Source organism: Myiozetetes cayanensis, unplaced genomic scaffold, assembly GCF_022539395.1.
Source record: "Myiozetetes cayanensis isolate MyiCay16 unplaced genomic scaffold, myiCay2020 scf4, whole genome shotgun sequence".
Lineage (NCBI taxonomy): Eukaryota > Metazoa > Chordata > Aves > Passeriformes > Tyrannidae > Myiozetetes > Myiozetetes cayanensis.
This window is the reverse complement of record NW_026087631.1, coordinates 31,348,999-31,493,177: the sequence shown is the minus strand read 5'-3', so window position 1 is coordinate 31,493,177 and position 144,179 is coordinate 31,348,999. Positions and strand designations below refer to the sequence as shown.

Genomic DNA, 144,179 nt, shown 5'->3' with positions numbered 1-144,179 from the left:
GATGGGGCAGCAATAGGAAAGCCCAGGAAGGCGGATTAGCCTTGCTGTGACAGCCAAGGCCCTTGTACACATCTGTTTGCAGAGAGGTTAATAAGACACTTAAAAGAGCCAGACACCCACTGCTCACAGCAATTTCACCTCCTCCTCCCCTCATGCCTCACAATCAACACCGGCGGTACTGCCAAGACTCTAATTACGTTTCTAAAACCCTGTTGGGTCTCGAGGATGTGATGAGCAGTGGAACAGCAGTTTAGAGAGACTTGTAATTGCAGAGTCATTAAGCTGGTTAGGCACATCACAGTCTCTTTTGCAAGGCCATATAGGTTGGCTCCCTCCCAGCAGTAACACAGACATGGGATGAAGCCAGTAATTAGTGATCAGCAGGTACCAAAAGCTCTGCTACTGACCAGCAAAGCTCCTCCTGGGCTGGAGCTGGTGCTGTGGCTTCCCCAGCTGAGAGGTGCCCTAGGCACCCATGAGCAGCTCAGAGAGGGGATGTTTGCTGGTGTTTCCCAACCAGAGAAGCCCTTGTGTTCACAGTTCTGCCTGAAATCTGCTAGCATGTGGAGGTTATTCTGCTGTTTCAGAACTTTGGGAATGTTCTTGGCATCCTACAAAACCCAAAATGCTTGCATGAGGAAAAGTGGGAGGGGGGAGAGAGGAGATAGAGGGACATGGTAAGCCCTTCCAACTTGCTCCACAGGAGTTATGCGCAGATAAGGGACCCAGCATCCTGAAGGGACTCTGTTCCTCCTGAAGGTGACATTGTCTGAAGTGGAAAATGTAGGGCAAATCAGAGACCTACAGGTAGTTCACACCCTATGTGGCCTCCTGTCTCAATCCTCATCCACCACAATCCAGACTTTGCTGAAAATTGCTTGTAGCCTTAAAAGCCCCCTAAAAATGGCTTTTTTTATTCTTTTGGTTTCTACCAGTAAATATTCTCCAAATATTGTCGGGGTTTTTAATCACTTCATTTACTAAATGAAAGTACTCTAAAGAAAAACAAACAAAAAAAAACTTCTCCTGCATGTGTGGGAAGACTGGGAAGTAATGGTCATTAGATCAAATTCTCCTCTGCCTGCATCTCAGACCTTGTGACAAGGCAAACCACAGCTCTTGAGTTTACTCAGCATTCTCAGCTTCTTTAAAGTCTTCTTTCATAGCTGTTCTCCTCATAAAGGTCAGTTATGTGTATAGGGAGCATTTTCCAGATTCAAACTAGGATGAAGGAAGACATATCAGGATGAAAATCTCAAGGCTAGTAAAAACTTCATAGAGAGAAGCTGAAGGAAGGAGCATCTGAGGAAGCTTTTTCCCAAAATGGACTTGGTCCCAAGACTAGACTGTCACAGCACCAAGCCTGGCAGAGTTCAAGAAGTGTTTGGACAATACTCTTGGGCACAAGGTGTGACTCTTGGAGATGGTCCTGTGCAAGGACAGGAGCTGGACTCAATGACCCTTGTGGGTCCCTTCCAACTCATTGTATTTTGTGACTCTGTAATACTGTCCAGTAAGAAAAATGGTGGTACTGACATAAAGACAGAAAGTGGAATAAAATCACTTCAGATGTCTGAATGAGCCCCAAAGACTTGTACTAAAGGCGTTCCAAGCAAATTGTTGGCTTTTGGCTGCACATCCTAAAGGAAGGGAATGCCTTGGCAGCTACTGCATCCCAAGCACTCAGCTTACAAAGTGAATTTAACTCTGAGACTGCCTTTATGCCTCCTCACACAATTAAAGATAAAGCTGCTGCAGCTTCGTGGGCTTAGCAGGTGAAGAAGGATGTCCCCAGGTACCCTGACATCCCTGGCCACATAAGCAGGGAGGAGTCACCAGCCACCTCTGAAAGGATAGATGGTCATGGTACTGTCCTCTCTGCACCCAGTGCTGATACTCAGGGGACAAGGCATGCCAGGGGAGGGGGATTGATCCTGGAGATCGGGACCAGCTGCTGCTCCTCTCTGCAGCTGAACCACACAGTGCTACCCACAACCCTCCCTGTGCCTTCCCAGAGGAATGGGATCTGCAGGGCATGTGTGTGGGAACTGCTGCTGGGGAAACACAAGTAGCAGTGTCCTGCCAAAAAGGCAGCGTGTCTTATCATCATGCAAAAAATCCATCTGGCCAGTCAGTTCTCAGGTAGACTGAAATTACCCTTTATTTTCACTGTGGGAGCCCTATATACAACTCCAGGAGTCCTGCAACATAGGGAAAGCGTCACATAATTTTATTTGTTTATTCTGTTATCACCAGAGCTGCCTCACTGAGCCATGCCAGGAGGAAAGTCTTCTTTTAATGTAAACCTGTTATGAGTGACAGTAGGAAGCTTATAAAAAAACCCCAACTGGTTCTATTCGAAACTCACATGACAGAAAGAGAAAAAAATAAAACAGCTGAAAAACCACAGGAGATGCACATAATTCCCACATGTGTAAAAGGGTATTAAGTTGAGTAGTGACAAACTTTAACCAGAACCACAGTATTACTCAGAGCAGCTTGTCCAAGCATGCAGAAATCATGGTCAGAGAGTATCCCAAATGGTAGAGGTGGACAGGGATGCCAAAAAAGACAAGTCTTTGCTGGTTATTGCTGTTGTGAGGAGGATCCTCTTATGGATGGCTTTAATAAAGACTTAATTGATTGTTCTGGAGTCCATCAGGCTAATAAACATTTATGCTCCTGAACCATGCTTCAGTCATCTAGAACACATTCCACAAGGTACTTAGAAGCAACCGTACAAGACAGCTAGACACACGTCTGTCCTGTGCCAGTGATGTCCATTAACCACGCACCAGTCATGCGCCAGTCAAACCCTAACAGAAAGTGGGACCTCTGTATCTTTTTTAACCCCTGGGAAGGTGGAATAATCATTTTGTCCTAGTAAGTGCCAGGCAGGCATCGGGTTGATGTCTGTTCAAGTCCTGGTTCTGCAGCAGGTTCCCATGTGTGCCCTGGAGTAAATCACTTAGGGATATCAACGCTGTACTGATCAGACCTTTCAGCTGTCCTGTTTTCCGGGCACAGACAGAAGCAGAGGCAAATACAAGGAAGACAAGACCATAAAAATACAAATTAAGATAAAGCCAGATTCCCCTGCTGCTTAATCATGTAAATGTACAAATATAGCTTGACGACAATGACTCAAGGGAAACAATGACCTTATCAGCAGCCTTAGATAGACTCAAGCCATAAATGAAAATAAATGATCTACTGACATTCCTTATCATCTCCCTAGAGTCTACTGGGGAACTCAATTTATCTCCTCATATCTATTTCCTCTAGCACATTCAGCATCAGGAGAGCCTGTTTTCCCTTCATAAGCTCCCTTTTTTGGTTCTGGTAGTGCACTACAGGATTTCCAGCCATTGCACTGGCCTTACACTGCCTTTCAGATGGCAGGTCTAGCTCTGTAGTGCCTATCAGAGCATGGTCAGTGTGGAAAATCACCTCTCTCCCTCCTTTTTTTGCCTCCTGAGCTACAGCCTTACCTCTGTTTTCACTCACTCTGCCATTCATTTGTATTCCCAAGAAGCAGTGCCATGAGATTTTAATCAGTCAGGTTCGCACATTCACTGGGTAGCATCTGGGATGAGCCCTATCTCTTTGCACTTGGGGCTTAGGAATTCAGGGGTATAGAAGGAGTCACCCAAAATCTCTTTACACGCTCACATTGGCCCCAGCTCCGCTGATCCCAGCACAAGTATCCCCAGTTGGTCAAGCAACACTGATGCAGTAGAGAAATCCACCGTGGGAGGAAAATTGCTGGGACAGAAGGAGCTTTAGACTCCAGTTCATGCATGTTTTACGCTAAAACGAAGGACTTAAGGGGCTTCTTTTTCTATCAAGATAGTATGATTATTTCTGGTGTTTGGAACAGGTAGTTATCAAAATCAGTTCTTAGAGGGAAGAAGAACAGCACTTGTAATTGCTTGGCAACTTGTGCTGAACCAAACACGGGTTTCCTAGTTCATTGGAGTATTTCATACATGCCTTCAATTTCATTTGGCAAACAATTTTTCGTTCCCTGAGAAAAGATAATCCTAAAAATTACTATAAAGATTCAGAAAGTTTGTTTAAAAACAAAAAGGAAATTTTCCAGAATTAAAACTAATTTTTTTTTTCTCTTTCCAAGGAATAAGTTGTTTAGAGTCAAGCCATTTTTAAAATATTTTTATTTCAGGAGGAAAAAAAATTGACCCAGTATTTCCTGCTATAATTATTAATTTATTATAAGCACTGTTATTATTAAAACCGTATTTATATAGTAACTATACAAATAAAAATATTATTTAACTATATATATTACTATTATAAACTACTAATAATTATAAACATGTGACCATGAAGATCTGCAGGGGAATTTTAAAAAAAGAAACATCAGGAAAAGAGTTACTTGCTTTCTAAATGATAAACTAATTAAAAAAAAAAATCTGTACATTCCTTAGAAGAAAAAATTAACAGAAAGGGAAAAAAGTGAGAAATGTTCCATGGACATTGTGCAAACACATCTGTGTCTCCCTCCTTCTTGCTTCCTATGAGCAGTGAGAAAACTGGCTGCACCTTGAGCTGGCATAGCTAGGCTGAGCACAGGACGAGTTTGGTGAGTTGCCTAGCCATTTAGCAACACTCAAGCCATGGTAGGATGGTAGGCACAATGGGGTTGGGATTTTTTATCTTCCAAGCCCATCCGCTGCATCCACAATGCTACTGGTACCCTGGAACATCTGTTTTACCTCACTGGTACAGCTGTGCATGATGTACCTTACACTAAGTTTTGGCCTTACATAACCCTCTGGTAGGGTTGTCTATCTTCTAAGAACAGATTTTGGGTGTCTGCTGTCACTGCACACGGCAGGGTTACTGACACAGGGCTTAAAGCCTTCTCTGAGTTAGAAACACACTGCACTCCAAGGGCCCCCCAGATTTCAATGGGGCTCTGCAGAGGTAATGGGGACAGGGAGTAGCATACATCTCAGGCTGTAAGGCCAGGCTTTCCCAGGTATTTCACCTCCCCCTAATACCCGAGGAGAATTAGGCATTTTACACCCCTTCAGTCATACAACCCCCGGCTTGTTCTTCTTGGCTTCCAGCAAAGTGCTGTTTGCATAGGCAGACAGGCAACAGATGTTCACTAGCACTCCTGAAAGTTTGTGTTGAAAGGAAACGCCTTTTCCCAGTTGGCTACTGCATGTAATATGCATCTGGCATTGGTTTATCCATGTCTTGGTGGTGGTACCTGTGGGATTTGTTCCAGCTGCGTTTGGGTAGCATGAGAAGCGCACAAGGACAGGAGATGGTTGGAGAGCAGTCTGGAAGGGTATTTGCTCTCTTCTTCTAGTGATTTACTCCACTCCCACTTCATTTTTTTGCACCTTTCCACAGAGGAAAAAGTAGTTTGAAATAAGTTTGATGCATCGGAAAGGAACCATGATTTTATTTTTGTTTTAAAAAGATGAAGTACTTCAAAAGAAATTGCAGGTAAAGCAAAAAAAATCACTTTCTGTCAAAAAAGTGTTTAGGCCAGAACAGTTTTCACCATCTGTGACCCATGTTTACCTCAGCATCTTCTTCCCCTTCTCACAGTATTTTTAGCCATATTTGCCAGAGACATGCTTCAGCAGCACCATGGCTGGTTCCAGGATTAACTCCCTGCAGACTGCCCTCCTGGGGAAATGCTGACAGAGAAGCTGTTGTTGGATGGCTGTCATTGAATAGCCCCATTCAAGGCTTTGTATTTTTGGGGGTTTGTGTGTTTTTATAGTTTGGGGCACAGATAAAGATTCGAGTGCTGCTTCCATGCACTGGGTGAAGCCAGAGTGTGCTCTTTCACCCTCAGTACCACCCTGTCCCTCCACTCACTCATACCTAGTTGTAGTTGTCAGGGAGAAAATAATAAAAGTGGATGCACGCAAATAGAATGAGAGAGAGAGAGAGAGAGAGTAAAGAAAGGAAACACCCTGAAGACAGAAGTCTGTGTGTCTGCTGCCAAACACTATAACAATAATGGCCATCAAACACAGACACATATTACTCTGCTGTCTCCTGCCTGGCTGCCCACATGGTCAGACTTTAGTCCAACACATCAGTTAGAAAGTCAAAGACATTGAACTTGGAACCTTTTTCTCTGATAAGGAGAAAGTGCGACAGCCAGACCGAGAGCTGGGAGCCTGATATCTCATTTACACACCGCGAGTAAGCCTGGCTTTGTGCTGATATTTTAAAGATCTTTGCCCTTTAGCTCTAACAGGAAATCTTAAAATGGAAAATATGCAGCATAAAGGAAGGGGAGAGGCTCACTCGAAACGTGAGAATGTACATAAGGATAGGAAACAACAGGTTGTGAAGAAACTAGTTTCTTCCTCCCAAGTCCTGCCGTGGCTTCCAAAGTCTATTTTATATAGACAGGGCTGTTTGTGTAAATCAACAACCACTCTCCCACATGCAGATTTCCTCTGACCATCAGTGGGATGGGATTCCAGTCCAGATGCCAGCCCAAGACTCAAGCAGGGCTCAGTCCATCAATTTTCTGTTGCACAGTCACTTGGTAGCTTTAATGCCACCAATCCACACATCTCAGGCAACATCACTGATACCAGTTTAAATTTACCTGCCCCACTTCCTTGCTTAACAAACATGTTCTTTCTTTATTATTATATCCCCAGTGCCAGATAACAGGAGAGGGAGAAATTAACTCAGGATTATTAACAGACTTACACCCTTGTCCTTTAAGTCTAATTAGAGAGAGACAGAGTTACTGCCAAGACATACAGTGTCCAAGGGCCAGCTGGGCTCACCCCAACACACTGGCAGGACTGGACCACCACTGCAGTGGCCAGTTTCCTTCTCCAGTCCTAAGTGATGACACTGAACCTACAAATGACTGCTTTGAACTACCCAGCTCCTCTCTTTAAAATGCCACTGGTAGATCAGTGCCAGCAGTGCTGCTGCACAGATTCTTCTCCCGTTCACTCAGAAGAAACTGGTAACAGGCTTCCCAAAAACAGATTCCCACAGAAAGCAAAGCTGGAGGGGCCCCTGAAGGCAACGAGAGGTTAGATTGAGTTATGTCAGTGTGGGGCATCTTACTTCATTCCCACCATCCCATTCTCTGCAGGTAGTCTCCCAGGTACTGTTCCAGGCTCTCTCCAGGACACTGAATTTTCACAGGTTCCCAGAAGAAGCCCCAGAGTTGGAGTTTGCACAGGGGCAGGCAGCTCTGACCTCTGAATTGGGGAATGAAACCAAAACAGGGGATATGCCTTTTACTTTATATTCTGTACCTTGTTATGTGACCTGACACCATTTCCAAGTGCCTAATCCTAAAAAAAGATCTGTTTTTTTCTCCTCTTTACCCCTGATGGGTACCAGTATAATTCCAATTGAATCCAGGGAATGACTATTTTCTCACCACCATTATGGTCAAGAAAAAAACCCAGAACTGAAGTGAGAGTGTTCTGGGAACCAGCTAAGATGATGAGCAGAGCCAGCTGTGGGTCTCTCAGCAGTGTAAGCACACTCAGATCTTGCTTTTCAAAACCAGTTGTAGCTGCTCCCACTGCAATCAGAAAGGCTGGGAATATACGGGAAGAAACAGCTACTTCTAGGAAGGTCAGCTCCACTCAGTTGCAATATTTTGCCCCCTCTCTGCAACACATTCCTTGATAAGCAGCCTGAAATGAATGTAAGCAGCAGAAAGGGTTTCTTTTTGTAGCACAAGTAACACACATCCCAGGCAACATTAGACTTGCTTATTTCTGAAGCTGGACCTGAACCCAGGTCCTTCCTTCCTCTGTTCCCATGCTAAAGGACTACTAGCTGATTTCATCAGGAGGTTTCTTCTCTCCCTCTATCTTGGAGCGGACCCTGGGCGGACTCTGAAGGCTGTTCAGTGCCTCTACTGATAATGTAGTGGCTGGGGAGAGAGCAAGGGAGGGGTAGTAAAATCACATCCCTGGGCTCTGGCACATGCTGATGCAGTAACAGAACTCTCAGTGACAGTCTATTGGACTGATTTGTTGGATGTCAGTTGCAAGACAAGCCTCAGACCGAACACTCAAGAGAGGCACAGACAGGCAGCTCCGGGTGTGGGACAGTTAGGCAGCAGTAACTGGACAGGAGGCAGGTGAACCACTCTGAAGAAATAACTATGCAGAGACAGCCAGGTGTTCACCAGCTTCCCTCTCTCTTCTCCTTTCACTCCCCAGCAGCAGCTTCTCAGCCAAGGTAGAAGAACTTGGTGCCTTCTCTCCAGTGGGCACAACATAAGGAGACACAAGAAGTTGTCTCCACTTAAGGCTGTCAGGAGGTGAATCCTGAGTTTGGCTTACAATGTTTACCCTCTTTTACCAGGGTATATATATGGATGAAGCTTCTGCAGGTTCATTTGTTTTCCAAAAGTTTTTTCCAGTCATTTGCTGTTGTTGATCCACTTATCCAAAAAAGTATGCAGGGTCTGCCAGCACAAGAGGGCTGAGTCATAAACTAGGCATCCTGAGTAGCATCCTCGGTTTGTAGAAGAATGTACTGTGTGGGAGGTTGCAGTCCTGGCTGCAGCACTGGAGTTGATTGCCCATCAGCCATGGCACCAAGTTCAAGGTTGTAGAGCCTGGTGTGTGGTGGTAATAGCTGTTTATGGTCGAGTCCCTCTAACACCTGCAAATCTGAGATTTGCCAGTGGTGTTATTCCTTTGCCTACTAGATGCCAGATGGCATCTCCACAGGGAGATAAAATAGGCAACAGTGGCAGGAAAGTGGATGGGGTAGTCAGTGCTGTTAACCTCCTTCTCTCAGACTGTACTCTTAGGAGAAGCAATAACAGAGGAGAGTTATATAGAGTTATCTAGGTTGGATTAATTCACAAGCATTTCTTGGCTGCAGGCAGAGATGGTGGAAACATTCCAGCTACCTTGCAGTAGTGCATATGCTCTGCTAGCTTGTACTAAGGCAAAATTCTCACCCTTTTGTCTGAAGCCAAATACTGGTTTTTTTCCCTCTTGGGGAAAAAGTAACCTCTCTCATAGCATCATCACCCTCCAGCCTCCAGCATTCTGTTTCATTTCACAGGCTGTACAAGACAGTAGCATATTCTCACCCAGAGTAATAAGGAACTTAGAAATATTTGCTCAATTATAGAAAAAATTCCAGACTTCCCAATACAAACACAGACTGCCATGAGCAAAGCTACTGCTGGACTGCTGGGCACCTTAAGTCAAGGTTAGGACTTTTCTTTTGCCTACACATTGGATGATTTGCCCTTGTGTTTTTTATCTTGCTTTTCACCCTCATCCCTTAAAAAACTAAAATGCCTCTGTCTTTTTACTTGCATATTACATTAAATTGTTTTCATAAAAGGAGTTTTACAACAAAGTCGATCCACATATATGGATCTTCTAATAAGTAAGAAGTAAGAATACAGCAAAGTAATGAAACACATCAGCTTGTCAAGTTTGGGGGAGGCGGGGAAAAGGAAAAAAGAAGTCTGGTAGCAATTTCCCCAAAGGGCCCATCTTTAAGTTAAATTTAACTCCCTGGTGGTGGGATGTATCTGTAAGTTTCCTAGAGGGCCAGAAAGAATGACAAAATTACTGCCACAAAGTCAGTCTGAATCAGGCTTGATAGTGCTCAATCACACCCCTATTTATGGACCAAATATACACAACAGAAAAAACAAAACAAAACAAAACATCTTGGACATTCGTGACACTTCAACATCAGGTGCAGTATGAAAGACTGTACCTTATTAACCCACCAACCTTTCCTAACAGATCTGAGCAGCAGGTAGATTTATGCTGGATCAACACACTGCATTGTGCAGTCACAGCACTTTTGAACTGATACTAGGAAGCCGAAAGAGCTGAATTTGCTGCATCAAATTCTGCCTCAGAGCTGATCATATTAATTTCGCAGTAAGTGGATTCTCCATAATTACATTTCTTTGTCTTAGAGGAATCACAGAATCACAGAATGGGTAAGGTTGGAAGGGACCACAGGAGCTAAACACTTTATTATATCTCCCTTTACAGATACCCTCTCTGCTTTACAGGCAGTAGTTGACTCTTCCCTCTGCTTGTGTAACTTGTTAACATACTTGAATCTAATCTAGAATAATTGTTATCAGCTTGTACATAGACTGAAGTTTGCTGCTTTGGGCCTGAAGAGCAGCTTCTATGCCTGGTTTTTCTCTGGGATTTTGTTTTTACTTTTTTTCTGCTAATTTAGTCCAATGAAACGGTTTATCTCTCACCACAAACCTTATCTCATTTACATCCTTAGACCTGCACACAGCTATAACCCAGCAGTTACTTCTTTTGAAACAGCAACACAACCAGACCTGTGCTTTTACTGCAAAGTATCTTAAAACAAAAGCAGCCCAGTGTGTTTTGTTGTTGCCTGTCTTTGCAATGAGCCCTTGATGGTGCAACAGTGTCTGTACAGTATCTGTGCTGTATAATGTTACTTTTATGGACTCTTCTTACTACTTCAGACACTCTGGAGACATGGGAACACTCATCAATGGACGTCTGACACCCAGGACAGTTGGGGCCTGAAGGAAAGCCAAGCACAAGCACTAACATGGAACTAAAAGCTAGGATTCAGTGGATGGTTTCTAGAGTAATTTTAGACTCTGAAGTCAGGGTGTAGGCAGAGGGCATGCAGGATGAAGGAGATCCAGTACCTTGTTCCAGCTAGAGACCAGGTAAGACACCCTAACATGTCTCAAACAGTGCCAATCATCTCTTTTCAAACAGCCAAATTCCACCTGTGCACCACCCCTGTAGACCTTGGCAGCCTGTTGTCATCATGTGGCCTCGGCGCATGAGAGCACTCCCTGCCCTTTCCCACCCTATTTAGTTGTGTGGCACAGTTGCCCAGGGGTAGCAAGTTCATTTCTCGCTCCTGGGCTGTTGTGTGTCATTGCTATAAAATGACTTACAATCAGGAGTCTGCATGCATTTTGTTTTGCCTTCTGATCTACAGCAGCACAGAACAGGAGAAAACTGTTCTCCTGCCACTCCCTTTCATTTTGCACCAGTTTACCCTGGCTGAAAGGTGCAGCAGAGCTGAACTTGCTTTCTTTACTTTTAGCTTCTTGTCAGGGTTTTATTGCAACTCCAATTGACAAAGTTTAACAGTGTCTTACAGGAGTCTTTCAAACTACATCACTGAATGTTTCTGCTTACACATCTCTGTAATGAGCCTTTCCATTTTTATTATGTGATGTGTGTTACCAAAGATCAGTGTACCATCCTGCTCTTCAGACTGAAAATGCCAGGACTCATTTTCATTTTTTTTCCAGTGGAAATTAATTAATAAGGAGCTCTGACTTATTGCAGGCAAATGCGGTACAGCACAGGAGCAACCAGGAGAAGGGACCACGCCAGAGCTCTGACATGCAGGAGAACCAGGGTGAATTGCAGCAAGGTATCCACACTTCCAAGTGTGGCAACAATACCTTCTTGGATGAGAAAGACGAGCTCTGCTTGTGCTGGAGGGAGGGTAAGTCAGGTCACTCGTGTTTGTTCACGCCCAGCTCACACTGGCAGGTGCTGTGCTCCTAACCATGCCTAGGCTCCTATCCATGTTGTATTTAAGGAATAATGAAACAGTTTAGATAGCTGTTGTCCCATCACCTTCAGCATCAGCAGCATTCTGAGGCCAATCTATAATCTGTTGGCTTTACATGTGAACAAAGAGAGAAGCTTTAACAGAAGGAGTTCCTGGGAAGGTGCATTAAACAGTCTGCTCCTGCCTCCTGGCCAAGACTAGCAGTGTTTGGAGCGGTCCCATCCTCTTGCAAAGACCCTGCTTCCACAGAGAAGAGGGATACACAGTATCAGCCACCTCTCTTTCTCTGCCTATTTTTTCTGGATGGTCCCAGGAAGTCTTTCCTTTCAGATCAAGGAGTAGGGACTCCACAAACGGCAGTGTTCCCAGATGGCTGCAGCCTGACCTTCGTTTCTCAGGGGACAGCATTGCCTGTTATTTATTCAGACATTTTGTTCCCAACTTTTATTGCTCTGTTTTATATGGCAGGCGAGGTCAGAGCCTTTGTAATATAGGAACAGCGTCACCAAGATTTCTGCTCAAAGGACAAGCATTGTGGTGCAGAATATTCAGATATGCGTGCCACGGAAAAGAATGCTGAGTTTTCCACCTGGACACTTATTTCAGCTATGGAGCAATGAATAAAAATGGTGGTTGATGGGAGAAACGTTTGTATTCTCAATCTTTTCCCCCATTTTTTAACAACATAAGAAGCAGCACTATTTTGATGGCAAATCACTGATCTTTGTGGATTAGTACTGACCTGTGGTTTCTCACAGATTAAAAGTACACAGGACAAGCTGAATAAAAAGCCATCAATATGAATGATGATTATTTTGTTTTGGTAAAAACTTAGGCACTAGGAAAGAAAAAAGGAAAAGAAAAAAAAAAAAAAAAGAGAAGAAGGGGGGAAAAGGAAAAGAAAAAAACCGCCTTCATTTTGAAGCTCTCTTTGCTCCCGGCCTTTAGCATGAAGTTTGAAACTGGAATCTGACCCAGAAAGGTACAGTCCTCACATTTTGTCCCATCCTGAGATGAAACGCATGACACCACAAATCTCTTTTAACATTTCTGTTTCCTTGTTTTCTTCCAGTACCAAGATAAAATGGCACCAAACTCTGTCGTGTTCCTGTTTTATGGTGAGATAATAAATCACTAGTAAATCTTTATTACAAGACTAATCAATTACTTGTTTTTTCAGAACTCCAGAAATTAACACATTATTGATTACTGTGTCTTAAAACCACTTACATTACCTTCTCTTGATAATATAACTTCATTATACAGAACAACGTATATTCTATTTATGGTGTAAGTTGATCCACGAATTTACAAACTACCTAAAGTTCAAGAAATATGAAAGGTGATTTATAAATTAAGGTCACAGGGAAAAGACTTGAAAAACAGTATAGGCATATAAGATGTTATGATATACTAGCTAATGAAATTCCTTTTATTTCTGAGGGGAGGAAAGTTTCAGAAACAATAGTCCCTCTTGCCTCAAAGACAGGCCATTCTCTATGAAACACCACAGCTGTGCCATACTCAAGAACAGCCCTGCAGTAGCAAATGAATTTATTCACAACAGAAAAAGAAAACAGTTTCACAAGGCATTTCACATTGGAAGCAAGTGTTTTAACTGATTGTCAAAAAAAAAGACAGAATTTCTAGTCTTTCAGACTGACTCAGCAGGCTGTGAGTGCTATCCACCAAGCTCAGAGGTGAAGATTTCCACTGCTGTGAGACTTCCCAAGTTTTGTATGAGGAAGAGCTGCAGGAACAGGCTTGCAATGTTGTTCTCCCATAATTTCATATATTCAAAATGACATGCTGTCCTTGGCAACCATTCAGCATTTGACTTCAGCTGTGAGCCTTCAGCAATAAACCAACAGCAGCAGCAAGGTGACTTAAGGACACATCAACTGCTTTTACTTTGATTCCAAGGTATGACCCAAAGCAGAACTGCCCTCATCCTATTCACTGGATTGAATTTCACACATCTATGCCCCAGGCACAGGTGGAAAAAGAGCTTTTACCACATCCCTGTAGGTCATACAAACGAGGTTGAATTAATCAGCCAGGATAACATTTGTTCAGAGATGACCGTGACCCAGGCACAGGACTTTGCACTTGGCCTTGCTGAACATTCATGAGATTTGCATGGTCGCACCTCTCAAGACTGTTCAGGTGCCTCTGGATCCATCCTTTTTCCTCTAGCAACAGCTTGGTGTTGTTGGCAACCTTGCTGAGTGCGCACTTGATCTCACTATACATTTTGCCCCCAAAGCTGTTAAGTAGCACCATTCCAAACATCAATCCCTGAGGAAATCCCTCATCACTGCAGGGTAGTGCCAGAAGGTGGAAAAGACACTCATGGGGAATGTCCTTATCTATTCTGATCTGCCTAGGCTCCTCTGCTCAATGCAAAAAATAATTCTGTTCTTAAAAAGTACTTCTAAAGCTGTTGGCAGTATGTTAAAAGTCTCAAATGATGCAGAATTTCCTACAAATGTGTTGCACTACAAAAGCTAAAATACCACAGTTTGGACAAAAGCTAAAATACCACAGAGGATGAAGTTTTGCACAAGAAACCCTCTCTTGAATAGGTGAATTAGTCTTTTTTTACAGCACTTAGCAAGGGAGTGTTACAGTCCAGCATTATCCTTTCCTGTCCAGCCACTAAAAATGAAAGGCTCAGTCATTTCACGTAGTGTAGATGTCAGCAAGCCATTCAGCTAAACCAGTCCCAACCTAACCTCGAGTACAAAGGGAAAATCATGTTCAGCCCTGTTTCTGTTTGAGCATTGTGTTGCAAATGCGGAACTGTCAGTACGGTGCAGCTCAGTTCACAGAATTTTGACTTCTCTGCCCGCGAGCCACGTCATTTTGTAGGCTTGAGAGTCCCTGGGCCCCATTATGCTTTGGCACCTACTAGGCCTAGATAGTTTTCCTCTGGTGAATAGTTAGCTGACCTAATGGGTATTCTTCAGTAAAGACACAGAATTACTCCTTATTCAAAGTCACTTTGGCAAGTACTAAAATACCTTTTCATCTGCAATAGACAGAAGACAATGGAAAACAAGCAGTGGGTCAGACCCCGGATCCACCTATGTCCACGTCATTTCTGAAAATGGACAGTGTACAACACCTGGAGAGACAAAACAGCACTCTGACTCTTGAAATACCCTTCCTGTGAGCTTTGCAAAGCTGTATTTTCAACTTTGGAGTTGCTGCTTTGCAGGCATAAAAATGATGATACGGTGGGTGGGGGGGGAACGAACAAACAAACAGAACAAACAAACAAAAATTTTTTTAATTTCTGGAAGAATTGGTTCTAGACAAAGTAGAACACATAAAGACCTTCTAAGATAAACAGTAGTGTGATGTATTAACTCAGATGGAAAGCTGATGCTTAGGGAACATCGCTCCTAAAGAAAATGTCAGCATACAAACCAACAGCTAGTCAGGAAATTATCACTGATTTGCTGGTGTTAACTAACTTGCACATGTGCAGTGCCTATGATGGGGGTTCCTCTGTGTGTGTGAGAAAGCTCCATGTGTGGCAGGTAATGAGCTGGTGCTGGTTCCTGTGCGTCAGGGAATTTACCTCCAGGCCCTTGGTGAGCTAATGAAGGAGTTCCCTCACTGTCCAACTGCCAAGAAGGAATGAGAGAGAGAGAAGGCAGGGACAAGGCAGGCAACAAGAGGCCCAGCCTCCCTGGGAGGTCTGCAGGAGGAACACACTTTACCCAAACATAGGAAGCACTTTGCTTTTGGAAAAGCTAGAAATGCCAGGGCCACCCTGACGCGGGAACACCCCTCAGCCCAGACCACCCTTGGCAATGTGCAACCTCTCCACAAATCATCACCTGCACAGGTCACCTGGGGACAGGAGGACATGGAACCTGGGGGCATTGACTGGTCCTGCAAGTGTTTTCCCCAGGACTCTTACCTACAAAGGGAAGGAAACTTTGAGCCCTTCAGTGCTGTGAAGACTCCAACTGAGAAAGTTCCCTGGACCTGTACCATGAGCTCCCTTCCTTGAAATCCCTCCTTTTGTTTGAAAGAGCATATTTGGTTTGGCTCAAGGAGAGGTTCTCCATCTTATCTAAATAGTGCATTAAAATCTTCCTGGTAAATGCCAGGCATGCACCAAAGAAAAAGAAAACAAATGCTGTTTGTTCTTCACATGGAGGCTCGATTTTTTACTGTGGCTGGCAGGATGGAAACGTCATCCTGCTCAAGGCATGCATATGACAGGTGATTCACACCTCAGGAGCAGCACCAGCCTGCCTGTCCATAACACGTGTGCTACTGAAATTGCTATCACTCATCCCTCTGACATCCCCACACAAGGAGAGTGGGGTTGTCTTCCTCCTGAAGGTGGGAAACCAGGACTCAGAGTAAGAGTAGCACAGTTTCTCCTTTCCTAGCCAGATCAAGCTGGGCTCTGAAAGCTGGCCTGGGTCCAACTGTGGTGAATGAACATAGTTTGTGTGAAGTTCTCCATAAAGGCCCTTGAGAAAGTCCTTGTGCAGATGAATCAGGCTGTGTGACACAGGGGATCATACCAGTGTCTTGAGCAGAGATGTGGGAGAAAGCCATGGATGATGTGACTGATTCCAAATGGATGCAAGAAATGGACAGAAGGAAGATAACCATGCTTTCCTGTAAATGGTGACACTGCCACTGCATTTCTGATCAAAGAAGACAAAGAGAGAGGAAGAAAATAAAAGATACTACATGTGAAGAAATTAGCTTCATTAATTTCCTACATCAAAATCCAACATCTGTTAAAAGAAGTTCAGCCCTGTTATCATGGTCAGCAGCAGCAACAAGCTTGTGACAGTTCATCTCCCTTTCTTGTCTGGTTGTTTCTCATGAAGCAGATGCAGAAATGCAGGTCCTCATCAGGCGCTGCCATAACTCTGTGGGACTCAGAGGCCTCCACTGTCATGAAAATAATGGTTTCAAAGTTGTCTCACCTTTGTTGCTCCTGAGGAATCTTCAGAAAATAATGCCATAAAGCTCTCCACTTTGGTTTGCCTATATTCTTTCCAGAGGTATCTGAAGTTTTTTTCCAGTGTGGATGAACTGGAGTGCTGTGAGGATTTCTCTGTGGAGTTAGAGCTGGCTTCCAGAGCAATATGCAGTACAACGAGGGTTATAACTCATAAAGCAAATGTATAGCAATGTCCACCTCCAGCGGCTCCAGAATGAGGGAGAAGAGAAAGCATCTCACCAAGGAAGATGTGGGTGTGCCTGAGAAGGGGACCACTGTCTCAAATAAAATAAATGCTTCTAAATAAAATGAGTTCAGGACACAATACTGGCAGTTTCCTGTGCAGAAAAAGCTTTGGACACTGGCTTTAGACAGCCAGCTGAACCTCCCAGCTTTCTCTTGCATCCAAACCAAGGTATCTTGGGCAAGAGGAACATGTTACTGCTGGGGTTGCGTTGGGGTAGAGAGAAAAGCTGTTGGAGACCATATGAGGATCTGTAACATCTACTCTGCTTCACTTGTACAGCTCTTGTTACGGTAGTGCTTGAGGGCTCTGACAAAACTGATGTCACTCCACGCTACACAGCACATAAAAATGTACAAAGAGAAAGTTTTTGGCTTTTGGGTAGCTTGAAGTCTCTACTAGTGATGAATGGGGGGGGACTAGAGATACATGGGAAGTGAAGTGTGTTACCTCATGGCCTGTGCCAGAACCAGGACCTTTCCAGGGCCTCCCAGTGCCTGGTGAGGACTACAGAACTGACTTGTGTGCTTGCCCTTGTAACCAAAGGGAGAGAAAAAACATATTTCCAGCCTGAAAAATGCCATTTCTGCTCTGCAGCAGGGGCTTATCAGCTTTGTTTCACCGCCTAGTTCCACCCCAGACCTTTCTGGACATCTCCTCCATCCTGAGCACCCCACCAATCCCTGTCCTGGCATTATGGGCTTCCCACAGCAGAGGATTCCTTGGAAAATAACCAAGCCACCTGAAAATCCACTGTTGCCCAGCAGCTACTGCTAGGCTTGACTGCCATTAGGGACTTGGAAAACACGGCTTTACTTGTTTTAATTAAAACCAGGTCCCTCCACCCAGACTTCTCTCTCTGTCACTCTCACTTTCTCTCCCCAGCCCTCTGACACATTTTAGCAGACATGTCATCAGACTCTGGTTCAAGGGAGGGGAATGACCATCTAATACAGTCTTGCATCAGTATCGCAGCCTTCTCTAGGGGAACTGAGATGACGGACTTGGCAAGCAGGAGGAAAGACTGTTGTGTGAATGAAGAAATACACGTATGTGTCAGTGCATACTTGTTTCAGTGGGAAAGTGGAAGGTGCTTAAGTGTAAAGCCCCAGCTTCACCCACTCCCTGTTCCTGGAGCAGCCAATTGCTCCCCAAGCACCAGTGGGCACTGATCTAAAGACTGGTGCAGGGATGAGAGAACTGATAACTCACCAACAACCGCCAGCTCTCCACATGGAAACAAGCACGAATCTCTAAGGACACCATAAACTGCACTGCTTACAAAATAAATCTAAATGCATTAGGATTTTAAAATTAGGAGCAGGAAACATATGTTTCCCCATCCTATATGCATACAGCTTCCAGTCTGAATCTCTGTGCCTCCTTTCCCCACCACGCTGGCTCCACAACATCAGGAGAATCTTGCCAGCAGTCAGAGATCCATGTGGTGTCTGGTTGCGTGAATATGGATGTTCAGGCCTAGGTCCTTGCTGGGAAATCAAAGGAGTTTGGTGCTGTATTTCAATGACAATACAAGTGTTCAAATATCTGTTTGGTGCTCCTGCCAGGCAGCCCAGAGGTGTTCAGCCTTTTAAAAACCTGGTTGTTTATTTAGCTTTCTAACTGTGACTTAAAGACCTAATTTTAGATTCCTATTTCTGAAAATACATCTTGACAACCTTACCACATGTAACTATAAACATGTATTTTGACATTCACCTCATACTCAAGAGTTTAATTTCAAAACATCACTGTTTTATTTTAAGACATTGGGAAATAGCAATTTTTCAGCTACCCAATAATTATCAGAGTCATTAGTGAGGATTTAATCATTATAACAAATAATCCAAAGGTGTATATGTCTAATTAAGTGTATGTGCCTAATAATTTCCAGAGAATGACACATGCATGTGCCTTGCAAGTTAAGTATATCTGTACATCTCTCTGAAGCACAACCTGAGAATTTAAAACCGGACAAACTCATAGCACGGTCAAACTGGCTCCAGACCAGAGTGTAATAAATGAATCGACTTCACACTAGTTTCTTCCTCAAAAGAGTTCTGGGTTTCCCTTTTTACATTAACATGGTATGCAGACATTTACCACTGGTCAGAGCTGATTCTATCCTGGCATAAAATACTTTCTGTAATTTGTCCATGGTGCCATGTTCTCCAATGAATTAATTTTAAGCTATGGCTACATCCACAAGATACAGGTTGGACTGTAATGGGGTGGCCTAGCCTAAGTAAGGCTCAGGCTCAGTGCACCACAACCATCCTCGCAATTTCTTCCCTGTTTTGTCCAGATGCCATGTATTTTGGGATAAGAACAATACTTTTCTGGTTGTTTGGCCACCACCTAGCATTGCAGGACCCTGCATTCAGCAGCAGTTTCTGAATGCCACCTCTGGAGTCATGGGGTATTTTACATTTTGCCCTCTTTTCTCAAGTGGAGAACACTCAAGTGAGAGATCAGTAAACTGTTTCTTGTCCAGGAACCATTTTGCACCAAGAGGGTTCAAATGATTCACTTAACTTCCAAGCATTTTGAAGCTTACTCACCACTAGACATAATAAACCACATAATAAACCACAACACTGCAGAGAACACAACTAATGTAGAGAAGACTGTGTGTCACTGCTTTGTGGAAGGAGCACACAGGCTTTTGCCAAGAATGCAAGGATAGCCGGATGCCTGTGAGAGCCAAGAGCAAACAGATCAGCCAACCCTCTGCATTGGCATAAGGAGGACAAATTCACATATCCGCAAGTTTTTGCTGCTTGCTGAATATCCCAGACAAGGACTGGGCAAACAAAAACACCATCCTTTCAAATGAAAAATGCGATTGCCAGCTCACCACTTCACCATGTCTCTGCTTCCAGAGCTTGTGCAGAGGCACTTTATCCTGTAAGGCAGACCATCTCTCTGCTGTGCTGCAGACAACCCTGGGCACAGATATATGTTCTGAACCTGGTACATTTCCAACTGGATTTCAGGCTCCCTGTCAGTACTTCATTGTCGGGCATGCACAAAGTGCTGCCTGGCCCATGTGCAGGTGATGTGCAGAGGTATTTTCCTCACCCTAACACAAAAAAAAATATGACAAAGAGCAATTTCTAAAATACCTCACTTCTGCTCCTTAAAATTTGCAGACATAAACGGATATGGTGCCCCAGTAAACGGAGAATTAAAGTAGGCTCAGTCTGCAGCAATGCTTGCCATGCAGCTTCAGCCACGGACACAATTTAGGACCAGAGACTGGAGGGTACTTAAAGGAGCACCATGCACAAGGCTGACAACCCTTCTTGGGAGCCTGAGAGCTGCCAATTGAAAAGGTCTCTGGCTTCGTTCTGGGTGGTCTTGTCACAACTGGCCCTTCTACAGACTGGGGCCAAAAAGGGAAGCCACTCCTCCTACATTTTGGCAGGATGACAAGTTTTCTTCCTCCAGCACTTGTTCTAGGTACATGTAATTCAGAATATGGTACAACACTATTTTGAGTTTCCCCTTCTGCCTCCAGAACCAAGGAATACCTAAAGGATTGCCTCTCCCTGGTGTCTGAGGTCCTCAGCTGTGGCTGGAGGGCAGTAGGAGCGAGAGAGTGTGATGCTGGTAATGGGGGTGAGGCTGGTGCTTGCAGGATGACCGTCCCTTTGCCTTGATGCAAAGCTCTCTGAAGGACTTTCCAGGAAAACTGCAGGTGATTTTTTCATTTACTTTAGTAGGAAAATTTGGAAGCAGCCACACTGAATGAATTTTTGCAGCATAGAGGCTTGATTATCTGCTTTACTGGTCAACACTGAGGCACAGCAAGCACACCTTTAGATCTGAAATTTCAGTTTGTAGAAAAAAGAGAGTATAAAGAATGAAGGAGAATGCAGACAAAGTGCAGCCAAAAGAGACCTGGAAGCAGGTCCTTTGAAAACTCCCGCTAACGTTTTATTAAGGAATATGAAGGCAGACTTCAACTACCTATTCCTGGAACTAAGGCCAGGTCTTCAGACAGCTTTAGTAGCATCTGTAGCATTCTACCTATAAGTATTATAAGAAACAGTAGATATAGCAGAGCAACGCAGAATTTAAGCTTATGTAAGCCATGGCTAACAAAACCACTGAGCTTGCTTCTAGCATGCAATAAAAACCAAGCCTTGCTGCCTCTGGTGTTGGTCTAGCTGTGAGTGCAGTGCCTCTCCCCTTCCTTGATCCAAATGCTCTTTCCACTGCCCTGTGCCTCCTCTTGCAACAGGAGAAGGATCACTGTGCAGAGCAGACTTGGTGATCTGTAGCCCTCTAATATCAGCAGATGCACAGCAGTGCAGTAGACACAACAGCACAGTTAATAACTGAAATTAAGTCTGTAATTGAGCACTGCAATGACAACAAGCATGACATTGCAAAAACATGTTTTGTGTGCCAGGCAAATAATTGCAGACGTGTACCAGTCTGGGAGCATTTTATTTAGTGGTGATAAGATAGCAGCCACCATAAAGTTAGCTGTGTCTCCACTGGCTGTTAAAAGAAGCAGCGGGGTTCTTTGACCTCTGGCATTCCAGATGTCTCTCAAGATTATCAGAACAGTCTTTTCCAGCCAACTTTGACCTGATTCTACAGATCTGCCACACATAGTAGTTGCAAGTGTAAAGCTTAAGAATCTTTTTTCCTGTGTGAGGAAAGCATCCTCTTCAACCAGAATGCATAAGCAACATGAGTTAAGTGCATGCCTGACATTGAGTATGTCCTTTAGGGTCTTTCTGAGATAGTCCTAAGCCTTTACTTAAGTGACCTGTGGTTTGCTGGCCATATTATTGAGCCTGAGGCACTGAAAACTGTTTCGACTGTATTTAAAAATCTTGTCATAAAAGAGAGACCAAGCACAGATCTGTCTGTGCTGCCACACTGCCTATTTCATGGTTTTCCCTAGGGAGATCAGGTTGGCTGGACCAGCACAAAGGTGGAGCAAAAGAAAGTAACAGGAAAAAGAGAAAATAGGAGGAGAAAGCAAAGCAAAGCAAAGCAAAACAAAAAAATAAAGAGGTGAAAGAGAAAGAGAAACAATTCAGAAATAGTCAAATGCAGCCAAAGAAGGGTGTTGGCTCAGGAAAAGAAAACAGCTGAGGAAAGTGTATATGGTGCTGCGTCAGGAGTAGCGGGGAGAAAGCAGGTAAGGCTGGTCTTTGTTTCAGGAAATGAAAGAAAGATTGAGGATATCTGAACTCAGTTTCTGCTTCTTTCAGAAGCTGGACAAATTTATTGACCATGGCTGATGAGCATCTCAGATGTCTCATGAGCCCTGAAGCAACTGATGCTTAAGCATCCGTTAAGAATCTGTTGCCTCCGGAAGGAGCAAATACAGAGGAAAGAGGGTTTTTTCACCCCACAGGGATTTCAGGAAGATAAATACCTACCTGACTAATCCACAGGTGGCTTGTACAGGTACTGGGTGATGGAGGGGCAGGTGGCAGGGAAATATTACAAGGTGAAACTGCCCCTGTAGTGCCAGGACTGAACTGTTAAAGGATAATGAGTAACTGGTACAAATTGAAAGAGGGGAACTTTAGGTTAGATATTAGGAAGAAATTCTTTACTGTGAGGGTGGTGAGATACAGGAACAGGTTGCCCAGGAATATTGTGGATGCCCCAACCTTGAAAATGTTTGAAGCCAGGATGGATAAAGCCTTGAGTAACCTAGTCTAGTGGGAGGTGTCCCTGCCCACTGCAGGGGGAGGTTGAGACTAGATGATCTCTAAAGGTCCATTCCAACCCCTTCACATTCTATTATTTTATGATTCTATGAAACTCGGTCACAAGCTAATATGGCCTACCATCTTTGACATAAACAGCACCATCTGTAGTACCATCAAAAACTGGCTGTGCAGTGCAGGCACAGAACAGGACACAGGAGCAAGGCACCTCAGCACCTCCAAATGCAAAATGTTTTAATATGCATCAGCAAATTGAAGGATATTTATAACCACTGAAATATGCAGAGGTATCTTATGTTAGATAAATGACTCTTGTTCTATTTGAAACTATTTTCTTTCACAGTTAATATCCAGATGGAGGCTTTTAGTTCTGATGTAACCAAAACAGTCATGAAGTTTATCAAGAATAGCTTCAGCCTCTATCTGAGACATTCTCAGAAATGAGGAAGAATTTGCAAAGAAACTACAGAGATAAATGTTATACTAAAGCAGAACATATTTATTATTCTCCTCTTGTAATTTTCTAAGCAAGTTCTTCATTCAAAGCTGGTCTGTTTCTCATAATTTCTGGACTGTCCTGTGAAAAAGCCAAGGACAGAGGACAACAGGACAGAAGATGGGCAGAGAAGTCTGAAGACCACACCACCAGGGATGAGTGCTGAGCACTTCACAGGGACCACTGCTGGGCATTCAAACCAGCACAAGGATCTGGGCCCCAACAACTGATGAAGGAGGTCAGTAAGAGGCATCCCCAGCAATGCACTCTTTAGGATGAAGTCTCATAGGTCTTTGAATCCCAGGTCCTGGTCTGGTTCAAACCATTTGATTTTTTAACTGGGAAACCTTCCTCAAGGAGTTGCCTCTTTATGTTATTTTCTTTATTGTGCTAATTTGCTGAGGTTCATATTCCCTCCCTAGCAGAGGCTCCAGTTCTCTGATCAGCTGCTGTTTTGTGGCCATTTCAGACTCGGAAGACTTGTGTTTCAAGTTCAGCGAAATGACCCTGGACAATCCATATTTTCTTTGTTTTTTCCTCCAACTCTTTATCTATCTTTCCTTCAAGCTTCCAGCTCCACATGCCAGACGACTCAATGTAAGGAGAGTGTTCTTGGGATTCCAGTGCTGACAGCACACCACTCATTGAGGCAAAACTTGCTCCCAGGAAGAGGTAACTTGGTCATAAGAGATGTGCCATCCTAGTACCACTCCTCACAGGAGTCACTGCCTCTTTCTTTGACATATCCCTTTAAAGCTGGATGCTGTGAATGAGGCCTTTCTGCTGACCTTTGCTGCAGCTAAATTTCCTGATAACAAAGTACCTTTGCTCTTCCTATGGCTCCTCCACTCTTGCAAGGATCCCACAATCTCCAGCTTAATTTTCCTTCTGCCTGACCTTAGATGCTGACAATTGCAGATAGACTCCCCTGAGGAGTCAATGAGAAAGGATTAAGTACTTACTTTACAGCACTGTCTGGAAGTATCTGTCTCCCCTTGTAACTGCAAGCCCCCAAAATCTGCCTTGTCCAGAGAAAGAAGGTGGAAATCCCTGCCCTTGGAGTGCAGGCCAAGTCTGGGTTTTCCCCTCAACCAGACAAGGTTACACAGCCACAGGAATAACTGCTTGCACTGCAGCTTGAGAAGCATGTTCAGAGTCTTTGCAGAGCTCCTGGGTAAAGATGTAGAAGCTTCTGAGGCCTTTGTCAATTATACACAAAAGACATTCTCAAAATAACCATGCAGGAGCATTAGGTGACATCAGTAACCTTAGCATCAGTCATCAATACTCACTGTGAGGCCCAAGAAACCCTTACTGAAAACATTAACTATGTCCTAAAACTTCCCATCTTCAGGGTGTAATTATTCCTGGAGACATTTCTTCCCTAAGAGTGTGCAAGTTGAGGCAATACATTAATTAAACAGTACAGAAATGTCCCCATCACCACACTGTGATACAGTGTCATTGATCTAACTGTTCACATATTTTGATATATCTGACAACCTCACACTTACATTTTCTTGAAAAAGAAAGTGTTCTCAACAGGATTTTGTAATTTACTCCTTAGACTTAGTGTTGAGGGTTCAGATCGAATTTAGAGAGGTATGACTACTGACAGGGAGGAAAAGAGTTTTGCCTGCTATGACTTGCAATACTGAATGCAAAGACCTTGAGAAGTAAGGGTTTGGATCAGCATTTCAAACTTTGTTATAGAGAAACAAATGTGTTTCTTGCAATAAGCAAAGTTATCTCCAAGCTTATAATAAGAAGAGAGAAACACAAACTACACAAAATTTCTGTGGAGAGTCCAGAGCAAAGCTGCCTAAAAATCTGGAGTTGTTCAAAACAAGTGCTTAAAATGAACTGTTAAAAATCAAAGTCCAATGACGAAGATTTGGTCCAAGTCCAAACACCCCTGAAGTCTTGCAACTTCTCAGCCCATGATGTGTTTGGGAGGGGATCATCTCACTTTCAATAGCTGTCAGCTATTGAAAACAGGACCTGAGAGTTTGTTCAGCCGTGCAGCTTGAAATACACGCTGGCCTTTATCCATCCAATGCACCAAGTCTCACTCACACCCTATTGTGTCCTGCAGGGGCTCTTCTGAACCAGGACCAAGAAGCAACTTAGATGTCAATAAGAAGGAGACAGCAAATCTATCTTGCAGATAATTTTTTTCCCTTCTTTCACTATCCTGTGCCTTCTTAAAGCTAACAGAAAAACAACTGTGTCTGCATATAAGCAGCCTTGAATCAATGCTCTTCTGCTGGGTTCTTATGTTACATTCTTTTGTGCTACATACAATTTCCACTACGACATTTTGTCCCCCAGGCTTCATCAGCCTATTACATCCACCCCCTTGCACCCCCGCCTTCCTTTGGTTGCATAACTTTAGCCAGGATGTTAAATTAACTCTCTTCCAGATGAGTTTAACATAATCTTATTTACTTTCATAGAGCATATGCCAGTATGCAAATACATTACTCAGTACTATTGACTCTGCACTTTCACCAAACTATTATTCTTTGTTTTTTTAATGATGGTTCACTAGATATCAGACAGGAACATTGCTGTGCCAAACAGCAGAATATTCATGTCTAGCAAGACAAATCTGGTGACACTAAAAGCTTAGTCTGGCTGGCACTCAATAAAGCGTTCTGGCCCACCTCAGAACGGCATTCCTGCTCCTTTAAAGACACCAAGCCGTAGTTTTTTGCCTTCTGAAGGAAATCTCAACCAGCTTCTCCAGAACTCCAGGAAGGACATGGGCAGCCACAAAGGTGAAGCCACACAGACTGGCTTTGCATTGACTGGTGACACAATGTCTGTATTTAAAGAGCTTCCTCTGCTCATAGGCACAACCCCAGCTGCCTCCTGTCTGTGTGGCAGGGCAAGATCAGGCTCACACCTCCCTCGTTGTGCCAGTGCTTACCACGAGGAGAAAAGCCAGGTGCAGAAGCTGAAATAACAGCTACATTACCAGAAGTCCTGTACACACCTGAAGGCCCATCCTGGAGTAAAGGAACACGCATCACCCATGGCACTGCTACCCACACCAAAGACAGATGTCCATGAGAAGGCAAAAACGTCCTCACACGTTTGTCTTCTAAACGATGTAACCCTCTGGGTGAAACCTGGATGGGCTGTGCTGTCAAAAGCATTGGGCTCATGACGGGGTGACATGTGTCTACCTGAGAAGTTCAGGCTGATACAAACACCCAGCCACAACTAAGCTAAACAAGAAGAGTCAGTAAAACCCCCCTTCTAACTATAACCCTCTGCAGCAGTCCCATTTTATGTGAGGTAAAGAAATCACAAAAAATGGTGGAGAAGTTCAATCAAAGGAGACTTCCTAAAGACTTGTGGTCTACCACGGACCTTCAGGATGCAAAAGTGCACTTGGAGCTACATTTTGTATGTGATCCCAACATAGCTAAATGCACAAATAGATACAAAAGGACTCAAAAACACCATTTCCAGGCTGGAAAACAAAAACACAGCAAGTAAACACAGTGATGTGAGAAGTTCAGCTTAAATGCCAGAGGAGTAAATTGTATGAGTTGCTTTTCTTACTGCTGTGGTGGGTCTGGGGATGGTCACGGTCCTGCTGGGCTGCCCATCCTCTTGCAGACGCTCATGTACACTCATGGGTTGCTGTCTGTTGGGACGATCCAAAGCCCTGTGAAAAAACAGAGGCATGAAACAGAGAGCAGGTGTCCAGAGGCCGCTTTCAGGGCTTCCTAGGTTTAGGCAGCTCTCTGGTTATTCAAGGGGAAAAAAGGCTCCTGTTATCCTTACTTCTTTTGCTAACACCTCAACATGGAACCACCCATGTGTGCATAGAAAAGAAGTTCTTTGATTCAGTAAGAAACACTACTCCAGATGCCCAGTAAATACCCTGATTTTAATAGGGCCCTGGCCTAGCAAATCACATCCTACGCCAGTCTATTTATGGTACAGTTAAAAATAACACAGACCTTTCACATGAAAATAGCGTTTCTACTGGTTTTAATTGTTAACAAACTTGGAACTACTAATTTTTTGATGCCGGAACTTGCTGTGTTTTCTCTTCAAGTGAGGGAAGTCTAATTTTTTTTTTACAGGCTCATTTCTCTCCCTCTCTTTGTTTCACGTCTGATTACATTTAGCATGGATGTTTCTGATATACTCATATGCCAAGAAAAAGTATTACTTTCTTTCATCCTTGAGCAATCCAAACTCATATTTAATAACTGAAACTTGGCATGGTGATCAGTTTTCAATAAAGGTTACACATGTTTTGCCAGGGAAGTATATTTAACTGGAGTTGAACTATCTATTCCTGAAAAATTATCAGAATTGCATGGTGTGTCCTTTTCATCAAGTAAAGGGCCTTCAGCTTGCAAATGCCTATCCTATGAATGACTTGAAAAAGTAAATGTAGTTAAACAAACAAACAAAAAGTGTGGTCTTACTCTATGCCAGTTATCCCAAATTGTTAGTCTGGGTTAAAATAATATCTCAGTAGGAAAGGAGTGAAAAATACTTCAGATGTAAGTGCAACACACACAGACATTGTGAAGGGAGTTGATCACTTTCTCTGAGATACCAAATATCCATTAAAAAAGTGGATTATGGGTGCCTTCTGTTAAGAGAACTAGGAGGTAAAAAATGGTATAGCAAAAAGCTTGGGGAAGGAAAAGAAACTGTCTCCTTGGCCAACTGCATTGGAATGGGCTAGAAATTCCATCTAAGCTATAGCAATTTCAGAAGGGCTCTGCCAAGGCATTTCATTTAGCAGGATGTCTTATTTTCAAGGGTTATAATTAGATACCGTAGCAAATTAACAGATAAGGGCACTACTTAAAACATACTTCCTCTTTGAGGAAAGAGAAAACCAAATTCCAGCTTTCAAAGTTAGCCTTTGAGGGAAGGCAAGGCAAGGCAACCCAGGACACACTCCGTGGCTTTTGATTCTGCTCAGGACTTGGTACTCCAGCCTGTTTCCAACACAGAGCCATCAGAAAATGTTGTCCTACTGGGGGTACACAACTGAATCTTGCCCTGAGAGCCCCACCGAAAAGGTAAGGTGTGGAAGAAAGCATGACAAACTTTACTCTTTCTGAAGATTTTCATACACTGCCAATCCATGAAGAGAGCAGGGAGGTCTGTCACAGAACAGGGGGAAGGTTGGCAGAACCCACAGGATTCCTGCAGGATGCAGGAAAAGAAGAGCAACTGCAAATCTCTGTTTTTTACTGACCTATTCTCAGCAAAGAAAATAGCCCTGCCACTGAAGTCAGTGTCAACCAGTCTCACCATTTCTTACTTATTTCTTATCAATACAGCTTCACTGAATTCAAATTATCTCAGCCAAAGGTTCCACCAGGAAAAGCAACATCCCATCCCTAAACCTTTTGCTTAACTCAGTTTCTGTGGATTCTCTTCATAGCTCCAAGAAAAAAATAAAAGAGATTAATGCTGTTAGGTAGGATATTGATAAGTCTGCACAAGAGGTGAGTGAAGAAAGAAGCTGGACTTTCTTTACAACCCATTTTTTAGCCTCTCCTTGATGCTGTTGGAAGCTGGCAACTACCTGGATATTCGCTGCCCCCACAAATGGCTCATTCCTGAAGCCATAGTTCTGTCCTATGGTTATTGACATGGAAATGACTGTGACTCACAGGTTCAACACTGTGACTTGACTGCTTCGTGATAGGCTGTTACATTTTCCTTTTCTCCAGAATTTCATTAAAAAATACTTATTCACATCACAGCTAATACGTTCTTCTGTGCCTATTTTACTCTTGTATCTACTCACATTTAAAATGCTGTAGGCAGTGCCATGCAGTCACTTTCCTATAACAATAAAAGCTTGTTTCTTTTTGTCACCATACTACACCTAGCACAGCATATTCTGGGACTAAGAAAAGTCTAGAAATGGGGTCTAAATTCACAAGCTCCCTAGAGGTTTGTAAATCACCACGTACCTGTCTGTCAAGCCATGGTAGCATGGTGCATGTTTCCTTCACCATGAGAAGAAAAAAGAAAACATGCTCACACAGACTTTGCCCAAGGCCAGGTCAGACTAATTGCACAGATTGAAGGGGATGGGCAGATATTCAGTAAATGCATGTGGGAATTGGTCACCCCATGCAGCTGATGGGAAGGACCACAGAGAGCTGCAGAAACCAAACAACTTTCCCTCATGTGCTTCTCTCTTCTGTGCACCAAAGGTCTGAAACAAAGAGTTCACTGATGAATAAACCCTCCAGCAGCACAGAGACTGCTCCTCATGGCTAAATAAATGCTTTCTGTACCAGTAAACACAAGATTGGCATAAACTAACAAAATAAGCAGAATGAATTAGCACTTAACTGATGGAAGACACATTTTAACCAATGTAGCAGCACTAAAATTGCCCTCCATTCCCAAACAACATTTTTAATCAAGCTCTTACCTTAAATTAAATGTGAGTAGTTAAATATTTCACTCACAGTATTTAAATTTTCTGTGTGACATTCTGAACCACTGCTTCAGGTGCTTCCAGTACAGTGGGGTCTTGGCCACTGTTAAGCATCTGGCCAGGGAACTAAACTTTTGTCCTTCAAGGTCATATTTTCAGTGTGTCTGCAGAACACTGAGAGGCACAAAAGTTAAGTGGTTTCAATATTCACACGGGCTGTACAGAAGGGGCCTCTTGTGATTCACCAGTTCTTAGAAGAGAAGGGAGCTAACGACCAAAGCAGAGTGGGAATTTTAGAATCTCATCATATCACTGTAACAAAAATGTAAGCACCTAGAGGGAGCCACAGGACTTAAACAAACATCCTTTCTGAGGGCCAAAGTTACAACGTAATACAGAGCAGGACCAATCCCTTTTTAGGTGATGAAATATGGAGCCAAAGCTACACACATATGGATTTGGACATTCTGTCTGGTCGAGAACTTTTCAGACATAGAAGAATCTAGCTTAACTTTTTTTAATGACTTCTTCTTTAAATGAACACCAGAGCTGTTAGTACTGTGGTATGTCCTGCAGCACTGCCCAGACCCCTTTTGGGAAACATCCATGCAAACTCTTCTAGTCCCCAGCCTTAGCCCACCAGCCCCTTAAATTCACCCTGCATTTTCTAAACAGGGAGATGTTTTAATGCTTCAAAGAGGTTTCTAGGCTCTTTCTTTCTCCTAATCCAGTGGGTAAGCTAGGTGCCCTCCACTGAGTCACTACTGCCTATTGTGTAAGACAATGGAAAGAAAAGTGGAAGATTTTATCAATAGAAAGACTCTTTGGCAATCAGTTCTCAGAGGATAAAAATTATAGATTCATCTCACAATGACTATGTCTTCACTCATAGGATGCCAACATCCAAAATTATTAACTGGTGTAAATACTCTATCTTAATTACTTTCACATTTATTCATAGCCTTGGCTGCACTCATTCTCTTAAGTCCTAAATCTATTCTACAGAGAGTTTAGCTAATTTACTTAAGGAAACTTTAAAGGAGTTCAGAAGCAAATGCTTCTTTTTTAAGTTGAGCTCTATAATTCATCCACAAATGGATGGTATTCTGTCTCCCATTAAAAAAAAAAAAAAAAAAAGATAAAGTTGTGAAAAATTACTGTTGCAATACCAGGCACACAACTCTGTGTGCCCACAAACTGGATGTACCAGAATTAAAGATGCCCATGCCATCGCCTCTTGGCCCCTTTCTTGCATTACAGGATCACAAGCTACTTTCCAGAGAAGTTCTGTGTCACTCACTGATTGCTCAAGGTAGGTGTTGTGCAGTGTCAGACAGATTTATACCTTTCCTAAATTCCACCTAAGGCTTCTCATTGACTTGGTATCCCTGAAGGCCCAGGGCCTGCCAGTAGGAAGCACTTGGCACAAAGACTTAGGTGGAATTTAGACTGGCTGAATCTGGAGCCTAATGAGCAGCTATTCCTTATTTTGTTTCTTCCTCATTGTGCAGAGCGTGGCCCCGGGCCTCAATTACTGCATGCTATTCAATCCCTACTCAGAATGCACCATTATTAATTTCCTCATGTTTCCTCATTACTGATTTCCTATGGCACTTCTTGTCCCCACTTCTCAGTGCCCTGCTTCGTTGACAGTCTGTGATGTGAGCAGTGAATCTCTCATCCAGCAAGGATGAGCAGCCTAAACTCTTCTGCCCATGGTGAGGTGTCTCAGGTAATATTTTGTGCCACTAACTATCCACGTACCTCTTCACTGATAGTGAAGGCTGTGCTGTTGTCTGTGGCAAAGCTTCCCTGGAAGCTATGGAGCCACAAAAACTGTCCTTCAGCAATACCACCAGAGCATCATTATGCAGTGTCTACGTCAAAAATCCAAGAGTACTTGCCATATTGCTCTCATTAAGTGAGCAAAGGACTGTTATCATAGAGTAATGAGCTCCTGCTGGCCCATTAACGTTGGAGCAGAGCTGGAGGCATTTATGGAAACAATGTGGAAAGCCTGGTATTTATTCTCAGAGCAGGCAGCACTGATCCTTTCTCCCAGTGTTCTCCTACAATGTCTTTATTCCTGTTCAAATGAGGGGAATATTTATCTAATCATTTCCTCTGCGGGATGCTGGTGAAGGGAAACAACAGATGTTCTTGAGTTTAGCATAGCAAATAGTTTAAAAATACATCTTGGGTGAATCAACTGTCCAGGTCAATTTATCCACAACGCTGCGTGGGAGGAACCACTGAAAGATGGCAGAGGTGTTGTTTACTATCCTGTGATTACTTACCTCATTAGCACAAATTTAATTGCAAATACTCCTGGTTAAACTCAGGAGCACTTTGCTGCTAAGCTCTCCCTTACTCATACAAATTCGAACGCATTATGCACAAGAAGCAGATATCTCGTGTATTTTCTGGTTTTCTCCTATCTGTTTTGTTAGGAAGCACGTTACCAAGTCAGATTACATTCCTCAGAAGCACCACTTTTACTCAAACAAAGACACTCGGAACTTAGCCAGGAAGAAATGTTTGAAAAATCCTCGAGCAATGAGAGCCGACTCCTCCTTGGTGTGTGTTGAAACCCGTTTATGAATTTGTCCAGTATTACAGCTTTCCTTCCTTAGTACCAAAATGTTGCCGTTTCTCATACATGCAAAGAAATAGCGAACAACAGAGCAGGTGTGTCATCTTCCCGAGTCTTCAGGCAGGTCTGCCAAAGTCTCCCTGCTCCCATCAGCTTCAGAAACCGGGAGAAAGGTGAAATGAGCAAAAACAGCTTCATTTCAGGATTACACAGGCAAGAAAGGGATTTGATAGTAACACTCCTCAAGAATGTTCTGAGAAGCCAAATCTGTAGTAAAACACTTCACTGTTATTAACAGAGGTTATGAGTTAAAGATTGCTAATTAAAAGGTGAGAAATACTGAAAAACAACAGCCTGAGACAGGGAGGATGGGGAAGATCTCTGCCACATAGTTTTTCCACAGGGTGCTGGAAGATGGTCAAAGAGCAAAACCCTTTCTTGCAGCAAAAAAAGGGATTCTTCCAGGGAGACAGGTAAGTTAGAAGTTCCAGAGGCTATTCGACAGCATTTCCTTAAATATTTCACACAGATAATCATGAGAGAATCCTTCAAAGGAGGGTGCCAAAAATCATATTAATAGTAATCCCAATACCTGGCTTCTTCAGAGACAGCTCCACAGAGAACGTGGTCTTCTCACACATACATTTCCCTGCATCTTCTAGGATATACCAAACCTAGCACCCATCAGTGAGGATCATCCTCTGGTTAGTTAACAGCTGGTAATTTCTCAAGTTTTCCTTATTTTTCTGTGACTCCTCCATTGAGTCTGGAAAAACACAATGCATTGGCCCCATGCATGCAAAAAAATCACAAACAAATGAATAAATAAGAATTCATCCTCTTCGCTATGTGCAAGTGTCCCCACATTACATGCAAGACTTAAAAAAGGATGCTTATTGTGGAGTTCTTGTGTGCACCAGTCCCACTGTGGGAGTCACTTATTTAAGTTATTGTTAGAGTTTGGGGAACATCTAAATTCAAAGATGAAGCAAACTCATTAAAACAATGACAGATGGGGCAAACCCATTAAAGCAAGGATGTCTAAGCTTGATTTCAAAAAGAAAAAAAAAGTATAAAGCTCTTCGTTTTCCATAAACAACTCAGTGGTATTTTTGCCAACTCAACTACCCTTGAATTGCTTGAAAGAGAAAAGTTGCTGCATTGGTGGTGCTAAATTGTGTGAGGGTACTGGCTGCCTCTGCCAGCGGCTGGTGAGGTTGAGTGGATGGTACTTGATGGGGGGGATCAGCATTTCTGGAAATAGATGCCTGAATCTCAGGCAGGAGTTATCACCCTGAGGGAAACTCAGTGGGAATCACAACCTGAACTCTTGTTGGGAATCGGACCCCTGAGGCTAAGCCCTGATTAGTTACAGGCTCTCAGGGAAGAAACACTGGGCTGATGTGTCATAAGTACAAGTGAAAGTCATCATCAAGCCTCTCCCTTGCATGGAGATCCTTTCCTCTGGGGTGTGAAAACCTCCTGGCTGCACAGCAGAAAAAAAGCACCTCATGGTCCAGAGACCTCCTGGCATCAGCACTTAAACCTCAGCAACACTAATTCTTACAGGGGAATGAAAGACTAACAGCACACTCCTACAGCACCTCACTGCAGGGTATTTGATCTAGAGCAATGCTGTTGAATGGTGACAATAACAATTTCGGGGTCTTTCTGACCTCGTTCACAGAATCACAGAATCACTTAAGTTGGAAAAGCCCTCTAAGATCATCCAGCCAACCATTAACCCGGCACTGCCAAGCACACCACTAAACTGGGTTGCACACCTACATTTCTTTCAAAAACCTCCTGGAAAAATAAAATAACTACCAACAAGATATGGTCGGGCTTTCAAAAAGCAGGTGAGAATAGATATGACCACGGGCACTGCTGACATTTTCAGCATGAACATTTATGATTCCAAGTCTGCATGTGCCATCTGTGTATGTATTCATTTACTGCTGCTTGAAACCTGCCTGGAATTGCTTGCAGTCTTCAGAGATGTGCCCTTTGCACTGTACTAATAATCCACAAGTATAACTGCCAGCTGAGCAGGCGTTTATTTCTGTTTAACAAAAACAAAATACCCCATGTAAGAACAGATAAATAAACTTGAGCTCAGATGCACTTTATTATGGCTATACAATTCATGGGAAAAAAAAAAAAAAACCACCAAAAAACACCAAAACAAAAAACAACCAACAGATACCCAAAAGACAGGTCTGCTTGAGTAGAACATAGGAAGGCAATTTGGTGGTTACAGCTCTGGACTGTCTCATCCTTCTCAGTGAGAAGAGGTCCTGTGGAAGGATGGTGGATACTCAGCACTGCACTCTCCAGAGTGTGTCTTGCATAGCAAGTGTGTGTGCAGTCCTTCACACTTTCCTCTTCTCTTGTTCATAGTGCAGTTGGGGTCAGATAATTTGAGTGGGGTCAGATAACATGGGTGGCAAGGGACATAACAAACCTTCCAGGTGCCCAGTCTCCTCTAATGAACTTCATACACTTCACCTACATCCTTGTTAGGGTAAAACTCAGCACAGCACCAAGGGTTACGGAATTGCTGCTTTTGATGAAGCAGCAACAGGGGGTACTATTAGATATGACCCAGCATCATGGTTTCCTTCCCAGTTCTCCAGGACTGGAGCACAGTCCCTGGCCCTGTAGGCTGTCTACTGCAGCATGCTGTGGAGATAACAGAATGCAATCCTAGAGATGCCAGTAAAGCAACTCATTGTCTGATCCTGAGGACCCCGTGCCACAATCTTTCCCGAAGTCTGCAGACCCTGATTCCATCAGCTGCTCTCACAGACAACCAAATCAAAGGGGATAAGCTGCACGTTATAGTCTCTGAGAGCCAGTTTGTTGAAAATTGAGTTCCAAACTTAAGCTTTAAAATAAACATACCAAGATAAGCAGGTTGGTCTTTGTTTCAGGTACAATCACCTTGACTTTTTTATTATTGTTGATATTCTTAAAGTTTTAATGTGTGATGCCATTTCCTGATGGCTGTCTCTGCTCCAGAAGCCTGTGCTCTTCCATCACCTTGGCTTCTTCCTGTCTTTTGGGGTTTTTATAACAGGTGATTAGTTTAACACTGACTCAGGCTAGACACTAAGGCCTTTCACTCAGTCATTTTTACTCTGCCCTGCACTTGCAGTGGATTGGATTACTGCTTGGACTGGCCACTCATATGGGTTGCCAGCATCAGAGAATAATTCTTTTCCCAAAGTGGGTGAGCAGCACCGGCAGCAAGCCTATGGCAACCCCACTTGCACAATAAAATGTTGTAGATGTGAAAGAAACTTCCTCCTACCTAGAGAGGGAGAGAAACACACAGAGGCCACCACAGTCTAGCATGGCAAGTGCTGCAGCAGACTTCTTTCTGTTCCAGCAAAGCATCATCTAGAAAAATGTCATTGCACATCCCAAGGCAAGAGGGACACAAATTCTGTGCAATTCTCTATCTGGATTAGGCAATCCCTGAAGTCGGCTTTGAACAGCACAGAAGCGTGCTGTGTTCTGAGTTAGTGGAAGGAAAGTTTTAGAGAAAATTGGGAAATTCAGAGCAAACTGAGACTTGGAGAAATGGTTTGCTGGCGACAGAAGGCATGTTAACATAAGTCTGTCCTAAGAAAACATCATTTAGGTTGTTATGTAGGCTGGGAAAGCATTAGCTGTGAGCAGTTGCAAATTTAATGCATTTAATTTCCACACTTAGGACCATTAAATCACAGTCCCTGTCGTTCAAGGGAGGAAAAGGAAACCTTTTGCCTTGTGCTTCATTAGTGAAAACAGAATGTGTTGATCTTTACATGGGATGTTCAAATGCAGGTGTCACTGGACTCCCCAAATGCCTGCAAATATACACTTTTTTTAAAGCACCCTGCCAACATTTACACAATTCAAAATCAAGACTCAGATGAAAGTGGGCCACATCTTTTTAACATGAGCTTACAAATACCTCACACGTGTCTTCCTGAATTATCCAGAAACACTGCGATCAAGTTTATTTTAATGAAAGATTGTGAAAGCAACTTGTATTATTTCAGCCTGTAATACTCAAGCCTTCTCTTCCTGAAACTGCTGAAGTTCTGGCACTTATTTTTAAGATATCAGATCACTTATCTGCTTTTGAAGCATTCTTGTTCTCCTATTTCTAATAAGGGATGTGATTTTTATTTTAATGTTGGCCTCGAGAGATCCTGCGCCTGAAATCTGGACTTGGAAAACACTGCATTGCTTAGGAGATCTGTAAATTAACGTTTATAGTAAGAGGAAATAAATGAAAAGCAACTGATGGGGGAAAAAATATCCAGAGAACTGCAAGTTTTCACATCAGAGGTCTTCTCCCGAGACTAAGCTAAAAGGGAGGTTTAGATCTAAAACTGTTGGCATATGGTTTGGATGCTCATTCCTAAAGTGGCTGTCAGAGAGATTTAAGAGCACAAGCCCTGGATGGGAGTCACAGCTGGGACCTGGCAGCAGTGCTGTGGGGGCTGTGCACACCACCACCTTCCCTCTCCGGGCATCCTCCTGGTAGTTCACCAGCCTTCATCCCTACACACTAATCCTTTTTTTGTACCGGTGGTTCCTGGCACATCCTCTGCCAAGACACGGACTTTGTGCAGAAAAAAAACCTGCTCTGTTTTTTAGTGCCGAAGTTATTAATGATTAACATTCGTAATGCAAAACCGGTAAAACCGGTCGTCTAAAATAAAGCCGGGCATTTTATTATTATTTTAGGGTTTAATTTAGTCATCGCGAGCTACTTCGGCTCATGTTTGCAAATCACTGTAGGGCTGGGACTTCACCCCTCCGGCCCGACCAGTTCTGGTGAACGGCCGGCGGCGCCGAGGGGGGGGAGATCTGCCGCAGACCCCGCCGGGATGACCGGGACAGATCCCACGGCGGGGGACAAGAACAAAACCAGCCGTGTGGGAAAGGGACAGAGACCATCGGGGGGACCGGGACAGAGCCCACCGGCCGGGAGAAGGACAGGGACAGAGCCTACCGGGGGAAACCGGGACAGCGCCCGGCGGGGAGGATCGGGACACAGCCAGCCGTGGGGGACGAGGACACAGCCCGCCGGGCTACGGGGACAGAGCCCGCCAGGGGGGACAGAGAGTTGCGGCGCCGGCTCGCCATTGCCCTCTGCAGGAGCCGGGCCGCCCTCCCGCCGGTCAGCCCGGTCCGTTCGCTGCGGTTCCCTGTTGGGTTGTGTGTGTTCTGTTTTTTTGGGATTGTTTTGTAACTTTTTTTTTTTCTTCTTCTTTTTTAAGGCCATTTCCAGTCTCCCACCCCGTCCCGGCCTCTGGCACCGCCGTGACCGAGGCTGCCCGGCCGCACCTCCTCGGACCACTGGGTCCCTGCGACGGCGGGAGCCGAAGAGCAGCCCAAGGCTGGCACTGGAGTGTGGAGCGTGAGGACTGGGAAGAGCCGACTGTCGGGGCGCTTGGGGAAATGAACAAAAAGGGACCAAAAAAAAAAAGTACAAAAGAGAGGAGGGAAAAAGGGAAAAGAAAAATTAGGGACAAAAAAATAAAGAAAACATAAAAATAGAAAAGGAAAATTCCTGAAGGAAAATAACTTTTAGGTTAAGGGAAGGACGGTGAGGCACGGCCGGCCGCTCAGGATGCTCCGTTCCGCTTCCTCTCCTTCCACGCCGGGCCGCCGATTCCCGGCGGGAATTCCCACCCTACCGCCGGTGAAGGAGACCCCGTGGCTCGCAGGCATCCCCAGCGCGTGTGTCCCGCGTCCAGTCCCCCCTTCACGCCGTCACCGCCTGCGTCACGAACCGCTCGGGGCGGAGCCCCAGCTCCTTTACGCTTCCCACCCCCCGCCCCCCGCCACGAGCCCAGCCCAGCCCAGCCCGTCCCGTCCCGTCCTGTCCCGCCCGGGCCGCCCCTCCGTTCTCCCCCTTTCCCCACATGTCCGTTTGTTGTGGCCGTCTCTATGGCGGCGGGGGCGGCGCGCCCGCGAGGTGAGGTGATAAGAGGGGGCGGCGGCGAGAGCCCCGCGCAGTGCCGAGCGGGGCGCGGCGGCGGCGGGGCGCGCATCTCTCCTACCCTCCCTTCGTCCATCAATCCATCCCTTCCCTCCCTCCTTTTTTTCCCCACTGGAATCACCGCGCCCCGTCCGTCCTGCCCGGCTCCCCACATGGCCGCGGCTCCTTGGGAAGCGCCCCGCGCCGCCGCGCTGCCGGTGCCGCGTTGCCGGGCGGCGGCCGTCGCCTCCTCCTCTTCGCCTTCATCCCCGCGGCGCCGCTAGCGTCCCGCAAACTGCTCTGCGCCCCGCCGAGCCACAAGAAGGAGAAGGGTGCTCCAGCGGCCCCGCCCCGGTGGCGGCGCTGCGCCGGGTCCCCGCGGCTGGACGGCGCGTCCCAGCCGCCCTCTCTCCCTCTGCTCCACGACGGCGGCGGCGGCGGCTCGGCAGGACGCCCCAGCGCGGATGCGGTGGGTGCTGCGGGGCTCCGCTGCCGCCCTTCCGTCCCTGCATCCCTCCATCCCTGCCCGCCTCGCTGATCCCCTTGTGTCTTCCCCCACCCGCAGGCAGCCCCCTGGCGAGTGCGAGATGGCACTCAGCGGCACGCTCCTCCCTTCCATCGCCACCTTCGCGGCGGGCGCCGCGGGCCGCGAGAAGGCGGCGCGGCCCGCGGGCCCCGGCAACGTGAGTATCGGCGCGGCACGGACGGGGCCGCACGGGACGGGACTGGGCCGGGCGGGGCGGGGGCCGTCGGGCCGGGCGGGTGCGGCCGGCGCTGAGCCGTGCGAATGTCCCCGCAGCGCTGGCGGGAGGAGCTGTCGCAGCTGAAGCGGCCGCCGCCGGCGGTGGCGGCGCGGCCGGCAGAGACGCCGCCGTCGGAGCTGGAAGCCGCCACCGCCGCTCTGGGGCCCCGCCGTGACGCCGAGGAGTTTAACGAGCTGCTGGACTTCGACTTCATCCTCTCCAACTCGCTCATGCACCAGGAGCCCGCCGCCGCCGCCGTGGTGGTGGCCCCCGCCACCACCCCGGCCCCCACAGCCAGCCCCTGCCCTCCCGGGCCCTTCGCGTACCCACTGCCCCGGCCCGAGCCCGCCGGGCTCCTCTACGGTGGCGGCGGCGGCAGCTGCGACGGGGCGCCCGCAGCTGGGTCCGCCGCCCCCTTCAACCTGGCCGACATCACCGACGTGTCGCCCTCGGGAGGCTTCGTGGCCGAGCTCATGCGGCCGGACCTGGACGCGGTGTACCTGCCTGCGCCCGCGGCGCTGCCGCCCCTAGGCAGCCTGCAGGGCAAGTTCGTGGTGAAGGCGATGGGCGACTACAGCCACCCAGGGCTCAGCCCCAAGAGCGGCCCCGCCGCCCCACCGCCCGGCGCCGACGGCCCCGGCAGCCCTTACACCCCGCTGCCGAGGATGTGCCCCAAAATCAAGCAAGAGGCCGCCCCACCGTGCACGCTGGCCCCGCAACCGCACGGGAGCAGCCCCCGAGGAGCCCCCCAGCACGACTTCGCCCTGGGCAGCCGCCAGCTGCCCTCCCGGAGTACGCCTTCACTGGGGCCCGAGGAGATGCTGAGCGGCAGAGACTGTCTCCCCGCCGCCGCGGGGCTGAGCCACCCACCGTTGCCGCTGCCCCCCGGTTACCCCCCGGCCCCCGGTTACCCCACCTTCCTGCCCGAGCAGCTACCGCCCAGCGCGCTCCAGTACCAAGGTGAGTGCCCGCGGTGCTGGGGCAGCGGGTGTGCCCGCTTTGGTGGTGTGCACGGCGGTGCTCATTCCTCCTGTACGCTCCTAGAGCTGATGCCACCGGGGAGCTGCCTGCCCGAGGAGACCAAGCCCAAGAGAGGACGCCGGTCGTGGCCTAGAAAAAGGACAGCCACACACACCTGTGACTACGCGGGCTGCGGCAAAACCTACACCAAGAGCTCTCATCTCAAGGCGCATCTAAGAACTCATACAGGTCAGTTCCAATCTCGGCCTGAGGTGCATGGGGTGAGCCCTTCAGTCAGTGAAAACGTGTAAGCACAGGAGGAGGACTAAAAGCAACAAGGTGTAGTAGTACCCTTTCGCTGCTAGGTTTCTGGGCTTTTTTGTTTTTCCTTCCCCCCTCGGTTATGTGAAGTCCTGTGGAGCCTTTGCTTGTTGGCTTGACATTTTGCTTAATGGTTTACAGTGACTCAGAGAGCAGGTGGGTTTCTTGCCAAGGCACAGTTTGTTACTTCTTTCTTTCTGTGTGGAGAGTTAATTAGCAGGTAGTTGGAAGTCAGCTGGGATTCGTTACTCTAGATGGTGTTGCTCCACTTCTGAGAAGGGAGCAGACCTCTCTGAAAGATACTTCTTGCTTTGCTTGCGGCTAAGTGCTTTGCACTCCTGTAGGGCAGAGGTTTGTGCACCTCTGCTGCTGCTTTTTTGGCAAAACCGTGACGGGGCCCATTGAGAGCGGGGCTTTCAGCTTAGCTGTAGCACAGATGGGGTGCCTCGCCTACCTGTGGGAGGACATCTCTTCCTGAACCAGCACCAAAGAGGCAATTTTAACTGTGGATTGTCTGCAGCTGGTATTGGGATGAAACCTGCCAAAGTGTGTATCTAAGACCTGTTTAGAATTCTGACCTTTCAGCTGTGTCGTGTTGCTGTAACCGAGCCTGTGAAGGCAGGTACAGCCAGCGGGTTTTGCCAGTGTGGGCATTCCGTAACAGTGATTAAATAACCTGGGAATTTGCATGATTTAAATCCCTGGATTGTGAATGCGATTCAAAACTTTCTCCAGAGGAGGAGATGGGAAAGGGAAAAAAAAAATAATGTTGCTGTTGTAGTTAGGCTACATCTTCAGCTAATGGCAGTGAGGGAAAAACAATGTCAAGTGAACAGTGAACATCTGCACCAAGCCGGTCAGCACTGTGTCCAGTGTGTGTAGGACAAGGAGTTTGTAATTGTGAGGGAAGCTCATCCTGCCATCAACAGTGGTTGTGTTATGGTGAAGACACTAGTAAGATTGAGTCCTTAATCAGGCTGAGCTAATGAAAACAGTTTCCGGGTGTTTTTTCCTTCTTCAGACCTACAATTACCTAAATACGTTGTCTGCTGAGCTATTTCTGGTTGCTATTTGATTGTGTAACATTGCCAGTAAAAATACACACTTGTGTTCTCTGAAGCCTTGTGTGGAAGAGGGTGGAAATGAGCATTTTAGTGAAGATTTAAGTGACACCAAAATTGTATAGTGCCCATACATCTTGAAAAGACAGTCTTGGTCTTTTAGTCCTTGTCATTTGTTTATTTGCAACTGCTTCACTGGTTCAACAAATTCATTGCATTTCACTGCCCTTTTTTTTTTTTTTTTTTTTAAGCAGTTCAAAATTCTAGTGCTGCTTGAAAGGTGCCAGAATTGGTACCCACACAAAAAACAAACAAACAAACAAAACCCACAAAAAACCAACCAACCAAACAAACAAAAAAAAACCAACCAAACCAACCAACCAACCAAAAAAAAACAAAAAAAAAAAAAAACACCTAGAAAAACCCACCACAAACAAACCAAAACAACAAAACCCCGAACTGATGGGTTTTATTTTCTGGCTTTTTTTTAAAGGTGAGAAGCCTTATCACTGTGACTGGGAAGGCTGTGGATGGAAGTTTGCCCGATCCGATGAACTTACTCGTCACTACAGAAAACACACAGGCCACCGCCCTTTCCAGTGCCAGCGGTGTGACAGAGCATTTTCCAGGTCGGACCACCTTGCCTTACACATGAAGAGGCACTTCTAGTTGGAAGCAGTGGACCTTTTCCCCAAAGATTCAGTATTTACAGCACAAGGACTGTCTTCCACACGATGGGGAGGAACACAGTTTAAGCACTACAGATAAATCGAGGTGAAGTCTTCCAAAGAGTGGAAAAGAGGGATAACTGCATACGGACGTTGCAACTTTCTTTTTTTATAGTTATACACTTAAAAGTAAGAGAACCAAAAAAAAAAAAACGTTGGGGTTAATGACTGGATTATCTATCATTCCAATTTGTAAATCCAACTTGAATTATTTCCGGACTACAAAATGCCAAGGAGTGACTGGAAGTCACGGATATCAGGGTTAAACAGACTGTGTGTAGTTCGGAGGGTGGGGATATTACACAGGGAAATGACATTCCCTTAATTTTCTTTCAATGCAATATTAGATGTAAATGTCATCTTGTACTTTCTTTTTTTTTTTTTCCTTCTAAAAGCCATTACAATGTTAAAAGAGGAGGAAAAATTCAGGTACAAAATTATATTTTAAAAGCCTATTTCATGGTGCTTAGTGACTGTTGGTTCTAGAGGTACCAAAACCAGGAAGCCAAAGTTCTCAAACTGCTGCATATCTGACAAGGAAATATTTTTTGTCTTCCGATTGCCAATTATGACCTAAATCAGGTGAATAAACCTGGTTTATCTTTTTTTATTAAGAAAATAACTTTATGCAGTCAGTCTGTAATGCACTGTGGTTTCGATGTGCAATAGTTTGTACAATGGTTTATTCCCAAATATGCCTTAAGCAGAACAAATGTTTTCTATATAGTTCTTTACGTAATAAATATGTAATATAAATTTAAGCAAACTTCTATTTTGTATATTTGTAAACTACAAAATAATAACAAAATTTTGTTGGAATTTGTATTTTGCATATTCAAGGTGAAAATAAGTTTTAAATAAACCTATAATATTTTATCTGAATGGTTGCTCTAGTTTTTTTCTATGCATGGACAAGGCCAAAGAAAGTTTATTAAGTATTTGTTAGTGGTTGAGTTTATCAAGGCAAGGAGGGGTTGGTAGCAAAGGCTTGTAGTCTCAAGACTCTGAAAGACAGTATTGTGTAAGTGCAGTGCTGATGTCACATGTCTTTTTAGGGAAAAAGGTGTAAGGAAAATTTTTGCTCTGAATATCAAATTGCCGCTTATCTCACCTGCATGATGAAACTCTGGTTTTACTTTTTTTTAAGTAACTCAGTCTGAATTACTTGTTAGAGGACACACTTCTGCTGAGGACATGGAGACTTCATGCATTCAAAAGATAACAAATTCTAGATTTTTTTTTTTGTAGCCTTCTTTTCAGCATGAAATACTTCTGGCATCTTTTTCTTGGATTTCTTAGATAAGCTGGTGTAACCACTTCAGTGTGAGTGAAGGAAAATCAATGTTGCAAAGAATGAACTTGGCTCGAAGAATAAAGAGTGTGTGCATGAAACATCATTTAGCAGTAATCTACACAGGGAGTTCCTTGTGAAACCTGCTCTGTCCTGGGAATTCGACAGGATATGAAGAGCCAAAATTCCTGTAGGAATGCATACGTATCTGGGGAAGGTGACTATGCGGAGGCTGCATATTGGAGCTGTACACTGAGGACATGTTGCTGCGAGGTCCCCGGAGTGCTTCCATACTTCCAGCTGCACGTGCTCCGCCACAGTCCAGCATGGTGAGCCTGCTGCATGCCCCAGGTCCTCACCAGCACTGTGGTACCTGTCCTTAGGGACCTCATTGTTCTAGCTGCTTTTACAAATCTGTAACCACGAGATGACTTCAACATTAATGCTGAATGAATAGGACCTGCTTTTCTCACTACTCTTTGTGAAGAAAAGAAATGGTTCCTCTTCAGCTAGTTTAAAATGCCAGTCTGCTAGGAATTTGGATGCATATAGTGTCCAATAAAGCTGAGTATGGAAAAAAATAAAATTGCAGGCAAGAGGCATTTTTGCAGTCATTAAAACGAGAGTGGCAATATGGAATTTTTGTTTCCAAATGCGCCTTTGGAATGTTATTAAAGTTCACATTTTGATGTGTTGTTCATGTGGTGGTTGGTTTCATTTCTTTCTAAGTCTGTATAAGTAATATAACAATGCAGAAAGTATTTCTCACCCCTTATCACCAAGGCATGCTTTGTTCAATTCACAGCTATCTTTGTTGGTTTGGTTTATAGGTAACATGGGAGTAGGGAATGTCTTGTTTGGTTTGCAAATAGCAAGTATTTAAAGCTAAATTAAAGTTATGAGTCATCTTTTATCTGAAGCTTTTTCCATGTGAAAACTTTTTACAGTTAAACCAGTCTTCTTTTTTTTTTTTTTTTTTAAACCTCTGTTGCTCTGCCTGTGAATTCTGGAGGAAAGATCCAAGGTCAGCATTGAATCTGGCATGTTCTGTGAGGGCCTGAATTGTGCTGTCCTATCTCAATAGTTTGGTAGTTGCAGGATAATCTCTACAGCTGGCGTTCAGATTGTCTTATATATGTGCAGAGTTGGTGTCCTAACACATCTGTAAGTACTGAAATCTGAAGATTTCATCTGAAAAACTGGTTTCTGTTGCTTTTCAAGTGTTGTGTCATTATTGCACCCTGAAGAATTTTGTAAGACACTATAGTGTGTAGGATCACACTATATGCTTCAGCCAGCTTCAGTTTCTGCTTGATGTTTTTATGGACCCTAGGTTTGTAGTTGCATGAACAATTGAATTGAAACAGGGCGTTGTTCCCTTCTCCTACTCAATTTTTTTTTTTTAATTCCCTTTTTTTTGTCCTGATACTAACCAAGCTGTCCTCATGTATAACTTTCCAGACTGACACGGACACAGCTGTAGCTTTGCATTTAAAAGGAAATGCTGTTCCTTTAACCATTTCTAAAATGCTACTCCTATAATTTTTGGGACAGGAGCCAACAGCTCAATTTTTGCCATATAGCATGCAACCCATGAGAGGCAGTCCTTAGTCTTAAGGACGTCTCTTGGGGAAACACAGAAATGAGGAGTTGCACCAGTTGTACTCTGATAAGTAGAGCTAGGAACAGCACACCACGTTTGCCACCTGTTTCATTGTGTCTAGCATTCTGGAGTTGCACTTGGTTGCAGAACTGTACACCTATGCAGTGGAACAACATGTATCAAAACACGTATCTCATAAAACATATGTAAAACACTGAGCAATCTTGTAAGTGTGTCCTGAAAAACAAGATTCGTTTAGCATTACTAAAGCTGTATTCATGTGCCACTTTGCTAAGGCTGGGGCATCTAAAATCAGGGTTTTAGATTATTAGGGGTGGCCTCTCTTACATGGGGTGAGCACCTCCAGAGCTGCCCCAAAGCGCTATATTAGCTACTGAAGGGAAAAGCTCTTGTGGCAGAGAGCAATCTTTGTAGTCAAACTACAGCCATCCTTAATCCTACTCACCCCTAGCCCAAATCTCTCTGGAGCACACTTAGCATGTGGAGATGGAACTGTTCAAAACAGGATGGCACACGTCTGCCTGCAGAGTGCCAAGTATTCAAAAGTAGCATCAGAATAAAAATCTTCTCAGAACCTCAGTGCTTCTGTGCACTTGTCAGCTGCACACCATGGCCTGGAATTCTGCAGAAGTCAGAGTTGGTCTGACTGTGACCCAGCACAAACACCTTCAGCCATCTTCTGTCACAAGAAGGGGTGCTTGCAAGAGAGTTCTCTTCCCCTTGTGGTGGTTACCAGATCCTACCATGGCTGAACTTGACTGTGAATCTCACAACGATTTATATTAAGCTGATATGAATCAGTGAATTTCATTCTCCTTCTCTTTAATAAGGGGAGATCAGAGGCTCCTGCGGTTAATCACCTCGAGTGCTAACGGTTCAACAGAATTATTTTACACGGGTTTCCTATGGGAGTGTGCTGGAAGTTGGAACTATCCTGCTTGCACTGAAGTACCTGGCAAACACCTTTAACTGTGTTGGAGTTCAAGAATTTTTGAATTAAACCAGGTTGCAAGCTGTGTTTGTCCCTGGGCTTTTCTCCCCTCAGTGCCATAAGGCTGTGTGCTCTAAGGCAGCGGGAGAATAGGAATGGGTTGCAAGTATGGATGGACAGAGCAATAATTACAGTGTAGACTCTGGCAAGGATCTGGATGTGGTAGAAGTGCCAGGTGGAGGAAGTAAGCCCAAGGTATGGTGAACAAAATTCATGTGAAGAAGAAGAGGAAAACCATCAGCACCACCATGGGTTGACTCATGTTTGCCAGGAGAGCTAGGTTGAATATCTGTGTGTAGGCTCAATGGATATACCTCTAGGGACCAGACCCATCATTCACCAAAATTTAATTGAGGTCACATTGGCTTGGAGCCACAGGGTAACACACCCACATTCCCCTGTCTGCCGTGCACCTGGATGACTCACATTCCATCTGCCCTTCGCTCTCGCTGTGACTTACCAGGGAACATTTTCATTACTACTAAGGGAATTGCCACCAAGGGCAGAGGTTTTCTCTGCGGCGTGGAAGTGGGCGGTGGTGGTGTTCCTGCAGCCTTGTTCTCCACCCTGGATGCATATGGGTGTCTGTTAGTATCTTTTTCACCTTTGGATGCGTACCTGTGAGCCCTCAAGGCTGGAACCTTAATGGTGTGAAAGATGGGAGGGGAAAGAGTGGCTTGTGTTTTATTAATGCTTATTCTATATTTAGAGCATGGGTTCCCAGAATTTTACAGGCCTTAGTAGCTACTCACAAGAGGCAACAGGCAGCTGCACCTTTTCTCTTCAGACATGTTTTCTGTACTCTTGTAGTTGTGATTTCTTGTTGTAACTGAGATGGTGATTTTCTCACGGGCCTGGTTAGCTTGGGGTCAACCTCATGACATGCTAATTAAAAATAATTCTTAGGGAACACGCCAAGCTGCTTTCACTATGAAGCCTGGGTGAGCAGAAGGGTAATCATGTGCTGGTATCACCTCAGCCATCTTGCTGCAACTCAGAAAAGTTTTGCATGGTTTTGCTTCGGGTACGGCATGCTTGTTTATCAAGCGCAAGCTAAGGCTTGCTTAAATCTTGCCATTCAAGTTCTCCACTGTTAAACTTTCAGGCTTTATTCAACAAAATAATCCAGCTTCCCTGCGTTGGTTGGTTGAAGGCCCTTGAAGTTTAAAAGCACATATTCCGCAGTTATCCAGAAGGATTTATTCCATGCCACAGCAGTTAGGAATGACCTGATGGGCAACACCACACCACCAGCATGCAGGGGTTCATCTACTGGGAGCCTCCTCAATGGTGCTTAGTGTCCATGCTTGTCCAAGTGTGGATTCTTTGCATGTCCAAGTGTGGATTCTTTCGTGGACAGCAGGAGTGGACTGCTGGGTGTGCTTTGTCACACCCCTGAAAAGAGGCAGCCTTGCAGTTGCCACGTGGAAAAACTTGACTCCCCTGGCTTTTGACATGGAGTCCACTATTCACTTCCTACCTGTATGAAAATACTGTGGAGAGCGCTTTTTTCATGTGTGAAAAGAAGATACTAAAGGCCCCAGCATGAGTTTGATTTGCACACCAGGCCTCTGTGAAGGTGCCATGTCATCCATCACCATTTGATGTTCAAACCTGGGGTCTTCCAGCATGAAAGAATCTCCTGGGGGCTATGTCCCTCCTTCTGGAAAAATTAATGTTGTGCATTAATATGTTGATGAAGTACTAGGGGCAGCATTGATGGTGATTACTGAAGCATGTTGGAATTTACTTTCTAAGCTCTGGATGAGGTTTTATTCTGTGTTTAGGCTCCAAACATACTGGTTCAATAACACTGTTGGCAACTCAAGGAGGCTACCCAAAGAGATGCATTTGTCTTTGCACTGGGATGTACAAGGTTTGGCTGGCCATTCTCAGTTCCCACATCACCCTGTTTCACAAGAGACTCCCCTGCCTGACAAGGGAAGGCTGATTTTGTTGGCTGCGCAGCAGATAATTATTTGTGTTTCAAAATTTAAGAATGTTTCGCAGTGGAAAGCAAAACATTTCACTGCTTTCAGCCTTCCTGCCTCTGCAGTAACTGTTCATGCTCTCTCTGGCTTTAGAAAACATTATAATGCTGCTGTCACCTGTACAAGATGTTTGACTACCTTCCTTCTGTAAACACCTCCTAACCAGCATTTGACAAGGTTCCCGTGTTCACAATGTAGAACTCCCTGCCAAGGCTTCCAATGCAAAGAGACCAACTTCTTGTGGTTGAGTCGGCTCTGCAGTGGAGGAGCAGAGAAGCACAGGGCAGAGCAGTGGCCACTTTTGTCTGGCCACTGGCATTCTGACCCAGCCACTGGCCAGAAATGGGACTGTAATTCACAAATAACCCCGTGACAGGAATCTCTGGGGTGATCCCAAGCTGATGCTTACAGGTTTGTTCAAGCTCAGAAGCTTGAGAAGCACAGATGCCTTCCCAACCTGTGTTTATTTTATGCTGTAGCTCTACATATCCCACTTACTTAATAAATATTTGATCCTCTTTGATGCCTTCCTGAGCTTCTGGCTGCTGAGAGACCTTGTGGCAAGGAGTTCCATGATTAATTATGAACTAGTCTAAAAATAGAGGTGGGGGAGAGGAGAAGAAAATACTTCCTTTCTGTAGTTTCTGAGGCTACTACCTTCCAGATTCCTGCTGTTTCCTCTTCCCTACATACTGCAGAGAAGGGAAGGACCTAACCTCCTGCTTTAAATCAGCTTTGGTTTTGTTGTTTACTGCCAAAGGCTGGAAGGCTTTGACTTTGGTTGTATTTTTTTATGAATTTGTGAAAAGAAAGTAAATATGAGCTTTTTACATATGATGAGTTAACCTAGTCTACTGTACACTGGAGGAATGCCAGAAAAATTTAGTATAATATGATATTTTAGTCAATATTTAAGTGATGTTTTGGCTTACTGCTTTTTTTAATTTCCAGGACATCTGAGAAGCCCCTACCCATCAATGCTTTTTTGTTAAAGGATGAGTGTTTCTTTGTATTTTATTCAAGGGGGGGGTGTGAAATTACTTTTCAGAATTTTCTTTGTTACATCTTGCTAAGATTCATGAATATGCTGTTTGTTGAAATGTTGTCTGCCTCATGTACGCAAACGTCCATGTGGGCTGGAATAACTTATTATTTATTTGTACACCTTTATTACTAAGGCATTATTAATAATTGTTGGTTTTGTGTATTTGCTATTGTTATGTTTACTGTTACATGGAAAGGGAAACTGACTACAGCCATGTTTATTGGTCCAAATCTAACTCTTTGACTATACTTTCAAAGCCCTTTTTCAGCATGCCTTCCCCTGTTCTTGTGTCCTGGGTTTTGAAGAGCAAGTGTCAAAAAAACATTGTGCTTTTGTACTGGACTACTGAAATTCATTCCAGAGGAGAGAAATCTCTTTCTAAGAAGTGATCAAGGTGTATCACAGCTGTCTGGGAATCCAACTGCTTCATTAACAAACCAAATTCTTCTGGTTACAGGTAAATCCCCTTGGTAAGACGAGGTTAGGGCTTATGCTGATTTGGGGCTATGCAAATGAACTGCATAAGCAAATCCAAACCATTACATAAATAGGCAGCACTTTGAAAAAGTTTAAGATCTCAATCTTCAGGTCCAGCACTGGAAGCTGCGCATGAACAAGACAAAGGAGGGGGGAAAGGAGGCAGGGGGAGAGGGGTTAGGGGAAAATACAGAACAGAGGAATGATTTAAGCATTGGCCAAACCACTGTGTTAAGTTAGAGGTTTTCTCTGACTGGCTTCTCCCAGCATTTTATTTTGTGCTAAACATAAGATGCCACAGTTTACAATTAATAACTCTGCCCAAGTCAGTAATTTAAATAAATACTGGTTGCCCATGAATACATCCCACTAGGCAGCACAGAAGCACGACACAGACATCTCTCCCTCTGCAGATGTGCACTGTGTATAAAACTTGGTGCATGAATTTCCTCCAGCCCAGGGGAGTAACTCTGCAGATTTTTCAGCCTTTTACTGCCCATTGCTTTGCACTGTATGGCTACTGGGAGCAAGGTGGCAGCAGAAGGACAAACCTCCCAGGATGAATGCTGTGATGCTGCGATGGTGTCATTGTCTCTCTTTTCCCAGGGAAGAATAACAGCCAGAACTCAGAGGCACACAGGGCTTTGGGTGAACTCTGCCACTGCCTGCATGGCTCCTGAGACAGGGACATGAAAATAGGAGAGAGGTTGGTAGGAGGAAAATTTGCAGACATCTGGAATAGCTCGACAATGCTAGACAGAGTAACAGAGAGACAGCTGCTCTGACTTCACCCCCATTCATATAACCAGAGCTGTTCTGAGCTGCAGCAGATGATGGTTCTTTGAAGTATTGTAGGTCTTCCTTCTTCCCTTCCTTCCTCCCTTCCTTCCTCCCTTCCTCCCTTCCTTCCTTCCTCCCTCCCTCCCTCCCTTCCTTCCTTCCTCCCTTCCTTCCTCCTTTTCTTCCTCTCTTCCTCCCTCCCTTTCTCTCTTTCTCTCTTCCTCTCTTTCTCTCTCTTTGTCTCTCTCTTTCTATCTCTTTGTCTCTCTCTCTTTTTGTCTCTCTCTCTCTTTGTCTCTCTTTCTTTCTTTCTCTCTCTTTCTCTCTTTCACAGAATCATTTATGTTGGAAAAGACCTCTGAGGTCATTGAATCCAACCTTTCCCTCCCTTCCTCCCCCATACCGTGATTGCAGTAACAGCATTTAACCTCATCAGTTTAGTGCAAGAGAATTTATGATTGTGCTGTGGAGCCAAGCTAATAGGTTTGTTTGGGAGATGGAGCTCTCAATTTATGGCTGGGTGCTGTTCATGAAGTTCCAGTCTTTGGAGTCCCGTGGTATGAGTGAAATGACGAAACACTTTGCTGAACAGAGAAATTGAGATGAAAGGCTCAAAAACATGATGAGGAATCAGAAACCAAGTGACCAGGGGAGTTCACTGAGCAGCTTGGCAAGTGCTCTTCATGTCTGCTGGATGCAATGAAAGAGCAAGCCACACATCACCATTCAAGCCCCCGTAGGGCTTCATCTTGTTTCCTTTATTATAATGAAGAAAATGTATAATACGGTCAGGGCTTTCAACCTGGGAGGTGTGTGAAAGCTCAATTTTTTCTCCAAATTCAAATGACATAAAAGTTCATGAGGTTCCCAGCAATCCTCATTATTTAGTATGCACAAATATGTTCTCAGGTGATGAGCAGGTGATGAGCAACAGCAGGAAAGAGACACTGGAGAATGCAAATAAAGATGTGCCCACCTTGTGATTCTTGACAGAAGGAGAGAGTCCAAATGAGCACTGGGTCCTGTGTCAGAAAGAGGTGGTGATGAACTCTTCTTTCTTTAAAAGGAGGGAGTGAGTAGAAAACTGCAGGCAAGGTTTTTTGTTTGTTTGGATTTGTTTGTTTTTTGAAACACCCCCCCCCCCCATCCCCATACTCTATTGAAGATGTCTGGTTTTGCTCTGTTTTTTATTTATTTATAGACATTTTTGTGGCACTCATCATTGTAGTATCTGGGCAAATTTCTTGTGTCACGTAATTAAATCTATACAAAATACATATGTTCTTGGCAGGGAAAGTTACATTCTGCTTTTGGAAGGGATTTGTGCCCTGCAACTAAACACTGCTTTTGCAATGCTATATCTTTCCATGTACATGTGAGTTAGGAAATACAGAGTCTTGTTAAGGCTGTGTGCCCACACACCCAGTGCTCAGGTGCATGGGGTCATGGCAGCTGACTGGGGCCTGGGTGGGAAGTGGGCACTTCTGGGATGTTTGGATTTGACACATGACTGAGGACCCTGAGGCTTCTGCTTCTGCCTTCCCCACTCATACAGGCACCACCACTAGCAGTGAGCTGAAAGGCCACTAACATATACACACCAACCCTAAATGGCAAAGTAAGAAGTACCTTGAGAGGGTAGCTTGCTATTTTTGTTACATCTGCGCGGCCAGGGTGCCTGGAAAAGACAGCACATCCCTTCAGCCCAGGGATTTCAGGAGGAGAAGCAGCAAGTGCTGGGGAGAGGCTGGATCTTTCTGAGAAGCATGATCTGGGACTGGTCACTTATCCTCCATGTGTGGCTCGTGTCACATCCTCTAAAGGAAAGGGACTGTATCGTGCACTTCTGTGGAGTATTTCCCAGGGAAATGCACTTCAGGTATCTGATACAATGGTATGGGTGCCCTTCAGAACTAATAGAAATGACTGTAAGGACAAGCTGACAATATATCAAGGACAGTTTTGCACTGGAAGTTGGAGCAAAGGTCTGCCAGTCACAATAGCCAGTTCTGTCTCAGCAGAAATCTGACTTTGACAAGTCTCAGGCCAACATACATGGCCTTCCACATAACCAGGTGAGGGAAAACTCATATAAAAGTTTCTTATGAAACACAAACAGATCTGATCAGGCTGTGCACCAGCTACAGTGACAGTCCTGCAGATGTTCCCTGGCTTAAATGAGCGACAAGCAGAATGATGCCTGGAATGGCAGTACTTGGGGAGCCATATTCATACTCAGATGAACAGAGGAGGTGGTGTTTAAAAATAAGAGCTGACTCTTAGAGAATGCTTACCTTTGGCAGAAAAGTCATCTGCCCATCCAAGACTGACTGACAACCTGCCACTGATACACCTCTTTGGCAGGAATTTTTAGGATGTATGGTGGTCCAAGTGCCATGGCATTGCCAACTGCAGCCAACATGAACACATGGGAGGAAATTAATTCCTTCCTTTACTTTTTGAGAGCAATTTGTTTCTTCCATTTCAGGGGAAAAAAAAAAAAAAAAGGTTATAGCTGCACTGCTTTAGTGCATCTTGTAAAGAGCCGTGGCTCCTCAGAGATGGAAATAACCAACTGCCCTCACACCTGCACATACCTCGTTGCATCCTCAGTCTCTTCTGAAAACTTTTGGCTGTGTTTGTGTTTCTCATTGCACTCTGTTATTTGGTAGGCACACAGGGAACAAAGGGTTTGTTCATCTCCTCTTGAGTACTACTCACATGTTTTATTACCTGGCTGAATCACGCCCTACCGAGATATAGTTGTCCCTGGTTTCTAAAGGCCACGTGAACAGAATTTGGCTTGTCTGAATCTCCAGCAACAAATAAGGAAGGGTTAATGTGTTTCTCCTAGGTGGGAAAACTCATATTCTGATTTTTAGGTGTGAATAACCACAGTCCTAACTGAATGCTCAGAATAATCATGTTTGAGATGTTTGAGTTGTTGGGCTACTTCTTGTAGGATTTTTTTTCTTTCCTTTAATGCCAGTGTTTTAGATAGGAAAACAAGGTGAGGTATTGCTGCTGGAACATAAAGGAAGGCATTAACATGAGATACCGCTCGCTGGTGGGTTTGGAGACTGGATGAGAAAGTGTTTTGCCAAGCAACATTCAACAGCAGTCAACTTTCACATCTATCTAGCTGAGGAATACTGAGATATTCCAGAAGCGTTTAAGTGGGTTTTAGAGTGGGTGCAGATTTCACACTTAGATTCTCCTGCCGCTGACAGGGGAAGGCGGTGCGATCGGAGCGCACATGGGGAGGGAGCTCTCTCAGAAGCGGCAGCGGCAGGAGATGGTCCTGTCGAGCCGTGATTAATTGTTTTCTAGTGCCACCGTGAGGACTGCCTGCTCCGCCGGGCGGGATGGTCCTAATAAACAGACGGAGACGCCTCAGAGCCGGCTCTGGGGTCCAGGGAGTCTCCCCAGTGCGCGAAGGAGCAGCACCCGGAGGGATGTAGATCTCCCCGGTGGGCCCAGCCGGAGGGATGGGGGTCTCCCTGGTGGGCACAGTCGCCGGTCCGGAGAGACGGGGGTGTCTCCGGTTCGTCCCGGGCTTTTCTGGTTGGATGGGAGCCTGTGCCCGTGCCAAAGTGTCCAGGGAATTTCAGCACCTCTCCCTCTACCAGGGCAGATGCCGTCGGCCCCGCTGGCAAACGCCTCTTCATTTGATGAGGTGGAGGATAAACTTTGCCTGGAGTTTAGGCTGGCAGCACCAGTTTAGAGTAAATTGGGATTGATTAGAGTAAATAAATTGATCCATGGAGAGGCTACATGTAGATACTGGTGCTGAGGGAGTTCTCTGAGCAATCCTAGCTCAGCCATGATTTTCTGTTTTGAAAACCTAGGGAACTAGCTCAACGCAGCAACAGGATACCCACATAAACTAGTGCCATGCCATAGCTCTTGTCTTTCAGCAATGTGCTTCACTGATACATCAAAACAGTGGTTCTGCAAGGATGTACATAATGTACTGCAGTCCTCCATAAGCATGTATCCAGGTTGGTTTGTTTGTTGGTTGGTGTCATATTTAAATATCTCTCAGAAGATGAAATAAAAGCTGTATATTTCATCTTACCCTGCAAAGCTGGCTAAAACAAGTGACAGGCTGACAGTCAGGTGGTCATATCTGGTGTATCTAAGTAGGTCCAATGATGTTTTGGGAGGAAGCGTGCAGTAAGTTAAAAACAGGTTAAGGCACTCCTTTGGGACTCCTGAGACCTGGCGCCAGTTCCCAGCTCTGCCACAGACTCCCAGTGTGACCTGAGGCAAGCTATTTCCCTCCTAAAACACTTTCATAGTCAGAGAAAGCAAAATCCTACTTCATGTGAGTTTTGCCTTTGACTTGATGGAGCCAGCTCCCACCCACGCATTTCAGAGCTCAAAAATTAAATACAGGCTTAAGTACCTTGCTGAAACAGTGCCAGAATTTTCCTTGCATTTTAGCTTCCTACACCTAGAAGAGGAACAAAGATCACTTCCCTGTTCCCACTCACTTTGCATGCTTTGGCTGCAGTCTGGTTAGGACTCAGTGCAATTACTGGGACCATGCTTAAGCACTGGCCTGTTCCCCTGATAAACTGCAGCTTGAGTGAGAACCAGACTTGTTGGAGGCTTCAAGTTTGGCTGCCTTCATTTGCACTCGGATGCTGTCATACCTTAGAAAGAGACTTTTTCCACTGCCAGCAGATCACTGGGAATCAATAATTCACAGCCTGTGTTATTGGAGAAAAGTCAGTGTTTCTGCTTAGGCAGATGGTGAGGTTTCTTGTGAGGGTCTCCCATACTTGTAATGCCTTCTCGTTTTTTTCCATGGAATGGTCTGTTGTGACAGTGCACAGCTAAGTTTATATAACTGGCACCTTCCAGCGCTCCCCTAAACAGGATATTCCTGTTGGCGAAGGGCTTGTGCATTTGCCTAAGCCAACAGTTGTAAGTTTCAGCAGCCCTTGACAGGTACAAACAAGGAACTGCAGTGATAGCTGAGGGCAGGAGGGATTACTGTGCTTAGCAGGGAATAGACTTTGGCATTTACATGCATATCGCGGATACGCTCTACAAGGTAAACAAATGTGGCATAAAACCATATTTGGCTATTCAAATGGCCTGATTGTTCCTATTATGATGATGTCTCCCAGCATGTATTTAGTAACACACTCATTGACTTTCGCATGAATCAGGAAGAAAACTTTTCACTATCTGTTTCAGGGATGGTTTCTGATGGCATTTTCTTTAAAGTTGATTTATTTAATTCCGGGGGACTGTTTGAAATTAAAATAGATTGCGGCTCCTGCTGACACGCCAGGCTGCCCTGTGCCAGGGCTGACGTTTGCTGGGGCAGAGACTGCTGTGAGAATCTCAGGGTTGAAGTCAGGTGTCTGCAGGTGACTCCTCCAAGTCCAGGTCCTCCTCCTGCCCGGACAGTGGATGCGCCGGCGGCTGTTTGGCTCTGCCAGGCACACAGCAACCTGAATACGCAAACCAGTAACCAGAGACAGCCTCGGTGAGACTCGGGTTATTTAAGCCTCAGTTGCATATGCACGGCTCCAGCCTGACAGTTACAGACAACAGCACAACCGAGGCCCTCCAGGACATTTAACAAACTACTCACCCTCCGCAACAGGTTTTTGATTTTAGGGCACTAAATGTGTCGAGTAGTTTGTTTAGCTCTTCTGAAGAGGAAGTTAAAAAGTCCACAGGGGAAACAGAAAGCAAACAGGCATTCAATTCAGCAGCCCTCCATGCTGGGGATGTGCATTGGAACAGCAAACAAGATTTTTAGACATCTGGCTGATAAAACAGTTATTAATGCTTCTGTAGTTATGAGGATAAATTTGTTCTAGTCATACAGCAGCAGTTGGCAAACTGAATCATAACCAGCAAGATAAACACTTGTGGCAAAGTAACCTTTGTCCCCACATTTGAGCTAAGTGGGTAAAGTGAATCTAATTTATTTTAACCCTATTGCATCTACAAAATTTCTGAGCACAAAATTTCCCCATGTGCTGGGTATTTAATGTGCTTTGAGGGTTATCTTCATGGGAAAAGTCAGGCTAGTAGATGATGTGGAAAGGTTCAAAAAGCCCAGCATTTGTTGGCTGTGGGGTCACAGAGATGCCAAGGCCAGTCTCCTTCTCCTGCATAGCTGCTGTCCTGTCAGGAACCATGGCAGAGTGGCACAGGAGGGAAAATAGTGAACAGTGCTCCCCCTGCACCACAGATCACTGCTGAACTGCCTGATAAATTCCATCAGCCCATGCTCAGGCATCCCCCACAGATGACAACATTTTACAGGTAGTCACACCAGCAAAGCCTGGCAGTTCACAGCCACCCCACAGTGAATGAATGTTGGAGGCGCATGGACTGAAAGTTGTCCCTCAGTGCTTTGGGGGGAAGTGTCAAACTCTTGTTTCAGACCCAGTGTGTTCTGACGAGCTTGCAAAAAAATTCAGCCCTGGTTTGTAGGGCTTGGGGGAGTGGTGGTAGCTTGCTCTTTGGAAACAGACCAGAGGTCTTGCAGTCTCTGGCGGCATAACCCCTCTTTATACATAATCATGGGTGCTTTTTAGGCACGGTGGGAGCCTTAAAACCCAGGCTGGGCTGGGCTGAAGCACTGCCAGAGGTACAACAGTGCTGCCAGCCCCAGCAGGGACAAAGCAGCGACCCCAAAGTGGTCCTCTGAAGCCTTCTCATGTCACTGCAGTCAGCTCAGCTTTAAAACATGCAGTACATGGCATTTTTGGAAGTGCAGCCCAGACTGTTTCAGTGTGCAAGAGCTGTGCATGGTCAGTGGGGACTTGGTTTTGTCTGGGCTTGAAGGCAGAGCCATCATATAAATAACCACCAAACATTTCAAAGGCTTTGAAAACATTTAATGTAATTTAACATTTTAATGCTAGGAATGGGCTAGGGTTTAGGTGTGGTGGTTTCACATATTTTTGGAACCTGTTTATTCATCTTTTATTAAGACTTTGAGAAGGCAATTTGAAATACCTCAGTGACTCCAGTGATGCTGTAATTTCTGCCTCTTTGTTTTCTGAAAATGAATAAGTTAAATTCCTGTCTCTATCTCAAGCTGCTTTCTGGAGAAACATTTAGAGGCCAGCATCATAAGGCTTTGTTTGGTTTTGTTTGTTTCAGATCAGTGACTGAACTGGTTAACAAAAATGTGGAAACCTGTTTTGTATCTGGCACTATCTTACAGTTACCCTAACAACCTATTTTCCAGATAAATTTTGTACATTGCCTTCTTTTTAAAAAAGATGGCAAGTGAATAGTTGTTAGTAAAGTGTATTCTCTCCTTGCAATGTTTGCTGTCCTCTCATAAACTGACATCCTTTAGCAATGGAAAATTAACAGGGGAAACATCATTTCAACCAACAAACTTTCAGCCCACATCTCATTCCAAGGACAGGGTTTAGGGGTATTTTTTTGCCCCATCTGCAGCACCCTGAAGCCCTTTAGCGTTGAGCTATTTGGGTTTTTTCCCTGCCCTGCTGCTTCTTCCAAAACAAAATGCAAGTGATCTCAACCCAGCTTTATTTTGCATCTCAGCATGCACACAACCATGTGCTTTGAAGGGATATTGCTGTCAGACTATATCCATGACCAGCTGGTATATATCTGTTGGTAATATGGACCAGTATACACAATGGGAGGCTTGTTAGTAAAGGAGTAACTTCATGTTGTGTGCAACACAGGGAAAGTTTTAAAGAAAATTCTGTGCACATGAAGAATTTTCACGACTTTTTCAGGTCTGGAAAAGTCTTCTTCTACTAAGTAATGTTTCTGCAAATATTAGCATAGGACATGAGTATCCAGACATTCATCAACCATGGAGGCCATGCCCTTGCCCACATCAGAGCTCTGGTCCTTTTTGTGGCCTCCCGAAGCATTACAGACACAAACCATCACACAGGGATTTAAAGAGCTTTAACTGTCCTGTGCCTTATTGTTTTACAGTAAGTTATCCCAGGTCAGGTGGGAGGCAGTCCCTCCTGCCATACACAGCACAGGCTGGTTTTCATAACATGGCAAATGGCCTTTAAGTGTCACCGAGGATTTTACTTCTCAACAAAATACCAAACACAGAGTATTACAAACTCACAGAAACTTTTCACTTTTCATCCTGTCTGAGGAGGGATATGTACAAAACTGAGATCCTCAAAAGCCCAGTTTAAGTACTGCCCTGCTAATGAACTTGGACCTTTGATTCCCTGATTCCTTTAGTTCCTTGCCTGCCTAAAGGTTGGCCAGATGAGTCTGGGATTTGTTTGTTTGTTCTATTTCTTTTTTTAGGTAAATCGCGTCCAATATGCTAAATGGACAAGGCAGCTTGCAGAACCGATAACTGCAGGTTGATGCATCTCAGCTGGTGGAATACTAGTGGATCCAGGAGAGACTATTCTAAACAAGACCTGACATTTACAAATACAGAATGAAGTTGTATTAAATGAGTGTTTAAGGCCACTCAAATAAAATGCATTTCTAATTCCCTCCACAAAATACAGTGTTTTGGTCCCTAAATGAATCATTGTAATGAGAATTAGACACTGCAGATGCTCTAAATACTTTTGCATTGCATCTTTATTTTTCCATTACCCCTCCCTGGGACATGGGTAGGCCCAAGCAGAAGGATCTCCTTTTCTGCGCCACTCTTTGGAGCAACAGCAAGTGCCCTGCATATCTTTGTATTTCTCCCTTCTTTTGCTCCAAAAAGTCATATACGAGTTAACACCCTGGGAGGAGGAGCTTTCAGCCCTGCACAGAGGAGGTTCTCCTTCACTGGGATGAACTGGATGTTTTTCAGCTCACCAGCACAGTGCAGATTAACCTCTGCAAGGGGTGCCCTCCCTTGACTTTCCTCCCACCTGCTTGTCTCCTCCTGATCCCTGCAGCAAGGAAGGAATATGACTTTCTCATTTGGAGCGAGAGCTGCAAGTTTGGAGAAGGGAACACTACCACCTTCAGAGGGCTGGTGGAAGAGCAGCTGGAAGTGCACATGGGCTGCCTCCAAGCCTGATCGCAAGAGCTGGAATGGAAACACCCACAGCTGCTGCTAATTCTTCCGCTCCTCGGTGACTTTAGCTAGCTCCCCATGCCAACTCCAGATCTCTCCTGGTCTTCCTTTGTGTTTAAGTGCACTATCAGATACCATCTAGAGATTTTTAAAAAAATCCTGGTTTGCTTGTGGTTTTTTTGTTGTGGTTTGTTTTTTTTGGTTTTGTTTTTGTTTTTTTTTTTTTAATTTGCTGATATGTAAATGCATGAATTCAGATTGAATTAGAACCAGTTATGAAAAAAGCCTAAGCTAAAGTAATCCAGCAGCAGTCTCACCTCATGAAAATCAGATTCCTCTTTGCAGAACTCACTTTTCAAGGTGGAATTTCATGTTCTGTCCAGCTACTTGTTTGCTCTTGCCTGCGCAGCAGTGCCTTTGCACCAGGAGGTGCTGGTCCATCACATTTCCTCTAAACAGGGCACTCCAGCTTTGTCATGTGTCATTTTAAATGGTTTTTTATTAGAGATAACACTATAAAGAAAAGGAGAGAAATGTAGATTATGTGCCTTCAGATGCTGGCAGCTTTTGGGTTGTGTAGCTTCTAATGATCCAGCCCATGTGCAGATCCAGTCCATGGAAGGATTATACCATTTTGCTCATTTGAGACACCACAGAAGTTGATAAGTGAGTCTGTTCATCATTCTTGCTGTCAAATGAAGATGATGTTCCAATTAGAGCTTCTTGCAGCACTTTTAGATAAAAACAAGGCCTTGGGGGGGAGGGGGAGGGTTGTGTGTAATCCCAGTACTGAGTGGGAGTTCCTTGCTCCATCACAGGGAGCTGAGGGCTGCCCCACAGCTGAGGGACCCCTGAAATACTGAAGGAGAGGTGCCACTAAAATCTCTTACTGTACTGAGGTTTCTGAAACAATTACACAGGAGGATGAACAAGGAGGAAGCATCCAAATTTTGTTTTCTCTTGCTCGCTTAGATAAAACGCAGCCTCAGTGACAAGATAGGGCTGCTAAACTGGCACATCTGCTCTGGAGGCAACCAGGGTCACGGTTGGGTTACCAGGTTACCAGGGTCACCAGGGTGGGTTACATCACCCCCCTGCTTAGGGAACTTCTACCTGGCTTGAGGGCAAAATGCATCTTTTCACCAGAGTGTGACAAACTGTGGGTGGGGCTCCAACAGCTTTAAGAGGGCAAGAATGGTTTGGGTACCTCACAGCTGGACTAGAAGTAGCAGCCCAGTTAGACCTGTGGCTGTTTCAGGGCATACCTGCTATTTCCAGAACAGGGACCTGCCAGCCGAGAAAGGATGAACTTATGTAAGCCCTGTCCAGTGATCCAAAATCACTTGTAATAGAGGGCTGTTAGGATAATACATAAGAAGCCCTAGAGCAGAGGTCTTACACCAAATTACTGCCTCATGCCTGCTGCTGCAGAGATTTCTGTAGGAAAACCGCAGGAGGGCTGTGAATCAAAGGAAACCAGTGCCAGTCTGGCTGCAGTGGAACAGCCCCAATGTGCTCTCAGTGCTGGGTAGCCCGGTGCCAGGAGGGGTTGGCCTGTTTTGGATGCTGCAATCTGTGCATAATTGGACATGCCTGATCCAGGCAGGCTCGCCAAGACCCTGGTGAGCTTTGCAAATGCATTTGGCAAAAAGCATGCCAGGAAGAGCTGCTGAGTCTAAATGCCCTCACAGTTTCACTTCTTCTGGGAAATCTTCTTCTGGTGTATATGAAACAGTCCCCCCTGTCAGCCCTAGTTAGATCATTCAGATGAGCAAATCTTACACTTATTTCTTAAGACATGCTTCAGGAAGATCAAGTGAACAAAATTCCTGAATCCCAAGCCATTTGAAACAACAGCTTTTATGTTTTGGTGCAAGGAGTAAATGCCCATGACTCTAGAGATAATTTTAGGTGCAGAAAGATGACTTCAGTTTCTCAGCTCCTGGACAAGACAGTTTGATATTTCTTATTACTGACATGACTAGCTGATGATTAGATAGCCAGGAGACAGAGAGCTAAAACCTCATCTCCTCTGACTTCTGCTTGTTCTAGAAAGGCGAAAAACAACTGTGCAGCAGTGACTCACCCTTGTCATTTCTCCCTTAAGGGTCAGTTGATTGTTCTTATCACTTTGCTTCAAAAGGTGAGAAGAAGGTTAACACTTCCTAAGAATGAAAAAATGTCATTACAGGTTCCTGTTCCCAACAGTCTCTGCTTTTACTCAGTTCTCTTTATTTATATCAGTCAAAGCAGACCCTAGACATGAATGCTCCTGCTCCATCTTAAAAACAATCAAAACACTTTATATTCCTCTCTTGGAAACGTGACAAGCCACACCAGAGTTGAAAGAAAAATTTTTCTCTCCAGACCCAAGCCAAATCAAAAATCAAAGTGTCAGCATGGGAGCCCTGCTTAGAATATTTGGGTTTGAGCTGCCACATTTGTGAGGAGGTTTGTGCTTCACTGTGTGTGTGCTTGACACGTTTTTAATGCGTGCAGTAAACTTTTGTTTACACACAAACCTTTCCTTCCCTTAAGTAAGGAGATGAATCTCAAGGCTGCGTGAAAAGCAAGCTGATGAAACCAAGCAGACAGACACTTCACAAGGCATCCGCCATGGCACATGTCTGATGCAGCAACAAATTTGGCACCTTGAAAAAGTAAAACCCAGCCAACTCCTAAATGAACAAGCTTTGGTTAATTTCAAATCCCAACGCTTTCCATCAGCAGCAGGGCCGTGGCTCAGAGCCCCAGGTTTCGACATCAGCCTGCCTACGCTGCACCCCAGGAGCTCACCCCTGGCTTCTCCTCTTTTAGTGCAAATTAAAAACTATTTTCGAGACACAGAGAACACTTCTCACCTTGTGGTGCAGGTGGGAAGCAGCTCTTCCACCCTTCAGCCGGGATGAAGTGTGAAAATCCCAGTCCTCCAACAGAGCCATAGTCTGACCCAAAGGGCATGGATGGGTAGCACTGGGTCATTCCCAAAGGGCATATAGGGCCAGTTAGCTCTGACCACCTGGTGAGTGTGCTCAGCCACACAGTGTGATGCCTCCGGGGGGTGGGGAACCATGTGAAACCTGAGCCATGTGTCACATCATTACACAAATGTATTGCCAATTGGCCTCAGACATATCTTTCCCCTGTGTATAGCACCATGGGGAGGCTCTGTCACTGACCCCAAGACCTTATGACAGTGGGAGAGGCATGGAATGATGCCTGCCAAATTTAAGAGCGAGGCTGGGAACAGATCCCAGTGCAGCAACTCTACACCTCAGACTGGATCCCTGAATACTTTTTTCCCAAACCCCTTTTAGTCAAGCTTTGCAACAACAGAACCACCAGCAAGTGCTGGTAACAAGTGTCCTGAAATTATGGAACTTTGTCTCAAATTTCAGCTTTGGTTAGATAACTCAGAGTTGCTCATGGAGCAGTGGCAGAAAGTAATTATTTTTTGAATCTTGGTATGGCACATGGTGGCAAGAGAAGATCAAATCAGTCTTATGATAATGAACTCAAGAACAAAAAAAGTAAAATCACAGCCCCCTGTCAGCAGGCATCACACCATTCTTCTGACCTCTCCAAATCACACACAACCTCTATGAGAAATCAAGCCATGAATTAACCAGTCCCATGGCTAAAACTCACACCAGGACCTCCATGGGGGCTTTTTCCCATGGTTTAGAAGCTGTAATATTAAATGTTGTGAAAATAACTATGCTTATGTATGAAGTAGCATGGCCCATTTTGCTGCACATGCTGTGACACTGAGCTAGGGATGTTGTAGGGACTTTGTGCAATGGACAAATGCACTGGGGTGATGGTCCTTCTACCAGGATCTCAGCAGAGACTTGCCTTCCAAGTTCCAGCTCTTTCTTCTCATGGTGAATATTTATACCAGGCTCTTCATTTAGCAGGATGCTCACGCTGCCACCATAGCATTTTCTGTTCCAAGCACTTGACAAGGACAGGAAAGATGAGACTCATTGCTCTAAGTCTGGCTGGCTTTTCTCAACACTACTGAAAAAACCCCATAAATTTTAAAGGACTACTCCTCAATGGTTTCAGCTGTTTGCTTTCCATGTACATTACAGAAGTCTGGAAGTCAGCTTTTGGTTCTAGGTTTGATCCTGAAGGTCTGCATCCTGGAATTTGATCCAAGCAAGGTCCATATTTGGCTGTGAAACTAAATACCTCCCAGATGGCTCCTTTTTACGAAGTGCTTGAGCATTTTTCAGCGTGTTGTTTAGCATATGGAAGACTCACAAGAAAACAAAACAGACCCACTGTTTCATCAGACTTATCTGAAATTTGTATCCAGCATTGATAAACAAAAACAGCCGAGTGTTTCCCAGTAAAATATGGCATGCAACCGTGTGAGCTTGGGCTGCTAATGCTGCCCTAATGGGAGAGCTGGCAGATGGATGTTAAACCAGCACGAGCAGCAAACCTGATGCATGCTGAGACTCAGCAACACACAGTGTGTGAGTACAGATAAATACAGGCAGATAAACATTTAGTGGTGAGCAAAGAGCCCTGCTGGTTTGCTGTTCTTTGTCACTGTTCTGTTGTTATGCATACATTGATTAAATCCTCACACATATCAATCTCTGTTCAAGGAAGCCTATGTAGAAACGCATCAAAGTGCTGTTCACTGCTTTTAGTCTTCACAGTGGTAGCCCACCATGCTTTTCTTCTGATCCATCCTGTAAAAGGTGTGGGGAAGAGGAAAGGAACTTGTTTGTTATTTGTTTTTTAGAACTACCATTTTTATTCATTTAAGATCAACTCTTGAGTTTCCCATGTTTGGATCACCTACCCTTCCAGCTTGTGGGTGGAGGGAAATGTCTCTGTAGTGGGAGTTCAGAGCTGCACCCCTTCATCCTCCCTGGATGTCAAGACTGTGCTGCCACAAGCAGAGATTCAACATGGGGCTTGTATCTTGTTTACCTTCAAACTTCACTCTCTCAGGGGATTTGGAGGGCAATTGTGGCCTGATGCAAAGCTCCTGTAATGTCACCAATCCTTGCCATAGCCAGAGTTAACACAGAGATGCTGCCTACATCTTCTCTGAGATTGTTCATGACACCCCACTATAGAGGAACAAAATGGCCCACGCTGGTTTTCCCAAATCTCAACCCACTGGAAGATGTTTGAGTGTCTATTTCTGTGCAGATCCCCGTTCACTGGAAGATGCAATTTCACAGTGACTTGCATGTGCTTCCTACAAATATTGTACCCACCCAATGCCTGGGGAGAGTGAGAAATCTTCGAGAGGAAACAATCAGCAAAATACTCAATATAGATTAGATGGGAAGACATCAAGAGGCTGCAGAGCACAGACCCAGACAAATACAACAGCCAGACAAGCCTAAGCATTCTTATGAGAGGTCCAGGCTCCTTTTTTTTGCTGTGCAGGACACAAAGCTGGAGAGAGTCTCTCAAGGACAGCACTTCCCTAGTGGGCCGGACAGAAACCAAGCTCGTTCTCCCAGTATACAACACAAGCTCTGTGGTGCTGATGGAGTCACATGGTGAGGAAAGTGGGGCCATGAAAACCTGAGGAAAGCCAAGCCATGTATTTCATGTTGCACAATGGTAAATTAAAGCAAAGGCAACAGAGCACTTCAGGGTTCTCACTGCTGCTGTGGCAAGCCACAGCAATTCACATTACATTTTTGGAAATATGGAGCAAAAGGGATTAAGTAAGTCATTTTAGGGTGACATCCTTAACTTGTCACTTAAAGATGTCACTGTAAAATCTGAGCACTCCCATGTTTTGAGGCAAAATCACTGATTCTAGTGCTACAGCCAGGACACCAAGGCAGAGAAAAGTACTAATTAATTGCATTGCAAGGCAGTAATCAGAAAAAAACAACCCAGCACACAAGAATAAATCAGTCCAAAAGTGCATGTCATTCCCCATGTGCTTTCTTCCACTGTGACCATCACCATCTGCTTCAAAAGAGAGGCATATGCTGTTACATTGTGACTTCTCTGAAACCCAACTTTGCTCATTTAGAGTCTTTGGGTATTCACACTACAGCACAATGCAGAAAGAACATATTTTAAAAAGAAGGGCATGCTACAGTGTTTAACATCTAACAGAGAAAGGCAGAGGAGGAACTAAAGGAGTTGAAAGGTGAAGTGGACAAATTCAAACTGGGAATGAGGACTGCCCTTTTACTGGGATCCCTGGAGGGAAGCCACAGAGCCACTGCCCCTCGACATGCTCACATCATGCCAGGTAAAAAGGTGTAGTGCTTGATCTCAACATATTTAGCAGCTGCAGGATAGCTGGTGATGAAGATCAGGGCCAGAAGACCTTCCCTTACATTTTCAGTTTACCCTTCAGATGGATTCTCCACTCCGTGTGTTGCTTTTTTGTTGCTGCCAATATACTCCATGAAAGGGAAGCTGGCATGACTTTGGAGGGTCTGGGAGTGGTGTTACATATTCCTGGCTGGAGCTGTGTGTGACATTGTTCCTTCAAGGAAAGCTCAGGATGAGCTTAACTGAAGTAGAATTGTCTGTTGGCATTGAAACAACAGAATTATTTCACCATTCTTTCTCTGGGAGGACATTCCTTTGCCTCTCACATATGTGAAGAAAATTGATTCAGGTCCTTCACAGTAATCGCACAGTTGCCACCCAGGACCAAGCTCCTGGATCACACTCCGAGTTATTATGCCCACGTAGACGCACACCTGGCTGCTGTGGTATTCCATTTTTATTTATTTATTGGCACACACGTGAGTACTTGGACCTTGTTCTTTAGCTCTGTTAACTCCTCTGTGTGAAAGTCCCTGTTGAAGTCAGAAAAAAAGATACATTTCTCCTGTCACAGGAGTTGACTTTTCTTCACAAAGAATCAGTAAGCTAAGCTGGCATGCAAAAGCAAATCAGTACAGAGAAAGTATTTGCTAGTGCAGACTTTTCCACAAGATTTGGAAACAATCATTTGCCAGTGCCTGTCATAAGTGACTGATGCATGGGACCATAAACCCCACCTGACAGGACATCCATAGAGGAAGCAATGAATGAGAGCAGCCAGCAGCCTGTTCAGCAGTTTTTCTGACACAGGAGATTTGAAGACTTCTCCTTTGTGCTACCTTTTTTTTTTAAATTATTTTTTGGAATTTTTGCAGTTGAATGCCATAAGCAGTAATTTAATGAGATGATGTTTGTCCCAGACACACTGTTGATCAGCTGTAGAGGCACCACCACTGAGCAAGGTGGTACTAACCATAAGACCTGAAATTTAGGCAAACAACAGTGTTGGTGCTCTCCTTCTGACTCAGCTGCAGGATTAAGGTAACAGCCCTCTTACAGAAACTGCAGTTAGGGATGTGAGATGACTTGCAGCAGTGCTGGCTGCATCCAGCAGAAGTAGGAAGGAGATTGTGTGTGTTAAGTGACTCCTCATGCACATGGAGCTGAGTGTCAGAGGCTGGACTGGAGACCACTTGTAAATATTTGGGATTTCATCAGGGATGCCAAGTAAGGCCACCTTTATAATTACCATGGTCACACATAGCACAGCTAGAAAAAGAGTCGGTGAAAGAGCTGGCATGGGGGTGGAGGGACAGGATCTATGAGAGCATGTAGAAATAAGAGATCAAGAAACGTTCTTTTACGACAAAATAGCAATGCTATTTGTTCAGCTGGTAGAGCAGACTGCCTGCCCACTAGGTAACATTTCCCAACACTGGTGCACAAGGAACTTGCCTCTTAGGAAATATTGAAATTCCCCTGCGTTTACTTATGTTATGGGGAGACCTCCCCCCTCCCTGACATATGGCATTGATGAGATTTATGCTGTCCTTTCCATGTCCAGCATGTACAGACAGGCACATGGTTTTGGAAATAAGCAAGCTGAGAGTACTCCATCAGTTCTGGATAAGCTCTATCCCCACAGAGTCAATCTGTACCCAGCACCCCTTGGGCAGAGGTGAGCCCACCACTCACCAGTGACCTAGCTAAATGCAGGAGGTTGCACCTGGTTGTGAGGAGATTTGGGCAGGCTGGCTTAGAGGTGAGCTGACTGTTCTGGCACAGACCCAGCAGAGGCTACACAGCCACCAAATATTGGTTCCTGTGATCCTCTCCAATCCAACACATCCATCTGGACAGCTTTTCTTTAACACTCCCTCTGTCACTGACATGAGGTGGCCTTCTCTTGTGTGACCATATTTGTTCTCCTGCCTGCTCCTGGGATCACATGAGGACAGATACTTGGGAAAGGTGCACAGAGAGTGCAAGGACAGTGAAATAAGCAGAGACTGAGATGGCAGTATGAGGACTGGAGTAAAGCTACCTTACTGTGCTAAGCCTGGCTTACAGTAAGATATTCCTTGGGGATTACCATATCTATTACCAGTAAACACATCAAAAGTCTTATGAGTACCAGATATGGTACCAGAATCCAAAGCTCCTTTTCTTCAGTTGCATCTTTTGAATCTTCAAAGAAAAAAAAAAAGGATTAATTTGTATTTTTACAGCTTTGGCTGAACTCTTGCTTTCTCTATAAAGGCACGGGACCAAGTTTATTCAACTTAAAATATGTGGTTTAACCACATATGTGCTCAGTGAAGCTAAAGAACAGTAATCTCAGTTAAGGGAGCAGGACTTGGGAGAAGCTTTGACCCGTCCCATACAGTCTCTCAATGTTTCTCCTAGTGTAGATCATGCTCCACTGTCACAGCACGAGTATCTGTGTCTGCTGTTACATGGGAAGATGTGAGGATCCTAAAGACATCCCTTTACCATTGTGGGCTACTGCTTCTAGGTTCTCCTCACTGCTGAGGGTATTAAAGTCCCCACCAGCACATTAGCCTTGGACCAAATATCAGACTGAAGGGATGGGCTGAGCTTAGCTGAGCTAAAAGATTTTGCCTTCCTAAACCACACTCTGGACAAAACTCGCTCCTACCTCAGCTGGTGAACAAGGAGAAGCAAGTCAGGGAGCCAAGGACATCCTTCCCAGCCCAGCTTGTGCTAGTACAGCCTCCACTGCTGTGCTCACTGTGTGATCCCAGTGCCCTACCAAGTCCTTGACGCAGGTCACAGCGGGGATGGTGCAAACTCCTGAGCAGCACAGTGGTTTATCCAGCCCTCCACATGGCAGAGGGAGGCAGTACTGGTCTTTGTGGTAGGCTTCTGACCACTTGCTCTGCTGGTTGATACAACGAGGGTGCCTGATGAGGAAAAGATCCCCAGCTGTTTTAGTCTATTTTCTTATACCCTTCATTACTTGAACCCCACAGGAGTACAAGAAATTATTGTGACAGCCCTCTCAGCTCAGCTGTTTTTGAGATATACCTTAAGTCAGGCCCCCATTCCATGGAGTCATCCCAGGAGCAGAAACCCAAGCAAAGATGCCATCATGGGAACACATGCATTGAAGCAATTCCCCTACGACTCTGCACCCAATATTCTCTTGTCCCTTTCTTTTTTGAACCTCCCAAGCATCTCTGGATTCCTTCCCCGCCTCCAGCTCCCTTTTGCTGTGACACCACCCCCTTCGTTACACTTCTTTACCCCTTGGGTTAAGCAAACAGTGGCTGGTTCACACCAGGGATGTTGATTCACTCGCCTGAACAGTGGGTAAGAGGCTGTTTTGCTGGCCCTTCCACCTCCTGGTATGAAAAGCCAGTTACTATACAGAGTTCACATGCTCTGAGGCTGTTTGCTGCTGGGTCACCTGTTTTTAGAAAATGGATTCAGGAGTTATTCAGGGGTGAGCCCTCAAAGAGAGAGACAGTCAGAGAGGGACAGGCAGGGAGAATGCCTGATCCATGATTTCCTTAGGAAGCCAGTTTTAAAATGACTTTGCATCTAAATAAGCACTTTGGTTTTCCAAAGAGCTAAGGTCCTGGGAGGATTTGGCCTAAGGTGCTGCAAAATGCTGATTTCTGCAATCAGCCATTAAGAAGATACTGGAAGTCCTTGGGTATCACCACCTATCTTTGCCCTTAGTCACCTGCTTTGATGCAGGTTCATGATGAATTAAAGGAAGTCTGAAAAAAGCACTCATTTAAGTTAATCAGACTTCTTTCTCCCTGTAGTCTGGCTAATTGATGTATTTCATGTTTAGATATCTCACAGGCTGTAAAAGAGGTTCAGTAACCATTATCTATGAATCACATTTCAACTTTTTTCCCCTACAGTGGAGCTGGCAAGAGAAAATTAAAGTTGGAGGAAAATGGAATACAAAGCAGCACAAAAGCAAATCCAACACACAGAGCAGAGGAGCCTGGAGTCTGTTTGCTCTGTGAATTTCAAATGTGGCAACACTGACAGCATTAAGCAGGGTTTAGCACCTCCTGTGACCTTGCACACTACCATGAAAACCCAAAGACAGCAGACAGCCCCAGGCAACTTCTCCAGCCCTGCCCAGCCACACTGGGAGACAGAGCCTGTCACTGATAATCCCACCCATTCCATACGTGCAGCCAGCACACACACATGCCAAGGCCCTTCTCACTGCAGCAAGGACAGGGCTAGAGCCGAAGAGCTCTGAGTGCTGGCATGAGTGACCATCAGACAAAAAGGGTGCTGGGAGAGGAGGGGACGCCCTCCTCCACCACTCAGCTATAGCTGATCTAAAGGCACCTGCACCAGAAAGGTGTGTTTGAAAGGAATTACAAGTATTTTCTAATTCTGTAAGAATCTGCAAAAACTCTTTTCCAGAACACTACCTCCAGACCAATGCCTCCTTCAGGGACACCCTGGCGGAGCCTAACTGATAAAATTAAAGCTAGGCAGCACACCTGATGCAATAAACATTTTATTTCAATGAGGTTCCTGTGTTGACTTTATTTACTCAAATTTTCCAAGGTGTTTTACCTCACAGTCTGTTGCAAGACCTTGTGTTATGTAAGTTTAAGGGGATAGATGTGCTATGAATAAGCACTCTCCCCCAGTGACAGGTCTTCCCAGTTCTGTGGTTGCTAATGAGATCGTGAGAAATGTGTGGGTCTGTTTTACCAAGGCCCCCGTCGGCATCCTCGCTGCAACAGTGTTTCGTTTGATGGCCCGCTATCTAGACAAGGGCGCCAAACCTTTGCAGGCAGACTCAGGGATGACTCAGAGGCTACCGGACAGTAAAACCAAAGGAGAACGGGTCATTTTTACAGGATGAGCTGAAACAACCGGTTTACGATCACAAGACAACAAAAATTAGGTACCATCTTGGGACACAGAGTGTAAGGCAAAGTGGGATGCTGTCCTGTGTCTCCTTGTAGCTAATCCATGTCCATCCACACTCCAAGGAGCTCAAATGACAAAGGAAGATGAACAAAGAGGGCTTCTGAGTTCAAGGAAAGCTAGGGGAAAAAGGCGCTGAGGGAGAAAGGGATCACTCCAACTGAGACACACCTCAGCCCAGGTACTGGCATATGAAAGAGGCACCAAATGCTCTAAAAACATCTCATGCTTGACAACAGGGACAACTGCAGAAGTAGCTCGTACTCAAAACAGGGTAATTCTTAACATACGGGCTATAGATTTGGATGTTGTCAGCTATAGATGTTAGGCCTATTTTACCCTGGAATTCTGAAAAAAACACTCAAATTTTCCTTTTTCCCCTTATACACCTTCCAATTTTTTAATAAGCATTTAGTGCTTGAGCTCAGGTAAGCACAGATGACATTAACACCAGCCAGGACTTGGTGCTGAGAAGATATATGCCCTTATTATACTTTGAGAAGTCAAAAAACCCCTGCAGACTGTTTATAAATGTGAAGAAGAAATTACTTCCCTACAGAAGATCAGGTTGGCATGGACACAGCATGTGGGGTGTTTGATCTCTGCAGTAAATCACATGGATTGCCAGCAAGGATCCAGTGGCCAAGTCTCGGAAATCAAGAATCTGGGTCTTCATCTTCTGTATTTGGCATAATTTATCTTCTTGAGAAGGGTGATACCTTTGCTCAGCCTAAAACTCTAGGCAGGAGAGCAGGAAGTATCTTACTGTAATGATGATCAGTTTCTGTGATTTCCAGTTCTGAAGACCTTTGCAACAGAGCCTGAATGACAGGTGAGTGGGCCTGTGATGCTCCAAAGCAGCCTGGCTTGTCACCTGGGAGAGGCTGCGAGTTCAGCAGTACATGGAGAGGTTTCATTTGACAACAGCTCTGAGAATACGAGGACAGACAAACCTCCTCACTAGGGAGGTTCACTCCAGGGTTTAATCCCAACTCCCAGCTCCAGGGAGTCAACTTGTTCTCTGCTTCTGCAGTCAGCACTCAACTTCTGCACCTGAATTATGTGTGAATCACAGAACGGTCTGGGTTGGAAGGGACATTAAAGATCACCTTGTTCCATGTTCCTGCCATGGGCAAGGATTCCTTCCACTACACTGGGTTGCTCCAAGCCCCGTCCAGCCTGGCCTTGAACACTCCCAGGAATGGGGCAGCCACAAATTCTCTGGGTTCCAGTGCCTCACCACTGTCGTGGTCAAGAATTTCTTCTTAACATCTGACCCAAACCTGCCCTCTTTCAGTTCAAAGCCATTTCCCCTTGGCCTGTCCCTATATGTTCTCATAAAAAAATCCCTCTCCAGCTCTCTTGGAGCCCCTTTAGGTCCTGGAGGGTGCTCTAAGGTCTTCCTGGAGACCTTCTCTTCTCCATGCTGAGCAGCCTGTCTCCAGAGCATAGGTGCTCCAGTCCTCTGAGCATCTTTCTGGTGTTGCACAAGAAAAGAGCAATCAAGACCACATTCACATGCATTTTTTGTTCCCTCTGTTTCTGAGCTTTTGTAGGGGGAAAGAAAAAAGAACCTTTTTGGATAAACCCTCTTTTCTGCTCTGACTTTCCTTCTGAAAAGATTTGGTTATTTATCTAGCATTAAGACCCTATTCTCCTGTCCCACTCCTCCACTGCCCCATCCATCAAATTCAACAAATAAGAAGCACATGGAAAGGAGATCACATCACAGCTGCTTGCCACAGGTCATTAAGCATCATTTTGGTCTCAGCTTTGTATGACAACCATACTGTCCCAAACTTGAAGGGCCATTAAAACAGTAAATTTGCCAGCTAGCAGTACTTGTGGATTAGCACCTTCCCAGAGATTCTTTTGTGAAGGCTCAAAACTTTACTTCTTCTGTACAGTGCCACTTCTGTATCATTTGACAATGGCCACAGCATCTTTTGCAGATGGCTTTATTAAGGTTCAGTTGTCTACTGTCAACTGGAAAAGTTGTGTTCCTATTTATACTTTGTTGGCTTAAAAATATTCTTTGGTTTGTTGGCTTTGAACTCTCCTTGAATGATGGCAGTTCCTGTTTTTTAAACTTTCAATCTCTTCTCTAACACAGCAGTTCTTGAAGAAATGTCTGGTCATTGCTACAGTGCAGAAATTATTTTAATGATCTCCTCCTACCTGTCACCTAAGGTTGCAAGGATACAATCACATGAAACTTCCAAGCAATCATTTAGTAACATTTTCATATAAGGAGTATCATTAGCTGTCCAGTCACATGCCTACCTCGGGGAACACCAGCCCTGCTCTGTAATCTTAGTGACTCAGTTAGCCTACCAAGTGTCCTGAACATGCACCAGTGTAACTGAGAAGAAAATGTGGTCAAAGGGGCATATTTTCTGTTAAGATGATGTTTACTGTGATGATGGGCAGTGGGTATCATCATTTGTCCTGCTTCTTCTTGCATTCTCACTGTGCTTTAGTGTGCCCTTCATGGGGTTGTGACATACTCAGGAAGCATTTTTGTGTTTATACATTATTACTATTAGACTTTCAACATGCAAAGACTTCAGAGATTCCAGGTAAAATGCTAGATCTTGTTATCTTGGGCCAGGCCTTAATGAAGGACTCCATTTTTGGAGCTACAACTAATTGCTGACATAACTAATTGCTACAGTGTGCATATCTGAGCACCTCAGAGCAGACAGCTTTCTGGATAAGCTGAGACCTGGAGGGCTGAGCTGTGTTATGTGAACAGGCAGTGGGACTTAGAACGAGTACCTTGGAGATCTGTTGGGGTTTGTTTTGTTTGCATCTGTCACATCCTTGTGTCTCCTGTATCGTTGCTGTATGAAAGGAACACGTGACTGGGCTGCTCTTTATCTCTGAAAGCTTAGTCAGTCTCATAATGGTTTGAGCCTTGCAAATATTAGTCTGTTTAGACTTCCTTAAATCACAGAACTAGCTCCATGAAATGAAAACTTGTAACTATGGAAAGGCAGAGAAGCCTTCAAATGCTTAAACAAGCCCACAGTCACCATCCATGCTGCAGAGGAGTGGCTTTTCCATGCAGGGTTCCTCTCTGGTATTGCTGATGACATTTTTGCCTGTAGAACCAATGCGTGATGACGCCTAAGGCTGAGAGAAGTCCATATTTCAGAAGAGGGAACATTCAGAGACAGATGTGGAACTGATGTTTCTTGAGTTCCCCTCCCTTTTCCTGTGACCTTTTCCCACTTATTTAAGGCTGTGTTTTTTCAGGGCACTTACGGGCTTAAAGAAACAGGAACAAAGTGATGGTTTATGAAGCTTATCTTTGAAAAAAATCACAGCAGACTGTCATTCACATCTTGAAAATCTGGCCTTTCATCTTAGCCACTTAGCCTCAGTTAAAGATGGGGACGTGCAGAACACTGCAGACATTATTATTCCCCACTGAAGAATAAGAGTACTAGAACAAGGCAGTGCAATCTAGTTCTGACTGAAGTGCTCAGAGATGATGGGGACAAAGGCCAGAACAAGAAGAACAAAAAGGGACCTCAACCAACCAGTTTCTAAGTAGGAAAGATGAAAGACTTGCTCCAACTGCCATTGAAATGAGTGGAAAGACTCTCATTAACTTAAGTGGAAGACAGATGAAGGACTTGTTTGCTTGCACCTTTGTGAAGCAAGAGGCAAGGATGCAAACCTGCAGATAGGCCTGGGGAGTGTCAGAATCAGACAGAAAGAGGGGCTCCCTGCACTTGGAAGGCACAAGAACACAACCTCCAATCTGGTGTAAAAAGCAGAACGCTACATCCCCAACAGGGCATATAAAGTTACAGACAAAACTTCAGTGGGAAGTAATGGAAGCAACACCTCACATCCCCCTCACAGCTCCAGTGGAATTTAGCCTTTTTTTTTTTTTTTTTTTCCCCACATTCAGGACTAATTGGACTCAACCAGCCAAGCTACAATGTCCCTCTTCTCAAAGCCATTACTGGTCTTCTGAATATGAAACTCAGCAGTAACTAAGCTGTACAAACAACTGAGTGCCAGACAGGTTTGGTTAGCTGCCAAATGGTACAATTTTACTGACCTCTCCTCTTTCCACTCCCTCCGCAGCTGGGCTGGAGTATCAGTGGGAGAAAACCAGCAGAGGCAGAGAGGTGGCAGATCCCCGTCAAACTCAGCAGGAGAGAGGCACCCTGCCCCTAGCAGCCTCGGCTGTGCTATCCTGGCCTTCTCCAGGGAAGAATATCCTGGGACCAGGAATGTCCCCTGCACCTACAGAAGGTGCTATCCCAGGATGAGATGAGCAATACAGGTCATGTTTTTGACTGATGACTGACCAGGCTGTGTGTTCCAGCAAGAGCATCATTAGCCAGAAATTAATTTCAGCCTTTCACTAATGCCCAGGAAGCAATGCAAAACAAAGTACTCTCCTATGTGGAGGGAAGAAGTGAGGGAAGTGGGAAAGAAGAAAAAAGAAAAGGGGGGGGGAAAAATGCTGTTTATTAGCAGGTAATGAGATTACACCTTAGTCTGGCTTTCAAAATGAAGCAGCCCAAGGAGAAAACTAGAAGAAAACAACTGAGGAGACAGAGAATGAAAAAAACATCAATTCTGCATTTCATTTTGCTCATGTAAGTAACCCTTTTGAAGTCTAAGGACCTACTTATAAGAATATTGAGCATTTGCAAGAGCAGGGCACTAATTTGTGGGGTTTTTAACTGAATTTTGTCTGTAAAGCCTGCAGGTACAAAAAGGCTCATATTTAACAAGACCACCTGACCATACAATCACACTACTTGTAAGAACAGTGACTAGAACCCCATTTTCAAATTAACAAGGTAAAAGCTCCTTCTAATTTTTTTTTTAAATGTAGACCTTTAATGCCCCATATATTGACCTAAGCATATCTCTTTTTTTAATGTTGCTTTTTCATCTCCCTCACTGTTGATGATGTAAATCATTAAACTATCACTCAGGGACACATTCCCAGCTGGGTTAAAGGGATATGAATCCCATGACCAGACAAAGTATGGTAATTTACACCAGCTCTGGCCCTTGCAATTTCTTTTGCTGGTCTATTGCAAAAAGAAAATCAGTGGTTCCATTTGCCAGCCCTCTGCACTCCAATCAGTGTCTGAATCTTAGTTACACTTAGCCATAGTGCTCTGGCTTTGGAAAGAAGCCTCCAAGAGAAGTAGAATTTCCAAGAGGGAGTCTCACAGTCTCTGTTTCAGTTCATCCTGTTATGCAAAGCGACTGGAAAAAAACATCATCTGAAACTCAGGCAGCAGCCACCGTGTTGTTGTGAAGGTGACTGAATCATAGAATCACAGAATTAATGGTTTGGGTTGGAAGGGACTTTAAAGATCATATTGTTCCAACCCTGGGAAACCCTGAAACATTAAAAAAAAAAATCTGAAATGTAGTTATGCAGCACAGATAATTCTCTGCTCAAGCTTGAACATCACAGCAACTTTATCACTTTAAAAATAATAAACGTCACTTGAAATTTAAGGCCTATGTGGAAAGGCTCTTGGGAAAACTGGATTGGCTGAGACATCCACCAGTGAATAAAAGAACAGCTCAATCATGGCCATTAATCTAAACATTTTAAATGGGCTCAGGCATTCAGTGTGGAGCAAGATGTCCAAAATAGCACACAGGGAACAGATGGTGACAAGTTCATATGCCACTGAGGATTTAGGGCTCAGTTCTAGGGTTTGTCATTTTTTTTGTCAAGTGTTTGAAGAGAACCTTGCCTAAGAAATTATATCAATGAGAATGATATATTTAGGTATGTTGTGGTCATATACATCCATTTAGCCACCTCCACTCCTCCCCCAAACTTATTCAACAAATTTGACTGGCACACAGGTTCAGCACCTCTAGGAGGTTAAGCAGCCAAAGACAAATTCATCATGTTGCAGAAAAGCAGATTGCTATGCAAATTAATACATAAACAGTTAGGAATAAAAAAATTCATGAGGAAAAAATCTCAACACAGGGAAAAGTTCTGTGAGGGTTCAGTGTACATTAAGAGCCACACAGCCACATGTAATCAGGCATTTATTATTTTTCTGGCACTCAAGGGTCTACTTCACAGGGGTTGTTTTGGTTTTTTTTTGTTATTTAGACAACTAAAACCTACTTCACGAGTTCACTATTTTACTTCAGCGTGTGCGCGCAACTTACCAGATCACACAGCTCAACTTTTCGAAGTAAGACGCGTTCACGTTCACATGACAAGCAGATTCTCGACCCAGGTGACAGTGTCTTCTCAGAAGGGCAATTATCAGTCCACACCCAGTTTTAAAGCAGCACTGCTGGCTGCTTCAGACAAGAGCAGAGATGATGCAGGTTAAGCCAGTTATGCGGGTACAGACTGGGCCACCCATCAGTTGATCTGTTCTTTACAAGTGATCTTGTTCTTCCCTAGTTACTCTAGGGAAGTTAATTACTCTAAATAACTCAGAACTCTCATAGATCTGATTTCTAAATACACTTTTTCTAAATTTTGTCTTGCCATAAGTGATTAAAGCCACCAGGGCTGAGGTGATGACAAATGACCCAGCTGTCAAAAATTCATGGGAGTCCCACTTTCAAAAAATGTTTTCCAGAGAATTGAAAACTTTCTGAAGAAACCAAACTCCCACCAAGATCCCCACGAAGACTGTGGGGATGTGCTGTGATTTGGACACTGAAAGTCCTCTACTTTGTACGGAACATAATGCTCAAATTTCAAGCTGAGATGTTCAATTCAAGTGTCTCACAAAAAACCCCACTTGGCTTGGTATTAGATGAATAATCCTCCCTTTTTCAGGTGAAGTAGTTTGTTCATCATGTGAGCAAGACTTCCATTATGATCATAGGAGATTTTCAGGGACAAGAGGAGATCTAACACAACAATGTCCTTTACATTGTCTTGGATCAGCTGATGTGAGTCATAGTTCCATTTTTATGCAGGTACCACTATCTTTTTCATAAGGCAAGACCACAATGCAACAGAGGGGCGATTTGGGGTGCACATGGGTTATTTTGGGCAGGGAGGTTGAAAAAAATTTCCTTCTTGCCTCTTTAAATCAGTTACACCTTCAAGTCACCACAGAGCCGCCATTTATGGTCAGAGTAATTGCTCCAGCACTGGGTCCAGGGTGGAAAAAAGGGAAGTGGTTACAAGTTTTTAAATTTGCTAATACAAAGAGCTGTGCAGAAAACAGGCACCATGCAAACAAGCCACTGCTTTATACTGTATGAAAGTCCACAGAGCAGGCAAGATCATTGTCAGGCTCTCAGACTGGCATCAATAGGAGTAACCTAATGGTGTGAAAGGTATATTCCTGTACTGTCAGAGCCTGTCTGGAGTCCTTCACAGGCCCACAAACAGCAGCACCATCACTACCTGTTTTTATGTCAGAGAACAGTGTCCAATATGACAGTTTGCTCAGTGATGGTTTGCACTGAGCAAGCACCCATCCAGTGTGTGTGGCTTGTTTCTTTGTTACTGCCTCTACCTCAGCCTGCTCAGGCTGAAATTTGGAGAGATGCTGGGCAGTCAAAACACAGACCTTCATTCAGGGACACAGCAGAGTGCTCTCTTGGCCTGACTGTTTCTACATTCACTGCAGTAAGTTCTGATTATTGATTTGTGAAGACATTTTCAGCGCTCTGAAATGAGCTCAAGACTTTCCAGGCTTGGACTGTGCATTAGGAGAGAGACAGGCTTTGTTCTATACCTCCATTTTCTCAACAGAAAGGTGCCTGGTAATTTCAGGACTGATAACGAGGGACTCCTTTGAAGTGAAATAGTAGACAGATAGACAGATAGTTATGATACCTCATTTGGTGCTGTTGCCTGCTTTGTCATTCCAGAACAGGAATTCCTACTCCCACCCCTGAAATGCTCCTAATTGTTCAGAGATTATCAGGTGGCAAATCCTCAGAGAAGCTTCCATGTGGACTTTCCTTTTCATATTGTCATTTATCATTGAAAAAAGTGCTCTGGTGGCATGCAGACCAAAGCCGTTCAACCTTGAAGGATTAGGGGACATTTTAGCAAGCATCTCCCAAGAAGCAAATGCATTACTTTCAGAGATGAAAGGAAGCCTTGACCTTCTGGCTCCTTGACCTTGTGATCCTGATAAACACTTATGCTGCTTTACACCTCCTGGACTGACACACTGATTCAGGGTAACAAGACCCTCATTTTTCATTTCAGACAGCTGGAATGTGCAAGTTTTAAAGCACAAAACCCTGAGATGATGTGACAGAAATAGTCACTGCAGCTGTAAGCGGTGAAAGACTAGTTTTGCTTCTGAATTTGCAGTATCAGCTGTTACAAGCAGGAGGAGAGATTTCCACCTCTCCCCAACATCCTCCCTTTCTATATAGAGAAATAACTTGATGACAAACAAATTAATTCTGTCTAGAAATGCCACTGTGCTACTTTCCCCTTAATCAGCAACGTTACCAGCTGAATTCAGTAAAGATATCCCAGTAAAGATATCCCAACAGAGTAAATGAACCCATCCCAGTGATCCACCATAACAGTCCCAGAGCCAGAGAACATCAAGAGAAATAGCATCCAGCTAGATACCAACCAAGAGTAGAAGATGCACATTGGTTTGTGCATATATCCTTTGTTCCATGCCCACTGGAATAGTTGGAAAACCCAACACACTGGCACACTGTGAAAGAATTCCCTGTTTCTCCCAGAAGAACACATCTCGGCACATGATTTTTAAGTGCTCCCTGTCAGCGCCTCCAGGGACTTCACTGTGCAATTTCTTCCACCTTCTAACAACTCACCCAAGGGACTCATCTGGTTTTCTTTTCAAGGCAAGTCAAGGAATCCAGGTCACTGAAATCTGTATTTATGATTTATTTTAATCACTTTTTCCCAGCTTAGGCAGAGTGCACAAGATCACTGAGCTGTGTGGTTGATCTGAAAATAGTAATGGCTTTCTAGTGACATTTTCTATTCAGTCCACACTTTTAAAAAATCCGCATTTTTTTTCATCTGTATGACCTGTTTAAAAAAAAAGCCACACAATTAAAGTCTTTTGGAAGAACTTTTGCCTCTTGGAAATTTTTCACAAGCACCAGTATGTACTTCTATCTGGAGGAGTAGAGGAAGGAAATAAAGCCCACTGTGGAAGCAATGTTTTCGAAAATAAACTAATAGGCAGTTGCTTCCATACCAGTAGAGGAGGCCAGACATTTTTACAGTAAATAATACAGGGCATTTATATTACATGACATTGAAAAATCCTTCTTTCCAATTTATGATATGGTCAGAGCTAACTCTACTAGATTATTGCAACTTCTTCTCTTCACATATCACAGCCTAAGAAAGAAATAAATTTAAGCCTAATTTAACTTGAGTTGACATAATTGATGAATTTTTTAAAGAACTAACAATGTCAGCCAAGCTTGCTTTGTTAATTTCTATATGTCTGCTTAAAATATGAAGAGACACAGGATGAAAGTGGCAGAATTCAGTATTCAAATGGTGTTGAGGCAACCTGTACACTTAGGGAAAAAACAACCCCAAAACCAAACAAACTCTCCCTTCTTCCCCACAAAAAAAGGAAGGACAGGATATGAAGCTGAGGCAAAGCCTTCACAGAAAATAAATTCCCATTAGAATGGTAAGGCTGCATGACAAAAATAATTAAAATTGAGGACCTAGATCAGTCAGGGACTATGGGGATCTTTAGGCCAATCTTTGCTCAAAACAGGATGGGCCACAGGATCATACCTGAAGGTTCAGGCCTTCAACCAGTCTGGACTTGGAAACCTCCAAAGATGGAGACAGCACAGGCTGTTTCAAAATTTAACTCAAATCTTATTTCATTAATAACAATGACCACCATTACTCAGATAAACCTGGACACAAGTGACCCTGAAAACTGAACTGATTCTGTGTGAGCAGTGCATCCATCTGCCAACCTGACCATGAAGTTTGGGGTGCCCATAGGAAATCCCACCCCTTCATCTTTTACAGATGGTGGTCAAAATCACACAGCCTTTCCACTTCATCTAAAGCAGCAGCTTATAACTGCTACAGGACATTAGTCTTCAAGTAGAACAGCACTGGGAGCAAGACAGAAACTCTGTTAGTGGCCTTCACAGGCATGTGCTGATAGCAGAGGACATGATACTCCAAATTCTCAGGCGTTCCAGAGTTTGAAGTACCAGAGCTTGGTGATTCATACCCCTGTGATCTGCACAGTTATCTGCAAGCAGGCCTATAAACTGCTGCCAAAGAGAAATGGAACATCCAAAATGATACATAAGCAAAAAATGAGGAAAAAAATGAAATCAATAAAAATGTTGTCAATGGAGACCTCGAGTTTTACAGATTTGTAAAGCAGAACAATTTAGTTTCATTTGCTTTTGATTTAAGCCGAAATACCTCAAAAACTCTGCTTCTTTTAGCCAAAGTCTGACTCCCTGTGCTCTCTTACTTTTCACTGGTCCTGTCCAAACATCAAGCCTACAGATTCCTCATGCTCAAACTTCTCACAGCAGCCAAGAACAAAAAAAACCCCAACACAATCAAAACCAAACAAAAAACACCCCCAATAAACAAAACCCCTAAAAAAAAAAGACAACCCTCGTAAATTTTCCTGACCACAAGCACACAGGTGGGAAAAAAAAGAAACCACATCCAATAACATCTAGATATATAGTGTCTATGCTTAGTGAAAAGAATTTGAAATTTGAAAAAATAATGCATTCTCCTTACCCCCAATCCTGCTTTCTAAAACAGCAGAATTGGTTATTATCTGAAACATTCAGAGTGGGGGAAAAAGTCACAGGCAGGCACCAAGCATGGCAAGTTTCCTTCCAGGTCTTTTAAGGCTGAAAAGTTAAAAAGATCAGATCAGAGGATCTTAGAATAAAGGGCATAAATAAGACTTACAGTTGGTTCTAAAATGTACCAGAATGCCTAATATTTCCAAAGCCTTCACCTTATCTCCTTCATAATCACTGCTTTTTCTGAGTGAAATTGATTGTCCTTAATATATTTAAACTGCTCAGATTGATGAACAGACAACTCTGACCAAGTAAGGACTAAACTGTAGTCTCTTCTCTTAGACAAATTCAAATGGCTGTGTTTCCTATCTCTTCGGTCAAGCTCTGCGAAGTTTTCTTTGCTTTCAGATTTGGGACAACAGTCTCCATTCAGAAAGAAGCATACAATTTGGCACCATGAGGTCACACTCTGCATGACAGCAGAGGCACAATTTTGAGTAGAAATAGCAACTTAAATCCAACCCTGTTACTGCAAGTCACATATACTCTTGTATGCTTATAAAAACCCTCGAGGTTTCTTCAGAAATGTACCTTCTTCAGACACCTCATTTACACACTGTTGGGCTCTCTGAACTGGGACTTTCCAATGCTACAGTCCCAACAGAGCTCCACAGAAAACATAGCAAATATTTCAACCTTCTCTTGCCACAAACACAGAATGAATCACTTTGCCCCTTTCCCCCCTTTCCCAGTTACCCTGTAAGCCACCATACAAGACACTTGGTCAGCTCTGTGTGACCTCTTACCTACACTTCTGTAGGTGCTAATTTAATTTGACAGCTGAAGTGTTCATTCTTCATCTCCCAACTGTGGTCCAATTCACAATTACAAAATCTGAGTGTTAACACATGAGGGCAACCAACACAGTCACTGAGGTCAAAGGTAAAGGGAGAGCAGGATTAAAAACGAGCAACCTATATTTCCACTTGGTTAAGGTCACTGCATAATGATGACCCTGCTACTGTTTCTACCAAAGAAAAAACTGCAGCCCTTTTCAGAGCATAGGAGTGTCTATAAACACACAAGGCTAGATAATAATAGAATCCACTAGAAGAGAAGCCTATGAAAGACTTAATTTGTCTCAGTGTTCTAAATTTCTTGTTTCTTCTCACTTCCAGAGTTTAAGGATATACTCACTCCCTCAGCAGTGGGATGGGGAAGAAAACCAGAGTGGCAAAACAAAGAAAATTTACAGGTTGACATAAAGACAGTTTAATAGGGACAGCAAAAGCCCTGCACACAAGCAAAGCAAAATAAGGAATTCACTCTCACTTCCCATGGGCAGGTGTTCAGCCATCCCCAGGAAAGCTGGGCTCTATCACATGTAGTGGTGACTTGGGACGACAAAATTACATTATTGCAAACGTCTCGCCCTGTCCCTTCATCTTCCTCCAACTTTATATGCTGAGCCTGATGCCATATGGTCTGGAATATCCCCTTGGTCAGTTGGGATCAGCTGTCCTGGTTGTGATCCCTTCCAGCTCCTTATGCAACCTCAGCCCCCTTGTAAGGAGCAGAAAAGGCCTTTGTGCTGTGCAAGCCCTGCTCAGCAATAACTAAAACATCACTATGTAATTATAAGCACTGCTTTAGCACAAATCCAAATTATAGCCCCATACTGTAATTTTCTCACTGTGAGGAAAATTAACTCTATCCCAGGCAAAACCAGCACACTACTCACCATAATGCAAAACTCCCACGGAGAAGAAGAGGGACAAAAATCCAGTCACTTGCAAAATAACACTAATTGTTCCATGCAAGCCATGAAGATGATGTGACAGCCACGTAGAGACAACTTTTTCAGCTGGAACGAGTAATCTGATGACAGGCTTGCAGCTTCTCCACCCACAAACCACAATCATGCAAATAAGTTCTTCCCACAGATAACCTATTTATGTAAGTACAGGCCTGATCACTGAGCTATAAAACACACAAAAGGTATTATTACAGCATGATAGCACCTATTAAGGCATAACGCAGCATTCTAAAGACACCACAACCTCCAGCAGTGCAGCCATGAAACAAAACTGCAGCATCAGTGTCCTCAATTTCAAAATCTAAACACAGAGAAGACGCACTAGAAGCAGCCCCACTAGTCAAACCTATTTTAATTACCACCCTGCCTGGCAACAGGGTATTTCTCCCTCTAAAAACACCACTTTGTGTCTGCTGCCTGACAGCATCAACACCAGATATGGTGCATCAAATGCATGCCTTCAACTCCAGCCTCACTTTGCATAAGAATACTTCAGTAATGTGACTGTTCCCAAAAACAGGCCAAGGTCTTACCACTTCATTAGTGACTTCTCTCTTCTCCTCACTTGCATTCTTAGCTTTCAATTAGCCTTCCCTTTAAGCAGGTTAGGACATACAATTCACAAGTGACAAAATTGCCATTTTAACAACCTTGCAGAGCAACAGATCCTTTCCAAGAGCTCTGAAGCAAAGGGAATTCTGTATTTGGATCACCGGGCTCCCCCTGCCAACAGCAGTATACCAATTTAAATGCCTCTCCCACAGATGGTCACAGCAATCAGTTGATTTCAGCAATATCAGCTCTCCATCCTGCTGTCCTGCATATGAGCAAAATCAACCCTTGTTCATGGCAAACTGAGGTTCAGTGCTTTAGGAATGACAATTTGCCACATATTTCAAAGGCACCATAGGCATTGCACGCACACTTCAACTAGATGTAGAAAATGGCCTCTTGTGTATTCTGTTTCCTTTATATTTGTGTAGCAGTGAGGCAGTTACTGCAAATTCCGTGAAATGTAAAAACCAATATAGCTATGTACTCATTTAGCAACAATTTCTTATTGCAGCTGAACAAAAAATAGCTGTTGTTTATAGTTATGTTATATATGTTATTTATGCAGATTTGTTATTTACACTCATACTTAATATATTCTAATAGCTTCTCATCTTAACCCTGCTGCTCTTCTGATATTGAGTATTCCCAGTTTTTGTGGCAGCTTTCCACAGGACACAGTTTACAGTTCAAGACACACACTCATGGGTCATGAATTACATTCGTGCTCAGAGGCATAATCCCATCAGAAACAGTTGTCCAAATGAACTCTGCAGCACTGCTCCAGTAGTGTACTGCATAATCCTGCCCTTTGCCAAAGGGAAATTTGATATTTTACATGGAGGCATAGGAAGCAAGGAGTAGTGCTACTATGAAATGCACACTTTAGGAGTATCAGCCATTCCTCTCACTTTAAGCAACAAAGGCTCCTCAAGAGACTCAAAGAGCATATCAGGTCTTAACAGTGTAATTGTAACTAGAAATAAAAATCAAATAACTTTTCTCCACCTTTAAGCAGGAGCACCTCAGTGCAGTTGGACTGCCCCAGACTTCATACTGTCTGTGAGGTATCTACAAAGGTTTCTTTTCACTGCCCTTGTTGTTTTATAACCTCTTTGTCACCTCTCTCAGAGCTGGTTTTAGAAACAAATCACTACAGAAAAAGCTACTGGCCGAAAAAAAACCTCATCATTTGTCTTTGAAGTCTCCTTAAATATAAATGTTGGTTCTGCTCCCAAATTCTCTATCAACCTAACCCCTATTTGTATGTACAAAGTCCAACCAGAAGTTTGTTCATTAGCTGATTCTCCATTTGGTCCTGTCACACACACTTCTAACTCTTCCAGGCATGCCTCTTCACACACACTACTGCCTCTTCCAGCTGTGGACTCTTTACTTCAGCCTCCCTAAAGAGGAAATCTCTATCCAGATTTTTTCTATTCTGAAACCTTTTTGTCCCAGTCTCTAACAGAGGCTGGTATCACTCCCTTTGCAGCTTGCATACCTTCTCCAATAATGAAAAAAAGAAAACAAAGATTTATGGTAAAGACAAGGGGGTAGGAAGAAGACTGCGTAATTCAAAGATATAAATAAAAATATGTGTGTGATTGTATAAGACTTTGACCAATTCTACAAATATAGACACTTGCCTTATTTTATCATCTTTGGCTGCTGCACATTTAAATTCAAATGCTTCACATTACAAGGGCAGTAACAGACCTTTCCCCTGGGATGGCAAACAGCTGCTTGCTGGAATATCTGGTTACTCCTAGTCTGTCACATCTAAAATCTCTTATCCAGGCAACAAGAATTTTGGGGATGTTGCTCCTTGCCCTTAGCACCATGGAGTATTCACATTAATGTGTTGAGCCATATAAAAATAGAAAGACAACTGTTTTGAAAGAAACTTTGCAGTCTAGGTCTCTAGGCACAACTGCATAGGTTCACACAACACAAAACACATTAAATCCTATTTTTAGTACTAGACTTTCAGGAAGTGAAAGTATAGGACAGATACTTCTTTGTAAGAGCTCACAAAGGAAAACGCCAAAACAAAGGGATGAAGTAAAGGTAAGTATCTTCAGAATCTAATACTCCTTTTCCAGACTATTACCTTTACTGAAGAACATGTGTGTGCCTTCATTAATTCCATTGTAATAAGAGACACCACAGATGCCAGTGTCTTCATAAAATTTGCTTTGATTAGAACTGGAGTTAAATTGGGTGTGTGTATTCCTAATATTTATGTCTCTTGCCTGGCCAGTAAGTATTTGTCAGTATGAGGATGATGGAAAGAAGTGCTGACCAAAACCAAGAAGTTTCATGTCCTGTTATCCTCCTCACAGGTCACATCTTCTATAAAGAAATATATAAATACAGCACTGACACTTGACCATTAGAAGTCAGCAAAATCGGCTACAACCTGCAGCAATGCTGATCCACCATGTATTTTGAGGTAATTGAGTAATTAAATTATTCCCATACATCATTTAATGTATGGAATAAGGTGGAATAAGCCAACTTTTCTGGATGGATCAGTGAAGTAACAAAATTTTGTAACTTGTGCCTTCATAATTACATAGCTGTAGGTTCAAAATAATGTTTTCAGATGAGAGTGTGTAGAACACTGTTACCAACCCAAACCAGGCATGGAAGAACTAAAAATGTAATTGACAAAGATGTTCTCTCAACTCACACCATATTGTTTCCATTGACCCACAGAGTATTTTCAAGTGCAGAAATTCTGGGTTAGTTTTGTACAGTGAGCTGGATTTAAGAGAAATCAGAGAAAAAAAATTTAAACATTGATGTGGATGCCTCAAAATACCTGTAAAACCAAATGAAATATTCATGTGTTAGGTCTGTGTATATTATTTGGGGACTGTGTGTCTCAGTTTCATTCATTCATGCATTCTTGAATGAATGCATGCTCAATCTGATGTTTCAAAATGAGAGTCACAGTTTGACTTCAGGAGAAATTATCTCACATTCCTAAGACGTTCTGTTAGTGTGGAGTAAGAACAAAGCACATAATCAGTCAAACTGCTTGGGTTGTAGCTGGATTCATCAGATGACCTCTCAACAAGGTCAATGAACCACAGCATTAACATGTGCATAGAGGACTTAAGAATAGACAACTACAGAATTAGTATGACTTCAGAGTAATTTTTTAATCCCAATTAAAAGAGCATCATAAATAGCTTTTGACTAAGCAGATATTCAGAAGTTTTACAACAAAGGTAAGGACTCCAATACCAAAACTTAGGAAGAAATACTTTATTTTCTTAGCTACTGTTCAGAAAGCCCTGAGGAAACTGATCCCCAAATCCCTAAGAGGGTCTGCAGCAAAGAAGCTGGAAAAGCACTCCGTGCAGACAACTCCTGGTAGTACTTGGTAAGAAAGCGAGGCACAACACACCCAGAAAGCTTGCTCAGGTCACACCTTCTCAATACCACGTGAATTCCATGTATTCTTCCCTTTTGGCAGCAACTACAAAGAGAGACACATGGTTCTCCCTGGCAAGTATCCTGCTATTGGACAGGTAACAGTTTTTGCTAGCAAGTTAAAGTCAGACACCTGTTGTTCATCAGAAGTCACAAAAACACTGTTTCACTGCTGGAAAAACGGGAACAGCATTACTAGTAAGGCTTCAAACAGAGCAGCCATAAACCCTCTCAATCACTCAGCATACAGAGTTACAAATGAACAAAGCTTTTTTTTTTTTTAACAATGAACAAGCTCAACAGACTTTAATTCAAATACACTTATAATAAGTAAACATTTCAGAAATCAAAATTGGAGGGAGCGGACTGAAACACCAGACATTCTTGCTTTACTCTCCACCCTCCTAGAGAAGGAATGGTTACTTCTGATAGCAGTTTGATCAGTACAGAAGACTCCCACACACTAAAAGCTTTTGTCTCAGTTAGGTATTAGCTATGTAGTAAAGTACATTCAAGAAGTCCTTGTATCAATTTGGCATTTTTTCAAGTACCTGACAGCTGGTCCTTTTACAGGTAACAAACAGCCCCTTTTGGCTTGCAGTGTTAAATCAAAATCCATCTCAGTCCATATACTAACTGAGAATCTTATTTAGATGAAGTCTACTGGCTGTCTCAGGTATTGATGTTAACTTCCCTAAAATGAACACATTATGAAAGACTTAATCTCTATTTAGCAGTATCACATCTCCTATTGATAGATTTGGGTTGTGTTACTGATCATTTAGATGACATACGCCTATGAAATTTTAGAAGAATAAAATCTGAATAATTACAATACACACTATCTGGAAAAATATCACAGATGTCTAAGAATAGGAAAAAAAAGCCAAAGACTTTGATGCATTTAATTGTCTTGTGCAGGTAATATTTTTACAGATTACAGCCAATCAATGAAGAAACAAAATAGTAGTGTTTTAGTCTTTTTCACTCTTTTTTTCCAAGACACTTGATTTGTACTTTGATCTTAAGTAGTAGTTAGGTAGTTAATCCACTGATAGATAACCTAAGCAGAAAATAATTTTGCAGCTGTACCACTAAATCATTAATATCATTAGTGGTACAGGAATTCAGTGCTGTACCAGTAATATGATTTTCCTGGTTATTTGTAGAGGTAAATTTGTAATCCAGCTAACTGGACTACAACAGTAGAAAAATCAAACTATCCCCAAGTTGTGTTCAGGAAATGCTGCACATAACATCTCTAGATTAAATTAGCATTTCATTTCATTCCTAGTATTGCAATAATGGGCAAAATTATCTCTAAAAGTAAATGTGCATTAAAAAAAGATTGTTAACACTTTATGACTAAACAAAATAAATGGCAAGTAGGTGCCTAGAAGTAAGATTCAAAACTCTATAACCAGAGCTTATTTGCAATAGAAGGGTTTGAGTGATGATTGTTTCAGGCTGGAATAAACTGATAGTTTGCTTGATATCTCAAGTTATGGACTTCTCTTCCTTATAAAGTGAATAAATCCCCAAAAGTCCTTACTTAACAGAAATAGCTGGAACATTACAATCTACTTAAGAGCAACAGAACACTTATAGCTGTACTGTAAGAGCTGGTTCAACAAAGTTATGACAGTGAAATTTGATTTGATAAAAGTCTCATTGCAGCAGACAAAAATGAAGCTTGCAATTGGTTTGCTGGCAGAAAAAGAATATTCAATTCACTAGAGTGCATATAACAAACCAAACATGCAATCTATTGGTTTTAAAACTTTTACTGTAACATAACATTGAGAGAACAGTAATTAGATATTTATATTTTTTCCCCAAAAAGAAAATATGTAAACAGGATAATAATTTTATCTGTATGTATACAGCTTCTCAGATCATTTGAGGGGGACAAAGAAGGGGGTGGAGTTTCTCAATAATCAAGACACTTTTCGCTGAAATGAGTTTTCATTTGGGAAAAAAGCCAACACTGTTTTAACTCAGCATTAGACAAAAATACTGTGCTTCTTGCACTGCTTTCAAACAGGTGAAAAGAGAATCCCAAATATCCTTATTTTGGCATTCAGGATTATATTTGCTCAGATCTTTTAAGATTTACAAAGCTGCTTCCCAGTGTTGCCACGAAATACAGATTGTAGGATCTATGTCGCACAAGCAGCTTCCAATATCGATGCTAACTGGAAAGGAACACGAAGCAGTGCATTACACTACATGTCTGGAACTAGTACAATAAGAGTGAAAACCTAGAAAAAGTTAAGCTACAGTTTACAGAAGGAACTAATTATCTGCAGAAGCTGATTTTTGGTAGGGTGTTTTTTTTTTCTTTTTACACTGTGCGATTTTCTGCGTCTGCTTATTTCAAGCAGACATACTTGTTGCTTCCTTTGCTTTGTTTCCTATGTTCGCCCTTCCACCCACCCCCTATATACCATTACACCAAGCATTATGAATATAAGCCCAAATATCCCAGACAATCCAGTGAACAAAGTTAGTGTAATGCACTGGTGTGAGGTGTGAAATAGAAAAAGTTCTCTCAATCTTCATCGAAGTTCTGTTGTAGAAGAAAGTTGGCAGCCAAGTTTTCGTTCTTCTCACAAGCAAAATACGCCTGTATCACAAGTCCTTCAGGGAACCCTAATGCCTTTAACTGAAGAAAAGAAACACATTTAGAAAGTACATTTCTTTATAATAAGCTTCTTTGTATGTCTAGCTGTCTTAAGGTGTCACTTAAGCAATTACTGCTTATTGAAAACTACATTGCTGCCTAGGCCAATGCAGCCTCTAGTGAGCAAAAAATAAAGTGTTGCCTCTGCCTTGAATAAACAGAATTCTCACTTGAAAAACTGATGAGTGAGTCTAATGAAGCACCATAAAACATGACACTTCTTTAGTTACATAATACGTCACTAAAACAGACCTGGGTCGCAGTAATGTCAGGAAGTAACAGCACACGGTAGTGATGCAGAAAAAACCCTTTCAAACAATGCCCATTTCAAACAATTATACAAAGCTCCAAAGGACTTTTAACAAAAGCTGCCTGGAACAAAAGCTCCCAGACTGGGATCTCTAGTAGATAGTTCAAGACATCACATTAAGACATACTTTCAATTTTTTATACTGGATTTTCACATTTTAAAAAAATATTGACTACACACTGCAGCCAAGAGAAGTAACTTGAGAGCAATCTGTTTTTCAGAAGCCAAGGAACTAATTAATGTCTGGGACACTGTGGCAACAGGGCATGAGAACCCAGAGTAGAACCTATTACTGTGCCAAGGGGAATGGGTTTAGCCTGCACTTAAAGGCAGTCAGCAAATGAAACCTTGTTTTAGCCAAAGGCAAGTACATACAACTATTTTGAGATTTTTCTTCAAATCCTCATACCACCTGCATTTCATATATAGGGCAGACCAAATAACTGTGAGAAACTGTGTCCTATTATCCCTCATCAACCATTCCTAGATTTTATTTCTGCCACAAACAGCATGACTGCATCAGCTGCAATACTACCTCCCTAAAATTCTGAGATGTGTTTCATGGAAAGGGGAAGAAGTGTAAAGGTGTATGTTGGTTTTTAGAGGTAATAATGCCCTACTGCATAAAGCAGCTTTAAAAGGACATGCAGCAAGATTATCTGTGAAGTACATAGACAAACAATTTTAGACTAATTTTATTTTCAATTTCCTTGAGATCTAGAGAATTTACACCTATATTCAGTCATTTTCTGATGATCCTTACATAACCTTTGGCTTTGACAGCTGGAAAAAAAACATTGACCACTGTCTTTGAGATACAAAACCACTACCACAGTATGACAGAAGTCTTGCAATTTATCCTACAGAAAAGAGCTCAGAGGTGTTGCCATCTATGCAGAACCGTATTTAGTCAGTGCTGCACACAGTAGTTATGATGCAATACACCACCCCAAGTGCATTTTTCTAGACATGTTTACCTGTTATTTTTAGAAAGCTATGATTAAATAATTTCCATGGATAAACAAATACGTAGGTAAAGTTTTGACTTCAACTAACCTACTTAATTATGAGCCTTTCTACTACTATCCAAACACTTTGCAAGCACTGCTCATGCGGGCAGACCTTTGTACCTGGACACCTATCACAGCATGATCTAGAACACTACTAGATGAGGCTTTTGCAAGAGGAATTACTACCTGAGTTCCCATTCCTGAGAGAAAAACATTCAGTCATTAATTATCACAAACAGTCTCTGATCACATAAAAGGCTCTGCATCTTTCCAGTAAGGCAGATTTAAGACATTTTATACTCAATTGCTATTAAGCAGGAAGAGATGTGGTTTGAAATGGGACTACAACAGATATGAAATACCAAGTATAAAAATATCAAATACGAAGCAGAACTGCTGAGCATAAGCATATTTCAAGTTAAGATATGTCTTAAGCATGCAATGGAGTGAACACCCTACACCAACAGCCCAGAAACATTTCAAAGAAGAAAGGCTCACCCTTTCTATAGCTTCTTTTTCCTGAGGTGTTACTTGAATGTAGTTCATATGACCATTTCCAGCATCTGCTACTTCCCCAGTGCTGGCACCATCATCACTCCCACTTAAGCCTTGGCGAGACTCTAGAACAGGCTCGTTCAGCATATGAATAAAGTGTTCCTGGTGCTGGCTTATTTGCTGTGATGCACGGAACAATAAAAGAAAACATGTATATTTAAATAACTCATGTTTAAGCCTGCCAACAGACAAGTAAAAATGTCTTCAGGGAAGCAAGTAGTCAAAAGAATGTGCAAAAAGTGCATAGAGAAAAATCATTAAATCTAACCATAAGAAACACAATTTAATGTTTCAGTTCAGCTGCAGTGATCACTTCCTCTTCCTGACCCCCCGTGCACCCTCTTAGTAAGAGTCTCAGATTCACCTCTAACATCAAAGAAAATGTGTTCTGTACAGTAGCAACTTCTGAAAAGCCCACAGTAGGATATTGTAAATGCCAGTAACACATTATCCCATGTAACATCAACATATACATCTCTTGTAAAGCTAAATCAGAATTAGTAAGCATTATTTTCTTCTTTTTAGCTTCACCTGCAGTAGTTGAGGGTTTTCCCGCCCAATCTGCTGCAGCAATGCTGGTAGCAGAGAAGGATTTTGCTGGATAATTTGTCTCATCTGCTGGAACTGAGGCTGATTTCGTAAAAACTCAAGGGGATGTCCTGAAAAAACAAACAGATAACATGTTTTTTTTTAAGAAGTTACTAAAAATCTTAATACATACCTACACTGCAATTTTAGATAGAAATAGAACATGAAAGTGGACAATACATCTCTCAATAAAGGACAGAAGAGCTTGCTTCCTCACACTGACTCTAGTTTTAAGCAAGACTTCTTTACACTATGGTCAAACAATGAATTTTCTTTCCACCCAGTTTTAAGATCCAACAGCCTTCTCTCTTTGATTTCCAGCATTTTTCTCTTTGTCTCACCTCTGAGTAACCTCATTCAGAGACATCTACCCAGTCTACTGCCATGTCTCTGCATCTATACTAGAACTCCCTATCTCCTGCAATGGGTCAGTTCTGACTCAAGGGAGTCTTTCCTTCCCACACAACCTATATTATTTACTGCCTTGAACTGTGTCTGAACCGCTCTGAAATACCCCATCCCCCATTACCTCTTTATGGATTATGTCATGTGTGCCTGCCACTACAATCTGTATGTTTAATGCTCTGGCTTCTTATCAAAGCTTGTATCTTGAACTCCATCTCTACCATAGCCTAAACCAGACCTTCCCTACCCCTTCATAATGCTCCTTTCAAGTATTTATCTCCCTTTAAGACAAAGTTCTCTTCAGCAGGCACCAACCCTGTCCATGTGCTGAGTGATGAGTCCCAGGTCATTTCCGGGTCTCTTAGGTGCTACACTTCATGGCCTAGTTGCAGGTTTCTCCCTTGATAGGAATATCAACTTCCAAGGGGTAGATACGTAAGTACAGCCATGGACAACAGTGCCCAGTTATCCAGAGCAGAAAGCCAGAGTTTATGTGAGAGAAAACACAATCCCACCCACATTTGTGGTCTTACGCTTAAGTCCAGAAAGCTGAATCAAAGGAGTTGTGCAAATTTACTGCATTTTTGGAAACCTCATTGCGGATGTATCAAAATACATCAAGCTGTTTGTTCCAAGGAAGTACCACACTTGGAATTTCCATGTTGCAGCTCTCACCCAGCTCCATATGATCAGTTCACAAGCACCAGGAACTTAAGATTGACTGAAGAAGAGACTGATTAAGCACAATGTTTTTATCACATTCTCTCAAACACAACCTTTCTTACCTCCTAATGAACTAGTAGTCGTAGGTATAGTTGCTACTGCTGCTGCCACTGCTGAAGATTGAGAGGCACCACTGCTGGGTGTTTGAGGGGGTTCAGCCACAGCCTGATTATCTCCAGGTATACCCTAAAGCCACAGTTCACACAATTACCTACAGAACGCTAGAAGATATTTGTTTCAACTGTATATAATATTTGCTTTTCATAATGAAGGGGAAAAAAAAAATCTTTAATACTTTCACTGCAAATTCAAAGCATGATGCTCTGATAGGTATGCATTTACAACTGACAAAGAACACTCCGAAAAGAGCAATTTTATTTTTTGATGAGAAAAATGTGTGAAGCAACGTAGTAAAGCATCCACTGCATCAGTTTAAAACCACATTTTACTCCATAAAAAAGTACTTGCTTTGAATTCTGCTCCAAGATATTTGATAAGTGTGAAAAAGTTAACCCAAATATAGTTACAATAAGTTACGGTGTTATGCAAAAGAAGTTACATTACAGCAACAGAATTGCAGTACACAATGTTAACTGAGAATAGCAGTGTAATATAATCTGGGAGGCAACTGCTCCTGGGACCTCCTTCTCCAATGTAAAACAGTCCTTTACTGTATCTTAAGTGTGAAAAGGTCTTTATATCATCAAATGTTAGCAGTTTAAAAAAACAAACACACAAAAATCCTTGCTTTTTGTTTATATTCCATGTGCAAACAACTTTATATAGGAACTGATTCCTCAGGGGGATGAAATGAACAAAGATAAAAAGAACAATCGTAGTGAACTAGAATGTGGGTTATATAATCAAGACACACCTTACCTTACTACCTTTCTCCTTCAGAATGGGAATCCTTCAGACTTCCTACCCTAACCTTACCTTCCCTACTGTCACTGAACTCCTGCACCAAATTTGTCCTTTTAACATTCCTCCCTGAATCTTGGAAACTCAGGCAGCTTGGAATGGGAGAGAAACCAAGAAAGAATCCTTTATGACAACAAGCCCAGAGAAATTACCCAAAAGAAGGCCATCCTTCAGTTTGGGAAGCACAAAACATAAGGACTGGGGTGGGTGGAAATATTGCAAAGCTTCAGTGTAACCAGGCAACAAAGAGGTTTGTCAAGTGATGCCTCTGAGCTTTTTTTGATTTTTAAACCTTTATAGATTTTAGAAGTAGACATGTAGTGAATATAGATTTTAATGTAGTTGTATTATATCCCTTACCCTGTAGCATAATGTTTACACATACCCAACGCTATTATCCCATTTCGTATCAATCCCTCTAAAATTCTGTTAGCATGTTTAGTCTTCTTTTCAAGGTACAATTGTAGAAAAAGACCCTAAGGCCTGGACCAGAAAATATCACACAGACACAGCAACCTTCAAGCCCAGAACTTTGGAGGAACTCCAAGGACTGTATGTACTGTGAAGAAGACAAAGATGAGGAAGAAGGGGTCCCAAACAACCCCAGACCCAATTCCCGAAGGGGTGTGTCAGGGGGCAGAATTGGGCAGAACAAAGGGTGGACACATCTGGGATTGGATGGACCTTATTATGAAATCACAGAACCACTTCTGGGCAAGTATGCCTGATATGTATTCCCTGGGCCTTAGGCCTGAGATTAAAGGACCTGCTCTTAAACACTAAATTGGGCTGGAGTCTTTTTTCTCCGCAGTCTTTTAGGCAACAGTTTTGGCACTCCAAAAGGCAGAAAAGTGAGACATGTGACTCCTCCGGATTGGGAAACGTAATCCTGCACAAAATTCTTCTTCTGCCAGCATATTTTGGAGAATTCCCGCACCAATCTTGAGAAGCCCAGCTCCTCAGAACCACTCCAGATGAGACAAGAGCATCTCCTTTGGGTAATTTTGCTAGCAGCTGCAGATGGGATTTTCCCAGTAATAGGGGAATACAGTAGGTGGCGAAGTGAGACTTTGGGCCTGTGTTGTTGCATAAGTTGGTGTTTTTCCAGTCTGTGGGTGGAAGCCTGGGACAATTAAAGGGGAGTGGGTGGAGGAACCGTCCCCTTGCAGCTTCGGTAAAGGCAGGGCAGGGACAGTGGAACCTACCACTGTGGTTATTCAGGGACTTTGTACTGGCTTGGTATAGCCAGGAGGAAAGGGATGCATTTTCCTACATTAAAATACGCTGCCCTGGCGTGAAGTCGGTGGTAGCATTCAGAGAGGGAGCTCACTTGGTAAATCTGAGGTCACAAGTTCAAATCTGGCACAGGGAAGCTTTTTCCTGCCTTGTAGTTGTTATCATGGGTTATGTCAAGTCCCAAGAGGAGGAGATCCCAAAAGGACCTCCTTGAGCCTTGGTTTTGCAGCACTGGAAGCATGCGACTGCCCCTGAAATATCTTTAAAAAGGCAAGAGTTATGCAGGCTCTCTCTAAGAAGGTGGCCTTTGCACAGGCTACTAAAAGGGAGACTTGGCCAAAGTTTGGCTGTTTACAAATGAATATAGTGTTTCTGCTTATGTCGACCCTTCATAAACAGGAGTGATGGAATGAAGTAGTGTATGTTGAACTGTTTTTGGCTTCTTTAAACCGATGGGAATGGAAGAGAGAGTGCAAGTTAGATAAAGCCCCGGTAGAGGCAGAGCTCTCAGAAATGGCTTTAGAGAGAGGAAAAAGGTAAGATCATGGTAAACGAGACCCCGCCAGTCAAATTTATGTTAAAAGCGCGCCAGCTGAGGATTTATATCTTTTAATGGCCCCCGCTTTGCGAGGGGGAAGCCCAGGAGCCGCTCCTGCTGGAGCGGTTGCGGCTGGCACTGCGGGACCAGCGGCGCCGGGATCTGCCACAGGCGCAGCGGGCACGAGTCCCGCCGGGGGCTGCAGGACAGGCACGGGTGGTTGCCAGTGCTGCTGCCAGTGTAGCGGGAGCAAATCCAGCTGCGGGACCACAGGGGATGGGACTTGCACAGGAGTCACTGCAGTGAGTCCAGCAGCAGCGACAGGAATCACGGGAGCTACGGAACCGGCAGAAACGGCGTCTGCCACGGCAGCTACTGAAGCCACCACCACGGGAGTGATGGTGGGACCCACCACTATGGGACCAAAGGCCACCGGCGTCCGGCAGACGGGGTGGCGGCGGCAGCGACCGGGGTCACGGCTGTGGGAGCTGCCGAGGGTCCGACGGACGGAGCAGGGAGCGCAGCAGGCCCAGACCATCCCTAGGCCGAGACCTGCCCGGACATGGCTGCCCACGGTACCTCAGCAGCCACGGGCAAAAGTCCCCCCGGCCTTGAGGGAGAAGGAGCAGCTGGGGTCCCTGCCCCAATCGACGGCAGAGGCGGAGCCGGAGCCGCCTCTTCCCCTTTAACCCTCCCAATCCCTTATGGTCCTTACCCTCGCACTGGGTACACAGGGGCCGTGGTCATTCCAAATGCCCCCCCCCCTTGGTATGCAGGGTTTCCCATTCCGGAAGGGGTGGAAAGCACCCAGGGGAGTTTCCAGCTTTTGCCCCGTATCATCAAGGAACGGGAACGCCAAGGAGGAACTCATGATGGATACATTACTTGATAGTATGGAGAAGAAAATGGTTAAGCAAGCTGCCTGGTCTGGAATTGAGATACGACTAGCATCTGGAAAACTCACACGGGAACTTAAGGATATATTCCCCCTAAAGGACCCAAAATGGGATCCCAGTTTACCAGTAAAGAGGGAAGCATTGAAAGGCTATCAGGATTAGGTGGTATATGGTTCAAGACATGGTATTCCAAAAGCAGTAAATTGGTCAAAACTGTATGAGGTGAAGCAAGACAAGAATGAATCCCTGAAAGACTTTTTGAATAGGCTGAAAGATGTCATGCAAAAGTATATAGATGTGGACATCAATTCAGACTTTGGGAGAAAAAACTTGGTCTATTTCTTCATAGGTCATTCTGCAGATGATATAAGGAAAAAGCTGCAAAAGGCAGGTGAAAAGAAAGGGATCAGTGAGTTATTTGATATAGCTTGGATGATGTATTGGAATAGGGATCAGAACGGCAAGGCAAAGTGCTGGAGATGGAGGCAGATGTCTGGCACACTCTCCAGGAATGCAGTAACTGCCAGGAATGCCACAAACACAATGCCCACTGCATTTTAAATGCAACTGCCAACATGATAAGGGGAACTATTGGTGTTCTTTCTGCAAAAAGAAAGGGCACTGGAGAAGGGATTGTCCAGATTTGAAGAGAAGTGCCTCAGTCCCTCAACTGGCTGTGGACCAGGATGGACATGGTGTCTGAAGGAGACCTGAGGATTCTTCCCCAGTAGAACCTCTGATTGTAGCTAAGTTGGGGGGAGAAGAAGTTGAATTCTTGGTTGATCCAGGCGCAACATATTCTGTGTTAAATGCTTTGGAAGGGAAACTGAGCCATGATACTGTAACAGTGGTTGGTGCTACAGGGGTAAGCAAAACAAGGCCTTTCTTTAAACCTTTGAGAGTTAAATTGGGAAAGTACTGGGTAACTCATCAATTCCTCTATATGACAAACTGTCCTAAGCCTTTACTGGGTAGGGATCTAATGGAGAAATTAGAAGCAGAAATTAAATTCTGCAATGGGGGGGAGGGGGGATAAAAGTCATAATTCCTGACACTAAATATATCGAGGCAGCTACCTTTTTCATACAGGAGAACCATGGAGAGATTCCCGCAGAGGTTGAGAATGCTGTCATCCCTATAGTGCGGGCTACCAATTGTGCTGGGAGGTCCAAGCAAGCAGAACCTGCAAGCATCACACTCAAACCAGGAGCAACACCGGTAAGACAAAAACAATACCCTTTGAAGCTAGAAAGCTGTAAAGGATTAGCACCCCTAATTGAAAAGTTCCTTAAATTTGGGTTATTGGTAGAATGTGAATCCAAATACAGTACCCCCATCCTACCAGCAAAAAAGGTTGATAGTAAGAGCTATCAACTGGTGCAGGACCTAAGGGCCATCAACAAAATAACAGAGGACATACACCCAGAAGTGGCCAACCCCTACACCCTACTGACCACACTAACAGATGATTTAGGGTGGTTTACTGTGCTTGATCTCAAGGATGCCTTCTTCTGCATTCCTGTGTGTGCGTAAGGACAGTCAAGAGCTTTTTGCTTTTGAATGGGAAAATCCTGAGACAGAGAGAACTCAACTCACCTGTGCGGTTCTATCCCAGGGCTACAAGAACAGTCTGACTATATGTGGAAGCTAACGGGCAAAAGAACTGGAGGACTGGAGATGGCAGCAGCCAGGAGGAGTTGTCCTGCAGTATGTGGACGATATACTAATTGCTGCCAAAAGTCGGAATGAGTGCATCCAGCTCACTGTAACTCTTTCAAACTTTTTTGGGAGTAAGTGGGTATAGAGTCTCAAAAGAAAAGGCACAGGTTGCAAAGGAAATAGTCATGTGTTTGGGGTTTGAGATCTACCATGGACATCAATGATTAAACACAGACTGAAAAGAAGCCATCTGTCATCTTCCAGAGCCCCACACCATATGAGAAATGCAGGCTTTCCTAGGAATGGTAGGATGGTGTCACCTATGGGTTACTAGTCACACCCCTGTATGAAGCACTAAAAGCAGCCGAGGATGCAGTTGTAACACAGACAGATGCAAACCAGAGCTGCATTTAAACAGCTGAAACAATCTTTAATGTCAGCTCCAGCATTGGGACTACCAGACCTAACTAAGCCTTTTGAACTGTTCACATATGAGCAACTAAATATTGCTCTGGGGGTACTGTCACAGACCCTGGGAAACCAGCAAAGGGCTGTGGCTTACTTCTCCAAACAGGTAGGCAGTGCGAGCCAAGGGTGGCCAGGGTGTTTGAGAGCTGTAGCAGCGACTGTTACCCTGATCCACGGAGGCCTGAAAATTCACCCTTGGGCAATGTGTATTGTCGTGAAGGTACCCCATGCAGTCCAAGCTGTGCTTGAGCAGAAGGGGGACCACTGGCTGTCCCCTAGCAGAATGCTTAAGTGTCAGGCTGTGTTGCTGGAACAGGATGATGTTACTCTGAAAACAACATTTACTGTAAATCCTGCTATGTGTCTGTCCTCAACCTTGACTGACAGTGTGTCTGAGCATGACTGTTTGCAGACCATCAAAGAGGCCTATTCCAGCAGACTAGACCTGAAGGATGTGCATCCGGAAAACCCAGACTGGGAACTGTACATAGAGGGAATAAGTTTCATGCGGGATGGAAGGCAAAAGCAGTGACAACCAAAGACAAGGTAATGGAGGTGAAGGCCCTGCCAGCATATGTATCACCCCAAAAAGCAGAACTGATTGCACCAACAAGAGCTCTAGAACTGAGCAGGAAAGAAGGTAAATATATGGACTGATTCTAAATATGCATTCAGCTTTGTACATGCCCATGCAGCCATCTGGAAGGAGAGAGGGTTACTAACTGCCCAAGGCAGTGGGATCAAACACGCAGACCAAATCCATGCACTCCGGCAGAGTATTCGGAAGCCTGAGGAAGTGTCTATCATGCACTGCAGAGCTCATCAAAAAGGGAAAACAACTCCCAAACTGGGAAATCATTTTGCCAACCAGGTGGCAAAAGGGTTTGCAGAAAAAGGTATCCTAGCAGTAATACACAAGAAGGAAATCTGACAGCATTCATCCCAAAATATGATGAGAAAGACCACAATTTAATTAAGTCCCTTGACGCCGAAATCAAAGAAAGTGGATGGGCTGTTACACCTACAGGACAGGTTGTGGTCACACCCCCACTCCTTAGGGAGACAGCTCTGCGGGAACACGAGGCTACGCACTGGGGAACAGAAAACCTTCTAAAACATTTGAAGAAGGTAGTGATAGGGACAGATATAACTGAAGTTGTGCAATGTATTGTAAGTAAATGTGAAATCTGAATGCAAAACAATCCTGATACAAGCAAGAGAGTAGTGCTAGGGGTAACAAAGGCCAGAGACCTTCCCAGAGATTACCGGCAAATAGATTTTGCTGAGTTACCACCTAGGGAGGGATACAAGTACATACCAGTACTGGTTGACATGTTCAGTGGATGGCCTAAAGCTTACCCCTGTTGCACTAACACAGGAAGGAAAGCGGTAAAAGCTTCGCTCAACCATGTAATTCCAAGGTTTGGGGTTCCTCTAGGAACACCATCAGATAGAGGTACACATTTCATTGCGGTGATAGTGAAGGAGGTTTGTCGCATCTTGGGAATTGTCTGGGACTTGCATACTCCCTACAGACCTCAGGCAAGGGGCAAAGTAGCATGTATGAATGGTATTCTTAAATGTAAATTGGTAAAATTTGTCAGGAAACATCCATGTCATGGGTTCTTGCCTCTAGCTCTGTTGAGAATCTGCATCCAACCAAGGCAGAGAGATAACAGAAGTTCTTATGAAATATTATACAGGAAACCATGTCAAACTCCACATATTCCAGGGGACATTCACATGAGGAAGAAAGTTGATCTATGAAAGTTTTTAATGGCTCTAAGCTTTATTTTACAGAAACTCCAGAGATTCATCATAGGATTGGATACCCTGATCGTCAATTTCAGCCTGCAGATTTGGTCTACGTTAAATGGTGGGACAGTAACCCACTGCAAGCTAAGTTGAGAGTACCATTCCAAGTCCTGCTGACTTCCCTTACTGCAGTCAAAATTGCTGGCAAAGGACCCTGGTTTCATTACTTCAGAGTTAAGAAAGCTTCAGTTCCTGGAACTACTAGCAAATTACAGCCTGACACCAATGAAGAGAACGTGGCCTAGACTGTTATCTGTACAGTCGGTAACTATGATTCAGGTTTAGAACCAAAATTTGTATTTGGCTTTAGTAAAATGCAGCCAGTATTCTTCTTGACAGCAAGTGCTGGATTTGCACTATGGATTTGGCTAAAATTTGGCAACAAGTCTAAATCCTACACTGGATAATTCCTGAGCATGTCTCATTAGGTTTACAGAGATATCTCTACAAACTCCATGGTTACCAAACTGGACCTGGATAAAACAGTTGTTTGTATTTGTGATGTACATAGTTAAGAGTTTGTATAATAGCTCATTGCATGACCCAATGCTGCAGATGTTGGTTATCCTTTTGGCATAATGCTAGGTGTAAGCGGTAGAGATTGCACAAGATTGAGTTTTGTCCATCTCTCTCTAAAGGGGGGACTGATGCCTCATAGCTTTTTTTTTTATTCTTAAACTTTTATAGATTTTAGAAGTAGATGTGTTGTGAATGTGGCTGTATTATATCCCTTACCCTGTAGCATAATGTTTACACGTACCAAATCCTACTACCCCATTCCATATCAATGCCTCTAAATTCCCTTAGCATGTTTCAACATTCAATTGTAGAAAAAGAACCTAAGGCCTTGACCAGAAGATACCACACAGACACAGCAACCTTCAAGCCCAGAACTTTGGAGGAACTCTAACGACTGTACGTGCTGTGAAGAAGACAAGGATGAGGAAACATCCCCAGACCCAATTCCTGAAGGGGCATGTCGGGGGGGGGCAGAACCCGGGTGTTATTATAAAAATCACAGAACCACTGTCTGAGGGTAAGCACATGGTATGTATTCCCTGGGCCTTAGGCCTGAAATTTAAATACCAACTGGCCTGGAGTTTTTTTTCTCCGTGGTCTTTTAGGCAACACAAGCCTGACACAAAAATCACGGGTAGGTAATGTAGATTAAAAATCCTGCTGCAACATGGTATGTTCATCATTACAGCTGAACAAAAAGGACAAATATACAGCTAATATGGAAGGCTCATCTAGAAAGGGAGCAATGGACAGTGCTCCAGGCAAAACTTTGCCTTACCTGTATGATAAAAAGCACAGCAAGGTATAAATCACCTAATCATCAGGTACATGTTTAAACTACTCAGAAGAATAATGCAAGTTTTCCCTGTCACACACTTCATTCGTTACCTTTATATGGCTCACTAACCTTGCAACACATTCCTCCCTCCACAGAGGGGGAGGAAAATTCCATTCATGGTATAATTCTGAGGTAATTCTTTCTTACTGGTGGCTTACAGAGCACTGCTTAAATAACTTTTCCCATCAAGTCAGTCATTTCTGGGAAACTAAGTATAATGTAACAACTTGCGTTAATCTTATGAAACTATTAGCTGATTTCACCTATCCACCAGCCTAAGTCATCACTGTAATCTATGCTCAGATCAAACAACATGCTTGTTCAAACCTTAAGTTTGCTCTTGAGTGGAGGCACTATGTAAACTAGTTCAAACAAATTCACTTAGAAATTATTTGTCATCTTGAACATCACCTTAACTGTTAAATACAAGCCTAAGGTGTCACTCTCCAGATAAGAGACTGTGTACAGCTGTAATCAGACAAGACCAGTGAGGCGTATGGACTTTGTTCATGCAGCTACCCAAAGAATAAAGCATGGTATCAATTAACACACAAGTCATACTGAATGTAAACATTTCCTGGGCAGCAAAAAAAATCCACTGTTGTCTTACAGTGGATGAAATAATTGTTTATGGTTTAATTGAGCACTACAGAAGTTTTCAGCTGACATTGCTCTCCAAAGGGTAAGAATCACAGCAGGTCCAGCCCCTGAGCAGAACTGAGAACAGAATAGTTCAGTTCCAGTTAGAAGGTACCTACAGTGATCACTTAGTCCAACTGCCTGACCAATTCACAGCTGACCAGAAGTTAAAGCCTGTAAAGGGCATTGTTCAAAACCCTCAGAGACACTGACACGCACAGGAAACTGACCATCTCTCCAGGGAGCATGGTCAGTGTGTGACTATCCTCACAGAAAAACAGTTTCAAAAAATTTCCAAACTAAGAGGATGCAAAGTAATGGTCTGATTGTTGATGAGACAACAGGACTACTTCCCAATTAGGGGTTAGGAAATCCTGGGGTCAAAGAAATCTGAATATAACTGCCTACAGAAATGAGTCTGGAGCATAGAAAAAGAAAAAACTTTTTGGAATTGAGACCTCCTTCCATGACCACACATCGACACAGGGTTACACCTAGATCGTCAGTGATGAAGCCATGAAAACTGAACAGTTTGTCACCTGAACCATGGACAATAAGCAGAATAGCTATGCTTTAAGCACAGGAAGTCTCTTGACATTTTCTTTCCAACACTCTACAGGTACCTTTGGTGTACTGGTTCTTTAAACCTGGACAATTGTATACATTTAGAGACCTTAACACCCTACATCTACTCTGCAGATTATATCAAAGACAACACTGATGATAGTTTGGAGGCAAGTAACAGACTGTCAAAGTACAGTGTCATTAATGGACCTATATTAACCAAAAATAAGGTGTTCTTTAATGCAGCAGGATAGTTAAAAACATGTTTAGAACCCAGCAGATCAAGAACAGTTAGAAAGATCATTTATAGCAACACAATTCTTCTAGAAGGGCAACAGAAGTAGGCCAGCTAATAAGGTCTCCAAGAGCAACATTGTTCCTCCCCACTTCCTTTTCCAGCAGGAAGAGGAGGAAGAACAGAAAAGATACTCTCAGTGGAGGACAACATGAAACATAAAGGGACCAGCTTATACAAGAGAAGAACTCATTCTCTACACAGAACCTACTGAAGGAAGAGAAATTAACTGCTCAGGCCAGTCAAAAAACCTATTTGGCAGATGTGACATGTGTTGAACTCCATCAGAGGGATGTTTTGTTTCTATTCTGGACTGTCTGAACAGAAATAAGACAGAGGAGGAAAATGCCAGACTGAGTGTACAAGAACTGCATACACACAGCAAAGCCAACACTTAGGAAAAGCACCAAATTTCTGGTGTATGTACAGACTAGATAGACACTAAAATCCATGTTTTTATGACATGAAAAACAAAAATTTTAGATTGCAGACTTATGTCAGATAGTTGGGAGCTACTCCATTCACCCTTGTGGCCTAATGCTAATGTTTCTCATCAATCGATTAGTAATTCAATCCACAGATATTTTGCAAGGACTGGTCCAAGATATCTGCTTTCCAATTCTAATAAGGTTCAGATCATCCAGAAAAAGCAAAAACCACATCAGGGAAAAAAATGGTATGCTAGTGAAAACTAAATGCACTGAAAACACTGATTAAGCAACAAGATGACAGACAGATTCTATGGTGTTACAATTCACCTGTCAGACTGAGATGACCTATCAGATTATGAGAAATAATCCAAAAAAACCTAAAACAGCTCACACAGTTTCCATTAAAGTGAAGTTACTCTTCTATTTTCTCTCACACCAGTGAAGTTCATTTCACCCTTCAAACTGTATTCACCAAACAAAAAATTGTTTCTTCTCTAGAACACTGCTTAAATTGAAACATTGGTTAAATTAAGCACACTTCAGAAAACTCTCAAAATTTGCTGTTTGGAAAGTATACTAAGAACGCTGTGCATTATTAGCAAAAACAGTGAACTGGAACTTAAAAAAAGCCTAGGTGATGCTATAGATACTAACCAAGTGATCAACTAATGCACGTCACTAAGATGTGACACAAAATCATTGAGTCAGCCATTGGCATTTAGAACTATCACTGCAACAGAACATAATTTACATACATATCCATAAAAATCAAATAGTAAAGGCAAAGAAGTGGTAGAGGTGGTTAGGAATGATTTCAATGTTTTTTATAACACAACATGACCCCCAAAGTCTGAATCTCATCCTTCCAGATGCTCTGCCTGGAGAAGTTGTTCCTCTGTGAACATGTATTACTCTCACTGATTGGTTAATATTCAAAATAACACGTAAATCAAAGTGAAAGCTATGTGGAAAAGGTAAAAACAGAAAGAATAATGTGTTGGTAAAGCAGCTGCTCACCATCAAGAGGTATTCCACCGCTCTGTCAGGGTTGTTGAAACTTGCCCTCAGTGCCGCAATCACTTGCTCTCGTTCATAGCCCATTGACATGATCTCAGTCACCATATTCTCATAGGATTGACCTGTCACTAGAAGTCACATGACCATCATTTTAGGGGAATAAGACAAAAAAAATAATCACAAAAACATTTCAATAGATAAACCTCATTTCTACCCAAATTTGAGTCATTCACTGAAAAGTAAAGGGAAGCTCACATTAAAAATACCACGTGGCTTTAATTCCAAATATATGAATTTGAATTGGAAATAGGAGAGCATAACGAACACAATGTAAACCTCTACTGACGAAAGCAGCACTTATGATACTTCTGTACTTGTAATTGCAATAATGTTCTCTCTCCAAGTTTTCACCTAAGGTCAAGGACATCCTCACAGCTAATAATCAATTCCTGATGTAATCAAGAAAAGCCTCCTGCAGCGTAACTTTGGAAATCAAAACTTTTGAGACAGAAACCTGCCTGTTAAACTGTTAGTCATTGAGGTTTTCCCAAATAAAAACTTTTTGCTATGCTATTGTCAGATTGATGACAAACAGTGATGATGACCAAAGTAATCTAATCAACTTAACATGGACCAACTCAAGTCAGGCAGAAGACTTTAAAAGCTGTATTAGGAAAGCCACTCAAAACCTCAGTGAGACTAAGTTACCTAATTTAATTCATATCTCATTCAATTTATTATTTGACTAGACATCCATCACATCAAATGCCCCATCTCTTACATGGACAAAAACTGTCCCACACCTGCAATCATCATGACAAATAGGTACACACACTATACATGACCAATTTAAGGGCAACTGATCACTGCACTAATCTCATTGTAGGGAGGACCATTATCTCTTTTCAAAATCCATTTAATTTTCCTTCCTTAAAAGAAAAAAACAAACACAGATATTAAAATATTATCTCCTTCCCTGAATAAAGATATTCCTGATCTCAGTGGAATACTACTACTGACTGACTCCAACTAGCACATTAGTGGCAAGAGAGTTAAATAATTAACCATCATAAAAAACCCCAACTAACTAAAAAACACAGAGGAAGCAAATATTGCTAGAGCTACTCTGTTAATACAAGTAAGTCACCATTAAAGGAACGAACAAAACCATCAAGTTTTATTCCCTTAGGGAAAGGGTGTTTAACTCAAGCCAACATTAACACAATGCCATTGCCTGGTTTTTAATAAATGTTTCTTAACAATCAGTGGATGTATGGCTTAGGGCATTATACTCAAGAACAAACAAAAAAAGCTGTAGCCCATGGACACTTGTGCATTATCCATAAATAAAAGATTAACAATCCTTGACTAATCTGAGTATTTGTTATTCGGGCTTCAAAGTAATAGTGCCAACCTCAGTTTAAGGAATGGTAAGTTCATGTCTTCATATAAAATGACAAGATCAATCACCTTACACCTACCTTCATTTTTTTCAGATATTAAAAAACCCCACACCAAACCCCCCAAAAACCCTATCACCTAATTTTTGACCTAGAGATGCAAAAAAAGCTCAGCCAACAATTGTCCCAACACAATGATTCTGCTAAACTTCTGCTCATGTTCTTTCTTACGCACCACTTTGTTTACCCTTACTATTGCTAACAAACTAATCAAGCAGACAGAAAACCTGTTGATCTAGTTAGTTACTACTTAAGACACTTCTGTAGGGCTTTTTCAATATAAGCTAGGTATAAACTAGAACCAGTATAAGAGATTTGATAGAGGAAAAAAAGATGCAAAAAGGTTGACTTACTCTGCACAGACTGCTACATAAGCCACAATTAAAAGCCAAAGGAGGAAACAGAATTACTGCAAATGTAGGCATGTGTCCTCCATATACATGCTACTTACACAAGCTGTGAAAAAGTAAGATCAAGAATAATAATTCAGGAATTGCACACCAGCAATGTCATGATAGAGAGTCAGGCCTATCTCTACACAGTGCTAGTGGAAATGTTTGAGGTCAATGCTGAACTGATTCTGCTCTTTGCTTTTGTCTTTCAAATAACATTTTAAAGCTGGATTAACTCTCAAATCCAACTCATCGCACTCCCCACAATAATTCTCATCCCATGCCCTAAAGAAAGCTCAGGCTGCTCCAGTGAAAGATGTAATTGCACAAGAACTGCAAGACGTGCAGATCTTCATGTAGCACATGATGCCACATCAGCTTTCAGTATCTAACTGGAAAAAAAGGCAAATCAGTAGAAAGCAATCTCTGTTTTCAAAGCAAAGTCAATTAACTTCAGACAGTTTAATTGAGAAGCCACAGTTCGAATATGTCACTTTGGATGTAAAAACATACTACATCAATTTATGCCTATCGCTTTTAGGACAATTTCTGAAGAAAAAGGATGACAGAGTTCTTGCCTATTGCCTTTGAAAATTTTTTGGCCTATAACCCTACCAGCTTACTTACCCAGGAAATTACACTCAATGCTTGTTATTTCCAAACTGTCAGGGACACATTCATTTACAATCAGACAACAATCACAGAACTTCCACATAAAATAGACAATGAGGCAACACTTTTGATATGGGATTTTTTTTTTTTTTAATTTCTGAAGAGAACGGAATCAAGACCACCAGCTTAATTTAACTTGTTGATCAATACTGTTAATATGAGTGTTTGTAATGACCACACTTTGGCCACCAAGGTACAACAAATGGTTAATAAGGCACCTTTGGTAGCAGCAGTCACTTCAAAAATGTAACAGAACTCGACTGGTTGACTGCACAGTATCTATCAGCTGTTTCAGGTCTAACACAACATGTCACACCTAAAACCTAAACTGCAGTTAGACAGACTAAACCTTGTGAATGTCACTAACAGATAAAACATTACTACTGCTCATAGATCACTCTGGGCTGCTTAATGATAACCTGCCTCCAATATACCCACACAGCCCTACACAAATATGTAAGCAAAACTCTCTTCTTAGTTTAACTTTTTGTACCAAATTGCAGCTTCATATTTACAGACACAAGACCAAACAAACAGAAGACACCCCCTGTTGGAGACAGCCTCAATGAGGATGAGGACTTTAGAAGGTGGAAAGAAATAACTTCCGGTAATATGAGCCAGACAGCATAAAGATAAACACACTGTTTGTTAGATTGTGAGCTCTCTCTCACGGGGGAGAGCAGGTTTCTCTGATTGGCCAATGTCCAGTCACAGTTAGTTTTTCCAATTAAGTACTTAGTAGTTATCTAAAGATGCATGTATCCCCCCTTTTATGTGTATCAATCCCAAATCCTAACCAATGCCTTTTCCAAGTTTTTGCATACCTGTCCCCTTTTTCCAGAACCTTCCTTATCTGCCTATAAAAACCATCCATTTTGTAAAATAAACGTAGATCAGCTTTAGCACCCACAGCTGCTGTCTCTGTGTGATTTGACCCCTGAGGTCGGCTGATACACCACCAGGCACAATGAGAGAAACTGCAGCTCAGCTGTGAAACCCACTGGTCTGACTGGTGACCCCGAGACCACAAACCATGATAACCTTCTCCTTATTTCTGTGCCTTAATTTGCTACACTCTAAAACAACCTAAAAATTTAACTAGGAGTAACAAGTTGTAGGTTCGCCTAAATTTCCTAGCAACTGAAATCAGCATGAATGAGGTGCAGACCTTCCTATAGGTTTTATTCTGTCTATTCCACTGAGAAACAAGGACATTTAAACAGTCAAAATAAAACTGAATTAACTGTAAGCACAGTGAGGCATTAATTCCTTAGCCCAGACAGCAGCAGATCCAGTGAATTTATCTAATCTGAATGTGTCAAAAGACAAAGTACTTTCAAAGCTGGAAAAAGTGAATTATAAAGGCAGCCATTTTATCTGACCTGCACTGTGGAGAGCAAAAGTGAAGAGCATATATGTACTTACATATAGTCCTCTATTCAAGCCACTTCAAAGTGAATAGTTAGAATAGAAATTAAAGCAAGTGGGGGTAAAAGCAGCAATGATAAGGATCTTCCCTGTAAACAATAAAAATATATGGAGGAAAGAAGTAAAGAAGCTCTTGAAGCTGGTTCCAGGATATTAACTCCAGGTCTTAGGGAAGGGTACTTTGATTATAACTTTAGCAATGACAGATAAAGAAGAAAATGTCAACACCTGCTAATCTGTCATGTTTCTGCTTCACCAAAATAATATCTACATTAAAAAAAAAAACACTCCACTTACCAAGTGCACTTATAGCATCCTCAAAAAGATTTGATCGAGATGTATCACCTGTTGTACTGTAAGATGAAGACAAGTGCAATGGTAATTACAAAACTTTGGAAAACTTCCTGTTAAAAAAAAAAAAAAAAGGCAGCAGCAGCTGTAACTCTAATAGCCCCTTTTGTTTCTATAAAAAAACAACAAAGCTTTCCAAAGAGCTTTCTTTAGGTCCTAGAGTGAGACAGGATTTTACAAACTTACAATGCTACCACTTTTAACACAAGGCCAACCTTCTCCCCTTTACCACCAAGTAGTTTGACTCTTGCCCATCTGCTCAGGGATTAGCCATCTGCTTTGCTGAATGCTTTAAAGGGTGGAGGAACAAGGTGAATTTTCAAAAGCACACAGCAGTCTCACTAACTGCTTCCCTACAGCCACCAGTCTGACCTCAATGAGGACCCAAGGGGGTCAGTGCCAAGCACTTATTAAAATCTCAGTATCCTGCTTTCCCAGGAATATAAATTGCTAACATTTGCAATTACTCCATATCAAGTTAGCAAAGCTGTTAAATTACAGGATTAAAGGCTCACCTCCATGAACAGCAAGGAACACAGAGGCAACACCACCAGGCAGAAGAATCCCAGTTAACTCAGTCAGAGCCAAGGGTGCCCTTCTCCTGACTTGTCCCAGGGCTGCAAATTTAAAGCATCAGCCCCTTGGTCTCAGGGTGACATCCCTGATGGGTCAACAGGACTCCTTCAAGGCCAGTACTGCCTACAGGGTGGTGCAACTCACCATGAGGTGCCAGGAAAAATCTGTGTGAGATTTACTAAAGGAAATCTAGGGGAAAAAAATCAAAGGCAGGGAAACAAAAGCATCAAGGCACCCTGCAGATGAAAAGCATGGGTCAAGAGAGCTAAAAGAAAATAAAAAAAGGGCCAACTCATATATAAACACACTTGCCAGGCCATGGCCCGAACCTCATCCGCAGTCCATTCTCTTTCCTTATTAAATTCCACTTCTAAAAATTTTTCCCCGATGGAGGGCTGTCTACCTGCAGGCAAAGGGAATCTAAGTTTCAGGGCTTGCAACAGCCTTGCAGATCTCAAGGCAATCACATGCCCAGGTGCCAAAACCTTAGCAAACTCTAGGGGTCTGCTACCAAAACACTCTAAGGCCAGCTGCTGGAGAAATTAATATTGTTCACTTGTATGTTTGTACATATGTATCTTGCAGGAATGGGTTTGTCCTAAAATAGCCAAGGGGAACAGGATGCAGCTGCTGGTATTGTATCTTACGTGAGTGATGGTTTTTTTCCTGCCTGAGTTGACCTAAGCAGCCAGCTATATATACAGGAATATACAACTTGTGTGTGTATTTTGGGAATTCATATTCAGTCTTGATATGTGATAGACTTGGGAACATGGAGCTGCACCAGCTTCACTTTTATCAGGCTACCAGAGCTGGTAACTCGTATCAGCAAGTCCAAGATCATCAGATTAACCTGAATCAGTGTTTAGAAGATGCCACTAAAGGGAAAAAAAAAAAAAAACCAAAAACATCTAACAAGGCATTTAAGAGATCCATGGTTTTATGCAAGAAAAAATTTGTTCCAACAAGAATGCTTCACTAGTATCTGTCGGTAGTGAGATTAACAACCAAAAAAGATCAAAGGCAAAACAGGATACCAGTGTGCCTGGCCATGGCTCAATAAATCTTCACCAGCCTTAGTTATTTGACTTCTAAAGCAAATCAGAAACAAGCAGTACTCACTGAAATCAAGGCAGGTGATAATCTTAATGCATACATTAAATTATTTTTTTGATTCCTGTTAGGTACACTGAGGCTCCCTTACTGCAGTTAAAAACGCTGCAATCTGTACAGGGAAAACACTGTTTTGGTATCAAAGATTAATCTTTGAACCCACTGGAGAAACAGAGCGGAAAAAAAAGAAAAAATTCACCCATTAAAATTTTTTAAAAATTAAGTTGACTGATAAATGCAGCTTTATTTGTGTTTCATTTCTAAGAGATATCCATTTATCATAATTGCAAAATAAATAACCAATTTGCGTGTTTAGTCCAAGAAACATATAATGACATTTTCAAGATATAAGCAATACAAGTTTTGCTTCCTTGTCAAATCAAGATTTAAACACCAACTGATGGTTTTTAAATACAACCACTTCAAAAATTAATGTCTTATGCACCAGTATTCACATAAATAACACACAAATAATTAAAAAACAGTGTATGAAAACTGAAGACTTGATGCCACGCAGCACTTCAAGGGCCATGAAATTCCAATTAGCATTTTTAACCCATGCAATACTTAAGCAACTTAAAGTGATTGAAAAAAGGCCACAGCATACAACAGGAATGAAACCTGTAACTTAACTTTCATTTGATTTTCTTGAGCGCAGTTAATTGAGGTTAAAAGTTATTCCAATTCCCACAATTACCTGCAGACAGGCCAAAAATAAACTTGTAGCTTTAAGGCATTACATGATTGAATTCTACACTTTGGAAGAAAAAGCTCTTTCCAGAAATTAAGAGACTCATACAGCAATAAGGAACTTATGGTTCAAAGTAACCAACATTATTCAAAACAAAGAGGTTTATGAACAGGACAGGACACATTCCTCTTATGCCTTTAAGAGCTTTGTGACCAGTATATTCCCACACAGGTGAACATCCTCAGTCTGAAAAGAAACCTGCATGACAGTAACTCTGAAAAGCCTAATGGGAGCACAACTCCTGTGTCATTTAGCTCTCCACTCCACAGGTTTATTCCCAAGGCTCCACTTCCCCCAGTAGAAGGTGTAAGCAGAGAGGAGTGCTTCTTACGATCAGTAATGTTATACTTGAGTCAGAGACTGAAATTACAGTTAAGAAAGGAGAGAAATTATGTAGATTTGAGAAAATGACTAGATTAACACTGTAATGGAAAAGTCAAATCAAAACCAGAAGCAGTAGAAATGGACAGGCAACTAACTTATGGAGGCTCATTAATACCTGTCAGTTGATGATGGACTGACAGCAGCTGCTGCCTCAGGTGGTTTTTCTTCTGGTTTCTCTTCTCGAGGGGCACTCACAGGTGCAGATTCACAGGCAGCCTCATCTGGTGCTGGTGGTGGAGGGACAGGGGCTGGCACAGGGGCAGGAGCAGGGGCAGGAGCAGGGGCTGGCGTGGGAGCTGCAGTTGTTGAGCCAACAGTGGAGGTGGCATTCGATTGCTGAGTCACTGCAGTTGCTGCTTTGGGCTACAGGAGGAAAACAGAGTTCAGACACAGCACAAAACTCCCAAAGCCCTGCTGTCTGCAGAAAACACACTGATTAGGTTCTGTTAAGATCATTTGTGTTTGATATTGCTGCCTCAACATCAAGCATAACATTAAAACATTGCAAGACATTAAATCTATAATGCAATTTAAACACAATTTCATTGTGTTTAAGTAAGCATCTGGAGCTTCACGGAAGTACTCAGACACCTAAGCATTCACACTCTTAGTATAAAGTGAAATGCAAAGATAAGATCTAAATATTTATAGATCACAATACTCTAAATATGAAAATAATCTTGTGTTTTACAAAAGCACATTTTAAAGAAGAAACCAGGAGTGTTGTCTAACAGGTGTAACAAGCATACCACTCAGGTCAGGAAAAAAGTGATAAAGAGAGAAATCGCATTTCATTATGAATGCCGTTGATGGAAAATGAGATGGAGAACAAAAAATCATAAAAAAAAAAATCAAACTTTACCTGCAACAAGTTTTAGTTATGCAGTCTTTACATTCAAAGCACTACAATAAATAACATTTAACGTACTTCAGTTCTGTAGTGAGCAGCAAAGATACAGCAGAATCACAGACTACCAAATCCACAGCAACAAATTTAGAGCAGCTAAGTATGCAATTGTGATTCAATCTTCACATCTCTAATGGAAACCTGAATTTTGCTTGGATGCAGTATTAATCCTATTATTCAGAAATTCAACTTTTGACAGTGTATGCAGCTTCCAGATAAGGTATGGAAATACATTTTCAGAAACCATATCACTGTAGTCCCTTACCTATGAATATCCCTAAGGGCTGACAAAGCTGATCCGAGTCTCTGCCTTTCCAAGACAAAACAGTTGAACTTTAACAGAAGACAACTACTTATTCAAGGTGCAATACTTTCAGACAATGCTTTCTTGAAGAAGGAAACATTTATTTCCTCCTTTTGTCTGAAAGGAGAGGTGAGGTTGAGAACGAACAGCTTCCAACATGATGGGCGCAACAAAAAAAACATTTTAATAAGTATTCAAAGAAAAACACTGACAGTTGGAATACGAGTGGGTTTATCTCCTGCTAGATTCTGATACCCTCAACACAAAAATGTTTTAAGCATCAGACATGGTTGTGCCTATGTGACTAGGCATGTCTTATCCACAACAGAATCAGGAAAGGGAAACTGAGCTTAAAGACTTGTAAAAAGACTGTAAGACTGCAGAAATGCCCAAAACATGGGTCCTTTAGATCAGAAGGTATTGCATTTAGCAGTTCCTCATGGAGGTCTGTGCTTAGAATCATGGAATTGTTTAGGTTGAAAAAGACCTCTGAGATGACTGAATCCAACTGTTAACCTAGCAGTGCTGAGCCCATCACTACACCATGTCCCCGAGTGCCACAGCCACACACTTTTTTGAACACTTCCAGGAATGGCAATTGCGCAACTTCCCTGAAGTCTTCTGCTATCAACAAAATGAAAACTAGACTCTGAAACTCATCTGCACCTATTTTCCTGTACTGATAAATACCTCTGAGGTAAAACAAAGCCTACAAAGCTGTTTGTTCAAGAAGACAGCAACAACAATTACATTCAATAAACCAACAGTAGACAGAAGTAAAGGGCAGGCAAAACTCACATACATGTTTTCCTTTGTCAGAACAAGGACTTCTAACTCCAAAATTAACTTCGTATCTCAAGACAGAGATGAAGCAAATTTTATTCAGATCACAAGGCTCTGGAATGCCTAGAAAAATCAATGGCTTGATTCCTGGAAGCAATCTGGCAACTGGTTCAGAGAAAAAATGCTTCAAATACATGTCACAGCCTTTCCCTATAAATTGCCATTGCAGTCTTTCAAAACTCACAGAAGGTTTGTTGATTGGTATATGCATCCTGGTTCTATTGGTTTATGCTGTTGAGCTTGACAAAAGAAACAGCCATGAGTTATGAAAAGCAACATGGCAAGAATGGAAGAGCTCCATATAGTGGATTTAGCAATAAACTACCTAGGTTCCCTTCTTCCTGTTGATATAAGTGTAAAAACAATAGAGAGAAAGAATGAACAGTAAAACCAGTCATTCGGATTATTTTTCTTTGACATAAACATTCAGTACAGAACAGCAAAAACAATCAGCCTAAGCAAACTAGGTCTGTGAAGCAATATTTTGCAAAAACAGGTAAAGTTTTGTTGACCAAGACTTGCACATGATCAAATTTCACTGGTTTTAACATGAGCACAGACAATCACTTAGCACAAGGGAAAAATAAAATAAAATTAATGAAGTTTCCTAATAAAAAATAATGACTACTCACTTTTGTCACCATAACCACCACAAAGTTCTTCTCATCTATTTTGTATTCTTTAAGAGCAGTCTCATCATTAAGGATTTTACCTGGCAAATTAAACAGACAGAATTTAAGAAGTTACTTAGCAGATCAACCGATAATCTTGGGATTTCATCATAAAAACAACTCCAAAGACCCCATGAACACATGTTTTATGCAGATTTATAAACATTAAATGGCCCTACAGAAAGTGTTTTGGTTATCAACCTTTGGCAGTGGAGCTGCAATTTTCCTCCTGTGACATCCACATTACTAATAAGCTTGAAAGCTGTTACCCTAAGTGTTGAAGATGCTTCCGAACATTTAAAATAGAGGTGTTAAATCTGGTAAGATTTATTGGACCGTTAACACAGATAAAAGTAATGTAGAAGAAAGGTTTTAGCATATAAACAGCTTGACTGAATAACTTATGCCACTTGAGTCACAGTAAGAAAATTCCTTTCTGCTTATCCTCTGTTTGGACTTCAGGTAAGAACATTACCCACCTGCAATAAACAAATTTGTGAGCTTGTAACTTTAAAAATTTGCTCTTAAAAGAAGGTTAAAACATTAGAAAAAGACAGAACCATTCCATAATTTGATACCTTGCCAGAAGGATAAAAAAAGCCATCACACAAATCCAGAAACATTTGTTATGCTACCACTGGTGGAACACACCTCTTGGCTGTAACTAGCAGGAAACATCCTTATCCTGATGATTGCAAGGAAATCAAGCAATACATACAAATTATGGCACCCGGAACACAAAAGAGGTGGTGGCACTGTCCTACTCCCTACTGGTTCCACCAGTCCTGCATGGTCAAATATGCAATGAAGTACTACATGTACTGCAGTTACAGCAACACCTGTAGCATCTGACTCACAAACTAGACTGGTTTACTGACAAATTTCTGGTTTATAGGCATTTTGGGGAAGGCTTCCATAAACGTATGTGTGTGTATACAAATACACATCTATCTACTTATATGCCTGTATGTATAGATCTCTGTCTGTGTATATATTTTATATCTATATCAAATAAATAAATAAATATGTTGACATCCTCAGGGTTTCTAGACTTTACCCTAATACAGAGGACAAACAACAGATCTGCCTCTCTATTCAGGTCTACTGGGGGTATCACTTCACTTTCCCAAACTATAAAAGTTCTATAGCTCATTTTAACAAAAGTAAAAATCTCATCAATATACCCTTGTAACTCCTGTCCAAGAAAAAAAAAATACAATCAATCTTTGGATAGGCTTCTATTCTATATCTTACTTCCTGAATTTCCTACTTGTGATGATTATATAGTATTGCAAATACATTCTGGCTTTAGGAAACACTCATGTTATACAATCTTATGCAACCCTTGATTTTTGCTATTACAGAAACACCATATTAAGAGTGTTATACATGTTTCACAAAGCCTTCTACCTTGTTCACATGTCTTGATTATACATGCAACTTCTGCTTTCATGTTCATGGCATGCAGTCCCTTCACTGAAGTGTAAGGGAAAAGAAACTTGCTCAGAAACATAGGCCTGAGTACAAAGAAAGAGAGACTCACAACTTCTCTGCCATTACCCTCTCTCTGCTGTCATTAGAGACTTTAGCTTATCAGAAGTGGAAAAACAATGCTGGTTACAAAGAAGTACATTAAAGAAGTGAAAAGAACAGTAAAGGTTCTTTCAAGCTTGGTTTTAGAGGAAAAAAACACTAGAGGGAGTAGTGGAATAGAACTTAAGTTCTGATATGAAGTGAGAACAAAAAAATGGATTTCTATATAACTGCCAGAATGAATAACCCAGGTCAATTACAGCTCAAATAAAGTTAATTTCATGAGATTTTTTTCTGACATTACTCTGCTTTTTCCTAGTAAATAATATATGTTTCTAGTGACAGAGCTTAAGATTATTGAGCGTACCTTTTTACAGCAAGGATTTGGTTGTGGGTTTCTTTTGTTAATCCAAAAGAAATAATCTGATTATTAATTCTCTGAGGTATATACAGAAATGCTTCAGCTATACACAGCATAAATTAAACAAAAGAATTAACCCAGAACAGGTGATTTGATCTGCCTAAATCCTGATTTCCTGTAACAAGTTATTTCTTCTTCACCTAACTTACCCCCAAGACATCATGCTATATGAGCAAAGATAACAGACACACATGTAATAAAGTCTGAAAAATTCAAATTCAAATTTAAGAGTGCCCTTTGACAATGAGTTTGCTTTCGTCTGTGGGGTTTTTTAACCTGTCTACATTTCAATTCTTATAACCTTTAGCAGACTTAACATTCTCATCAAAGTCAAAGAACAACATAAAATAAGGCAGATCCATATAAGGTATTTTCAGAATATCCATTACCTGCATAAATTAGTTTTTGGCCAGCTATTGGAAAGGCATCTTTTCCTCTTTCTGATTCAATCTTCTCTTTCAGTGCCTTTACCTAAAGCACAAAAACAGTCTTAATGAAAAAAAAAAAAGTTCACAATACACACCTAATTCAGTATTCTTTAAGTTTTAAATACTAGAGTAGTTTAAGTCATATCTTGATTAAGTCAAGTATATCAATCTTTCAAGGATGTCACAGTAACCACTTGTAGAGCAATATGTTCCCTTGTGAAATGATCTCCTGTGTTTAATCAAATTAGATAAACAATTTCTCCATGAGAACTTTCTAGGACGAATCTACAAGATGAAAAATAAATTGAAAAATTTGAGGGATAAAAATATTTTCATCTGCTGACCTATTTGCCCTGTTCTTTCTCTGCATTCAGGAGGTACACGGGCTACACAGCTGAAGGTTTTTATCATCTTAATATTCTTTTCTGGGAATGCTTTTCTTTTTGGTAAAATCACAATGACATTCAACCTTGAAGTCTCAATATGTAAAGAATTGTGCAAATTGCTCAATTGCTCATCTTACATAAGCAGTTTCCAACTCTTTCCCCTCCACTGTAATTTCTCGAGCTTTTGCACAGCAATTTTAAGCCTCCACATTTACTTGCTTACAGGTGCCACGGATGTATCAGCCACACTTTCCCAACACCACATTCAGGAGCTCAAATGACACTGTTGTCATGTGTTAGAACACTCTTACTCTCCTGAAAGACTCCAGTGTTGTCCTGAGGAGATAAATGATGTTCTTGCAGAAGCATTCCTGCACTAACACATCTGAATTCATGTTTTTAGGCAAACTGCCTGTGTGCACAATCATTCTTCTTTCTTTCTTATGGACTCTCCCATATACATAAAAGCAAGACAACCAATATGTTATGAACTTCTTGCTTATTGCTACAAGCTAACGCCATCTTTTAAAGGGATTTTTTCCCCTGAATATTCAAAAAACCTTAATAAAACTCTGCAAAGATACAGAACACAACATATTCCTTCCCCTCTGTGGGACTACACCAAAACAGGAAACCAACTCTTCTTCCTCAACAGTTGAAGAAAGAATGTTTTTGGTATTTGTATCATACATGCCATCCCAGCACCCGCCAAATGCTTTGGAATCAGTCTCCAACCAGGCAGTGGCTTTTCCATAGGAAAACTAAAAACAGTTCACTCGCATCCCTAAGTCCTGAGGACAGTCAAACCATGAGTTTGTTCAATAATGATTTGCTGAAAGCATCATGATTCTTATGCACCTACTTTACAAAAGTCTGTCCTATCCCTGGATTTAAGTTTATTTTTAAAGAGTATTTCCTTGAAAACTAAAAATCTAATTCATTAATTCCTCCCCAATTACTAAGGATGGAAGTCACTCACCTTATGACTAAACAGTTTCCTTAGGCCATGGATAAGCCATCAAGGAGTTTTTTTCCTGAGTTTTCAACTCTTATATACTTCAGGCAATTCCAGTTAAATGTCCCACATGCCCAAGCGTAAATTAATCCCCTAAATCACGTTAAAAGCCCGTTATGTTTTCAAACGCCTAGTTTTTAACACTCTGCTTACCTAGTCTTATGTTTATGCACTTGTATCCATCACTCAAAGATAATGTCTCAAAGCTACTTCTTTTATACCCAGTTACCATGTTTGTCATAGATCTGTAACAAATATAATGTGACAACCAGGAATAATCTATTTTCAGGAAGAAAATTAAGGTTTGTTTCATGTCCACTGCATCAATCAAGCTACTGGTTTCAAATTTCTACTTTGTTTGGAGTTCTACTCCACACTACAGCCTTTTACCTATGGGGAACAAAACCAACATCTGTTCTCTCAAACAATGTCTGAACAGCTAATCGTGGTAGTCTAGGTCAGGACACGCTAAATACACGTGTTAATTACTATACAATAACTGGAGCCACAAGAAGGACTTCAGATATTTACTGCAGTAAAATACTGACAGTAATTTTCCAACAATCCCATTTGCCTTTGCTGTCCACCTTGTGTGCAATGCTTTCCCTTACTATGATGTGGTTAATATACTGCAAGTGACCTGGGGCACTGTCCTCTTCCAAAACCTTCTGTGTAAGTCTGTGACAAATGACAGGACTACGCTTTCAACCCTTTTGGCAGGTGTGGCACTCCTCTCCAGACCTAGGCAAACCTCCATTTACACGATGGAGCCAAGGGAATTGAGAAAAAAAAAAAAATGTTCCTTATGACAGTGGCTGAACAAGAAGCAGTATTCACATAACCACGGGATAGTTTGGGTTGGAAGGGACCTGTAAAGATCCCCTAGTCCAACCCCCATGCAGTGAGCAGGAATACCTTCAAGTAGATCAGTTTGATCCAAGCCCCATCCAACTTGGCCTTGAACAACCTCCAGGGATGGGGCATCCACAGCTACTCCAGTGTTACACCACCCTCACTGTACAAAATTTCTTCCTCACATCTAGTCTAAATCTCCCCTCTTTTTGCTTAAAACTATTATCCCCTGCCCCATCATAACAGGCGTGCTCAAAAGTCTGTTCCCATCTTTCTTATATCATAGAACACAGAATATTCTCAGTTGGAAGAGATCCTGGAGTCTAACTCTTAAGTGAATGGCCCGTAAGCCCCCTTTAGGTACAGGAAAGTGTTCCAAGGTCTTCCGGAAGTCTTTTTTTCTCCAGGTTGAACAACACCAGCTCTCTCAGCCTGTTTCCATAGGACAGGTGCTCCAGCACTCTGAACTTTTTTGTGGTCTCGTCTGGACCAGCTCTAGCATGTCGTTCATGTGCTGACAACCATCAAGAGCATGAACCCTTAGCTTCCACAGGATTACACTTGGGAAAACTAACTCAGCATCCACAAGTAGACTCAGCCTCATGGACAACCTGTATGTCTGAAACACTAGTCTGAACCATCTTCATTAAGATTTAAAACCACAGATGCTCCATTTTCAAGGGGGAAAAAAATAAAAAAAAGTCCTCAGAGTGCTCTTCAGAAAGACAGCTGCATCTTCTAGCTGTTGGTGTTGGTACAGTGAGCTGCTGAAAAAGGCAACATCCTAAACTCTGCCACTAGCAAATTGAGTGGCTGAGATTCTAGACCTCAGCACAGCCATTGGTTCACAGTTATTAAGTGAAAATTAATTTTCGGAAGCACACCCAGCACACTGATCTGTCAAACTGAGAAAGCAGTTTAAAATATACAGTCAACTTCTGCATCCACAGATTATGATGTATTTTTGTCATAAATACAGATCCATAAAAAAAATCCTTCAGGCTACCTAGCCTTATTCAACCTGATCAGAGTTCAAAATGTATTTCAGTCCTCACTGAATCCCGTTTTATTTCTGCCCCAATAAATTTTGCAGCATATCAAAGGGAGCCTGTACTTTATGACAGTACCTTTAAGAATGAGCATCAATTCATCTACAAACACTTACTCTGAAGACTCAGAAACAGCACACTTACAAGACAAGGTGATTTTCCTCTGTCATCTGTGAATTTAGATGCAAAACTCTCCTGCTATTCAGAGACTGAACTCCATGTCCTCAAGAATATATGCCATGTAATTAAAAGTTATAGCTGACCAACTCCTGTGTGAAAAACTGAGGTCCTCCAAAGAAATAACAGTTCTGAACTACATCCCAGTTAGGCATTCTAAAAATGTGCTTCACAAAATCACCAGTGCTAAGTTGCCCAGTTGTTCCCTGCAGTTAATTTTCTCCAGCTAAGCTAGGGTTCCATTTCGACAAGCAGTTCCCTTTGAGCAAACACCCTCACTTCCCTCTTACACACCAGTGTTCATTTCTCCTACTTTATACATATGCTTACACAAAAGAGGTAAAAGGGATCAGTTTATTCAAAGACATATTTCAGAAATCCTAATGAAAAAGTGAACAGTATACTTCCATCAATTTTTATATTTTACACAGGCAAGATAAACTGCTGCATTCCTCAAGATTTACAGGGAAACTGAATACAAAACTGAAAAGGATCTCTTCTGACATCAAGCCACAAACTAACCTTCCACACCACAAGCTTCATGAGGAATCTGATCCACCTGAAGACCAGTAAGATTGTTTGCTGCACAAGGCTGCTACAGAGTTTATTCTGATGTTGGAAGACCATTCCTAATTTCCAGCCCAAATTAATTCATATACTACTCATACTCATTTGTTCCCTGGTTGATGTTACAATTTAGGTATGAATAGCCTTCCCACCTCCCGTGGTGCTTGCCAGTGTAAAACATTTATGCAACACTACCAAAACTTGTGAGCTAAGCTAGGCAAGAGCCCTTTAGCTTCCTTTCATGCGAGAGTCCCAGGTTTCCACAGGCTCCAGGCACCTCTCTTTTTTCCACCTGCTCTGGTGGAAATTCATTCCCCTTGGGAACAGGTGGCTAGCACACACATAGCAGAGTAATATCATGACAGGATCTGTGATCTTCAGGGCTTCACCTTTTAGCAAACCTGACTCAATTAGTCTATGCTGCTCATTTGAAAGCCATTTCCAAAAGTCTGACCCCCCATCAGGCAGCCAGACATAACATTAAACTCTTGTTTTCTTCAGTTCCATCACGCTTCTATTGATTTGTACTCAAATTCTTATCTAGTGAATAAAAGAACTATGAAGAGATGGATCCCAAGACCAATTCCAGAGGACCTCCGCTACCAACCTACCTACAACTGAACTGTTTCTCTCTACAAAGAAACAAGGTTTTTTAATTTACCTTATAATTCTCTGCCATTCTTAATCTTTTTCTGTAATAGACTAACAGGTTTCTCCCAAACTGTGGGGAAAGTCATGGTTAGACAAGAACAAAAAGCTTTCAGTTCAAAAGGTTTTGCTCTCCCCCTCCTCCCTAAGGGAGAATACAACAGTCTGAACACTTTCGTAGAATTTAGACTTAATATTCCTGAGTTTTTCCCTCCCCCTGCCCTTGCGAACACATTTACCACACCTTATACTATCACACAGACACTGCTCTAAGTCAGGTGAGGACAATGCAGCTGTGTCAGACAATAAACTAGCTAATGAAGCAACAAAGTGACCAGTGCAACAGGTTTTACTACCCTTAATCAAACTACACGATCAGCAACTGATTAACAACAAATGTTGTGCCTACTACAGAAACATCCAGAGGATAAGAAACTACTCAGCTCGCCAGTCAATGCTCTACAGTACTTTTACTGGTAAGAACATATTTGGTCCCAGCTACTTCCTTCTACAAATTATAAAAGCAGATTTTTCTGGCACAAACCTACATTTAGTGTTCCCTTGTATTGCCTTTCTAAACAGGACACTCATATTTAGTCAGGAGACCATACTGGTGGTTGCATGAACAGATTACTGCCCTGCTTCAGGTCCCAAAGATATAACAGATAATTGGGAAGAGTCTTGTGAAGCTAGTCAGATTTATGAGCTTATTATTAAGTGCCTGGAAAAAGTCCCCAATTGTACTCAACTAAACAAGGCATTTAAAATTATTCTAACATTTAAAATCAGCCTCACAGACAGGATAAAGCATTCATTAACTTCTGTATTTACTAACTGTATTTACTGTGCTAGAGTTTGTATACAAAGAAGCAGTATTGTCTGGAATAGTCTGGAACTGGTAAGGCAAAAATCTAAATTTAGCTCTGACATTTTACTTTCTAGGCAATTACCCCTGTGTGTTTAATTTCCAAAAATTGAGCTCATCTAAATCCAGGTGAAATCCATAAATCTAGCAGTTGCTGTTATACACCACAAGAGATCAACAGCACTAATTTCTGATCTCAGAACTAGCCTCCACACACTTCCACTCTGTGTTTCCAAACTGATCTAAGCCCTGCCTAAAAGAGCTGTGCACATGCGGCCTTGTACTAACACAGGAACACAACGATTTCAACATAAAGCAGAGTTTTCAGTATTTGAAGCTCCAAGAAAAGCAGAAAGATGTGGCTATAGACAGCTCTGCCTATGAACCCACAAAGGCTTGTTTTAAGGAGAAATCTGACATTCTCTGAGTAGGGGAGTCTTGCCTGGTCACAATGACTGGCATGAACAACCCTCCTGTACCTTTAGGCAGCCAATTTCTACAACACAAACTGATTTACGAATGTAAAAGCAACACAGTGGTTTGAGTATGAAGATAACTGACATTTCAAGTAACTATGAAAAGACACTTCTTAAAAAAGCCTTTTCCGTTATTGCATACTGGCAAACCAGTTGGAGAGATGCCTCTGACACAAAAACGTGGGGAATGACAAAGACAGGGAGAACTAGCCAGCCTACAAACAACACTCTGGCTGGGTGTGCTCATAGCAGTTGTAAGTCCTTTCCTCTCCTTTTCCTGTTCTTTTGGTGCTCCCTGCAGGGCAGCATGCAGAGGACAGCAACCTGGGTCCCTTACAGGGACTATGTAAGACATGCTGCACGTCCCCATGTCCTGTAAAATAAAGTGATTTGTTTTAGTGAATACATTCCATCCAAGGGAGTTGTGACCAAAGACAAAACCCTCCGTGGGAGAAGACACTGTCAGCCACATCCTTCAGCTCTCTAAGTTTACACCACCCTATTTTACACCTGTAGATACTCATTCGGGAAAGTATTTTCCTGTGTCTTAGGAATTCAATGAAAATATTTTCAAAGGGTTTGTTAGTAAACATGGCCTTGTATTTACAAGGGCAGCAGTGAGGCCAGTCAGTAGCTGAATTATCTGCTCCTCCATTCTTTTTAATCAACAGGTACTCTCCATTTTCTCAAAGTTTCAAAGGGAACACCTTCCAGCCTGCTGTTATCCATATCAAGGACACATATTCCCGCTTTCCAATCATACCTGCAAAGTAGATTTTAAATATAAGACACAAGTATGTACATAGCTATCCTTAAGTGCATACAACCTATATATTTAAATGATCAGTCTTTTGGCCACCTTGGGAATGGTGTCTCAAGAAAGTTTGGATAGTTGAACACATAATACTGACAAATTATTGTAAGTACAAAGCTAAGTTATCATTGCTGACAGCAAAACTGGATAAGAACATTATAAATAAAATAGCTGTAAAATTATGGGCAGAGCCAATGCAATGAAAAATGGGTAACTGTAAAAACATATTCTACTATGTAAAAGTAATTTAGTTGTATTAAGTAACTTATCCTATCTTATCCGTTCCTTTATTAAATTTTAAAGAAGTAAGTGTCATCCTCCCAAAGTTCTTTGGAAATTATATTAGAACACTTACTAGAATTTAAAGAAAATATTCCTGAACACGTGAAAGCCTAGTCTTCCTCAGCCAAGAATCAGAACAACTTCCCTTGCTTGAGAATTCTAGCTCTAGCCACAAAGCAGGCAAAGGATTATCTACCAAAGCAAAGCAGTAGCAAAACATTACCCCAGAGAGTTTATTAAATAAACATGAATTATCAGAGAACACAACTCTCATAGGTACTACAAAGTACGAAAATAATGGGAGAAAAAGGAAATGCTCTGTGATACCCCTACTCTGGTAATCTCTGCAATTACAATATTGCAGAGTCATGTATCAAGCCTCAAGCAGCAATTACAAACCCTCCAAATTCACACTCCTCTGACTGTGCAAGTATAAACACTCACCAATAAAATCCTGAAGAGATGCAAGAGCAACATAACAATCCTCTAAAAGAGCAAAAAATATATACACTCTAAAAATCAAGGAATACTTAGAGAAAAATACCAGGACTTGAAACAGAAAGACATCTTTAACCCAAAAGGATATTTCTGGATTTTGAACAGGAACCATGAGAGCACTTTCCTCTAACCACTAAAAATTATAAACCCTTAGGAAAATATACAAACAATTCTCTTATCCACAACTGCTGCTGGACTGACCTGCCTTGAGACATGTAGGAAGTAAATAGTAGGAATAGGTTCATACTTCTTCATATGTTACAGCCTTAAAGTCAGCTCTGATTATTTCACCCAGCAACAGTCTCTGATTCTTGCAGAACTGCTTTGTAAATTTGATTTTTCTGACAAATACAATAGACCACATATTCAGCAAAACTGAAATTACCAAAATTAAATCTATTAAGTCTGTATCTTCTTCTGTCATACAAAAGAAAAATGAGGTAAATGCACTACTACTACTACTACTTACAATTGGTTTGCTTACGTACTGAATAGTGTTAACGCTTGTTATTCTGCTGGACCAGGAGGGATTTTTTCAACAGAAGGCCACAGTTATGATTGGTATCTTTTACAAGAACCCACTATTTCTTTTCATGCATCTTTCCTAGTCCTAACAGAACAAGAACTGATGCAAAGTATGCCTTAAAATTACACAGACTTTTAATACTTATCTCCTTTTTTTTACTATATGTTTTAGTACAGCTCTCAATATAAAGAACAGATACAAACAGATGCAACTTAATAAAATTGTGTGGGTTCATGAACAGTATTCTCTTTTGTATCCTACCCCTTCAGACTACAGTTTGCATTAATTCATAAATTTATGACTGTACTCTCTAAAGAGAATTAAAGCACTTGTCCTTTTACCACAGACACCCTCCATACATTTATTAAGTACCTACCTCCCTCATATGTACCACTTCATTGCTGTTACAAAGCCAAAATATTTTTTATACTCCCTACAAACCAGAAAATAGACATTCTTTGCTACTGCATTGCCTTTTGAAAAATGAAAGTAGTATATCTTTTTCCTTGCAGTATACCTGTTTTATCTGGAGGAAAATGAAGCATTTGCCAAACCTCGAAAAATGAAAGCATTTGCAAAAATGCTTCATTTGCAAAACTTCCTCCTTATTACATGCCCTTTGGATCATGCTCCATTTCTGCTGGAACACACTTCCCACACATTCAAGAGAACTTCAGGTAGTGTCCAGCCTACATTTCTAAACTTAAAGACCAGGAGCTTCTAGCACTGACGATTCAAAAATCCCCATAAACAGGTTTAACAATAAAGCATAAACATATTATGGATGCACCAGAACAGAGAGAAGCTCAAATTCCCACAGCTCAATGTTCTGCTGACACAGTGTTAAACAAGCTGGCTTCCCCTGGGTGTTCAAACACTGTGGTGGAACAGTGAAATGTGAAAGCCCATATTATGTGACCCAGAGACTGTGGCCAAAAGACTCCTGACATCCCGAATGTTCCTTGCACACCTCTGCCATTTTGACAAACAGGTTTTTAGGTTAGTGGTGCAAGGGAGCTGAAAATTAAACAGGACAGACTTACTTTTGCCTGGTATTTCACTTCCAAAGGAAGTTAATAGTGTTTGTTGATATTTTTTTTTCTAAATCCTGCTTAACGTCTACATAGTGATAATTACAACAGAGTTGCTACATTTAGAAGCCTACAAGGTCACCACTGTCACCTCAGACAAGGGATGTGGGTACACAGGCCTGCATCTGTATCAGGCAGGGCTTATTACTTGCTGTTAACATAATGCTCAAGGTATTTACTTTGTCACAGATATCCAATAAAAAGAAGCAGCAGCTTGTGCAGACAGATACACACTTTCATTTATCCTGGTTGAGTCTGAATGCCCAGGACCTGAATGAACACCAGAATGATCACCACAGGTAGATCCACCCTTCTACAGAGCTTGAGTGCAACACTGGCACCCACAAAACTTAACAAAAACAGCCATGCCTGGAGAAATCTGTCTATTTGATGACAAGCCTTCCCCAGTAACAGGGTCTGAGACTAAGACTTTTCAACGTTTTTAGTCAATCCTAATATTTGACAGTCTTCACCCAGCAGTTTGGCAAGCAGGATGGCTTTAAATCTAGTTTTTGTTCAGTCAAACTACTCAGCTGGCCATTACTTTAAAATACAACTAAACTAAAACTTAAGTCACATCATTGAAGGCAAGTTTAAAATTCAACTGTCTGATTTAATAGAGAAAAAAGATCAGTTTATTGTGAAAAGGTCATAAAAAGGCTAACTAATTATTATATATTTAAAAATTATTAGAAGGTGTGCTGCTGCAAATTCTCACTGGAAGGTTTGTTTAAATATTCGTTATTATTCATTACAACTCTCAGTACAAGCATAAACTCTTGTTAGAATGCTACCTTGCAGAGTAACACTAAGTCTTTTCAGACTAATTTGGTATTGAGAATAATGGGAGAAATTGCTAGAAAACAGAAATCAGTTTTAGAGAAGCAGAATCCAAATGTGGAGCAACAGGTTTCCTCCGCCTATTACAACTACACGATTTTGGCCTTGTCACAGTAAAGGGCACAGCTCCAAGTAAACAAGCCTACCTCTGTGTAAGAAATATACTCACGGTCCAGGGACTAAAAGTAATGTCTCCCAAACTCCACAAAACACATTTGTTTCAAGATGTTATACAATTAATCTAAGAAGCCAGTGCACTTAGCTAAAATTGGTATTTTCCAAAAATGAGACTGAGAACTTCCAAGCACATACTTTCAAAACACTGGCTTAACACATTTCAAAGCATTTTCCAATTTTAAGATTCAGTTTTTAGATGAAGGCTCAAAAGTGTTCTTTTCTTTACTAAGTTCTATGCTTTGTAACAAAACACTTTCAACAATAACTGCTTTATAATTTTCTAAAAAAGTATGCCAAGGAAACTTAAATACATTTTTTCAACCATACAGGTAATAATAAGATCAAGTCTTCACCCTGCCCTTTTTAAAACAAAGTTCTCCTCAAATCCTACCCATATTTCCCTCTATCTTACCACGCATTACTGGTCAAAACCTGAAGTATTATGCTCACGAGAATCATTCTTATTCTGAGCTCCCATAACATCTACATTTGTAAACAGAGGGTGCAGTGTAATTTCCCACAATCCAACTTCTAGCCATTGCATTCTGCTGCCTCATAAACTGGTGAGGGCTTTGACTGGCAACGTTCCTCTCCCTGAATTTACTTCCCAGGACATCACTGAATACAGGGAGCAGGAGAAAAGATGAAGAGTCCTTCCTCTTGTAACAGGAAGGACAGATGTTTTAAATATTTGAAGGTTTCTAGCATATGCTTCTCCTAGACATTTGGCACATCCCTTGGCCACACTGCTCACACGAATGAGCTCTTAGTCCAACTTTAACAGTCATCCTTTATTTTTTTTTTTTTTTAAGATGGGAGGGGAAGAGGGTAAACAGACTTTATAAAAGCAGATACAATGTTCCATAGTTTCCAGAGCTTCACTGCCCACCTCTCACATGAAAGGTTGCTGCAGGCAACTCTTCAGCTGCCAGCCTCCCCAAGTTTTTCAAACCAAGGCCACAACTCTGTTGGCTCATGCTGGCTCTCAGAGCAAACATCCCTGCTGAGGCAAGTGACATGGCAACTTCCAACCCTGCCAACTCACTTATAGGCCCATCCTCTTATCACAGAATGCTGCAGTTCCCTGAGGATTTTTCAGCAGACGCCTGTGGACCAGCAGAAAACATTCACCTGAGAGCACAACACATCTCCTCCCCGCTGTGCCCGCTCGCAGCATCGTGAGACACACAGTGACACACAGTCACTGCAAACACACCACTCATCCCAACACCACCGCAGGAGGCTCCACCGAGGTCAACAGAGTCTCCCGCGCACCCCCACACCTCCCAATTAACTTGCAGATTAATTAATCACTGCAGCTCACCTGCGAGACAAAACAAACCCTCTCCGCACTCACCCACTTGCACCAGGCACAGCACACCCATGTAATGCACCTGGGAACAAACACGAACTCGTTTCCTGCACACACGTTCCTGTCCCACAAGAAAAGCCCCACAGTTCTCCCAGCACCTCCTTTCCTGGCGGGAATCCATGGGAAGAACCACCACGCTTTCCTTCTGCTGTACCGCCCTCCCCCACCCGAGCACTCCCAGTATAAACCATCTGTGCCCATTACCCGCTAATCCATGTGTGTGGGCACCTCGATTCCCGAAAGGGAAAACTTTCGCTACCTATAGTGCTCCCCTCCTCCCCGGTTTACGTGAGTTTATTTATTCCCTCTCCCACCTCCCGGGCTATTCCCCCTTTCCTACCTCCCCGGCTATCTCTCCTCCCACCTCCGGGGCGTTCTCCTCCAAAACAAGGGGTAAAGTCCTTCAGCCGTGGGGTTTGGCTGCGGCAGCCCCTTTCCTTGGGCGATGGGAAGTCACCCTCACACAGCTGCATCCCGAGGGAAAGGGGATCCCGCGTCACCCCGTGCTGCGCTCACTCCTCCCTCCCTCCCTTCCCTTCCCCCCAACCTTCCTCAACCCCCAAAAATCCTCCACGGCACCACTCCCGCGGTTCCATCCTGTCCCTGATGCCCCACCATCCCCACCGGAGGGGTCCATTCCCCTCTTTTCCCCCCTGGGGCGAAGGGACGGATCCCCGCACCCCTCCCCTCCGCCGCGTCCCGGGGCGGGGTGGAGGGAGCCCGGCAATGTCCGCACCGTCTCCTCGGGGTCGATGTCGATGCGGAAAGTTTGCTGTTGGAGGGTCTTCAGCGTGATCTGCATGGCGCCGGGTGATATCCGCGCTCCGGGCCCCGCGTCCCTTCCCCTGGAAGAGGCCGGGAAGGGGAGGAGAAAAAGAGGAGAAGGAGGCGGTGCCGGCGGGAGGGCGTGACGCGCACGCGCCCGTTGGGGCCCCCGCAATGGCGCAGGCGCCGGTGTCGTGTGAGGGCCAGAGGAGCCGGGGCGGTGCACAAATATACACAGACACACGGGAATGGAGACGTAGAGGGTCACGAACCTGAAGATATCTGCGGGCATCGAGTCCAACCGATGACCCAACGCCGCCGTGTCAACCAGACCTTGGCGCTGGGCGCTGCGTTCGGTGTTTCCCTAAATACCTCCAGGGGCGGTGACTCCACCACCTCCCTGGGCAGCCCATCTCAGTGTCTAATAACCTGTTCTGTAGAGAAATTCCTCGTAACGACCAATCTAAGCCTGCCCTGGTGCAGTTTGACGCCGTTTCCTCTCATCCTGTCCCTTGGTCCCTGGGAGCAGAGCCCAACCCCCCCGACTCCACCCTCATGTCAGGGAGGTGCGGGGAGAGAGAAGGTCGCCCCGAGCTCCCTTTTCTGCAGGCTGTCCCCGACAGACCCCCAACTCCCTCAGGCGCTCCTGGTGCTCCAGACCCTTCCCCAGTTCCGTTCCTTTCTCTGGACTCACTCCAGCACCAAAATGTCCTTGAAATGAGAGGCCCAGACATACAGTGCTGATAAATTGATTATCACTTGTTATGCAAGCATATTAATACACATTCATGTTTATAGCACCTCAGCTGTGCCAGTGCTGGTTTCATAGAATCATACAACATTAAGAGGTTGGAAGGGACCTTAAAGATCACCTATTCCCAACCTTCCCCTGCCATGGGCAGGGACATTTTTCACTAGACCAGTTTCTCAAGGTCTTTTCCAACCTGGCCTTGAACACTGCCAGGGTTAAGGCATCGACAGCATCCCTGGGCAACCTGTTCCAGTGTCTCACTACCCTCACGGTAAAGAATTTATTCCTTATATCTAACTTGAATTTCCCCTCTTTCAATTTGTACTCCTTGCTCACTATCCTATCACTACAGATCCTGACAAAAAGTTCCTCTCTGGTTCCTAGTGGCTCCTTCAGGTACTGGGAGGCTGTTATGAGGTGTCCATGGAACCTTCTCTTCTCCAGGCTGAACAGCTCCAACTGTTGCAGCCTGTCTTCACAGCAAAAGCAGTCCAGTCCTCTTATCAAATCTGTGGCCCTTCTCTGGGCTTTCTCCAACAGCTCCATGTCCTTCCTATGTTGGGGGCAGCAGAATTGGATGCAGCACTCCAGGTGAGGTCTCATAAGAGCAGAGTAGATGGGGAGAATCATCTACCTTGACATGCTGGCCACACTCTTTTGGATGCAGCCCAGGATTCATTTGACTTTCTGGGCTGCGAGTGCACACTGCCCAGTCATGGTAAGCTTAGTAGTTTAGTCTTTCAGTAGTTAGTGTGTGCTTTTGATGGGTTATTAAACTCTGTTTGCCCTGGTGCTCCTTAGGCAGTAGGGGGAAAGCACTGCTACAAATAAACTTTAAAGCTGAGCAGTCTATGCTGGTAAAAAAAGACCTCTGCCCCCACTCCTTATAGCCTCTTTCATCAGCAAGGTGGTATCTCCCTCCTTGTAACTTCTTCCATTGGCAGGTGGTATCTTCCCCCTTACAAGCTCTTCCATGGGTGGGTGTGGGGTCTCCCTATAAGGTATTCCATCAGCAGGTGTGGGATCAAGTCATTTTCTTTGTAAACAAAGCTGTCTTTCTGCAAAAGAGGGCACTGATGTCAGGCTAGCCTAATAATGTAACGTAATTAAACTCCAAATTTCCTAGTATTGAGTAATGGCTGGAGAAGCTCTGCTCTGCCACATTGTCAGCCTAATGTTTGTAATAAAAACCATATTCCAATGCAGTAAGCTTGGCTTCCTAACCATTTCCTCCCCAGCAGCATGGCAGCACTGGGGCCAACAGGCAAAGGGAAAGTGGGAGACCCCTCTCCCTGCAGGACTGTGGGAATGGGTACATGTTACACATACACACAGATCTGGATGTGCTGCTGCTGTCAGCGTCCACGTTGGGCTCTGACACATAGCTGCCAGACAGCCAGAGCCTCTTACAGCTTTTGCAACCAGAAAGAAACTGCTGACTGTTGCTAATAGGAATCCAGCATTCTTGGCAGTGCAGAATATCTTGCTTGCACTGCATGGTGAGCCATTAAAGAAAAAAGAAAACAAGAAAAAAAAAAGAGAGGGAGAGATGAAATATTACTGGCTGTTTTTTGCATGAATAGTTACAACTTAAAATATGCTGTTTGTTCACTTTCAGCGTTGCCTGATACCAGATCTAATTCTGTACTTGGCAGATAAAAGGCATGTTTTCAAACTTTTCGTTCAGCAGTCCAGATATATAAGAGCTGATCTTCACATGCAAATGAAAGTACCTCATGCTGAGTGTCAGTTTCACTACCCTTTTCAGCTTAGAATATGTTAAATGTAAACTACACATTCTGCTTTCTGTGGTTGCTGTGTAAAGTGTGAAGCAGTTCTGCCTGTGGTGGGGTGAGGATTCATTTACTCCATGGCTGTTTAGCTCTGCTGTGAGGTCTTGTAAAGCCTCAGAATAACTGGGATTCAACTCCAAAAGCTGTGACTCCTAAGGACGAAGTTTTCCTGATGCTTTATTTGAACTTTGAAATAGAATGAGGGAGAAGGGGGGGGAAAAAAAGAAGGAAAGAAAAAAAAGAAAGCTGTAATTTTTTTTTCCCCCCTCTGAGTGTTCCAGAAACAACTCATTGTATGGGAAATATAATAAATAAACAAATTCTTGGTATTTCCTCTCCCTGAGCCCATTCAGCTCCATAAAATATGGCAGTGCTTGACTCTCCAGGTCTTGCAGTTGCAGAATTAAAGGTTAGGTTTTTCCCCCCCAGATTATTCTCAACATCTAGTTTCATATTGCTTCTCCTTCAGAGCCATTGCTTGGTTATTTTTCATTTTGTGTCCGAAGTATTTTGGATACTTGTCCTGCGTTCAGACTAGAGCATCACAGTTACTAATTTCATTCACAACAGTTTCTATGCTGATGCAGTGAGCACAGAAACCTCTTCTACACAAATAAAAAACCTTGGGTTGATTTGAGAGAGATGTGAAATGAAGCCAAAGAGCTGGAAAGACATTTTGGTGGCAGATGCATACAACGATTAGTTTTGGTTTTTCAGTACTGCTGTTTCCAAGTAAATTGATCTCCCTGCTGCAGGTTTTCCAGTTTCATGCTGCCATGGCTTTGTCCTCCTCAGCTCTTTGTGGTTGTCCATGATTCCCAGAAACTGTTCTCTACACATTTCTGTTCAAACACATTCGTGGCTTCAAGAACCCTGCTATCACAGAACTCATGCATTACAGTATCAGTGAGTACATGTCTTCGTGTTGTCACCTCAGATTATGTGTGTTTTACCTCTTCAGGCACAGAAGAAGTCCCTATTGCATGTTATTACAGTTTGTCTACTTACTCATGATAAAAGTTTCCATGATTTCTCTGCTAAACAATGGGGCAAATAGGAAGAGTTGTTACACAGGTAGATGTGTAGAAGGGGTCCAGAAGGGCAGCAGAGCCTCGAGGGTCTTTGTATTAAATGAAACACACACTGGTAACGTGGTGTCTTTTTCTTCTCCTAACTTCCTTATCTCGAAATTTGGGTAGCTTAAAGCTGTATGGGCTAGAGTTTGCTGGTTTGTGAAGTGCCTTACTTTGACTGGATGTTGCTTTAAAATTTGCCTGGTGCCTAATTCTACCTCAGTGTTCTAAAGTTTGCAAGTAAAAGTTTGTCATTCAACCTGAGAATTTTGTTGTTTTCTCCTGTGCTCTGCCAGGATGAATCAGAGCACCTAAGCCCCTTTAAAAACTCACTGAGAGAGGCTGGGGTGTAACCAAATGAAAACAGTACTTAGATTCCAGTTTGCAGTAATTGGTACAGTGTAAATTAATTCACCCTTAATCTAATTCTGCGTGCTCTCAGTAGCTTTATCTGTCTGCTGTTGGCAGCATTATTTCTTTCAATACAGAAATAATCTGGGCATTTACTTGAGGTATGAAACTGCTACCAACCTTCCACGGTCATCCTCATTTATTGTTCAGCTTCACACCATTTGTCACAATAGTAAAGTGCGGCTGCCCAGGGTAATTAGCTAATTAGACAGTGAGGTATTAGGCAGTAACACTGGGGGCAGTAGTAATATGCAGCAAGGTAGTTGTAACCACTTCAGCCACTACCAGCTGCAGGTAGAAGAGGGTCTGGTTCTTGCTTTTCACTGGATTTAACAGTGATCTCTCATATCTGCACACCTCGTGATCTGAAAGAAAAGAGTCGTCAAAGGTGACTGGAGCCTTCAGATTTGGAGAAATCTCACTCTGAAACAGTGCTACTCCCTTGGATAGGGAAAGCCATTGTGTGCATTTTCAGCAGCACACTCAAAAGCATGGAAATTCCTGTTGGAGTTTCCATCAGTACTTGGACACCATGGATGTTAGCACTGGAGTCTGCACAGAAGCACCTGTAGTTCACACACACTGACAGAAAGTTAATGTGAGATCAAAATGAAACCCAGCCTTTGGTGATAAAAAGGGACTGAAATTTCTTTTATGCAGGGGTTAAGCTTGAGGTCTTTTATTTTGAGAGCAATTGCTTTTCTGTTGTTAACCTTTTAGCCTGATTAGCACTCCAACAGCTGCCAAGAACACTGGGAATTCCCTATAACATAACAGTGTGGCAAGTGCATTAGAACTATCATCTTGACAGGCTTATATATTTATTATGCTGATTATGTGGGTGTAGTAATTGTATTAGAAATATTTAGATGATGTTTCCCATCAGTAAAATCAGTACCAGCGATGGAGAAACCCACAAAAAAATTACTTACAGGTTACTCTAATCTGCAAATTTTCTTTGAACATAGAATAAATTTTTTCATTCAGTTGCAAAACCTTTTATTTTAATTTATTTTCTCTATACAGAGATTTAGGTGCAGTAACTACAGTGAGTACTTGAACTTACTTATTTGAAATCACTGTTAATTCATTTTACACCATTTATTTAGGAAGCAAGGCATGAGGGGTGGGGAGAGGAATCTCAGTTCAGGGAGTGGCTGCAAGACGCACTGCCTCTGAAAGCTATTCCTGGAGCATTGCTGCTGACAGTCCAGCTTCATGCCAGAACTGCCTGCAATTGGAATCTAACCTCTTCATGTATCATTTTATTTGTTTATAGGCTCTCTTGCAGTCATATCAGTGTCATTTTGCTGCTGCAAAATATAAAGTTTGCCCAGAAAGGCCAAATGGGCCTTGAAGTTGAGTACCAGGCTGCATACTGCTTCTTGTCCCAAGCACTTTAAAGCAGAGGTCATCTTCCAAGGCTTTTAACACCCGTGGCTAGTGACTCTGGACACTTATCCTATCAGTGTCAATGCCCTGAATATAACTATAGATCAGCACTGGAATTAAACTCTGTAAGTCCCTGTGCGCAGAAACTACTTGTCAGTTAGGTATTGGATGCTGTGTTCATCAAGAGACTGTATTTGGAAATACAAAAATCTTTTTATCCATGAAAAGTACCATTACTTAATCACTGGTTTCTTTGGAGTGCTGGGCAACTGAAAGGGGAGGGAATAAAGATGATTGCAGTTCGGCACTTGCCAATGTGTGCCTCTGAAGACAGTTATCTGATGTCTGTGTCTGTTTGCAGGAAGGGCTGTTGTCTCTGTAGGGGGTTTTACAGTGTTTCAGAGTGCAGACTCTTTGCCAACTATTCTAATATTGAGGCTTTGTTTGAGTTTCTGTCCTGTCTGTGTCCTCGCCTGTCCTATGATAACGAGGACAAATGGAGGCCAGTTGCTGTCTATTGTCCTTCTGTAGTTCTACAGAGCTGCTGTGGAAAGGCCAGACACGTGAATATTTCCAAAGCAAGGTGAATTATTGCATGAGACATCAGAATGGCAAGTAAGGCAGGCAGCCAGGGAAGACCATTGCTATTCCTGGATTTGACAGTTGTCACCAGGTGGGTCTTCCCACCTTCAAGGCTGGACTGAGCAGTTGCAGAATGGATTGGTGAATGCAGCATAATAAGCTCCCATGGCAATAACATCAGAACTCATCAGCAATTAATTTGGCACATCGATTCCAAGAATAAATATTATGAAAAGTAATGAATCAAATCCTACAGGTCTAACTGGGCCTACTATGAATAAATTAGATCAGTTTATTTTTATATGAGTCATTAAACATATTACAGTCATCACTGTGGTTATCTGAAAGTTTTTAATTTAATCAAAATGCAGTTAAAACTCATGTAAACAAATTTACCCTGAGTTGTCCAGTCACATAGACTAATCTTTTCTACCAAAATAGATCTCTTTATTAAGACCTGACCATTACTTTATTTTGAGCATGCTCTGAGACTTTTGTCACAGTTTTCATGGCTTGTACAGGCCATCTGCTGTGCAGTAATGTATCTGCTACAACGCACTGCTTTCCTAGCATATGTGTAACCTGACAGCTGGGGAGTGAGCCCTCTGGATTCAACAGGAATTCACTTGTATGTGTAGCTACTCTGTCCTCATAAAGCCTTGTGTAAAACAATACTAACTCCTAGGTCACAGAGACCACAAAAGTACTATAGTTTGCATGGACATGGGTGGCCTCTACCCAAAACTTCTGCTTGGAGTAAAAGAATGAGTTCAAGAATTAATTCAGACCCTGATGTTGAGACATTTGTCCAGCCAGAGTTTGAAAACCTCCAGGCTCTTCTGGCTTCTGCTATAGTGCATAATTGTTCTCATTTTTTTCCCCTTCTAATCCTGTGCTGAACCCCTCTACTTTCTGCTGATGTCAGTGTTTCTTGCCCTCTTGCCAAGGAGTTGTACTTCACTGGAAAGACCATGGCCCCACCCCTTTGATCTCATCCTCGTAGGCACAAGGCAGAGCTGTGAAGTGCCCCAAACCCATCTCTGTTCCACATTGAACCAGCGCGAGCCCCAGCACCCCTCCTCTGAGGGTGATTATTTCAGTCCCACTGTCCCAGTGGCTTCCCCTGAGCTCTTCTGGTCTGTCAGTGTCTCCTGCCTGGGACCCCAAACAGGACACAGTGCCCAAATGAGGCCTGGTGGGTGCTGAAAAGAGGGGATCACCTTTGCCCACCTCCCTGGATATGATAGAAAATAGAAGAAAATAGGCACACGTCTGTGGGGCCTGATGAGATGCATCTCAGGTCCTGAGGGAACTGGCTGATGTTGCCAAGCCTCTCTCCATCATCTTTGAAAAGCCCTGGCAGTCAGGGGAAGTCCCTGGTGTCTGGCAGGAAAGAAAGATCACTCCTGTTTTTAAAGAGGGGAGAAAGGAAGATCCAGGGAGCTATAGGCAAATGAGCCTCACCTCTGTGCCTGGGGAGATCATGGGGCAGACCCTTATGGAAGCAATGTTAAGGCACATGGAAGACAAGGAGATGATTCAAGACAGCCTGCATGGCAAATCATGCCTTCCAATCTGGTGGCCTTGGAAGGAACTTAGGGTCTTCTGGTGGACATACAGCTTGACATGAGCCAGCAGAGTGTGCTTGACAGCCCTCAAGGCCAACTACAGCCTGGGCTCCATCCAAAGCAGCACAGGCAGCAGGTTGAGGGAGGGGATTCTCTCCCCCTGCCCTGCCATCATGAGATCCCACTGGAGTGCTGCATCCAGCTCTGGACTTCCCAGCACAGGAAAGATGTGGACCTGTTAGAGCTGTCCAGAAGAGGCCACAAAGATGCTCAGAAGGCTGGAGCATCTCTGCTATAGAGACAGGCTGAGAGAGTTTGGGTTGTTCAGCCTGGAGAAGTGAAAGCTCTGGGGAGACCTTTGAGCACCTTACAGTACCTGAAGGGTCTACAACAGAGCTGGATAAGAATTTTTTAACAGGGGCATGTAGTGACAAAACAAGGGCTTTACACTGAAAGAGGACAGGTTTAGATTAGACATTAGGAAGCAATTCTTAAATGGTAGTGAGGCACTAGAACAGGCTGACTAGAGAAGCTGTGGATGCCCCATCCCTGCATCCCTGAAAGTGTTCAGGGCCAGGCTGCATGGGACCCTGAGCAACCCAGGCTGGTCCATCCAACATCTGTTTAAGCCCTGACACCATCCAGTAATCACCCTACTGGCCTCTCTCTTGCAGCTGGTGCCAGGGAGGATGAAGTCCCCCAGGAGAACCGGTGCTACAGATCAGAAACTTGACCATGGCAAGAACATTCTAGTTCTGTATCCATACATGGTGCTCTACGTCAAATGTCAAATACAGGAATATGACACAGGGCCAGAAGATCAAATAGGAGTTCCTATTTCCTAGAAATATCTTTAAACAAATTAAAGTGGGGAGTTTTTTTGTTGTTGTTTGGTTAAGGGTATTTTAGTCCTTTACGTCCTTACAAGAAATAAATTGTAAGTCAGAAACTCCCTCGTCTGAAACTGAATGTCGTCCTGTCCCCAGTATAATGTGTTTGGGATCAGTTTAAACCTATTTGGTCTTGGGACAGCATGACCACTCAGGTTTTCAGCATTCTTTTGTATTCATGCACGGTAATTGTTCTACTCTTGGCTTTCATTTTGTGAGACTAAATATGCCAACCTTATGTAATTTTGCCTTCTTTATTATTTTAGTTTCATTCTCTCCATCCATTCTAAATTTATTTAATCTTTCTTGGACTTCAGCTGTAGCCTACATATCATGATTTTGGATCTTGCTTTGCATTTTCCCTGTGAAATCACTTGACTTCTTCCTTCTCACAGCACTCTCTTCTTAGTGGCACATAAATGTGTTAGGACCAATTACACACACTTGCCTGTCTCTTGTGGCAGTTTTCAACCACTGATCTCTAGATTAGAGCAGAAATTCTTGCTGCTGAAGGGATAAGTTTGGAACCTATACGGCTTATATTTATACACCTTCTTCCAATTCTCATAGACCCATCTGCTTCCATGTGGACACTAAACTTTGAGCTAATACACTAAGTTTCTGCAAGGTGTTTCCACATTTTGCAGCACTGTCATTAAAGGAAATTTTCAGTGAGTTCCCCTGAGAATTTTTGAATAACTTATTCCCAAACTAATGATCCTTTGTTGTCATTGCAGATCTTCCTGTGCGTCTTCTTCCTATTCTTCCTACAGTCAGCTTCTTACTTGCTATACCTCAATGTTATTGATCCCCATTTATGTCAGTGCTGCTAATTATTTCTAAAATGACATTGAGTTAAATCGATATTGCTTCTTCTGTGCAAAGGATATGAGCAGAACATCCAAAATTTTTTAATGGCCCTTTGCACTCAAGATTATTTTTACATTACTGTAATGGAAGGTGATGCTGCCTAAACTGTGCTTGCAAACATAGGTTTTTTATTGCATCAGGTGACTTGGGTAGAATGGTGCTGTTGTGTCCAGGCACTCCCTAAACTACAGGTGGATACACACAGACACACACACAGACATCCCTGTTCTGTTCTCCTACCTTCCCTTGTACACTGCGAGTGTCATTTTTTAGTAGGGCATTCACAGGCATTTGCATACAACTGCCACAGCAAGTGTTTGAATGCTAATGGGGCAGCAGACTGGCTGGGAATCACTGCCTTGCTTCATTAGGTGGCTGAGAAGCATGCAGGGTGCTATGTTTAAGAGAGATCTGCACATATCCTTAGCTGGCTGCAGTACACATTCCAGTTGAGAACTACTTACCAGCCCAATTTCAAGGTTCAGCAAACAAATCAACTATGGCAGACAGAATAATTACAGACTTCTGAAAGGTTGAAATGCATAACAGATGAACAGATTGTTCCCTTCACCTACCAGACTGGGGGGAGTGGGGGGAAAGTTCAGCTTCTAGGTAAGTAAGCTCAAAGGGGCCTTCCCTCTCTCCCAAAGCCATGAATGACACTCCAGTGTTAAGAGATTGCATTGCACACTTCCGTGCCACATCATCTGTGAGCATGGTGTGTATTCCTGATGTCCAACTTATCACCAGGATTACTGTGCATGTGGTAGCTGGTGCAAATACCAGGTGCCTGCAGAATACCACATCTGAGGATGCTGTTACCAAACTGAGTACTGCCCACAAGCCCACAGACGGATTTACCTGTCCAACTGGCTATTACACATTAAGGTCTTGATTACTACTGAACTCCTCAGGTGAAGTCTTTCCTAGTGCTAACTGAGGCAGGGGTATGTCACCTTTAATTCATATGCCGTTTCCCATTACACTTGTTCTGTTTCTGCACTGCAGTGAGGGATTGTAGTACTCATGAGGATACCAAGTTTGGCTCTGATTTCACATGGTTACCCATAAAATTAAATATGAATAAAATAGAAGGCTGATTTCCTTGGGATTTAGTACCATGCTTTTGCTTTTTTGCTCCCAGCTGATTGAAATTTTTTCTTCTACCCTGCTGTTCCTGGCTTTCCAACTGCAAGCTTAAAACATGGTTCAGAGGAGAGGGTAGGGTGTCTGACTGAGAGTAAAGAGGCCTACCTACTAATCCTGCCCAAAGTAAATCCTCAGCTAATGGTTTTGATTTTAGCTATCTGTGGTTCTGTCCTCTCTATGGAGAGGACTCTGTGAAACACAGTGACTTAAAAATTAGCTTAATAATTTATTTTTTTTTTAAATTAAAGTGAAAGAGGAAATTAAGTTACCATCAGTGAGAACAAGAAATAAGTCATCCACTAATTGTTTATCAGAGGACAGGTTCAGTGAAGAGGAAAATCAATTTTGATTGGTTTTGCTGGGTTTGTCTTCATACCTTCTTGGTTAAATGGTGTTTTCTGAGATCAAGTAGAGGACCAAACAAGCAGCAATTCTGTTTCAGAATTTATGCAGAGTTCACTTGCATGTCAGGTTACAAATACTGGTGGTTACAGTAACACTTCATTTCTGCTACAATTGTCACACACAAATAAGGTTATTAGCCATGCAAAAGGCCTGAAAGGGATAATTTGCTTGAGGTAAGAACTTTGGAAGCTGAGCATAAACTCATTCAAGTTGAGCATAAAGGGCAAACAGCAGAGATCAGGCAAAGCAGGCAGACTTTAACCAAGCTTCAGTGAGATGCAATGAAGAGGTTGTGCTCTCCATGTTAATTGGCATTGAGGAGAGAAAGTAAAGGATTTTCAGGATTTTCTCCTGATTGCTGCTGTGGCATGGCTGTTGTAAGAGGAGAAACTGAAAGGATTCTGCTTCCCTAGATGTGTACACTTAAACAGAATGAAGCTGATAAGGGAGCAATATTAGTACATGTTCAAGAGCATCTCCCGATGAGAGACTGAAAAGCTAAGCTGGCCATAAACTTTGGCAGTGCGCTGCTTCTTATAAGAGACAGGGCTTTTCTATTTACAGGTGAAGCACTAAAGACAGACTGTTCATGTGAATTACATCTTTTTCCATGTGAACATGCCACCCAGTGCACTCAAGATGCAGCAAATCACTCACACCTGCTGAGAACAGGACAGAGCACATGGTCCCATGTATGGACACACAAGAGTTTTTAGTTTCAGCTAGTCAGCACATCAGCCAGGCATGATTGCTGCAGCTGGTTGCCATGGCTCAAGCAGTGTGGGGATCTCATCAGAGATTTCCAGTGTTGCAGGAGACACTCTAAATATCCAGCAGGAGAAAAAGGAGGGGGCTAACTTTAGCGCCCAAACTGAGAGGTTACTGTCTTTAAAGGAGTCTTGCTGGACAAAACTTCTTCAAAAACTGTGAAGTTAGTGTCCACTTTTGTCTTTCTTGAAATGTCTTTCTTCATCTTTCCCTCTTTGCATGGAATGTGTTTTACTGTTTTACATCTTTTATTCCTCTTTCTTTCACTCCTGGGAGGGCTGTCCAGTCTTAAGAAGGATTTGTTTTCTAATTCTGCAATTAGTTTGTTAGCTGCCAGCAGTTGTAGGGGCACGCCATCCTCATATTTCCCCGTGGAAATGGAAAAATGCTTCTTGGATGTGTCAAGATCACTGCACTCTTTTTACCCATCCAGCAGATGGCATCGAAGCTCCAGAAACGTCTACCCGTGATCGTCACTGTCGGGCCCTGCTCAGCTGCTTTTTGGCTTCAGCGTCTTCGGTTTAAACAATCCTGGTGCCAACACGATTATCTTAGGAGACTTCCATTTAGTTTGCTGTTAACTTAAAAAAACCCTTATGATGATAGTATATGTGTATATTTTTAAAGCTGGTGATTTTTTACTGAAGCTTAACATTATGGAAATTTTACTTTTTTCTTTCAGGGTGCTTATAGCAAATTTAAGAATTCAGGTCTTAAGTGAGGTTACGGTTTATTTCTCAGTTTAAGTCTGATTTTTCTAGTTCATTATTAGACTAATGTCTGTATTCCAAACATGTACAGAAGCCTGGCTGTTATAAATATTGACATAGGTAAAATAGCAGATGTTAATCAAATGTGTTGAAATAATATTATTTCTAAATCATATCACTTCCTGATGTTCAGTTTCTCAGTGCTGGCCCAGTTTATGCATAGCATTCAATAACTTATAAATACTCAGTGCAAAACTTAAACACTTTCATAAAAAGGCCAGTACAAAAGCCCATTGGGACTATATAAGATCTAATAAATTCAATTTCACAGTCATACATTTATTTAGTTGACTTTGCTTTCCATACTTTGTTAGGAGAAAAAATTTGTGATTACCACTTCACTTCTTATGAGAAGTAAAATATAAGCCATTTCCTCTTTCATTTCCAGGATGGCAAAAGGCAGTTGACTGTCTGTGTCTAATCCCACACAGACCAGTCTTCATAGAAAGTCTCTTGAGCCAGTTTCTTTCCTAATAAAAACTTCTAATGAGTGCAAAGAGAACAATAAAAATATTAAATTAGTGGTTGTTTTCCTGTTGTATTTTTGTTTCATTTGTTTGGTTGGTTTTTGTTTGTTGTTTTTTTTAACCCAAACCATTTTAATACTGCTAACCACAGGAATATTAAATTACACATGAGTGTGGTCCAAATAATACTTTTAGTCCAATGGAAGTCATATTTGGTAGAAGACTTTTTTTTCTGAACCCCAGAATATACAATTAAAATAGTCCTTTGACAAAAAAAAGTATCGAGACATTTATCCTCCTGTAGGGATAAAATCACTCATAGGCAGTTATAGCTCATCCCTCCTCTGTGCTATTTAAACAAGTCTGCATGTGGTACTCAAATATCATTTTCCGTCTCCTTGATATAAACAATCAAGTAGATAAGAGTTTAATAAGTGAAGTCCATTTGGTCATAAATAAGATCTTTTCTGGCCACTGGATTTTTCCTGACTTTCATAGTTATAGATTACTGAAGCTGTACCCAGACACTGGATATGCAATTTTTGCCTGTTCCCTGTTTATCCATTATAAATTCAGTTACTGATGTTGGTAAAACATCAACAACTTTTTGCATCCCTCAGTGGGATGTATTCTGGTCAATGTATTCCTTAAACATTTCTTGAGGTGTTACTGAGGTTTTTGGCAGAGGTTATATGGCACATTCAAGTGTCTTCCTCTGCTGTTGTTTTCCTTATCATTAAGAATTACATCTGATACTAATTGTAATTCTATTATTATTAACTCTATTTACTCTTAATAATTATCCTAAATCTCTACAATTAATTCTGTTTTACTAACATTATCCGTGCTGGTTAACAATAGTCTTGTTCAGACCTGTAGTATGACAGAATTTATCACATTCTTAGTACATAAAAAATATAGTGGGTGTTAATGCTAGTCATTTAATGTATGTCTACATGATTGCATACTTGATGACATTGCCAAAAGGACAAATAATGCTTTCTTCTTAAAAGACTCTTAAAAATACTTATTTTTTTTTAATTATTCATTTAACAGACATTAATTTAGTTAATACTTCACCACTGAGGTAAACAAAAGTAACAACTCTAGGAAACATAATGTGAAATACTGCTTATTAAATATTGAATAAGTACTGAGAATTGGCAGTTTAAGTGATCATATGACTGACTCAGTAGTATGCTACTGGAAGCCAAGTTTTTTTTCAGAACAACGTGCAGGTGTGAAAAAGAAGAAAAAGCACATAGGGGAACCCACCAAAACCAGGTTTTGATTCAGGCTGCTGGATAAGGTCTCATTGCTTGCATTCACTGATCTCCCAAACCTCAGATCTCCAAGTGAATGTGCCCCTGTGACAGGGCAGCTCCTCCCCAGCACCACTCTCAGTCTGCTTTTCTGGGACACAGGTTTTACCAGCTGAGAATGGGCAGAGAGCTCCATCTGACCCTTAGCTGCTGCTGCAATAGAAATAACAGAGGGTTTTCTGTTGTTCCAGCAGACTTCCTGCTTAGCTCAATCTCCTAACAGTGACTTTTAGGAAAATAAAGGGTGGTAACACCCAAATTGTCAGTTCTGCTGCAGGAGAATCAGTTGAGTTTGTGAGCACAGTTTTAGCTGCAGGCTCTTTCTCTGCCATCATCAAAGTGAGTGAAATGGTAGGGAGGGTCAAACAGAGATGAGGTTCACTGGCAGCCAAATTGTACTGATGTCCTCAGC

At 42.8% G+C, this 144,179-nt stretch overlaps 2 protein-coding genes across 2 annotated transcripts; one reads left to right on the top strand and one right to left on the bottom strand.

The window, feature by feature from the left end:
- Positions 1–38,120: 38,120 nt before the first annotated feature.
- KLF4 (KLF transcription factor 4) lies at positions 38,121–42,699 on the top strand. Its single transcript, XM_050329971.1, has 5 exons — positions 38,121–38,481; positions 38,578–38,695; positions 38,812–39,715; positions 39,800–39,964; positions 41,591–42,699. The coding sequence occupies exons 1-5, from the start codon at positions 38,477–38,479 to the stop codon at positions 41,764–41,766; spliced, it is 1,368 nt and encodes a 455-aa protein (XP_050185928.1). The 5' UTR covers positions 38,121–38,476; the 3' UTR covers positions 41,767–42,699.
- A 43,930-nt stretch (positions 42,700–86,629) lies between these two features.
- RAD23B (RAD23 homolog B, nucleotide excision repair protein) lies at positions 86,630–129,676 on the bottom strand. The gene is made up of 10 exons (XM_050329969.1): positions 129,528–129,676; positions 117,118–117,199; positions 114,736–114,815; positions 112,165–112,412; positions 109,172–109,227; positions 104,923–105,050; positions 93,149–93,272; positions 91,902–92,029; positions 91,314–91,490; positions 86,630–89,477 (listed from the first exon to the last, which is right to left on the bottom strand). Exons 1-10 carry the CDS (start codon positions 129,591–129,593, stop codon positions 89,364–89,366), a joined length of 1,203 nt encoding a protein of 400 aa, XP_050185926.1. The 5' UTR covers positions 129,594–129,676; the 3' UTR covers positions 86,630–89,363.
- Between the last annotated feature and the right edge of the window lie 14,503 nt (positions 129,677–144,179).

Bases quoted from the DNA above. Each gene is read 5' to 3' on its own strand.
- KLF4 (XM_050329971.1), top strand. The intron at 39,716-39,799 runs GTGAGTGCCCGC...GTACGCTCCTAG, and splicing joins CAGCGCGCTCCAGTACCAAG to AGCTGATGCCACCGGGGAGC. The intron at 39,965-41,590 runs GTCAGTTCCAAT...TTTTTTTTAAAG, and splicing joins GCATCTAAGAACTCATACAG to GTGAGAAGCCTTATCACTGT.
- RAD23B (XM_050329969.1), bottom strand. From the start codon at position 129,593: ATGCAGATCACGCTGAAGACCCTCCAACAGCAAACTTTCCGCATCGAC. The intron at 117,200-129,527 runs GTGCGGACATTG...TTTGTGCTTTAG, and splicing joins ACATCGACCCCGAGGAGACG to GTAAAGGCACTGAAAGAGAA. The intron at 91,491-91,901 runs GTGAAGCTAAAA...CGTGCATCACAG, and splicing joins AAAACCCTCAACTACTGCAG to CAAATAAGCCAGCACCAGGA.